The sequence below is a fragment of the Arachis ipaensis genome, chromosome B2 (assembly GCF_059453495.1).
Source record: "Arachis ipaensis isolate K30076 ecotype BB chromosome B2, ASM5945349v1, whole genome shotgun sequence".
Taxonomy (NCBI): Eukaryota; Viridiplantae; Streptophyta; class Magnoliopsida; order Fabales; family Fabaceae; genus Arachis; species Arachis ipaensis.
In genome coordinates, this window is record NC_142437.1 from 4,767,226 (window position 1) to 4,909,220 (window position 141,995).

A 141,995-nucleotide genomic window follows, 5' to 3' on the forward strand; every position below is an offset into this window, starting at 1 on the left:
ATGAAGAAATCATGTAGTTTTCACTCTCTTTCGGTAGTTCTGTCTACGTTCTCTTGTGGCAATTCTGTCTACATTTTCTCGTGGCAGTTTCATCTGTATTTTGCAATGTTCTGAAAACCAGACCGGACTGGCCGGTTCGACCAGGTTAACCGGAAACCGGTCATCTGGCCGATCCGGTTGAGCTACAAAACCACTTTGTAAAAAACCGGTGGTTAACCAGTGAACCAGATGAACTGGACCGATTTTTCAAAGGGCCGGTTCTCTCCTCCAGCACAAATGCGACGTCGTTTTGGTCCCTCTATATATAAGAGAGGAAAACGGTGAGACAGAGCTCCCCTTCCCTCTTCACACAAAATCCCTAATCCCTAGTAACCTAACCCTAGAGATTCAGAGGAGCACCCAGCCACTCCCCCACCATCAACCCCCGGCGTCAGCGCGGTTGTTGCCATCCTCGTTTTCTCCTCTCAAAGGTCTATTCTTCTCCTCGCATCGCCCTGTTCTCTTCGCCCTGTCTCTGTTGACAGCTCTGTCCTCCTCGCCGTCGCGAGCGTGTTTACTTGGCTGTCTTCTCTTCACAAGTCATCTCCGTTTCACTGCTCGGTCATCATCTCCGATAAGCACTCATCTACTCCTCCCTTGAGTTGCATTTTTTTGTTAATTTTTTAGATTGTTATTGTATATATTCTGATTTCTGATTTCTAAGTTAATTATATGGATTGAGTTAATTGTATGGATATTGGATTCTGAATTAATTTTATGGATATTGGAATTTAAGATTCTCTTCTAAGATCTTTGTCGTTTCAAGTTGGTTAATTAGATTTCTTAGCCCCTTTTGAGTTTTTAACCTCTTGACTACTTAGCAATTTAGCAATTTGGTCTTCAGTGATTTCTTGAAATTGCAAGATTGATTTTTTTTTTCTGAATTGTTGATTTTGGGTTATGGTGCAATGTTTCCATCATTGTTTATGCTGTTGTTATAGTTTTATTATTATTTTTATAAAATTGGAATAACTGTTGTGGTATTATATGGATTTTGATTTTTGTTAGTTATAAATGTTGATTTTTAAAATTATTTTTGAATTTTTAATGGATAATTTATTATATAAAATTATAAAATTTTGAATTTTATCTATTTAAAAAATATTAAATTTAAATATTTAAAAGTATATATTAAATTTTTAATAATTTTATTTTATATTTAGTTAAACCGGTTGAACCCTGGTTGAACCTCGGTTGAACCTCTAAACCATTGAACCAGTTATTCCACCGGTTCATTGACCGGTCCGGTTCTCGCAACCTTGGTATTTTGTATGTGTTTCCTTATGACAGTTTCGTCTGTGTTTCTTTATGGCAGTTCTGCACTTCCTTCAGATAGCGGCAGTTCCGTCTGCGCTTCCTTCATACAAGCGGTAGTTTCGTTTGCGCTTCCTTCATACAAGTGGCAAAAAAAATCAATATTATTTTTTTTGTACAGGGACTAATCAGTCCCAAAAAAAAATCTGGACTGGGTTGGGTGTTTTTTTTTAGAACTTTGTTGTCCTTTCGAAGTAATTGTCAGGAGTCGGATGAATATTCACTCTAAAATTTAAAATTTAAAAATTTAAAGCAGGTCATAATACATTAATATAAGGTGAAAACTCAGGCGTAGTTGACTTTACGTGAAGTTGATATCTGAGAGCTGTTAGATGAAAATTTAGTCAAATAAGTCAAATCATCTCACGACTCTCAGGTATCAACTTCACGTGAAGTCGACTGCAACTAAGTTTCCACCTTAATATAATATTGAATATATGCAATTTCAAAAAAATGTTTATTACCATCAAATACGTACCGTCGCATTTTTTTCAATAGTAACAGTTTGTTAGATTTGTCAACCTAATTATTATCATGGTCAATTCGACAGTAATTAGCGTCGATTAAAAAAATCTATTAGTAATTATTTTTTTATGAGAATTTTTCTTTTGGATTAAATATTTTAGATTGTAATAGTAAATCCGACAATAATGTCAACGATTTTGGACAAATTTTTGATAATGTTAAATACTTAGTGTATAGACTCTTACTCTTGTTATACATTTAATATCTTTTGAAACATCAAAATTTTATCTTTTCTATAAAAAATATTTCTAAATTGTTCTTAAGAAACTGGTTAAACGAAACTCATATAATATTATTAGAATATTAAATATTTTAAATCTTTTAATATGTAAGAACATAATTTTTCTTTTCACTTTTTATAAAGCTGTCCTTAAATTTAGCTGGGGAATAGTTTAGAATACCAAAATGGATTTTTTGGGTGAAATAACATCTGAACAGGATAAATTAAATCTTAATTGTTTATATTCATTAATTAAATCAACCCTACGAAATTCAAATAAACTCCACTAATTAAACAATAAAGTAATTTATTAATTTTGATATTTTCATTATCAAAATGGGTAGTTTCTAGTTTCGTCTTGAATTATCTAACTCCAAAGTCCAAAACTCTCTAGTTTGACAATTGACATTTCCCAAGGGGAGACTGCATTTATAAAACTGATATATAATCAAAGTATTATTTTCTCATGTTAAATGAAAATGTGATTTTTGGCGAAAAAATTGATCGTCCTTAACCACTCCCTATTTCCAATAAAAATTTAGAAAAACAATATTTTTACTTCCAAATTTAATATTATCACTTTGTATCTGTGATATTTTTAATAATTTAGTTATCATATATTCTAAGAATATATATTAAATTTATTACCACTAAAAATTTGTGAACTTTTTATTTTAATAAATACATTGAAAACTAAACTTTGCATCATTTTTTTAAAAACATTTTTTAATTGTTAATTTTGACGACTGTGCTCTTAGGTAAATATTAGCTAAATTCTACTTTTAAAGAGTAATGTTAGTGAGTCATTTTTTTTTTATCAATATCAGCTATTTTTTTAAAATTATTTTATAGGTTTAGCTAATATATATATATATATTCTAAAAGCATATAATAATATTACTATTAATGAAATTTATTAATTTTTTTAATAAATTCAAACAAATGTACTGAAAGTTTAAAGTTTTTATATTTTTAATAAAAAATTTTCTTAACTTTTAATCTCAATATTTGTACTTAAGACACAAAATAGCCAAACTATTCTTGTTTTATTTATTTTAAATTCTAGACTTTAAATTATAAATTTTTAATTTTAAATACTAAAATATAAATTCTAAATCCTTTAAAAAAATTTTTAAGAATTAAAAAAATTGACTAACATTAATTAACTAAAAGCTAGTTACTAAATTTCCTTTTTTTTTTTAAATTATTCCACATTTTTATTACTTATTTTTTATATTAGTAGAAATTTTGTTTATATACCATAAACTTAAAATAACATATATATAGTAATAAAAAATAGTAATAAAAAGGGATAATATCTGGTCTTAAATTTACACTAATTTTACATTTTTCAATTACTATCTATCTTCCTATTTTGAAGGAGTTCCTCAACGGTTCAGCAAGCCACTTTTCATTAATGCAAAATCTGAAATTCAAGCTTATATTACGAAATTCAGCCTCAAAGTTCCTAATTACGATGAAATTTAAGACCAATAATAAGGTTTTTTGACCCTATCTTTGTAATAAATGGTCCCCTCTTCTCCACCACTACATTCAGCAGCCAATAGATTCAAAAGTGAAACAATAAAATCCTAAAAAAATAATTTCGGAAAAAAAAAAAAGAGAAAATGCTAGATTATTCAAATGTTTTAATATTTTAGCCAAACTACACAATTGAAGACAGTTTTATTCAATTAAGGAAAAGTATATTTAGTATGAAAAAAAATATTCTGATACTTAGTAGAAGAAACATCTTAATGCCTAGTATAAATACTATTCACGTAGAGATTTTAGATTCATCCAGAGACATTTGGCTGGTTTTTGGTTGATACCCTTTTGGTTCCATAGCATTGTTGATTAAGGAAAAGTATATTTAGTATGAAAAAAAAATTCTGATACTTAGTAGAAAAAACATCCTAATGCCTAACATAAGCACCATCCACGTAGAGGTTTTGGATTCACCGAAAGACATTTGGCTAGTTTTTGGCTGATACCTTTTGGTTCCCTAGCATTGTTGATTAAGAAAAAGTATATTTAGTATGAAAAAAAAAATATTCTGATACTTAGTAGAAAAAACATCCTAATGCTTAACATAAGCATCATCCACGTAGAGGTTTTGGATTCACCGAAAGACATTTGGCTGGTTTTTGGCTGATACCTTTTGGTTCCCTAGCATTGTTGATTAAGGAAAAGTATATTTAGTATGAAAAAAAAAAACATTCTGATATTTAGTAGAAGAAACATCCTAATGCCTAGCATAAGCACCATCCACGTAGAGGTTTTGGATTCACCCAGAGACATTTGGCTGGTTTTTCGCTGATACCCTTTTGGTTCCCTAGCATTGTTGATTAAGGAAAAGTATATTTAGTATGAAAAAAAAAACATTCTGATACTTAGTAGAAGAAACATCCTAATGTCTAGCATAAGTACCATCCACGTAGAGGTTTTGGATTCACCCAAAGACATTTAGCTGGTTTTTGGCTGATACCCTTTTGGTTCTCTAGCATTGTTGAAACTATAAAAAAATTAAACAAACATTTACTCGTATATTATTATATTAGTAAAAATAACTCTTTTTATAATTTAAAAAAGATTAAACTACCAAAAACGTACTCAAATTATGTTGTCCCGGATAAAAATGCCTCAAATATTTGTTATTGATAAAATATCTTCAAATTATTTAAAAATATAATAAAAATACATATTTATGTACTAAAATGTTTTACGTTAATGAAAAAGAGCGATATGACAAACAGAAAATATTAGAGTCTCATCATTTATCACGTTGACGGTTATATTAGCCACGCGTCCACGCTATATTTAGCCAGGCGCTTAATAAAAAAGAGCATATGACAAATAAAAAATGTTAGAGTCTCATTATTTGCCAAGTTAACTGCTATATTTGTCACGCGTCCACGCTAGATTTAGCTACGCGCTCACGCCAGATTTAGCCACACACCCATGCCACGTCAGATTTAGCCACGTGCTCATGCCAGATTTAGCCACGCGCCCACGCCACGCCAGATTTAGCCACACGCTCACGCCAAATTTAGCCACGCGCCCACACCACATTTTTTCTATTAATGGAATAAGTCTTTAATCACAATTGAATGTTTTTTTTTATGTTTTAAGAATATTTAAAAATATTTTTATGGATAATAAAATTTAAAAATATTCTTGTCAATCTTAAGATAATTTAAATGTATTTTTTATTATTTATTTTTTAAAAATTATTTACATATATAAATATGATTAGATAACCGTATAAACTTTTTTTTGTAATGTTTAATAGTGTCAAAAATAAAAAATATATTATTTATATATTTAAAAAAAATACAAAAACATAGGACAAATTGATAATTAAGGAAAGTGGGTCTGGTGGGTCGGTGCAAAAGCGGTCGCGTGTTGAGCGAGGAGAAGCGTGGGTTTGACACGTGGAAGCGTCTGAGCCGTTGATCAAGGGTCCAATCTAACGGCGTGGAAATAATCTGGAAAGGAGAAGAAACTGATGACGATAGGGACTTCCGGTGGTGTGTGGAGGCGCGTGAGACGATTTTCGGCGACGAATTTGGTGGCGTTGGAAAGCTTGCAACGAGGAGAAGGCGAGGGTGGCGGCGATGACGAACCAAAGTGTCGAGAGAGATTCGAAAAGTGAGGACAAAGTACTGTCGGAGGAGACAAAATAAAAGAGCTAGAAACCAATTGTTTCTTGGAAAAAAAAAAACTAAGCTCTTGATACCATGTTAGAAACAAGAGAGAAATATGAGAAAAGTGTTTTGTGTATTATTCAGGTTAATCTAAAGTACAATGTACAAGGGGTATATATAGGTACCAGAATAATCAAAGTAATAAAAGTATAGAATCCTACAATTAATATACAGATATGCTATATAAATATAAACGATACTAACTGATATAAAATGATTCTCTAACATATATATATATATATATATATATATATATATATATATATATATATATATATATTCTTTTAAAAAAACCTCTTAAAACTATAAAAAAATTATACAAACATTTACTCGTATATTATTATATCAATAAAAATAGCTCTTTTGATAATTTAAAAAAGATTAAACTATCAAAAACGTATTTGAATTATGTTGTTTCTGACAAAAATGGCTCTAACATTTGTTATTAATAAAAATATCTTTAAATTATTTAAAAATATAATAAAAATATACATTTATGTACTAAAATGTTTTATGTTAATAGAAAAAAATGATGTGATAAATAGAAAATCTTAGAGTCTCATTTGCCATGTGTTGACTGTTCCGCTAACCACGTTACATTTTTTTTTGTCTCACTTGCCACGTGTTGACTGTTCCGCTAGTCACATTATATTTTTTTTTGTGATAAACAGAGAATGTTAAAATCTTACTTGACAAGTGTTGACTGTTTCGTTAGCCACGTTACATTTTTTTCTGTTAGCCACATTATATATATTTTTTTCGTTAGCCACATCATATTTTTTTTCATTCATGGAATAAGTCTTTAATTACAATTGAATATTTTTTTTGTATTTTTAAAAATATTTGAAAATATTTTTGTTGATAATAAAATTCAAAAATACTCTTGTCAAGTTTAAGATAATTTGAGAAAATGAATTTTTTCAATTTTTTAACAATTTAGGGAATAAAGTATGATCTCCCATTATTAATTTTATAAGTGGGATCAAGAATAAATATGAGAGAGAAAACAATAAAATATTAAAAATTATACTTTACACTCTTAATTTTTTTTAACAATTGAAAAGATCCATTCCCATAATTTGAATATATTTTTTACAATTTATTCTTTAAAAATTATTTAGATATATAAATCTGATTAGATAACCCTATAAATTTTTTTTGTAATGTTTAATAGTGTCAAAAATAAAAACTACATATTATTTATATATTTAAAAAAAAAAATACAAAAACATAGGACAAATTGATAATTAAGGAAAGTGTGTGTGTGTATGAGGTAGCAAGCTGCCATATATAAATGCCATATTATTATCATTTTTTCTGAGCATTGAATCTCAGCCCTTCCTTCCTTATCACACCATCCTCTATATTTGTGCTTCCTCTCTTCCATTTTGCTTCCCCTCTTATCATTTTTTCTCTCCTTCTATTCTATTCTATCTTTCTATCTTTCTATCCATTATTATTATCCACCTTCTCAGAAAACACAAAGTACTATATACTACTTCACTACTCTGAACTACCCTTCCCTTTTCTCTGCTCCAAAAACTCAACTTTCATTTTCAGTTTATACCCTTTTCATAGTTATTGTTATTGCCTACCAACTCAGCAAGCAATGCATTAAAGACTCTTACATATTCTGTCTTTGTCACTCTTCTTCAGAATTCTCATTACTATACAAAGCTCTTGCCTTCTTGGTGTTTTGGTAATTTTTCGCACTATTCTATTCAACTTAAACTTCTTCGTTCGTCTCGTGGGATAAGACTTTGTTGTTATTGCTGCTGTCGTCGTGGTGTTATTTCAATTACATATTTTTAGTTATATTCAAAATTTTTGTTTATTATTATTAGGCCATGAATAAGCCTTGGTTCATAGTTTTTTATAATCTCCCACTAATTTATAATATTTTCTTTGTATTTATATAAGAGTGCTGGGAATTAAAGCTACCAATTTGGTTTTATCAATCTGAGAATGGCACCAAGGAACAGAAGTGGAAAGACCAAGGGAGAGAAGAAGAAGAAGGAAGAGAAGGGTAATTTAATTAATTAACAAAATTTTTATCTAATTTATACAATTTTCTTAATTTCTTATTATACTTTAATAGTCTTAAACGAAGTTTATCTTAATTCTTTAAGCCAATTAATTTGAATGCGAAAAGAGACTCTGTAATGAGTTATGTCATTTAATTAGTTTTTTACTATTTTATCCCAAAAAATTTAGAATTTTCAATTTAACTATTTGATTAAAAATTTATGAAAAATGTTTTAATTATTATTTTGCAGTTCTTCCGGTTGTCATAGATATGACTGTGAACCTTGTTGATGAAACTCATGTTGTTCTCAAGGTATGCTCTTTTTTTTTTTCATTAATTTAAATTTTGACTTAATAAAATACTATATATGAAGCTTAAGTTGATAGGCTTTAATTTTTAATTTGTGCATTGACTATGGCTATTGCCATGATTCTCATTTGTTATCTTTTTTCTAGATTGTGCTTGTTCAGTGCTGAACTTTATGCTTAGTAGATTAATTAATATTATTAATTATCATTAGCGGATGGAAAAAGTGTTCAACCATTAAGTTGCTCACTTTATCACCAAAACGTTTGAAAAAAATTATTATTCCTAACGATATATTATGTCAACCAAGCATCACCAAAACGTTTTAACTAGTTTCTAAACCTATGCTTAATTTTAATTTTTTTTTTCATGTAAATATTTAATTATTAATTATATTTTATGAGTTATATAAATTTCTTGTAAATTTTTTTTTGGCTTTATTTCAATTACAAGTTGAGGCGTGTACAGTTGTATTGCATATATATATATTTGTGTGGTTGTGAAATATCATTTTGACAATGTAACATATAGACAAAAAAAATGTTTGAGAAACTAGTTTTTAATTAAACCAAATTCCAAAGCTTGAGGTCATTGTAATATTTTTCTTCTTCTTCTTTTCCAAGTTTTGTCACATAGCTTTCGCCATTTTATTTATTTATTTATTGTTACACTTAAATTGATGCGATATTATTAAAGTTTTTCCCTTTATTTTGAATTAGGGAATATCAACGGACAGAATAATAGATGTTAGACGTCTCTTATCGGTGAACACAGAGACATGTTACATCACAAATTTTTCTCTATCACATGAGGTAAATTAATTAATATATTTTATAATTTTATTAATTGTTTTAGTTTCCACCAATCATTATATTATTGCCGTATGGGACTAACTATATTGGGAAAGAAAAGAAAAATTATACTGTTTGAATTGGGACATTATGCAAGACATTCTGCGGTGTTAATTTCAATATGTTTGACTTCAGTTTGACTAATTTGAATATTGAGAACCAATAATATTCATGCACCGTCTGAGAAATATGAAATATTACCAAAAATAGATCTATATAGTTGGTATATTAGGCGAGGTCTTATTAAAATTTTAATTTTTAATTTGCGAAAAAGTTTTTAAATAATAAAAAAATATGGATGACCAACTTTCGTACGGAAGTTGTAATGTTGTATTTGGCGAATGTAAAGTCTGTATTTCGATGCAAATTATGCATAAAAAAGGTTGAATTTCAATATTGGACACAATTATGGTTGCATTATTAGTCATTAATAAAGCTACCTATTATAAACTAAACTCTATTCATAATAATAATAGAGAAATTCATAATAATTCATAATAATAGAACATTTTTTAAAGACTATTAATTTTTAATATTTTTTGTTATTATTTAATATAAATAATTATTAAATTATTTTTAATAAATAAATTTTATTAATTTATATATAAATTTTAAAAAATATAAATATAAATTATATATTTTGTGTATAAAATTTTTGTAAATATGTGAATAAATTATTATTGGTTAAAGATTGATAAAAAAGTATAATATTTATCGGTCCTGTAACATTACTCAATATATGAAAATTAATATTTTAATTTTCATATGATATTAAATTATTAATATTAATAAGATAATATTATCTTTGTTTTATTTTCTTTTTTTTTTTTAAAATTTAAAATCTACTTCTTTTTTTTCAGGTAAGGGGCCCTCGGTTGAAGGACACGGTGGACGTGTCCGCACTGAAACCTTGCATCCTCACTTTGGTTGAAGGTATAATTAAATTTAAATTACATGATTGAATTACCACACATTTTTAAAAATTAAAAATTAAATTATAAAAAAAAACAAATTATTGAAACGACGTCGTAGAAGTTATCTTGTTCCTTACCTTTCGCAGAGGACTATGACGAAGCTGGAGCGGAGGCACACGTCAGAAGACTCCTCGATATCGTTGCCTGCACCACCGCCTTCGGCCCCTCGTCTCCGACGTTGCCGGCGAAGAATCCGGCCGCCGCAACAACACCTAAATCCGGTAAGCCTCAAACGCCGTCTGAAAAGCAACCGCCGAAAGATGCGGCAGCCGCGGCGGCGGCAGCTTCTGACGGTGACGGCGAGATCAGCCACTCGTCCCCGAAGCTCGGAAGCTTCTACGAGTTCTTCTCTCTCTCACACCTCACTCCTCCCTTCCAATGTAATCTCTCTCTCTCTCTCTCTCTCTCTCTGCATTTTCTCTTTATTTTCACTTTCTGTTAGTTAGTTGTTAGGTTAGTTTCACCTTTTGGAGTTGGTTATTCTGCGTAACTAAGTAAGTAAGTAAATAACTAACTATTCCAGCTGAAACTAACCGAATAACTAACTCTAGTTTTGGCGCGAGCTTTGGTTGACAAATACCTGTATCCATATCGAACACATTTAATTCTTACTTGGAGAACATTCATAGCCACTAATTTGATATTTTGTATGATTTTTTAATTTTTGAAGTGAAAATGAGTGAGTATAGATGTTTTTGGAACTGTGTTGTCATACTGAAGTGAGTGAGTGAAACTGTGTGCAGATATTAAGAGGGCGGCGAGGCGGCGCATGGAGGAGATATTGGAGGAGGATTATCTCTTCTCTCTTGATGTAAAGCTCTCTGATCCTTGAATTTATTGTAGTTGCTATTTTGTTTGTTGTCTGAAAGTGAAATGAGATAATTGAAGTGCATTGGTTCTGTTTTTTTTATTTGTTATCAGGTGAAGCTGTGTAATGGGAAAGTGGTGCACGTTGAAGCTTGCAGGAAGGGTTTTTACAGTGTTGGGAAGCAGCGGATTCTGTGTCACAATCTCGTCGATTTGTTGAGACAGCTCAGCAGAGCTTTTGATAATGTTAGTGTTATACACTCTTTGTTTAAGATAGTCTCACTTGATTTTTTGTTCCGATTGAATTCACTGCAATTTTTGTGGATTATGCCTTGGTAGTTTGGTTTACTCTAATTATAACATTGTAAAGATTTATTTCTCAATTTCAGGCTTATGATGATCTCTTGAAGGCATTTTCAGAACGTAACAAGGTATTCGATGAACTTTTGGTTGTTTCATATTTTATTCATATTGTGCAATTTTCTTTGATTTGTGAGGTGAATCATAGATCATGTTAATGGCTTCTATCATTATTATTAACCTTCTTTATTTGTTATTTGTCTCCAGTTTGGCAATCTTCCCTATGGTTTCAGAGCAAACACATGGCTTGTTCCTCCTGTTTCAGCACAATCACCATCTATTTTCACTCCTCTTCCTGTGGAGGATGAAGCTTGGGGAGGAAATGGTGGTGGTCTAGGAAGGGATGGAAAGTTTGATTTGTTTCCGTGGTCCAATGAGTTTTCGTTTATTGCATCTATGCCTTGCAAGACCGCAGAAGAAAGGCAAGTTCGTGATAGAAAAGCATTCCTTCTGCACAGCTTATTTGTCGATGTTGCAATTTTCAGAGCAATAAAGGCCGTTAAAAATGTAATGGAAGATCCAAATTTTAGCGGCTCAGCTCGAGAAAACGATATTGTTTATTCCGAGAGAATAGGTGACTTGAGTATAAAAGTTGTGAAAGATGGTTCTTTTGCCAACTGTAAGATTGATACTAAAATCGATGGAGTAGATGCGACCGGAGTAAATGAAAAGGATTTAGTAGAGAGAAATCTACTGAAAGGAATCACTGCTGATGAGAACACTGCTGCGCATGTACGAAATTTTTAAACTACCTGTTTGCATTGTCTCTTTAGGTTGCTTCTTTAGTCCTTAAATATAACTGATCAATGTTCCACATTTTATTTGCAGGACATCATCACTTTAGGTGTTATCAATGTAAGATATAGTGGTTATGTTGTTGTTGTGAAAGTTGATGGTGGAGTTAATGAAAACGTGAACCATCAGTCTCAACAAAATATTGACTTCATTGATCAACCAGACGGCGGTGCCAATGCACTCAACATTAACAGGTTCTTGAACTATTCAATGTTTTACAGTTGCAATAATTTACATCTTCACATAATAGTATAATACTAATTGATTCGAATGCATTCCGATTTCATTCTTTTGTATATTACTAGCTGCAATTTCTTTTGTCTCTAAAGCTATACCGACATCAGGATTAAGGTCTCAGAAAGAGATCCATCAGCAGTTTTCATGTTTTTCCTAACTGTGGCATTGTAAAATATTTTTACCTACTTCTATGACTTTTATTTCTTATTTCTCTTCATAAATTCTGCACGAGTTTTTTGTTGTTTGTTTTTGTTCTTTATTATCTTTTTACCTAAAAAGACCATATATGAGGTGGTCAAAAGGAGATCTACCTGTCAACAGTCTCAATATAAACATGATACATGATAGGGCGCAATGGCATCATTTGATCCATATAGCCGACCCCACCTAGTGGGATAAGGCTTTGTTGTTGTTGTATTCTGTTGTAGTTTCCAACTTGCTCAGTTTTACATAAATACTTATTATTTTCCCCTCTCTTGATTGATCCCTCTCTCATTTATCAAGTCATGATAGCACCTTAATTATTCTGTTCTTTGCAGTTTGAGATTACTTCTCCATAATACAACACAATCAGAGAACAATAAACAAATGGCTCACGTGCAAACGCTTGAGCACGAAGAGGTTGGTGCTTCCCATGATTTTGTGGAGAAGCTGATAAAGGAAAGTCTTGCTAAGCTTGATAAAGAGGAAGTGAGTTTGGACAATTTTGTTAGATGGGAACTTGGAGCTTGCTGGATACAACATTTGCAGGACCAAAACAATGCAGAAAAAGATAAGAAACCTTCTTTAGAAAAGGCTAAACATGAGATGAAGGTTGAGGGTCTTGGAAAACCCCTTAAAGCCCTGAAGAACAACAAAAAGAAACCCGATTCAAACAATGCTAATTCAGCATCAGAGAATTCAAAACCCCTAGTTGAATGTGCTAATGGAGAGGTACAAGTTTCTCCATTTGTAGAATCTCAGCATGAAACTACAGCAGCTGAGAATGAGCGAGTGCTGAAGGAGATATTATCTGAAGCAGCCTTTATCCGATTAAAAGAATCAGGGACTGGACTGCACCGCAAGGTACGTCTTGTAACTGTAACAATGATCTCCTTGTTTTTTAAACTGAAATCGAATTATTTTATCCAGTTTCTTACTTTAACCATCTCATGTTTTTTACAGTCTATACAAGAGTTGATTGACTTATCAAAGAAATATTACACGGATGTTGCGCTTCCGAAACTGGTAATAATAGAATTCTGTTTGGTTGATTGTCTGAAGAGCTCTCTAGTCAAGAAGACTTGGAAGATTCATAGTTACTTTTATTAATTATGCAATACAGGTAGCAGATTTTGGCTCACTGGAACTCTCTCCAGTTGATGGTCGCACCCTAACTGATTTTATGCATACTAGGGGTCTTCGAATGCGTTCTCTTGGACAAGTTGTGAGTGCTCTGTACTTATTCCCCATTTTATTCATCAACTTAATTATAAGTCTAAGGGGTCCTTCTTTCTCCTTCCCCTTAGTCGTTATATTTGAGCTTCTAAAAAGTTCTATAGTTGTAATTTATAAATGGAAGTTTAAATATTATATTAACATGCCCACAATCCTATGACTTCAGATAAGTGTTATCTAGTTTATCCGCAATTATTCTCCTTCCCCTTTTTCGTTCTATTGCGTCATGCTTTGGTACTGTCTGCTGCATTTTTTCACAGAAGATTCAGTAATGGATTGTATCTTTGGTTTAGAATCACTTATGGTAGATTTTCCATGTTTTATGATCTTTGCTTATTGCTTGTCTTCTACAGGTAAAGCTTTCTGAGAAATTATCACATGTGCAATCACTTTGCCTTCATGAAATGATAGTTCGTGCTTTCAAGCACATCCTGCAGGCAGTGATTTCTGCTGTTGATGACAAGGGGAAAATAGCAACATCAGTAGCTTGTGCATTGAATTTGCTTCTTGGTGTTCCTGAGAATAGAGAATTAGTTAATTCATCTGAAGTTCATCCTTTAGTTTGGAGATGGCTTGAGGTGTTTTTGAAGAAAAGGTTTAATTGGGATCTTAGCAGCTCGAATTACAAGGATGTGAGGAAGTTTGCAATTTTACGAGGTTTATGTCACAAGGTACTGCTTAAAGATTCAGCTGTAATATATAGAAATTTTTGTTAACATTTAAGAATTAAGAATTAAGATATGCTTTATGTAGGCTTTTTGTTCAAGACTATCTTAAATGTGATTGTTAAACATATATTTTAAATATTTCTAACATATGTTCATATAGATATAGATACATGTAAATACTTAACCGTTTCTTATCTTTTATAGATTGTGGTTCTCCAATTGCTATAACATGACATTTATGTTTCATAGATTGTAGTTTTCCTATTGCTATGATATTGTGTAGATATCTAGAGGCTTGTTTCTCTTTTATTTCTAATAGTTACTGTCTTTGTTAGGTGGGGATTGAGCTTGTCCCAAAGGATTTTGATTTGGATTCTCCAACTCCCTTTCAGAAATCTGATATTGTCAGCTTGGTACCCGTTCATAAGGTAGAGTAAAAGAGAATATATATTTGGATAAAATAAGAATTTCATTAATATAAGGAAGAAGAATACAACTGGATGTGGATAAAAGTTTCCCATTAAGAAGCATGGCAGAAAATATTTATCTATAAAGGATAGCTTTCTGCTATATAATTATATGTTCTCTGACATAATTGTCAATGTTGATTTAATAGAACTGAACTTTGCACTCTATTATCTTTGCAGCAAGCCGCATGCTCATCTGCAGATGGAAGGCAGCTCCTAGAATCATCCAAAACAGCTTTAGACAAGGGAAAGCTTGAGGATGCAGTTACCTTCGGCACAAAGGTATATCTGTCTGTAGACCTTTTGTCCGGAAAACTTTCAGCTTCGGATAAGGTTCATATATACTATAGTTTCATTTTGGTTCTGTTGTGTGACATTTGCTACAATTTGTTGGTGACAGGCTCTTGCCAAGCTTGTAGCAGTTTGCGGTCCTTACCATCGGATGACAGCAGGAGCATACAGCCTTCTTGCTGTAGTTTTATATCATACTGGAGACTTCAATCAGGTCTAATGTCCAATGTTGAACATACTTTTCTTGTTTGAGTATCCAAGTTTACCTTAGTTTCTATAATACTTTTTTCTTTAATTGCAGGCTACAATTTATCAACAAAAAGCTTTGGATATTAATGAGAGAGAATTAGGCCTGGATCATCCAGATACTATGAAGAGTTATGGGGATCTTGCAGTTTTCTATTATAGACTTCAACACACAGAGTTGGCTCTGAAGTATGTTTTGTTGTTGTACAATGTAGTGAAGTGCCTTACAAAAATTATTTGACTTTTAATCTTATAATCGTTTTCTTTTCTGCACTTCTATCAGGTATGTAAAGCGCGCTTTATATCTTTTGCACCTAACTTGTGGCCCATCTCATCCAAACACTGCTGCAACTTACATCAATGTCGCTATGATGGAAGAAGGTCTAGGAAATGTACACATTGCTCTTAGATATCTTCACAAAGCTTTGAAGTGCAACCAAAGATTACTTGGTCCAGATCATATTCAGGTTTTAGTTTAGTCATGTTATTGAATGTACAATGTTTTTTCTTGAATTGTTAGCGCCAATAGTAACCTTTCCTCTTTTATTTGTTTATGTGATCAACCTTTTATTATACTTAACATCTCTATTGAATTTCATTCTCTGCAGACAGCTGCAAGTTATCATGCTATAGCAATAGCTCTCTCTTTAATGGAAGCATATCCATTGAGTGTGCAGCATGAGCAAACAACTTTGCAAATTTTGCGGGCAAAACTTGGCCCTGATGATTTGCGTACGCAGGTATGTTGTTACGCGTAATTTCTTCCTTGTTATGCAAACAGTAATTTGTTGAATCCAAGACTTGTTAAGTGTTAACTTGTATATTGAATTCTTAACAGTTGTCATAGATCATTGTTTGAAGAGAGTATGCCATCAGTTATAAGTAAAAATCATATAAAAATTATACCTGTTTATATTACAGTTCTGTGATAAAATGTGCAGGATGCTGCCGCTTGGCTTGAGTATTTTGAATCCAAGGCATTTGAGCAGCAAGAAGCTGCTCGAAATGGTACACGGAAGCCTGATGCATCAATAGCTAGTAAAGGGCATCTAAGGTATACCATCATTCAACTTTTTCTTATTAAATAATTTTATTAGAATTTGTAACTAATATGAGTAGGATGTGATAGAATCAATAAGGATACAGTTGTTAATAATCGTGAATATCTTGTATTGATATCCATGATAGTTGTATAATAACATCTGTAGATATTCTTTCTTATATTTCGTTGGATTTTTTCAGTGTGTCAGATCTACTTGACTACATTAATCCTAACCAAGATGCCAAAGGAAGAGATGTGGCAGCAAAGAGAAGAAGCCAGATACTAAAGGTACAAAATTCTTAACCTTTATATGGAATCAACTGCAATTTGTTTTCTGGAAACTAACTATAAACCCAAGTATGTGCTGGCTTTTTGCTGATTTGAAAAGGTGAATATAGCATAGTTGATGTATTACTAATGCCCCAAGCATTTTCTAATTTGTCAGGTGAGGGCCAAATCCTACCAGAGCACCGGATCTACGAGTTCTGATGAGTCTTCGAAGGAAACTCCAAAAGAGATTTCAGATGATGAGGTACATGAACCTGAACCTGAAGGTAGGGCAGATTCTGACCCGGGGAGCAACTCTGCATCTTATTCAGAACAGCCTATTTTAGAAAAGATCTCGGATGAAAAGCAGGATATTTCTGGTGAAGTTGTGTCTGAAGTGCATGGTGATGGGGAGGAAGGATGGCAACCAGTTCAAAGGCCAAGATCAGCTGGCTCATATGGTCGTCGTGTGAGGCAGAGACGTGCCACTCTTGGCAAAGTTTATAGTTATCAGAAGAAGAATGTGGAAGCTGGCACAGAATATCCTTTGGTAAGGAGTACTAATCAGAATAGCAGGTATTATTTCTTGAAGAAAAGAACAATTTCACATGGTGTTCATGCTGAAAATCATGCTGTGAATATCTCACAAGGCACTAAATTTGGAAGGAAAGTAGTCAAATCGGTTGCATACAGGGTTAAGTCTACGCCTGCGGCTTCCAAGACCTCCACAAATGTGACAGAAATTGTGGACAAGCCTTTGAGTTCTCATTCAGACTCTGGAACAAGTTCATCTGTGAATGATGCTAATCCGGGAAAGACTTCTCTAGTTAGCCTTGGAAAATCTCCTTCATACAAGGAAGTAGCCTTGGCTCCCCCGGGAACAATTTCCAAGTTCCAAGTCTATAATCCTCAAAGCGAGATTCCTGGTGGCGATGAACATGATCTCTGCAATGAACATGATCTTGGAAATCGTGATGCGGAGGACATTGAAGCCCATAGAAACACTGACTCAAACCTGGAAGAGGTGGATGATACACTTAAAGAGAAGCATGATGATTCACCAGCATATTGCGTAGATGGTTTACAAGATGATACTAAAGTTGCTGAGAAGAAAGAGGAAACCGAAATCATTGATTTTGTGCAAGATAATTGTGAGAATAATGAGGCTCTAGAATCTGGGGATGTAGAGGCTCAAGAAGCATCTGATAATAACATATTGGTTGGGGTAGTGGATGCTCCTGTAGACTCTCACAAACAAGAAACAGATGCAAGCAAATCATCAGGTGGTTTTGACTCGATCGATAATTCAACTCCTGTCTCCCAGGATAGTGAGAATATGAAGTTCAACACATCATCATCAAGTCCAACTCAGAGTCATGCTCAGGGCATTCCATATAAAAAATTATCTGCGTCTGCAGCTCCATTCAACCCATCACCTATCATGGCACGGGCTCCAACAATCGCAATGAATGCAACACTTCCTCCTAGTCCTGGTGCTGTTCCTACTATTGGCCCTTGGCCAGTGAACATGAATGTTCATCATGTTCCTCCAAGTCCTGCTACTGTGCTGCCTCCTCATCATGCATACCCTTCACCACCCCCAACACCAAACATGATGCAACCATTGCCATTTATGTATCCTCCGTATAGTCAACCTCAGTCAGTGCCAACCACCAACTTTCCAGTCACCACGGGTGCTTTTCATGCGAATCATTTTACTTGGCAGTGCAGTCTGAACCCTCCAAATGTATGTAAGTTTGGTCCTGGAGCCATTTGGCCTGTTTGTCAGCCTGTGGAATATCCTCTGCCAGCAGCTATCATTGAACCTCTCCAGGATCACATTTTGGAGCCACAGGTGCAGGGACATGTAACTGAAGTTTCAGGTGTAGTTCTGCCTGAGAGCATTGAAAACATTGGGGAATCCAATAAAGAAGTGAAAGGGTTGACTTCAGAGAGTAGTGAAAGTGAAGTGATTAGTGCTGTTTCGGAAGGTGTTAAAGAAAATGGTAATCCAAATTTTCCTCAAACTGAAAATGCTGGGAACAACCAAAGTCAAAGCATTGGAATAAATGATCATAGTAGCAGCAGTGAAATGAACATGGATGGTGAGAAGACATTCAGCATTTTACTTAGAGGACGAAGAAACCGGAAGCAGACTCTTAGAATGCCGATAAGTTTGCTTACTCGACCCCATGGCTCTCAGTCGTTCAAAGTTAATTATAACCGAATAGTTAGAGGAAGTGATGCTCCCAGGTCAATCAACATCTCTTCTAGTAAAGATTGTACAGCTACTGCTTAACTCGAAGTCCTGTTTGTTACTAATGAAAGGTAGCAGTTATGGTTGATAAATTGCAAAAAGTGATATTATATGGTTGGAGTTCAAGCATTTCCGGAATTCAATTACAAATTGCAGTGTATCAGCTTTATATCGACACTATGCTTTGGAAGTTTTTGGTATGTATTCTACATTCATTACTTTTCTGTTTGTTGATGTTACTATATTTGTTTGAGCTTTGAAGAAACTATGACATTTCCACGATTTAAATTCACGAAATTCATGCAGATGTCTCCTTTTTTAAGATGGAAGACTTGGAGGCTTTTCTTCAATTCAAAGGTATTGTCTCACCTACAAAATCTTTATGCTGATTCAAATTCATCAAATCTTGAACCAATTTTGTTCAAGTTGTTTGGGGAACAGCACTAATGCTGATAATCTTGCTTGGTCTGCAGCTTCATCATAATTGATTTTGGTCGTTTCAGAGATGCCTTCAAGATGAAGATTTTGGTTTAATGTAGTTTAGACAATTTTGATATATTAATTACAGGAACAATTAGACTGTTTCTAATTATTTTTTGGTTACATTATTATCAATGGCACTGGCTCTATTAGTTAATTTTGTTCAACTGTATATACTTTATTTTCTCTCTTTCTTTTTCTTTTTTCCTTCTTTTTTTTTCCTCCCTTTTTTGGTTGACTGGTTTTTGAGTTGTTATAACTGAAATAATGTGAACATATTAATAAAGATAATTATTTTTTAAATACAATAAGCAAAAGGCTGAAACTTATTATTGTATATAGTTTGTTTTCATTGTAAGCATATAGATATGTGCAGCAATGCAGGTAGGTATTTTCTTCACATCATATATCCACTTAATTATGATGCATAAGTTTATATTTGTTTTTAAACATTTAATCTTAGTGATTTCACTAAGCTTTGTACATGTTTATATTGAATTATTGATTTCAAAGTGCCTCAATTACAATGATTAGTACATTTTTTTAATGCAGAAAACTTTGTTTCTGCAAATTGTGAGACTACAACAAACAGTATTGTTGGAATGGCAATGTTTATGCACATGCTCTAAAAAATGAATTAAAATGAAAGTAAAATAAAACAGAAAATATGCTTTCACTAAAGATGAGTTGGAAATGTAGATTTTCCTCTAAAAGGGTCTATTTGGAAGTTTGGAGGCAAAGATTTCATCTCTTGTCTTCTCAAATATGCTAATACTTCAAGAACAATGGCTACAACAACTGTTATACCAAAAAGGAATCCATAGCCTATCTTCCATTCTTTTCCTGCCCCAGCAGCTTGTATTCCCAACACTATGTTCATGGTTGCAAATAACATTGCCAACCTTCCAAACCAATTGTGGTACAAATTCCAGATTCTTCGAATGTTTGAATCCTTGTTTGGTCTCAAAAATAATGCCAATATCTGAAAATTCAAATTGTACTTAGAGTGAGAGATGTAGAATACTTATAGTATTATCTAGGTTAAATTACTTTCAAGCTACTTATAGTTTCACTCAACTTTTTCAGTTAGGATTTTTATACTTTTAAGAGTTTGGAATCGAATTTCTATATTGTATAAAACTCTTTATCATGTCCCTATAATTTCAATGTTTTTAACCAAGTTCACATATTGTACAAAAGTTTTTCAGATAGGTCTCTCTGATTTTAAAAAAAAATTGTGATCAAGCCTTTTAATGGATAATATTGCAACATTTTAAAACTATTTGATTGAAAAAAACATTTATATACTAAAAAGACTTCAATAGAAATGTTTAAATTATAGAAACCTGAATGAAGACTTTTGCGCAATACAAGAACTTGATTATGAACTTCTAAACTACAACAAATTAATTGAAAGTTAAGCGAAATTACATAGATCTTCAGAATAATTAAACCTATTATATATTAAGAGTCGGTGACAAACCTGAAGAATGCTTAGTACAAAGACAAAAATGCCTATGCCTCTGTGAGCTGGTATATGAGCATTCATCTTGGTGTAGAGTTGCAATCCAAGAATGATTGTAACAAGACCAAATGTGAATCCAACAAATTGAATGGCTGCATGAAGATAGAACCACTGAGGATCTTTATGCCTGAAGTATCTAGCAATGATCACCCCCATAGGTAGGATTAGACCCCATCCTATTATACCTACAATTCCATGGTTCTTCCTCATCTGAATCAACTCATTGGATGATGGTAAAGGGCCCTTAGAATCTGATTGAAGTACAAAGTTGATCAACTATCATAAGAAGCTACAAATGTTTCACCAAGTCATATATGTAAAAGAGAAGTAACTAGTTCTTGGATTAATATGAATTTCTACTTTGGTTTGTACTTCTTAAAAGTGATAATTTGAGATTAAATTGGTGGTTAAATTTATTTAAATCTAGCGAACTCAAATTTTGTTTGTTAAGAGAAGGCGAAAAGAAAAAATTTTCAGTTAAATTACTTTAGAAAATCTTATTGTTTTATTCAATTTTCAATAATTTTTTATAGTATAAAAATTTGTAATGAAGCCTTTTTTTATTATATAAAAGTTTTAAATTAATTATATACGGTTTAAACCTTTTTTATTAAATGCCCATGTTGTTTTTCAACCAAGACCCTCTAATTTACAAATTTTGTGATCAAACCCCTATACTAGAATCATTGTTATTTCCTAAAAAATGCTGTAAAGTACACATAACTAATTGATAGTTAGAGTGAAACTATAAACATCTCCATAGTAATTAAATAAAAAATTTCTTTTGAAAGAAGAACTAGAAATTGAAAAAGCATCACATTGTGTAATAAAATAGAGAGTAATTATAAAAATAGTGCATCTGCTATGATGCTTTGATAAAAATCTTGGTTGAAAAACTGAAGAACTTAATTATAAATATTTAAAATATAAGAATTTAATTGAAAATTGCGTGAAACTGCATACACTTCAAGAATAACACTAATGTAGCAACAGTCTTATAGAGAAAAAGTTCAGTACCTGAAGTAAAATCAAATACAAAAGATGTTTTGTCATCATGCTTGGAAAGATGGTTATTGTTCTTGGGATATTTAACACTAAAAGCCAAAAGAACTTGTTGCCTCTCCAATGGAATTTCCATCTTCAACTGGAAAGCCAAATGAATTTCAGCTCCATTGGTTGCCACTGCTGCAGGCAAATTATTTAGTGGCAGTTCACCTTTGTCTTCTAAGACTTCTGACGGTTTCTTGGCGCGCAAGTAAAACTGCTTGATTTTCGAGTGGCCGTGTTTGTTAATCCATCCAACCATCACACTTGAACCAACCATCATGGCATCTTTTGAAAATCCAATTCCAACCCATCCTAGAGTGTAGGGAGCAGATAATATGATAGTTGTTGTTTGATCATTTTGAAGATACTGTAATAAAATCATCACAACACTAAACTAGTAACTAAAAGATTTTGCAAATTCAAAAGGGAGAACAATAATTTGTAGCTGGAATGTGTTTGTTTTAGCTTCCTAATAAGTTATTTTCCAATTAAAGTCTTTTTATAAAAGTTGTAAAAGTTGAAAAGTAAATTTTCTGATAAGCTGTTACTTTTAGCTTCTACAAAAAAAAGCTGAAAAATGAGTTGTTCTTAAAAAAAATCCTTATTGTTTTTTATCTTTAAAATTTATGCTAATATTTCCCTTTTCTTTTTTTTTTTTTTTGAAAATTTGAAGGTAAAACACTCTGAACTAGATCAAAGTGAAAAAAATGAAATAAAAAATAAATTTTGAAACTTACCCTCAATTCATATGTATGCCATACAGGTGTGCATATCATATTGGATATATTCTGGTATGGAGGAGGCAGAAAACTTTGATAATTTGTGTTCTTGCAAGTATTTACTGATGATGCAAAACCACTGCTTCCATGATCATCTTATATATTCATCAAACCTAACGTTGAGCATCATTTCTCTACTTTATAAATTTGTTTTTGATATTTCCATGACCATTGTTTTTTGTTTTTCAATTATAATGTGTATATAGATGTTCCATGTTTCGTCTTTTTTCAGTATAAAAAATTTTATAGGTTTGTTGGGCCACCATGAGAAGAAATTTTGAGAAAGAATTAAGTGAGAGAACACAAAATAAAAAAATACCACATCTAACTCAAAACATTAAAATGTTAAGTTAATGAATATTTCTTTTAATAAACTCCTCACTCTCTTTAGAACTAATTACATACCCTTCCCACACTTTTTTTTGAAACAACGAAAGCTCAACACATTATAGTAGAGCAGTAGATTACAAAAGTAAAAACGAAACACACAAAAGAACACAAAAGGGATCAAATTTGGTCAACTCCGGCAAAGCCATCAACAGCCAAAATGATTAGTACTAGACCACTCCTTGTAGCTCAAAAACGTCCTTCGTTGTACGTCCTCAGCACCTGCTTCCCTGTTGTTGAAGATTCTATCATTTCTCTCCATCCAGATGTTCCAAATCACTGTAAAAAATCCAATCAACAACATATGCCGCTCCTCCTTCCTGTTAAGCATGCCAATCCAACTCTCAAACAGTCCTTTCATGGTTCCTGGGACCGCCCACGGTCTATCAAAATGTCTTAGCCAAGCGCACCACACCTTCCACGTAAACTCACATACAAGAAACAAATGATGAACAGATTCCGTCTCCTTTTTACACAGGGCACACATATTATCATTTTGATGAATCACACCTAACCTGCTCATCCTTTCTTTAGTATTTACCCTATCAATCAGAACGAACCAGCCAAAAAGCTCAATTCTCGTAGATACAAGTCCTCCCCAAATTGATTTAGTGAAACTATAGCTCGTAATCTCTTCCGAAAGAGTCTCCGATTGCACCACCTGCACGAAAAAGTTAGTAGAAAAAATACCTTTATTATCAAACTTCCACACAATATTATCCTCTTTACCAGTTGATAGTTTTACTGGTTTTAACCTTTCATGAAGTTGATGAGCCAATTCCAACTCCCATTGGAATAGCTCCCTCCTCCACTGAAAATTCTAAATCCATTCTAGCCCATCTCAGAACCCACAGTCCCCTATCACATATCCTTGTTAGTTTGAAATAGAGAAGAGCCTTGGAAAACTTCCTTTCAGAGGACCACCTTGCACCCAATTATATTCCCAAAACCGAGTCCATCTTCCATCCCCTACTTCCATCGCCAGGCCACTAATAAGCTTCTCTTTCACCTGTTGTTCTGCTATATTCAACTGACAGATATCTTTCCATGGACCCCCTTAACTGGTAAAGTCTGACTAGATAGCATAGCATTAGGGTCAAGATTATTACACGAACAAACAACCTTCTTCCACAACGGGCATTCCTCCTTTGATAAACGCCACCACCATTTGAACAAAAGCGCTGTGTTCCTGATCACTGCATCTCCGACTCCCAAGCCTCCAGCCTTTTTTGGAGCCTGGACCACTTCCCACTTTACTAGCGGCATACCATAGTTACCATCCCCCTTACACACCACATAAAACTTCTCTGAAGTGCAATCAACTTGTTAGCGACCGCCTTCGGCATCTTGTATAGGCTAAGGTAATAAATCGGTAAGCTATTCAAAACCGATTTGATGAGAATTAGCTTACCTGCTTTGTTTAAGACCTTTGCTTTCCACAAGCTGAGCTTCGATTCCACCTTTTCTATGATAGGCTTTCAAGTCTTCACCAACCGAGGATTCGCACCTAAAGAGACACCGAGGTACCGAATAGGTAGCGCCGCTTGTTTACATCCCAGAAGGCCACACACATGCTCAACCCACTCCTGCTCACAATTCACTGGGATCAGATTCGACTTATCAAAATTGATACTCAGCCCAAACATCAACTCAAAACAACGCAGCAACCTCTTGTAATTCACAATTGTTTATGTCTCCGGGGCAAAACAAGATAGTATCATTTGCGAATTGGAGATGAGACAATTCAATATGATCTCTCCCAACCAGCAATGGAGCAATGCGCCCGTTCCTTACGGCTTCCCTGAACATTCTATGCAAAACATCAACCACGAGCACAAACAGAAGAGGCGAGAGGGTATCCCCTTGTCTTAAACCCATTTCCATTTTAAATGCCTTGGATGGCGAACCATTCACCAGGACCGACATAGAGGCCAAACTGACACACTCCTTCACCCAGTTCCTCCACCTTTGCCCGAACCCCATCTTCTGAAGTACAATATCCACAAAGCTCCATCTGACTCTGTCATATGCTTTCTGAAAGTCTAGCTTTATGATTGCTGCCTTCTTTCTCCGTGACTTGAGCCATTGTACCGTCTCACAAGCGATGGGGGCTCCGTCATGTATCTTCCTACCCTTGACAAAAGCACTATGTGTCTCGCCAACCAAATCCGGCATCACTGTTCTCATTCTCCGTACTAAGACCTTGGAGACCACCTTATACACACACCCCACCATACTAATTGGCCGAAAGTCCTTGATCTCCTTAGCCCCCACAAATTTCGGGGCTAGCGTCACCCATGTGACATTCGCATCGGCTGGTAACTTAGCACTTTGGAAGAAATCCATCACTGCTGCAGTGAACTCCTGGCCAATATCCTCCCAGCATCGTTTGATGAAGTTTAAATTGTACCCATCACTACCCGGGACTTTAGAAGATTCACAGTCCCAAACTGCCTCCCAAATTTCCTCCACCGACGGCATCAACTCCAAAGCCGCAGCCTCTGCTCCATCAATCTGTCTCACCAACCCATCCCAAAAGCCAATCCTCGGAACCAATTCTTACCGATACAGGTCCTTATAAAACCCTCTAATTGCAACATTTATTCTTGTTTGATTCCGCACTACCCGCCCATGAATCATCAGAGCATCAATCCTGTTATTCCGCCTTCTAGCCGAGGCTATGTTATGAAAAAATCTAGTATTTCTATCCATGTACTTAGCATGCTGTGACCGCGACATCTGCTTCTAGTGAAGCTCTTTCCTAACATACCACTTCTCGCAGAAACTCACCAATGCCTTTCTTCTAGCCTCCGTCGTACCATCATAGACACCATCACTAACCACATTATCTAGTTTCTTAATCTCCTCCTCAAGCGTCTGTAGTCTCTTATCCATGTCTCCAAAGTTGTTCTTGTGCCATAGTCGTAGAGGCCCCGCCAAAGCCTTCAACTTACTAGTAAACTGAACGTCTCCCAAATTTCTCCATTCATTTTTAACCATTCTCAGAAAACCCTCATGAGTAAACCAGGAATTCAGAGTTCTGAAAGGTTGTGGGCCACCCCCAATTCTTTTATCCTCCACAATCAACGGACAGTGGTTAGACAACCCTCGAGGCCCACCTTTTAGTCGAACATCAGGAAATTCCTCAACCCACTCTATATTAACTAGGACCCTATCAATCCGACTGCAAGAACGACCTCTGAACCACGTAAACTTCCTATCGTTCAGAGGCAAGTCCACTAACTGCATATCATGTACCCAATTCTTAAACTCCTCCGCTGACATCGGTAAACTACTCGTCCCTTTACGTTCTTCCATATGTAGAATCTCATTAAAATTCCCCAAAAAGCAGAAAGGCACCTGACACAAACCCGCGACATAACTCAATTCCTCCCATACAACCCACTTCTCCTCCCTCTCATGCGCCCCATACACCAGACAAAAAGCACAATTAAAATTATTTTTCATCATCACTCCTTCAACGCACAGCCATCTCTTCCCTTTATAACAGTTGTTGGCTTTGAACAAATCATCATCCCAAATTAACAGCAGACCCCAGAAGCCCCTGCCAACTCAAACTCCCAACCCGTACTACAACCTCAAATTCTTGCAACATCAAACTTAGTAAAATCCTTCCTCTTAGTTTCCACCTCCTAACATGTTTAGCTTATAAAAATTCTTCAACGATTTTATCATATTCAATTTTCCGTCCCCCCTCAACCCCAGTATATTCCAACAACTGAAAATCATTTAACAACATTTGTACTCACCTTATTGAGATTCTTTGGCCGACTTCTTCGTGCCTTTTCTTTTTGTTTTGCCATCTTTCTTTTCACCGCTAACTCTTCATTCTTCTCTTGCAAAATCGCTATAATATCCACTTCTAGAACAGCACCTAACTCCACTGCCAAAGCCCAAGTTTTCTCATTTTCTTTCATCTGACCTTGCATAGTAGTTCTGCCATCGACTGGCCCCTGCCGTCCCTCTGTCTTTGTCTCAGCCTCCGCGTTAGCCACCACACTTCCCTCTCCATTAGCCACATCTTCTCCCACCGTGCCTATCCATGCAGCTGGTCCCGAAACTCGCGGCCCCTCATCCACCTGCGCCGGGTTTCTCGATCGGTTTCCAGAAGAGAGATATGCATGTCCCTCTTCTTCCGGTTCCGGCGGCTCCCTTATCCTCTCCAACTGCCGCGTTCTCCCCTGCCCAACATCACCGGACTTAGCCCTCTGTTGGTCGTCGCGGCCCGCCCCAGCCATGGAGCTACGTGCCTCAACCGCCCTAAAGCCCTGACTGATCAACGCATCCCTTCTTGCACCTACAGCCTCCACCCCTCGTGCGTCTGGGTAGTCTCGCACTCCTTGCGTTCCCATTTCCTTTGGCTGCAGCGTGCTCTTCCCAGCAATCTGGTTGACCCGATATCCTCCATCCCTACCCGGTTCATCACCCGACCCAATTGCTCTCCACAACTGATCCTGACCAGCCTCATCCACATCAGCCCAATCCCTTTGTGTTTTCTCCCCAATCCGCAGCCCACCTTCCTTTCCTTTGACAATTGGGCCCTTTAACACCAAGCCCAGACCACCCTCATCTTCATAACCTTCCTTAGTTTGTTCAATATAAGAGAAGCCCAATCCATTCACACCCCTTATCCTTGTAGTCCCATTAAACACCTCACCTTCACAAACGGCAATTTCCTGCGTAACTGTTCTCTCTGAATCCCCCTCCTCATTCAATCCATAACCCCCAAAATCCTCCTGTCCATTACAGCCAGTGGAGCTATCCGAACCGTAACTCCTTTATCCAAATTAGGAAAATTAAAATTTAAATCATTCAAAATCACATCGTCATTGACCATTCTACCCTCCCCCCCATCGATCATCTTATTATTGAACATCATGAGGTCTGCCGCCGGATCCCCCGGCACCACCTCCTCCATCTGCCTACTCCCACCAGCAACAGAGTTCCTTATCACCGACCAACCACCTCGGTCTCGCACCGTGCTCTATGCACCACATGCCTCATAACCCACTTCTTTAATATAAACATCAAACCCACTACCACCCACTGAGATGTGAATCCAGCCTCGAATGGCGTCAAAATTGCTTGTGTCAACTTGAATGCGTCCAGCTCTAAAGGATGAACCTGCTCCTGTGCCGATATCACAGCTAATGACGTCACCTCATAAGCCACCCATGGTTTTAAACGTCTCTGATGACCAGACATGTAACGGCACCCCATAGTATTCTAACCAAACTCGTCTGGTCTCACACCGTGCCGATTCCTCCCATCTCCAAACTTTATTAAAAAATTGTAACAGTCTATCCAGCTTGAAGGTAAACATCTCCTCTGCATGCTTCACAGAATCAAAGGTGATTAAAACTTTACAAGCGCCGAGCTCGCTTACTTCCACAACATTAGGCACATTTTTGCAAATTGCCCTTCTTAGCGATTGGAGGTCTAACGGTTTCAAAGTGCTTCCCACTAAGCTCCGCACTAACCAATCCATATTCTCCACCGCCACCGTCACTTGAACCCTCTTCATCCGCCCATTCTCGTGATTGTCAGAGACCTGCATGTCATCCTTCTTCACCTCCGCAACTTGTGTCAAAGCCACCTCTTTTCCACTACTAAATTCCTTAAAGTCCCCCTCAAGTTGAACTCCCCGCTCCACAGGCACCCGTCGGTCCCTCTCCTTCGGCTGCCTGCTGAATTTGGCTTCACCTACAGATACGATCCTTCCTCGTAGGCTCATAGGGTTTATCTCCGTAATCGCCTTCGGTGCGCCCCCTTTCGTGGTATATCGTACGAAAGCAAAGAGATAAATTAGTCCCTTTTTCTATTTACGGGCAAGGTAGATATCGTTAATTCTTCCCGTCCAACAAAACAAATGATATAATTTCCTCTTTGAAATATCCTCTGATAAATTATCCACAAACACAAAAAAAAAATCATTTTTCAAACGATGATATTCTTCTCAATTCCAAACCCTAGAATCCTTTGTGCGTGATTAGAAAACCCTAAACCCACCCCTCCCAGTGTCCCCCCCTCCCCCTCTCCTCTCATTCTCTGGCCCTCTCATTTCGAACTGTATATCTTTAGTTTAGTTACTCATTTTCATTTTGAGCTGTATATCTTTAAGATCACGAAAAAAGAGAGAAATTCTCTTACTACTTGATCTATCTGAATTAATCCATATTATATTAATATGAATAGTTAAGACATTCCAATTACAATTATGAATGTAATGGAAGATATAAGGTTGGAAGATTATGAGTTTATGACATACTAACAGAATAAGATATATGCTTATCTACATCTATTGTGTTGCTGAGTAGTACAGTGAGTAGTACAGTGTAGCAACTAATTGAACTGGAAAAAGAAAAATTATTATTATTATTATTATTATTATTATTATTTAACTAACTATAAACTAAGACTAGATAAAAACAAATAATTGTGTATGTATGTGCTCTAATAGGACCAGATGTCACCACATATAGGGAATTTATAATATTGTATCATAATGTTAAATTTATAATATTTATCATTCTCTTCTAAGTAAAAATTTATCCTTGTTATTTAGATTATTTTTTTATTAATTTAATATTAATGATAATTAATTATAGTAAAAATACATAAAATTAATTACAATTTTTGTCAATTTGTAATTAATCTTATGTACTCCTTATGTATTCCTACTCTAATTAATTACTATTAACTTTAAACTAATAAAAAATAATCTAGTTAATTTTTGATAAATAATGCATGTTGTTTCATTTTTCAAATGCGATATATATATTAAATATTCTATAATTAATAATTTTGATAGCAAGTACAAATATTAAATCGAAGTATTCATTTTATTTTTAGTGGGTCTAGTATTTTTGCACTTGTAATGTTTTTTTTTTTAATGTTCAAAAGAATAAAACAAATTATGCTAAGACAATTTGTTATAGTATATTTTCATCATATTTTTAACTACACTTACACCAGCTGTATACTTTAATTTTATTACAATTCCATATTCCTTCCAAATTTAAGGTATTACAATTTTCAGCATATAATTCTTAATAGCTAACTTTTTAAAAGTTAATTACACCTTAAGAATCACTCTACTTATCAAAAGATCAGTATTTATTGTCTCACAGCTTCCAACTTTACTTTTTTTCGAATATTCTATAATGTTAAGTAGATACTTTCCCATGGCCACCGTCTGTCCATAATCCTAAACTATTTTTTATAATAAAATATTCTTTTCGTCTTCTGTCCATTATTTTACTTTCAGGTCCAATCATCGTGAAATTCGAATATGGAGCATACTGTATGATGTACATCCTTCTTTATCATCGTGTCATTTTGATTGTCAATAATATATGTTACAAATTTATAATATTGTATTATAATGCTAAATTTATAATATTTATTACTTTTTCTTAAGTAAAACAATTATTATTATTATCGAAATTATTTTTTATTAATTTAATATTAATGATAATTAATTATAATAAGAATATATAAAGAGTACATAAAATTAATTACATTTTTTTTCTATTTAATGCTAAATTTGTAATATTTATCACTTTCTCTTTAAGTAAAATATTTACTATTATTATCAAAATTATTTTTTATTAATTTAATATTAATAATAATTAATTATAATAAAAGTACATAAAGAGTACATAAAATTAATTATAATTTTTTTATTATTTTTTATTTTTATTTATTTTAAAAATTTTAAATGAATAAAAACAAAAATTAAAAAAAATTGTAATTAATCTTATGTATTCTATTATAATTAATTACTATCAACATTAAATTAATAAAAAAAATAATTTAAGTAGCTTTTTATTTGTCATTCATTATTTAGATATAATAATTTTATGAGATATCATTCTCTCTCTAAACATTATACAACTACTTTGTCCTTTCTTAACTAACTATGGATTCAGTTATCAAAATAAATAAATAATGCATGTTGCTTATTTTTTCAAATACGGTATATAAATTAAATATTCAATCTATCTATTTTTAATATATAAAAGTATATGAATAAATTTACTCATATTATTTTAAAGACATATTTTTTCTTCTACTAATACTATGTCAACAAAGTCGTCTATTTGACAAAATTTTAGAATCAGCCACTTAATTTTTGTCAAATCACCTATTATTTTCAAATCAACAAAAAAAATAAATAAAAAAAATAAAAAATACCAATAATTAGAAATTAACAAGGTCTATTGAAAAATGTGTCGCAACCATGACACCGCTGCTCTCACCGTCGCAACAGTTGTATCTGGGAAAACTACGACACTTGAATGGTGGTAACCAGTCGGGACCTGTCATCCTGGTTTATCACCGTCATTTGCGCCCAAGAGATGCTCTGGACGTCCGAACCCTCGCTGTCGAAATAAGAGTGAAAAAAAGAAGACATTTTTTGACCCGAAGAAGAGTGACCCTTATGGCCTATATGAGTCCAGCTTTCAAGGCCAGCTTTCAAATGCCTTTCACGATTGGGCCTTTGCACGATTTTTGTAATATTTAATACTTCTTTTTAAGTAAAACAATTATTATTATTATCGAAATTATTTTTTATTAATTTAATATTAATGATAATTAATTATAATAAAAGTATATAACGAATACATAAAATTAATTACATTTTTTTTCTATTTAATGCTAAATTTGTAATATTTATCACTTTCTCTTTAAGTAAAATATTTACTATTATTATCAAAATTATATTTTATTAATTTAATATTAATGATAATTAATTATAATAAGAGTACATAAAGAGTACATAAAATTAATTATAATTTTTTTATTATATTATATTTTTATTTATTTTAAAAAATTTAAATGAATAAAAACAAAAATAAAAAAAATTGTAATTATTCTTATATATTCTATTATAATTAATTACTATCAACATTAAATTAATAAAAAAATAATTTAAGTAGCTTTTAATTTGTCATTCATTATTTAGATATAATAATTTTATGAGATATCATCCTCTTTGAACATTATACAACTACTTTGTCCTTTCTTAACTAACTATGGATTTAGTTATCAAAATAAATAAATAATGCATGTTGCTTATTTTTTCAAATGCGGTATATAAATTAAATATTCTATCTATCTATTTTTAATATATAAAAGTATATGGATAAATTTACTCATATTACTTTAAAGACATATTTTTTTTTCTACTAATACTATGTCAACAAAGTCGTCTACTTGACAAAAATTTAGAATTAGCCACTTAATTTTTGCCAAATCACCTATTATTTTTAAATCAACAAAAAAAATAAACAAAAAAATAAAAAATACCGATAATTAGAAATTAACAAGGTCTGTTGAGGAATGTGTCGCAACTATGACACCGCTGCTCTCACGGTCGCAACAGTTGTATCTAGAAAAACTACGGCACTTAAATGATGGTAACCAGTCCCAGATCTGTCATCCTGGTTTATCACCGTCATTTGCACCCAAGGGATGCTCTAGACGTCCGAACCCTCGCTGTCGAAATAAGAGTGAGAAGAAAAAGACATTTTTTTGACCTGAAGAAGAGTGACCTTTATGGCCTATATGAGTCTAGCTTTCAAGGCCAGCTTTCAAATGCCTTTCACGATTGGGCCTTTGCACGATTTTTGTAATATTTATTACTTTTTCTTAAGTAAAACAATTATTATTATTATCGAAATTATTTTTTATTAATTTAATATTAATGATAATTAATTATAATAAAAATATATAAAGAGTATATAAAATTAATTACATTTTTTTTTCTATTTAATGCTAAATTTGTAATATTTATCACTTTCTCTTTAAGTAAAATATTTACTATTATTATCAAAATTATTTTTTATTAATTTAATATTAATGATAATTAATTATAATAAGAGTACATAAAGAGTACATAAAATTAATTATAATTTTTTTATTATTTTTTTTATTTATTTTAAAAATTTTAAATGAATAAAAACAAAAATTAAAAAAAATTATAATTAATCTTATGTATTCTATTATAATTAATTACTATCAACATTAAATTAATAAAAAAAATAATTTAAGTAACTTTTGATTTGTCATTCATTATAGATATAATAATTTTATGAGATATCATCCTCTCTCTGAACATTATACAACTACTTTGTCCTTTCTTAACTAACTATGGATTCAGTTATCAAAATAAATAAATAATGCATGTTGCTTATTTTTTTAAATGCGGTATATAAACTAAATATTCTATCTATCTATTTTTAATATATAAAAGTATATGGATAAATTTATTCATATTACTTTAAAGACATATTTTTTCTTCTACTAATACTACGTCAACAAAATCGTTTACTTGACAAAATTTTAGAATCAGCCACTTAATTTTTGCCAAATTACCTATTATGCTAGGACAATTTGTTATAGTACATTTTTGTTATTCTATATTTTTTTCGATATATATTAAACCTATTAGAAATGATTAAACCAAACCATGATTATTTGGGAGCGTATCTCGTATGACTAAATTATTCCATTTTTAATACTATATTGTATATAATTTTGAGGGAATAATACATCTCAAAATTATTCAGATTATCCAAAATCAAATTTTCTTCGTGAATATTCCAAGACTTATTTCTATATAAATCAAATTTATTAAATTCAATTTAGTGAAAATAGTACTAAATCGGATCAGATAGATTTAAAATGCATGTAACTTTAGAAAGACCATAAATCGAAACAATGAGTTTTGAAGTAGGAATGAACATAAATCGAAACCATTGAATTCGATTTATGAATACATGTAAATCGAACCAATTGAGTTCAATTTATAACATGTGAAGCAAGTCCATCGAAAATCGAAGCCAATGGTTTCGATTTAGTGGTTTTTGTAAATCGATATCCAAGATTTGATTTACAAGCATTTTGCATCCCAACTAGTTTGAATCCATTGGATTCGATTTATGCACATTCAGCCTATATAAGCAAATCAAATTTCATTCATTCGAACTACAACCAAAACGAACACCACACCCAATCCCACCACTCCGGAGGCGAGATTTACGGATAGCCGCCAAGAAAAGATTGAAGCTGGAGACATGGAAGACGACCCGAATCGTCTGTATCGACTAGATGGAGTCGCGTATATTGCTGGCGCCATCCACCTTGAGGTTGGTGAAAAAAGTTTCCTTTTTTAAGCAAACAATAGTTATTCTATAAATGTTAAAATATATGGTACGGTGGTTGATTAGAGTCTATAATTAGAGATTAGGAAAAAAAATATTTTTTAATTAAACTGCATGGTATAGACTAGTAAGTTAGTAAGCGGTTAGATAGTTATGAGGAAAGGTTAGATTTTGTTAATAGGTTTTTCAATAATTTTCTGTTATGGTAAACAAGTTTTCCAAGAAAGATCATGCCGTGTTTATCGTTTTCATGTTTTTCGTTTGTTGAAGATTGTATTGTGCATGTTGTGATAAGAAATTTTCTATCGTTGTGCAACCCCATTGCTGCATCAGTAACATGAGACGGCAACACGGTATACCGTTGGATGATAGGATAGTTCTGTACTTGCAGATGGCAGGATTATACTATCTTGCGAGACTGAACGAAACATGGTTTCGATTGGATGAGCCATTGGTCAGTGCATTCGTGGAGAGATGGCGGCCTGAGACGCACACTTTTTCACATGCCGTTCAGGGAGTGCACGATCACGCTCCAGGATGTAGCATACCAGTTAGGGCTCCGATTGACAGTCAGTATGTTAGTGGATGCCTTACGGATTTTGCGCGATATGTTGAGGGTGGCCGGCCAGCGTGGGTATGGTTTGAGGAGTTATTGGTGTTTTGCCTCCTGCGAACTGCATCGACAAGTTCACAGTGAAGTGTACATGGTTTCAGGAGACATTTAGTGAGTTGCCGCAGGGGGCAGACAATGAGACGGTAAGGAGGTATGCCCATACATACATCATGATGCTCCTGTCCACACAGTTGTTCGGGGATAAGTCGGGTACCCGCCTCCACATTCATTGGTTACCGTATGTTGCCCGACTAGAGGACATGGGTCAGTACAGCTGGGGGTCAGCTGCCCTGTCATGGCTATTCAGATGCATGTGCCGTATGACGAACAGAAATGTGGTCAAGTTGGCAGGTCCGCTGCAGCTCCTCCAGTCGTGGATTTTCTGGAGGTTTCCTGGTTTTCGGCCAGAGGGGTTTGATGTCTTCCATTGGCCGTTGGCGTCCAGGTAATCTGCCTTCAGCTACGCATTGTGTATGTAAGAATATGAGGATTTACTTTATTTTTAATTAAATATTGTGCATTTCAGTTGGTCAGGTTATCAGCCGACGTTGAGCGACAAGGGGCCTCGTGTGGCGCATTGGAGGCTTAGGATAGATTTACTCCAGCACAGGAGATGTGAGTATCTTTTGTTGTAACTCTGACGAGTGGTAAATTAGTATTTACATCTTTTACTATTTATGGTGACTAATGATAAATAATTATATTCACAGTTCTTGTGGATGTCATATAGCTTGCCGGAGGTTGTTCAGGTGGTGCATCCCGAGATATTGGAGCCACGACATATGTCGTTGTGGAGGGCAGCGACAGCTTTGATCTATTTCGCTGTCATTGAGTGGCATCCGGTGGATCGGGTTCTGCCCCAGTTTGGTGGGGTTCAGGGTAGACCTCGTGCTGCCGTGAACATAGATTTTCTGATGTCGAAGGACGGACGAGGCGAAGATCGGTGGTTTCCTCATACGCTACAGTTTTGGCACCTTCATTGGGCTGACAGGGCGCAACATGTGCTGCAATTTGACGTGGTTGCGGATCCAGGGCCTTCCCATGAGTATCTTGATTGGTGGTATCAATACGGCAGAAGGTTCTTGTCACCTGAGCATCTCCTATGAGACCCCAGGGCTGCTGCAATTCCAGGTTAGGCATTACAGAGAGGTCCTAGCCGAGTTCCTGACATAGGTCAAGTCCCAGATGTCCCTGACAACCATCGGGTTGCACGGAGGCAGCATGTTGGAACATGATCGAGTCAACGTGAGTGGGTCTGGTTGGAGGAGGCCATTGATGTGATGGAGGGGAGGGGTCATGGGCGGAGAGGTGGGAGGAGTCGTGGGATGCGAAGAGGGCCTGGTCGTGGTGGTTGGCGAGCAAGGCGCAGAGGTAGAGGCGGGCAGGATGACAGTAGTGGGCAAGACGACGATGGTAGTGACGACGGGGACGGAGGTGGCGACGATAGTCACGGAGGGGGCGGTGGGGGCGGAGGTGACGTTCTGTAAGTTGGTCTGAACCCAAAATGTGCCTCCGTGGCATTCTGAAGTACCTTGATCGATACGGCAGTATCAGCTCTAATCATGGACAGTATGAAGACCAATATAACATGATAATCAAGCTTCCTATGATCACTAGATATCGATGTGGCTAGACATTTGTGAGGACCATTATATCGTTTTACCTCCCAAATACCTCTGCACTGGCGGAGGCCATCCCGAATGAGCCATGCACACCCGCTTCCAAACTCCTTACACTTCCCATAGTACTTGCGATTATCGGACTCCAATACTTTGTACTCAAATCCACGACGAATGCTATATGTCTTCACGTTTAACACGACTTCTTCTTTATCCTGAAACTGCTGACCCACTTGAAATTCAGATACAACTCCTGTATTCTGTCTCTCCCTAGCACCGAACCCAACAAGTACTCCCGGATCTGCCTCAGGTGCCATGGCATCCAAGTTTAAAGTTGAGAAGTATGGGGGGTACTGATTGGTACCCGAACTAGATGCTCCCCCACCGACAGCTGGGGTCGGCCGTGCTGTGTCGTCATCACTATCATCTGCTATTGTGGCGGGCTCCACATCATCTTCATCATCATCATCAAGTAGTGCATCCTTGATATGTGAGCATCTTTCCTACCTTTTCCTAGTGAATTTGCATTTAATTTGTTGAGTTTAATCAAGAATTAATTATCTTTTAGCCACTATGGATGCTACTTTGAGTCGTGTGTAATTTTATTTATTTTAGGTAGCATTCGGATGGATTTGATGGAGTTTCCGCAGAAAAAGAGAAGAAGGCGAATGATGTTGTCAACCCTGACCTCTCTACACTCAAACCTGAATAACTCAAGCTACAGAGGTCCAATTGACGTGATTCTAGTGGCGTTGGAAAGCTAACTTCTAGAGCTTTCCAACGATATATAATAGTCCGTACTTCTTCTCCATCAATTCGTCCAAGGCTGCGCCTAACTTGAGATTTCTCAAGTTAGGCGTGGATTATTAAGGAATCAAGTGGTCCCCAACTCTCCAAGAAGCAAGCACGCAATCTCCTATTAATTCTGATTTAAACTTTATTTTATTAAAAATATGAAAAGATATTATTTAGTTTTAGAAAATATATTTACATTAATTAGGATTAGATATAAAAGGGAAAAGAATCTATTCTCTTCTCCCTACCTCATTCCGCAGTTTACAATTTACCGGAATCCTTATTTTCTCTCTGAACCATGAGCAACTAAACCTCCACTGTTAAGGTTAGGAGATCTGTCTATTGTATGGATTGATAATATTATTTTTCTATTTTAATTCATTTACTGATTTATGATTCAAGAATTGTTTTCGTTCTTTATCTTATGAATTTAGGTGGAACGGAAGTATGACCCCTTTTTCTAATTGAATTCTTGTATAAATTGGAAAAGATCTTTACTTGAACAACAGCTTGAAAATATATTCTCCTAAATTTCTAATTATCTGGACTTAACAAGATACGTGACATATAATCCTCTTATATTTGGGTAATTAGAATTTCTGTGGCATATAAACTAGAATTAAGTTTTACCCTCTAATTGGAATTAAGTGACCAAGGAATTGGTAATTGATGAATTTTAGAGGAGACTAAAAAGGTCTAAGGAATTAGGGTTTAGTCATATATAGTTTGCCATGAATTAAATCTTGCATGATTAAAATAGTTAGTAAGAAAAGTCAATTCGAAAAATAGATAACTCTAAAGCCTTAACTGTTTTCTCCATATATTATTCACAACTTGTTTACTGCTTGCTTTATTAATTTTCTAAATTTACTGTTTAATGCAATTGAGACCCAAACGCTCTTTTCTATTTGTCTAACTATGTAATTTAATCAACCATTATTGCTTAGTCCATCAATCCTCGTGGGATCGACCCTCATTCACTTGAGGTACTACTTGGTACGACTCGGTGCACTTGTCGGTTAGTTTGTGGGTCATAAATTCTGCACCAATCCTCAGCCCCATCGGGTACTCCAACCTCTCCAATGAGCGGGACCATTGCAGGAGGTCCGGGCGTCGCAAATGCTTCTTCCCCAACGGGCCAGTCTCACCAAATCCGGGGTCACCACGACGGTTGACATTGAATGCAAAGGAAGGAGAAGCAACTAAACCCGCCTCAGGTGCAATAACCGACGCAGCCGACGAGGCACGAACAAGCATGGAACTAGAGCAGGCTGGATGTCTTAGGGATTGAGGATTCCGATTCGAACCTCCAGAACTAGATACCACATCAACAAGCTTAGCCAACAGTTCTGGAGTCCTCACTTCGGGAAACTTACGGCGACAATGGTGCAGAACTTGCAAGTCTTCGTCACTGCTAATAACAAATGAATCATACTTTACATCATAGCGTAACACGGATATCGGGATGCTATAGAACAATTTCTCTACCCATTTGACGCCAAGCAAACCTAGTTTCTAGAGTATAGTATCCTTAAACTCAACAAAACTCGTAGAAGGTTTGAGAAAAACACTCAGCGAGTCCTTATCAGTGAACTTAATACCTGATCACGTTTTTTTCTTAATGGACCCTCTATAGTGCACAAGAGCTACAAAACTCTCATCACTAGTCATTGTGAATCTCACTATTCTAAAAATTTACGTTGAGCTCGCATATATAGAGATCAATTATGTATAAATCGAATTAATTGGATTCGATTTAATCATATATTGAAACAAACACTAAATCGAATCCACTTTATTCGAATTACCTTTTTGTTCTTGATTTCTTATAAATCGAACTCAATTGGTTCGATTTATATTCATTCATAAATCGAATTCAACTAGTTCGAAACTCATTGTTTCGATTTATGATCTTTCTAAAGTTGCATGCATTTCGAATCTATTTGATTCGATTTAATACTATTTTCACTAAATCGAATTTAATAAATTTGATTTATATAGAAACGTATCTTGGGACATTCACAAAAGAATTTTAATTTTGGAAGATTTGGATAATTTTGGAGTGCATTTAGTTTATTTAAGTAAATTACCCTAATTTTGGTACAATAGAATTGTCTGCTATCCCTATAAAATTTAGGTAATAACAATACCCTAATTTTATTTGCTATTAATAATTTATCATGTGTTTCACTAATTCAAAATACTAACTTACTGCTTTTGATTAGGCACGCCAATGCCTTTATACAAAGTTAACGAAGGAATATTCCTCTTGTACATGATATGACATGACTACACATCTACTGTGATAGTTGAGATAATATAAAATACTTTCTTTATACAGTGTATCAAAATTAATCTCTGGCTATGGCTACATACCACCGTCTTCTTCTTCTTGTTTTACACAAAAGAATAAGCAAAGATGAATAAAATGGATTCCTTTATTAACTAGACAATAAAAGAATGCTGAATACAAATGAATTACATCAGGTAAAAATAAATAACTAAACCAATGAGCCTGAAACCTCAATGGTTTATGTCAAAAACTATTCTACTCTCCTCTGAGTGTTTAAAGAATGATTATGCTCCCTCCCCTCGACATACACAAAAGAATCTAAAATCCGAATTCGGCTCAGTAGCATTGGTGCTTTCTACTTATCCCATGCAACAGCTTCAATTTCTGCTTGGGCATTTCTGTATAGCTCTAGCCTTCTTGCGAGCGAGGTTCTGCGCTGCATCACTGCCGGATCCTCATTCAGCAACGCAGATAGTTGTTTTCCCTGGCGAAAAAGACATAAAAGCATGCAAAATGTATGGTCATTGCCTCATTTTTCATCTGACTTGCTATACAAGGAAAAACAAAAAAAAAGAAAACTCACATCCTTCTTCCCCAACTCTGTGAAGAAATGATCGAGTAAGCTGCGTTTAGCCTCGCGTACTTGACAATAAACTACAGACTTGGGAATAGTATTCCTGAGGCTTGCACATACCATGTTCACGTAGGACAATACAGTGGTTGCTGTTGTATTCAAGGAAACTCAGTGAATGTAAAATGCAGGAAAACAATGCCTAGTGAAAATGTGTATATTTGGGTTATGATTGTACCTATGCAATATATGATGATATGAAACACTGCTAAAGGAGTTTTGTTTGAATTATTGAAAAGAAGAATTAGAAAACAAAAACAAATATCTTATAGTTTCTTACCAATTCGACGAAGATAAGCATCGCTGTATCTGTCGAAAAGCGAGTGAGTTGGATTTCCACCCTTCTCGGCATCTTGAGGAAGTTTGCGGAAAAAGTCGATAGTTAAATAAGCACATTCCATGTCTACCAATTGCAGAGTTGCTCTCTTACTTTCTTCTCTCATCCTCTCCAATGATTCATTGGCTGCAGCTCCAAGTTCTACTTTAAGGGTGGGATATTGCTTTAGTTCCTATAATTAAAAGAGATTGCAGCCAGTAAGACGCTGAACAAAAAAAGATATATCAACTTCGGTATATTGTTGAATTATTATAAAATCACTATAGTATATATAATTATATACAGACACAAAAGATAAAAATAAACAATGAATTACTTGCCAGGGTTTCACTCATAGATGTCTTGATCAGATCCTTCAAAATTCCATGAACCTGAAAATTATAGAAGTTTAATATCAATTGAGTAACTTGCACCGGTCACTACAACTAATATTGTGTTACATGAAAACATACCATATCAACAGCTGCTTCAGCAGGGCCCCTAATAGATACTACACAAGATTCAATAAGACGGCGGTATCCTTGCTCAGGAGCGATGAGGTGAGGTTGATATCCATCTGCTTCAGTTATTAGTTTTCGCACCGTGTCCATTGAAAGATGTTTGTCAAAGTGTAGCCTTTTAAGAGCTGCTGGAAACTGATTGTCAAATACTTGGTAAATTTTATCACCACCAGGGCGTCTGTAGAAATTTAAGCGTTCCCAAAATCAATTTTGATCTGGCTGAGATGAAAGCATTCCATGTTTTTCATTGTATAAACCAAACAATAGGGAAGGACGTACATTCCATCAAGATGATCTTTAAATATCTGATCAAAACTTCGACAGATTTCCATTACCGTGTACAACTTCCCCTGAAAATGATGAAAGACAATTACAAATTGAATTTTCTTTGTTACTTTGTCATTTGGTGTTGGGAGAGGGTTGGAGGATGTGGCTTACTCCAGTATCTGCAGCAATAGGTTTCCCAATGCGATTTAGTTCCATTTCCAAATCCATGATTGTCTTACTAATTAGTGACTGAAGGCCTGGGATCCGAGACTTTATGACAGTTTCCAAATGCTGATTTAACAAGCATTGAGAAACAAAAAGGACAATAATCAACAACACATTTTTTAAACAAATTATTTGGTAATCCAAAATCAGCACTTAATGCAATTTCAAGTACTACAGATGACATTATTAAGAGAATTACAGTTTAGGCATACCTTAGATAGCACCTTTCCTAGATGCACTGAGCCCATTCTGCTTGCGAGATGTCTATATTCTGGAGTAGTTTCAAAATACTCTTGCTCTCTACGTCGAGCAGCAATCATATCAACATTTTTGTTGATATCTGCTTGGGAGCGATTGACAACACCAATCCAAGGGAAATTTAGCTTATATGCTTTCCCTTCAAGGATCTAGAAAAGGGAAACAGGAAGAAGAACTAATAAGATGAAGTGACTTTAAGAACTATAACTACATATGGTTAATTCCATTTCTTGTGTTAAGACTTGCAAAGACAAATATAAGCCAAGATAATAAATTTTTCATCGTCCAATCCACTGAGTAGATATTCAACATAAGGAAAATGAGGCTTGTCGAACTGCAGATGATAATTACCAATGTGACATACTGGCATTTTTCTGACATATAGTTGTAATCCTACTTGTATATACTATGGCCATAGTTCATACTGTTTTCACTAATCACAAACTAACTCTTCCTATGTAGAAAACTTTAAAGACACCAGAGGGGAAGGATTTTGAAATGGCAAATTTTCCATATTGTGAGAGGGAAGAGAATACTTACATCCACGGCATCCGTACCCTTGTCCATAAGATCAATCTTTGTCAAAACTCCAAATGTCCTTTCCCCTAAAAGTTTTGATAAATGAGTTAAACCGAGAAGTGTTAAAACGATTTTCAGAAACAACTAAACTTCAGCCACATGGTAATCCTACCATCCAATCAATTGCTATTAAAATTATACTGTCTTTGTTATTATTGACAAATCATATAAAAATTCCTATGCTTAGTTAAGGAGCCGGCAATAAAAACTTGAAGAAACGAAGCTTATTGTTCTGTTCTTGATGTCATAAACCTTTCTTATTATTTACAATATCAACATCTTCTATAGTTTCAGTTTAGCTAATTTATGCAATTAATTAAATATAACAAATTTAAGTAACAAATTCCATCAATCCAAGTGCTTTATGTTCAGCACTTACCTTTAGGGTCTACTTCACGGGAAATCTTAATTGCATCTGAGGTAGCAAGATCTTGATTAGCCGGAGATATTGCCAAAATGATGCAATTTGGCTGCAATAAGTAAAATTTCATAACTACTTTAAAATCTCAATTACATGATTGTAAATTTAGCTTGCACCACATTTGCTCAACAATGCAAACCTTTCATACTGATATGTTATAAGCATATTTCTTTCCTCAATATACACACATGCATGTATTCACTGTTTAAGAACTATTACCTTTTCGATAAAAGCCCGAACCATATTTTCAATGTCTTGCACAATGCTATCTGGTTGACCATCTGTAATAACCCGACCAAAATTTAGCGATTACTATAAAGGTGTCTTTTTTCATAGTATAATGCAGCTAGAAATCTGGTCTTAATGTTTTATAGGAAAAATTCAAGTTTTGGAACTCACCAACGGCGACTTTTGTAAGTCCAGGAAGATCAACTAGTGTTAGATTAACAACTGCCAAAATCACCAAATTAAATGGATGAAACAAATCTTTCAAACTTGTAAATAATTGAAGGATGCATAATAACATTGCTGCTGAAAAGAAAATGATTGCTACTAAATATGTTATATAAATCTTGTCTCACCATGAGGGGAGTAGATACTAAGATGGATAGGAACAGAAGAAATGCCCTTGGTTCGACCAGTTTCTCTGTCAGTCTCATCAGAGATCTCTTGCCTAACGGCAGCTAAAGAAAAGGAAAATTAGTATCCACTAAAGAAACGGCAGCATACAGATTAATATCAAAGTAATTAAACTCGAGAGTTCAGCTAAACCAGCGAATCGCAGGTAAAACCGAACTTGCAAGAGTTTATTCTTGAATGAATTTGGGAAACTAAACTTCTAAACTTGTTAGACTGTACAGGTTAACAGGAGAGTTTGAGAATTCTTGGTTGTTATTATTATTAGAACTAGTTATCACTTAATTATTACAAAATAATCATAAGCAACATTTATCAGATACGTAAGTACAATACATACATGACAGGGGAAAAAAAAAAGGGGGGGGGGGGGGGAGATAGTGATTATTAAAAAGGGAAAAATAGATCATGTTGCACAATTACCAAAATCAGTAAACTTCTTCCTTGGAAGATGCATAAACTCTGCATACTCCCTCCCTTCATCAATCTTATGAAGTTGCAAAACAAGAGGACGCCGAGTTACGATACCTGCAATTATAAACAAAATAGTTCACTATTAACAAATTCATATCATGGAGACAGAGATTAACATCAACCAATCATAAGGCATACATAACTGTGTGCCTTGTAATTTATTAACTTGTTCATCAAAACACCTTATAATCTAAAGCTTACTAAGATAGCTTTCTTTTTCCATAATATTAAATCTAATTCAAGCATGCTCAGAAAATATGTCTGGATTAACTTACTTACGGTACATTCAATTCATATTTTATTTTTTTCAAATTTAATCAAATTCAATGTACACAACAGAATGAAGTTACCAGATCCACGAGGCAAAAAGTCCTTTCCGACAATACTCTCCAACACCGAAGATTTTCCAGAGCTCTGCAATATCATTAACTAAATTAAACAAAAATAATCCATCGCAAAAACCTAAGCTGCATTCATTCGGTGGAATCTCAGTACAAGAACGAAAGAAAACAAAGGAAACATGAGAAACCAAATGCGATCTATCAACATAAACCAAATAATAACAAAAATCATATTAATGAATCAAATTACAATTTCAATGGAGAAAATCAAATATTCCAAAAGATTTAAAACCGTAATGTATATCGCATCGGCATTGTAGCGGAAATTGTTGCAATTTAAAACCGAATGAAGAAATGAAGAGAGAAACCTGGCCGCCGACGACGGCGATAGAGGGAAGGGCGTCCCAGAGAGTGGGAACGGCACCTTCTTTGCCGTCCTCGCCGTGGTCGCCGAGGGCGGTGCATGCTCTCTGTATCTTGTTCACAAGCTGTATCAGATTCTCCATTTCTCAACTCAGCGAGTTGATTACCGAGTTGCCGGCTGAGTTAGTTAGTTAGTTAGTTAGCCGAGTCGACTCTGCGGTGACACGGAGGTGAAGAATGAAGAAGCAAGAGAGAGAGTGTAAGAGAGAAATGAAAGGAAGAAAGGAAAAAAAGGCGGTTTGAAATGTTCCAAAAGTTCGTTAGAAAACCCATTTTATAGTTTTAAAAGTGAATGTACAATATTGCCCCTCTTCTACCCGCCCTTTTTCTAACTAACCATTATCTAAGGCATATATCTTTCTTTTTTCTTTCTTTCTTTTATTAAGTTTAAGTTTAGGGTAAAGACAAAGTATGATTTTTGTTTTTAAAGGTTGTTAAAAATTTTAAAATATTTATAAATTTTATTTTATTTTAATTTTGTCTTATAAATTTTTTATTTATATTAAATATAATTTTGACAGTTAAATTTTAAAAAAATTTAGAATTAATTTATGTATGACAACTATTTTTAGTTTGTTTGTGTTGATTTGTTCTTGTAAAATTATTATTGAGTTAGTCTTAAGTTTTTTGAAAAATTAGTCGTCATGTATATATTTGATGTAGATTGAAAATTTTTTGGACAAAATTGAAATAAAATAAAATTTAAAAATATTTTTTAAATTTTTAACAAATTTTAAAGATAAAAAGATATTTTATCCTTAATTTTAACATGAATATATATATGATTGAGTAAATAAACATAATTCTAAAATATTGAAAATTGTATTAAAACTAAATTTTTATTTTATAAAAGTTATATTTTTTCTGTTACTTTGAGTTAATATTCGATACTCACAAGTTTATTAAGTTATTTTATTCATTTCATGAGCTTAAATTAATAATTTGAGTTATTTATTGAATAAGTTATACTTGAAAATTTTTTTTTTAACTTGAATAGCTAATAGTATAACTAATGAAGGTGATTATATTATTTAGAAGAGTTGATTAGTTAAATATTCATATTCTTTACCAACTTTACAACATAGCACCAAGCTTTGGTTTACTCTATTTAATTAGAGTTAGGAGTTTTGTAAAAAAATATTTCAATTCTTCCAAACAGCACCTATGAATAAAAATGTTTGGAGAAATGGAATCCAATTGTCTTTTTAATGCTTCCCATTTTAAATATTTTGATCTAAGGTGGCAGAACCATACAATAAAATTATTATTATTATTATTATTATTATTATTATTATTATTATTATTATTAAGGGACAGTACAAGTGTTCAAAACTTTACAAATTAGACAAATTCATTGTCACATGTCTAATGAGATAAGCATAAGCATGTTAATATTAAAATCAAACAATTATAATTATTATTATTATAATTACAAAAATTTCAAAATGCATCTAACGTAGGACACATGTACACGTATGCTCTATATTTTACTTAGCAGAAAATCCATCATTGATCTCCGAATGATCTTAGCCGTCCATTTTGTACCACTTGTTAATAACTTAATGAAGTCCACCTAGTACATTGAATCAAATTCAAGTTCCACAAGACTTGTGCAATAAAATAATTAACCATTTATTTTGTTAATTGTTTCCTTGTTTCTAAAGGGTTATTAATAAAAGATTTAATGAAAAATATTTGGGAGTCACAAAAAAAAAATGAAAAATATTTGGGGCATTATTTTTAGGGAATAAAAGATAAAAAGTTAACAATTTAATACATTTTCAGATTTAAAATAATTGTCATCGAGCCTTATCATATTTATACATATTGAGACTATTTGCAATATAAATATCTTTTTATCAATTATCACTTTATATATGGTTTTTTTTAGTCTTTTTCTTATTTTCTATCTTTTATTCCTATGGATCTTCTCTCAAATGTCTCAACTTTTCAAAAGCATTATTCTAATTTTTTTCTGATATATCTTCGTTTTTATATATATTAATTTTTTAATAGATTTAATTATTCTGTTGGTCTTTATAGTTTTATCAAATTTTCAATTAGGTTTGTATATTTTTTTTTCTTTTCAATTTAATCTCTACACTATTTTTAATTTTGTAATTAGATCTTTCTTACTATAAAAAATATTAGAGTTAACTAAATACTAATCTGCAAATTGAAGATATCTAACTATAATTAAGAATTTAATTAGATCTTTGATCACATATTTTTTTAAAAAATATTCTATTGATCTGAATATTTTTGACATAAAAATTACCTAATTATAAAATTAAAAATAGTGTAAAAACCTAATTGAAAAAAAAAATATAAAGACCTAATTAAAAATTTTATAAAACTATAGAGACTTAAACTTTTTTATATATCAAAAGTTAAAGCAGCAGTTATTTTGAAACCGCAGCAAATATATTTGAAGACAGATAAGCCTTAAACAATATCTGGTTGTGAAGTTGAAGACAAATTGAAATTTTTGTTCTGTTTAAGGATACAACTACTTTGTTCTATGCCTTTTCTCTTTCATTTAAGCATTAAGAACCTTATTTTCTCTTTTGGTCTTTTGCAACCAGTATCTAGTTCAAGAAACTGGTTGTAAATTGTAACAAGTAATAACCATTGTTGATTATATAGTGTGTCAATTGCGGCAGTTAGTTATTATTGCTGTGGTTGAAGAACTTCACAATAGGGTTATCTTGTGTGAGCAAATTTTTGAGCTGGAATAAGATTTTGGATACAATAATGGGATGCATACCCTCAAAGGTAGCAGAAAATAAGTCTCTGGATACACACACAGTGCAAAATATGACCAAACTACCCTCAAAAGGATCACAACATAGACCTCACCATGAAGATTTTTCTTTTCTTGCTTCTGAAACACCATGTGAGTAGATACATACATACATACATAGCTTCCTTTCATCATGAACAACATGATTATCTGGTCAAAATTTGATTTTTCAACTCATTTGTTATATGGGGCAGTTAGTGTAAGTGAGGTGGAATCATTGTATGAGTTGTTCAAGAAATTAAGTGCTTCAATTGTAAAAGATGGATTCATTTCAAAGGTATCTGGTTTCTAAGTCAAATATTTTTTTCAACTTCTTATGTTCATTTCTTGGTGTACTTAATAACACTAGATTTTTTTCTTTATTTTTCCAATACATGAATTTTTCAGGAGGAGCTTCACTTTGCTCTTTTTAGGAACAGTAATAAGAGAAATCTCTTTGTGGATAGGGTAAGTGAATTGAATGAATCATTTTCATTCAGAATGTTTAAAATTTACATAAGAAATCAAGAATAATGAGTAAACAGATTTCTGATAGTGTTATCTATAAATTGTATTGTAATGACCATATATGAACTTAAGAAAATTTGATTGATTCTGTTGCAGATATTTGATCTCTTCGATGTCAATCGCAACGAACACATTGATTTCGGAGAATTTATCCGATCCTTGAGTGTTTTTCACCCAAGAACTCCTGAAGCAATTAAAACAAGATGTAAGAACTAAGAAATTTGAGTTTAGCAGAACAATAGAATAATATCATTTGCATATTCATGCTTAGGACTTCGCTTATTTTCTTCTTTTTTTTGCAGATGCATTTAAACTCTATGATTTGCGCCACACCGGTTACATCGAGCGCGAAGAGGTAAATTAAATTAGTAATCACAAAAATGTTTGAACATAGTTTGGGAATCTGTATAATCAACATCAGAAAATATTGAACTTGGAACATAATAGTTGTGTATGATTATGAACTTGAAGTATTCTTAAAATGAAGTAGCTGCAATCATTTAACTTTGGAAAACTTGTGAAAATTTTCTAGTTGAAGGAAATGGTGTTGGCGATTTTGGTTGAATCTGATCTGACTCTCTCTGATGAAGTAGTCGAAACAATCGTCGACAAGGTTTGTTTTCTTGCGAGCGAAGTTATCAAACTCTCGAGTTAACTGGTAGGATCATAAGAGTTTACTAGTTTATTTCTGAGTTTAGTTTTATGATTTAAGTTTACCTGAACAATTCTTGAGTTTGATCACCTAAATCATATCTTAATTAATTTTCTATTATAAGGATTGATTTTTTGGGGGTGTTGACAGACATTTGTAGAAGCAGATTCAAAAGAGGATGGAAGAATTGATCTGGAAGAATGGAAGGAATATGTGGAAAAGAATCCATCATTACTCAAGAACATGACTCTACCTTATCTAATGTATGTTTCAAATACTATAACACAATAAAAATGCTATTTGTACAATAAAATCAACTACTAAAATTAGTCACCAATATATTTTTGTATATAAATACATGTGTAGTTTAATTTATTTTCAATATATATTTATATTCCAACATATATTTTATATTGGTGGCTGATTTTGGGAGTTGATTTTAGTGTACACATAATATAGTCGATAGTACAAACCATATTGTGTAAGGGGAAAGGAATTTAAAATTTAGGAAGAATCAAGAGGGAGAGATAATTCTTTGGAAAAATTGCAGAAAAAAAATATATCCATTACTAATTCAATTTCAATTTTTTGTTTCATTTGAGAAGGTAAAGTGTGATTTTTCACCATATATTTTGTAGGTGAGACAAAAAAAAATATAAAAAAAATATTAAAAGGTTAGAAATTACACTTTATTCTCTCAATTAAAAAAAAATTAAGAAAATCTATTTTCCAATCGCCTTTCATTATATTTTTACTCTATTTATTTATAGTAAATCAATTACTACTAAAACTATCCTAATTAAACCTTGGGCCTATTTTTACTTATTATATATATTGCCTCATGAAATTCTTCATTTTTTTTCTTCTTCTTTGAATTGTGCTCAATTAAGTGGTTTTAGAATTTGGTAATTTGTCGTATAGTTTAATTTTGATACATTTTCAATTTTTTAAAAAAAAATTATGTTGGACTTATGTAGTTATGTATAGAGATGACTCTTCAAATATTGATTTAAAAAAAAGCTATTTTTGCTAAGATAATATTAGATATTTTAATCATATTGCTTGTATACCAAAAATCACTTATTAATTAGTCACCAGATATAGAAATATGTATTTGACATCTCAATTTTTTTATTATACTATTGCAAATAAATTTGATTACTGATCTATTATAGATTTAATTATTTTACTGTAATAATTTGATTATTTTGATTATTAATTATTTAATTAAAAAATTTATGAATTAATATCTATAAATATAAACAAATATATAATGATTATTTTTAATATACATGAAAATTTTTTAAGATATATACATAATGTTTTTCTAAAGCACTATTTTTATGCCAATTTCAGGGATGTAACTCTAGCATTTCCCAGTTTCGTGCTGGATGCAGAAAAGGAAGAATCACACTAAAAGCTTCAGAATGCATAGTATTGAATGAAAAAAAATTTGTTATAAGGAAGATCATGCTAAATTGGATTCGGTCGTATCTAAGAAACAAGAAGAAAAATTTTCTCTCTCTCAACTTGAAAATTCATAATAAATTGCATTGACTTATCCAAAAAATTTTACTTTCTAGAGTTTGGCTATTCCGTTATTCGCCCTCTATTTTCGGCAGCATAAACTCGAAGGTGGTATGCACTCTACATGCATATGATAAAAACTATATAAATTGAAATTCTTAGAATAAAATTTGACAAAGTTAATAAGAAACAGTACGTGTAACGAAAGATTGATAAATAGAATACAAATAAATGAAACTGTAAAAATGCACAAACAAGACAAGGCAGGACAAAACAACAGAACAGTCCAAGGTATTTCAAAACTGTAAAAATGCACAGATTTGGCCTCCGAAAAGAACCAAAGAGAATCAAAAGCGTTTAAATCAGATTATGCAGAATAAGGGTGTGTGTGCCTGTGTGTTTTTCTATTTCATTCCTTCTTTTTTTTTTCCGATAGAAAACTTTGGACTATGCTAAGTGTAGAAGCCACAAAGAGCCACAAGAGTACACAACCAATATACATAAAGAAGGAAACCTACTTTTCGATCATTTGCTTGATCTGCATGTCCATCTTGAGAAAAGTAAGCCAGAATCAAATTTTCCAGGAATGCTCCAATATCAAAACCCATTGGTCCATAAAATGCAAATTCTGGATCAATAACTTGTGTTGATTCACGAGTAACCATAACAGAACCAGTGTGCAGATCTCCATGTATTAGAGCCTGGGCCCTCTCACAGAACCTACAAAAATGTACATTCTTATAAAGTATAAAAACCCTAACATCACAATTGCTACACATAATGCAGTAAAAGAAGTGTGCTGGTCATAATACTTGGATTTCAGCTCAGCAACTTCAAGCTTCAGCAGATTGTCTTCCCGAACAGCTTCAGCATCACGATCGAGATAAGGGGAAAACTTAAATAAAATAACCAGTTTCAGCTCAATCAATTTTGAAGCAGAGTAATAGATTGATAAAGGTGATACTATCAATCAGTGAAGATAAATAAACAATCTTCTTAGTTCTCCAATTAACAAATATATCGAATTGTCCAAAAAATGAGTTTGAGGAGTGTGAATCAATCAACAACAATTGCTAAAGAAAAGAGTAACAACGGGTAAGCTCACACATACCGTCCCTTTTGTGCTCGGAAGTTGTACGAAAAAGGAGGAAGTGAAAAAGAGTGTCTTGGCCATGAAATTAGCCATGTGCTCTGCAAGCAAAGGGTACTCAATTCTAGCTATCGACCATTTTCTTAATATTATATGTGGCGGTTCCAAGTAACGCATGCCGATCAATGACATTGTACGGTCAAAGTGGTAAACTTCAGGAACATGCTCAGGGCTCAAGCGACCCTCTTCTTTCAGCCCCAAGTATTCAAAATATGCTCTCTCCTTCGTCATCGGCCATGACTCCCCAATGCAGTGAATATAAGGCAAAGCCTTAAAATAAAAAAATCGAACTTTGAATCGAAAGCTACCAAATAAACTAAAGAGAAAGGGACAAATTAGTCCCTGAGCTTTTAAATCGTGGACAAATCCATCTCTTAAGATCTAAAAATACTAAAACGCCCCTTACTATTCAAAACGTGTGACAGATCGATCCTTCCGTGCAAAATGCTGTGCCAGACGTAACGGAGAGGGGTGATCTGTCGCTTATTTGGCGTGTGTTGGGCCTAGATGGCAAGACGGGACCGTTGAGGAAGCTTGGTGTGCCCGTTTGGAAAAAGTCTTTGACAAATAGGTCCTTATGATTGAAAATGGCAACGTTTTGAGAATGTTGGCTGTAGTCCTTGAGTTTCGTCACAATTCCAAAGAAGCCCATATCAATCACACACAATTCCAAAGAAGCCCTAGCACACATATGTATGATCTTTTTCCTCAAAAAAAAAAAAGATTGATCTTCTTCCCGTCGTCGTCTTCGTGTAATGTTGCGCTAGTGAAGCTTTGTTGGTGGAGTTGCGGGTGTCATCGGTAGTGGTAAGTACCCTTAATGAGAAAATGAATGTGACTGTTACTTTCGAACGTTATCTGCTGTGCATGTCGTGGGTTGGGGTTTAGGTGTAATGTAGTGTTGGGAGGGACATGGAAGATGAGTTGTGTGTGGTTTATGGCTTAGGTAGTTGTTTATTTGCTAATGCTTAGTGGTAATCGTTGAGTCAAACAATAATGCAGATGGTAGATATTTTCGTGATTCCTGCCACGGGGGCTACTTTCAACGGGCTCCGACTGGTGAGTTAGTTTATCTCGATGGTAAGGTTGAGAGGTTCCCCCCCCTATGGACCTGGATTTTGTAAATTTCGGTGATTTGATAACACTGTTCAAAGAATTGGGATATCAATCATACAAGGAGGCATACTGGTATGATCCAAAGAGCAAGGATATGGAGTCAGGGCTGCATGTTCTTAGGGGAGATGCAGACATCAACCAGATGCGGCAAGCAAAGATGACAAACAAAGATACTGATGAGTTCTATATATTTTTTGATCATCCTATTGATGACCCAGAGCCTGTAGATTGTGCTGGCAAGGAAAACCTTGAGGCAGAGGAAGATGATGTTGGTGTCGAGGTGGATGAATTGGGTGAGTCGTCGACGGAGCACGATAGTTACGAGAGCACAGAGGATGAGCCGTATGCACCTCCACCTCCCGGTGATGAAAGTAACAGTGATAGTGGGGAAGATGTTGTCAGTGGGTCTGTGTCTGGCAGAGGGAAGATGAAACAAGTGCCTCATTTCTCTAAGAGAACCCCTCAGCCAAGTAAGCAACCCAGGAAGCAAGCACGACGTGTGTCTCAAAGAACAAGGTCTGCTGTAAGAAAGAAAGGGCCTGCCCATGAGCCCGAGGCAGGTGGGCCTGGTGGACAGCCCAGTGGATGTAGGCCTGCAGGGGAGTCCAATATATCTAGGCCTGCAATGGAGCCCAATAGGGCCAGAGGACCAAGACCAGCACTAGTAGACTATGTGAGTGATGTAGACACGGATGGTGATGATATTGTATAGGAGTATGAATCTGAGGAGCTGCATACACCTGTCTCTTCTGATGATGAGGGAAACAAACATCATTGACCTGAGTTCAATGACCAATATAGTTTCGGAGAGGAAAGATTTGAGCTTGGAACAAGGTTTGCAACAATTGAGAGGTTCAAAGAGGTGGTAAATGACACCTTTATTGCTGAAGGCCGGGAGTTGGTGTGGATAAAGAATGATAGGGAAAGAGTTAGGGTTGGATGCAAGGACGAAGAGTGTGGTTGGATTGCCCACTTGTCTTATAATCGGCAACTACAATGCTTACAGGAGGATATTGGTGATGTAGGCAACCACGGTTGGAATTTTATGTCGGATCAACAGAAGGTTAGTTCCCTTTTTGTCATTTCGTGTTTGTTGTCTTAGTCATTTACTGGATTATATATTGTTGTAAACATGGCTTCATGCCTTCATTGTTGTTAGGGACTGCTACCTGCACTGAAAGAGGTAATGCCTGGTGCACATGTTAGAAACTGCGTCATGCATATGTGGAAGAATTTCATAAACCGATTCAAGGATCTGTATATAAGAGAAATTGTGTGGGACTGTGCTAGATGCACAACCATCTCAGAGTTCAAGACAACCATGGAAAGACTGAAAGTAGTGAACAAGGATGCTTGGGCCTATCTTATGAAATTTGAACCTGCTACCTGGGTTAGAGCATACTTTAGCCATGGTCCCAAGGTCGACAACCTAACAAACAACATGTACGAGTCGTTTAACGCAAAGGTGGTGAAGTACATAAGCAAGCCCATACTTACAATATGTGAGGAGTTACGGTGCTATGTGATGCGGCGAATGGTTCAACACAAGAAACTTCTGGGGACTCATGAGGGAAAACTGGCGCCAGTGTAAGAGAAAAGGCTACAGAGGCTTATCAAACTAAGCAACAAATGGACAGCAGAGTGGATTGGTGATAACGAGCGCAAACGATTGAAGTCACTCACAAGGGATCCAAAGTTGATGTGGATCTGATCAAACACAGCTGCTCGTGTAACAAATGGCAACTCACAGGTTAGTCAGGTTCCTGAATTTCAATATTACCATGCTGTGTATTTTTTAATTTAAGCCTGCTGTGAATTCATAGTTGATGTGAATTTCAATTTTACTCATAGATGATGTTAACCATGCTGTGAATTTGGACATGCTTGGTGTGAATCTAATTAACATGCTGTGAATGTGTTGATATTAACTATGCTGTGAGTTTGTATTAACATGCTATGAATATGTTGATATTAACTATGCTGTGAACATGTTAGCCATGCTGTAAATTTATATTAGTTCATTCAACTTTTAGTCATGTTTATGACATTCTGTTGTTGTGAAACTGCTATCCTGCTGTGAAGGGATGCCGTGCATTCATGCTATAGCAGCAATCAGAAAATGGCATGATAATCCCGATGATTATGTTCATCCATGGCTATGTATGGAATCCATTTGAAAGACATACGAGCACTTCATCCAGCCAGTAACGAGTGAGGAATACTGGACAAGATCTGAGTTTACTAAGCCTGCTCCACCTGTGTTAAAAAGGCCAATTGGATGTCCCAAGGTTCATAACAGACAGAAAGACCCAGCTGAGGCTGTTATTGATGGTGACAAATTGAAGAGGAGTTTCTACGTCACATGTAGCAAGTGTGGTGAGAGGGGACACAACTACAAGACGTGCAAAGGGGCCCCATCCAACCCAAACTGGAAGCCAAAGACGAAAAAACCAAGAACAAAGGCCAAGGACTCTTAATCACTTGTGGTTCTACCTTTGTCACAGTCAGCCCCCGAGGAAGAGGTAATCCTTACTTTTCCAAGGATGTAATTGTCCCTCCGATAATAAATTCAGGGATTTAAGTGTCTATTTTAATTTTAGTTAGGGTGCTATTTGTCTATATTTTCAGACTTCAAGGTTTTAAATGTCTTATGATATAATGTGCTTTACTGGGACTGTTTAAACTAATTGGATACATTTTACACAATGCCTCATCTCAGAGTGTGGAACAGAGTCCCCCTGCTGCTACGAACTCTCCTCATGTTGAACAAAATTCTGCTAATCAGTCAGTTGCTAATGAGGTAACAATTTTGGTGAGATTTCATTGTTGTTGCTTGCTGGTTTCATTGCATTTCACACTTGTTTCGACCTTCATGCAGGGTAATTCCAATGCAAACACTGCACCGATGAATGAGCAAGAATCTGGTCCCTCAGTAGCAACGGTTGAGACACAATCAATGCCTCCAAAAGCACCATTCAAGCCTCCAGCCCAGTCTACATCACGCCCGGCACGAGGGACATTTAGGCCTAAGCAACCAGTTAGGAGGAAGCCTGTGACAAATAAACCCTCGCAGCCTGTGCCACCTGCCCAGAGTGAGCAGCATCTCCCCTCTCCACAACAACCAACTGCATCAGGAGCATCTCCACAGACTTTGGCAGCAGCAGGCAAAGCAACTCAACGGCTATTTAAGTTCATCCCCATTCCAGGACTAAACAAGCCAAGTAGTTAATGCTACATGTTTAGACTTTAGTCATGACATCAACTCCTTTTTGAGAAACACTGTTATTTTACTAACCAACTCTTTTTGGAAACAATGTGATTATCTATAGCTGGCAGGCTTAAGTTATGCCTTACTTTGGCAGTAGACATGTAGTTGACTTCTTTTGTCAATATAAACAACTCTTTCATGAGATTAAATTATGCTTTACATATATAATGATATCTCTAAATAATTATGCCACTCACTTGCTTAGGGCAATCACTTTGCTGAATATATCATAATTTAGCTTACAACATTGTTTGTTCGAATAGCATACAACAAAATGAAAACTCATCCCATACTACATTACAAGATTTTTTTTACCTACTTTTCAGCCAAGATTGACAATGACAGAAGCAAAAATTACACAAACCACTGCTAGAATAACCAAATACAGATTAACATTCTTCTTCCTCTCTAGATACAACACCTTCTTCTCCAAATCAATCAGCTTCTGTTCCACTATCTTCTTCCCAAAATACACTTTCAGATCATCAACCTCGTTCTCTGTAGTAAACTTTTCAAGGACTCTTATTGTTGAAACATGGTCATCCAGCCATAAGAAGAACTTGCAGTGATTGGGATTTTTCAGCTGCATGTTCATCGTTCCAAAACAAACAGAACATAATCAACTCCCCTATAATCAAACTGACCAAATAAAAGCACCAACATACCTTAAAGAATGGACACCCAAAGAACAATCTATTGGGGTTCGTCGTCGTCCTTGATTTGTATAATATGGCGTACATACCGCATTTACACGTTGGAGTAATCTCGTCCTTCTCCTCTGAAGCTTCTACGCATTTCACGATTGGCGGCAGTCGAACTCGTCGTGAGCTGGAGGAGGCTCCGTCACTGGCCATTTAAGCTTGCACAATACCCCCACACTCAACCACTCACAGAAATGAACAACGGTAATGGCGAACGAGTTCCATTTGAACAAATAGGGCAAACAGAAAAGCGACGTCGTCTTTCCATCCAGGGACCAATTCGTCCCTAACCTCAATCTACCTTGCTTACATGTGCACCGTTACGGTAGTCTAGGCCCAACACACGCCAAATAAGCGATAGATCACCCCTCTCCGTTACGTCTGGCACAACATTTTGCACAGAAGGATCGATCCGTCACACGTTTTGAATAGTAAGGGGCGTTTTAGTATTTTTAGATCTTAAGGGATGGATTTGTCCACGATTTAAAAGCTCAAGGACTAATTTGTCCTTTTCCCTAAACTAAATTTGCGAGTTCCCACGATTTTTGAATCAGTGGGGAGAAGTTTTTTTCTCCATATATATATAAAACGTTACCTGCTTGATGACAAAAGAACCTATGGAATTGAGAACGATGAAGACGAAGTTAAGGTTGCCATCTCCAACTTCTTTGACGGACAAGGTGTCGAAGTCGTTGGCAGTATAATTGCAGAGTAACTAAATATGAAGTAACAGCGGTTGGAAACTGGAAGTTGAATGAGTAAAAAGATACTCACAGGAATAATAGAACGGAAGAGGTCGCAGCTACTGAGACTGAACAACAAGAAGGAAGAGGGAGGAAGGAGCGGGGAACGAAAAGTGAAAAGAGAAAAAAAATTTTCGGTGCCAAATCAATTTGGACTTCCAAATATTCAGGCCTTTATTGGGCCGGGTTGAGTTTGTTTTAAGGCCCGTTAAGCCATCACCAAACTGGACCATTAAGGGTTCTCCTTCTCCTCCTCGTTACTCTCTGCTACTGCTAGCTAGCTGCTGCCGCCACCATTCTACACACCAATGTTCTGAAAACCGGATCGGACCGGCCGGTCAGACCGATTTAACCGCGAACCGGCAGTATTAACGGTCCGATCAGACATATAAAACCGATAATTAAAAAACCGACTAAAAACCATTGAACCGGACGAGAACCGGCCGGTCAGACCGAACCGGAACCCGGCCGGTTTACACAAAAAGGGAAGCTCCTTCGTTTCTTTCTCCCGTTCTCCCTTTCTTTCTTTCAGTCAGAGAAATCACACAAACCCAACCACAAAACCCTAGCACTGTAAGCCTACACCACCACCACAAGGAGGGGCATACTGCTGCCGTCCGTCGCACTCAAAGTTCGCCATCCGTCATCTAGCTTCCCTCGTGCTCCAAGTCTTCAACCCCTGTTCGCTGTCACCGATCGCGGTTGCTTCCTCGAGCTCGGCGTCCGTCGTCTTTGTCTGCTCAGCCACGCTTCCGTCGCCGTTTGTTTGCCGTTCACGTTCGCGTCTTCGTTCGCGTTCGCTCGGCGTTCACCGTTCGCGTTCGTCTGGAAGCCACGTTGCTCTGCTTCAAACTCTGCGACCAACCCGCGTGCTCCACTCGTCGAACTGCTCTCTGTTGTCCCCGCCGTGAGTTCCCTAAACCAGCCACCAGACAATACACTCACACAACAGACAACACCAATACTCTTCTTCAAACTCTGCAACTTCTGATTTCTACTACAACAAGTAATTATTTGATTTGGTAGTGGTTTGGATTTTTTCATAGACTAAATTAAAGTTACAATAGTTTTGTTTTCTTCTCTATCACATTGAAATTAAGCTTTGGATTCTCTTATTTCGTTTTAATTTTACCGCACTCAACATGTTTGATGAAATGCTTTAACCATATTTCTGATTGGTTTTATAATTTCTAGCTTTTATAATTTCTCAGTCAAGGTTAGTGGTCTGAACTCTGAAATTTCAAATTACTCAAATATGCAATTTCTGAAATTAGGGATTTGTGAATCTGAACTCTGAAGTTAGTGATTGATTTCTGATATGTTACTGATTCTGTTCTAATATGTGCTTTTGTTACTGATTTGTTACTGATTCTGAAATTGAGTAATGGATTTGTTACTGATTCTGTTCTATGGTCTTATGGCTGATTATTGGATTTCTAGCCGTTCTGTTGCTGTTTTTAATTTGGATTATGATTTATTGAATTTAGTTATGGATGAAAGTATTAATCAAGAAGCAGTTGCTTATAATGCCTGTTTGAGTAATAATTCGTCTGCCAATCCTCCTAATTCAAATGATTCTGCTAATCCTAATCCACCTAGTTCGAATAATAGTCGGTCACAAGGTTCTAATTTATGGATTTTGATGATTGATAAATCTTCATGTTGGTTTTTAATATTTAGATATTTCTTTTTACTATTTAACTTTTGAGATTGTATTTTGATAAGATCATATGGATTTGATTAATGACACTTTGTTGTTGAATGCTAATTTTTGTTGTTGAATGCCCTGTTTGTTGCTGAATGCCCTGTTTGTTGCTGAATGCTGAATGCTGAATGCTGTTGGTAATGGTGTTTTTGCTGCTGAATGTCCTGCTGTTTTTATTTCTTTATTTGTTGCTGAATGTTGGTGGCAGAATTTAGATATGCTCATGTTGATAATTTTTTGATTTTTCAATGTGCTATGGCTAGTCTTTAATTTCGTATCTGGTTATGGATACTTCTTTGTTTTGTAGTTGCTGGTTTTGCTTTGATTTGTAGTTGGTTTTGCTTTGATTTGTAGTTGCTGGCTCCTAATTATTGCTGGTTTTGCTGTCTTTGTTTGTTGCTGAATGTTGGTGGCAGAATTTAGATATGGTCATGTTGATAGTTTTTTATTTTTCACTGTGCTGTGGTTGGTCTTTAATTTTGTTTTAATTAATAAAACTTTTATTAATTTCAGTTATGGATAATAGTATTAATCAAATAGAGATTAATAAAACTTTTATTAATTTCGAATGATGCTGCTAATCCTAATCCTAATCCACCGAAGCAAATTTGCAACAAGTTCTTGCGGATTTTGATGATTGATAAATCATGATGTTGGGATTTTAATATTTAGATATGTTTTTTTACTATTTAATTTTTGAGTTTGTATTTATATGGATTAGGTTGATGATATTTTATGTAGTGTTTTAAATTTTGAAGATATTTTAAGATTTATATTAGACTATAATTATATTTTAGGATGTTTATTTATAATTTATTTATTATTTTATTCTAAAACGGTTTTTTCGGTTGAACCACTGGTTGGACCGGTTGGACCAGTGAACCAGTGACTAGAACGGTTCGATGACCGGTCCGGTTCTCAAAACCTTGCTACACACACCACTTTCTTCTTTCGTTTGATTTCGAGTCAGAATCAAGGTTCTGAAAACCGGTTTGAACCGGCCAGTTGAACCGGTCGAACCGTGAACCGACAAGAAAAACGGTTCGGACACATAGTATAACCGCTCATTTCAAAAACCGAAATTGGATCGTCGGACTGACCGGGAACCGGTCGATCGGACCGAACCGGAACCCGACCGGTTTTCACATTTCAACTTACCGTTTTGAATTTTAAATTAAAAAAAAAAAAAAAGAAAATTGAAAAAAATAAAAAGAGCCTCACCAAGTCACCGTCTGTCTCCCACTCATCTAGTCATCTTCCCTCTGCATCCCTCTCTCAAGAAAAAACCCTTGCCTCCATCGCTACTCTCTTCTTCAAGCTATCACCGCCGCCGTCCTACCGCCGCCGTCGAATCTGGTCTAGCCGTCGCCCCACTGTGTTAGCGTCGTCTCCGCTCGTCTTAGCCGTCGCGTCGCATTGCATCGCATATGCTCGAAGCCGCCGTCCCACTGCAACTCGTCTTGTGTCGTTTCTCCGTGGAGCAGCTGCTGTTCCGCCGCGTCGGTTCTGGTCCACCGCGCTCCAGCCCTCCTCTGCTCCAGTTCTGCCGCGTTCCACCCTCCTCTGCTCCAGTTCTGCCGCACTCCACCCTCCTCTGTTCCAGTTCTGCCGCGCTCCACCCTCCTCTGTTCCAGTTCCCCCGCGTTCCACCCTCCACGGCTCCAGTTACGCGACGGTCCAGCCACCCCTTCTCCAGTTCCGCGACGGTCCAACCACTCCTTCTCCAGGAACCCTATGTCTATACCTTCATCATATAACTGTTTCAATTTAGAAGATTCATATGCTTCACCCTTTTACTTCTGTTATGTTGTTGCTCTGTTTACTTTAATATTTTTGGTTTTATTGTGATTTTTTGTTATTAAACTTGTTAAGTTGATGATTTGCTAAATTATTGGGCTGCTGTTGTCTTAATTTGCTAAATTGTTGTGTTGCTGTGATTGAATTTGTTGGATTTTTCTATTCAAGTTTTGTTGTTGTTTGTTTCATATACCTATTATTGTTCTTCAGATTATTGGGTTGCTGTGTTTTTTTTTTAAATTGTTAATTTGTTGATTTTTTAAATTGTTATTATGATTCTTGGATATAGATTGCTTTTGTTTTTTGTTATTTGGTTGTTGGTTTTTTTTATTCCAATCTTGCTCTTGTTAATTCATTAAATTATTGTTATTGTGATTCTTGCTGTTGAGATTGTTCTTGCTAGCGAGTATATTAATTTGGATTTGTTGAAATTTGTTAGACTATAACTATATTTGGTGTTTATAATAGAGGAATAGAGAAATGGGCAGCTAGCATTGTTTGATTTGTTTCATTGATTGTTGTTTCAATTCTCCCTCTTCTCTGCTGCAAGAAGCTCACCCTCTCACTAATTCAATCTTCCTTCTTAATGGTTGTGAATTTGCTTGTTTTATTGATGGTTGAATTATTCACACTATACCTTATACTTTCCCTAATTCAATATAATAGTTGAGTTTGCCTGCATGGTTATATGATATCAGTTTATTTATATTTATTATTTTATTATAAAATGGTTTTTTCGGATCAACCACGGTCGAACCGGTTGAACCTATAAACCAACGAACCAGTAACTAAAACGGTTCGATGGTCGGTTCGGTTTTCAGAACCTTGGTCAGAATGATTTCAGCTATTTCGTGGATACCGATTGGTGCTTCGAAGGCAGAACCCACCGTAGCTGAACCTCCTTCCAAGGAAGAAATTCAAGATATAATCACCACCGCCGCCGCCAGGTCTTTCTCTTCTTCTTCAAAACTCACTTAGCCAATTATAAAATTTTATCAAATACTTTACAATACATGTATGTTATGCAGTACAGCAGACAGTGAAAATGAGGAAGAAGCAGGGGATGAACGCATGGATGATGCCGGTGGCGCCGTCGATGAAGTTGCGCGAGCACTCAATGTTGCTGATGCTCTCGGGAAGGCTGATAAATTGGACGATATTGCCCTCGGTTTGAAGGAGCTTGACATGGAACATTACGATGATGAAGATGAAGGTATACAATAACATCTCAGGGAGTTATCTATCATAGTTAGTTAGTTAGTTAGTTAGCGGTTTTAATTAGAGTTAGCTATCGAATCACTTAGCATGATATCAGCCATGGCTATGGTTAGCTAGCTAGCTCTGTCTCCTTGTGTTGTCTGTGTTAATTTGCATCTTTTTATTGACCTTAGGAGTTGAGGTATTTAGTTCCGGGATTGGTGATCTTTATTATCCAAGTAACGACCTGGATCCTTATATCAAAGATAAGAACGTAAGTTCCAATACTTTGTCTGCATTCTGCTGTTGACCTTCATTTGTGACTCTACAACATCATATTGTTTTACATTGTTAAGGATGATGATGACTCTGAGGAACTCGAAGACATGATCATTAATCCAACTGATTCCGTCATTGTTTGTGCTCGTACTGAGGACGATCTCAGTCTTCTCGAGGTAAACAAATCCTCACTTATTGGCTGATGTATTTTTCTTTGATGTTTGTTATGTGATGCAATGGTAGACTTATATGAGTTGCGTCTTTTTCTACAAGGTTCATATACTTGAGGACGTCGGTACTAGTGAGATGAACATGTATGTCCATCATGATATCATAATTCCTGCATTTCCACTATCCACAGCTTGGCTTGACTGCCTTCAAGGAAGAGAGAAAGGTGGGGAATATTGCCTTTGTCAATGCATCTCGCATGTTTACTCCTTTTTTTTATTAAATATGTTGGTTTTTTGTGCTCTTGTCTGTTTTAGTAAATAAGTTCTAAATTCTAGCCTTCGTTTGCATGCTCAAAATTTGACTTGATCCCCTTATGCTTCCTCTACTTTCTATCGCATTATTATTTCATTATCATTGCAGGAAACTTCTTAGCTGTTGGTTCAATGGAACCGTCAATAGAAATTTGGGACCTTGATGTTGTAAGTGAATATGGTTAATAAATTTCACTGAAAAGTTGGAAACATCATTCAGAATATAAAGCCACTTTCATTGAATACCTTCTAAGCTTCCTTTGTTCCCAGATTGATGCAGTGCAGCCATGCATGGTTTTAGGTGGCATTTCAGAGAAAAAGAAGAAGGGGAAGAAGGTTTGTACATCTTTTTGTGTTGAAGTGCAATTCTGAGTATAGACCCAGTTACTGATTCTGTTAATTGGTTTTGTAGAAATCAATCAAATACAAAGATGACAGTCACACTGACTCTGTACTTGGTCTTGCCTGGAACAAAAAGTTCAGGTTTGTTAAATTTAAAACTGGATTTTGGTATTATTTCATCTGTTGGGCACCTTTTGGGACATAAAGGTTTCATTTATTACTTATTTTGAAACTCTATTCTTTTGCACCTCTGATGACAGTCATTCTTAAAACATTCAGGAATGTACTTGCTAGTGCCAGTGCTGACAAGCGAGTCAAGATTTGGGATGTGGCTACTGGGAAGTGTGAGAGTACAATGGAGCATCACTCAGACAAGGCAAGTAGTATGCTAAAGTGCAATCAATTATTACAAATATGAGCTTCTTTTATTGATAAAGAGGACTTTCCCTCTTCATGTCCATCATCTTTTCTTTTCTTTTTTCCCTTAGTTCTAAATAGTGTACAAGCTCAGAAATATTACTTATACGTTGGTAGGAAAGATTTTCACTTTTTTCCTTAATTAAGTCATTTAATATTGTATATTTTGTCTTACTAACATTAATTTAGGTTGCTTGAGTCAATATGTTGTCTGATGCCTTTGTTCATCTATCTTGACAGGTTCAAGCAGTTGCTTGGAATCATCATGAACCAAAATTTCTTCTTAGTGGTTCATTTGATCATACTGTGGTCCTGGTAGTGACAGAATGTTGCTTATATACTCTATATTTTTGCATTTCTTTTTTTTATACTGTGGTCCTGGAATGGATACTTATTACACTGTAGATTTTGGTTGTATAATATTCATGTGCCAAAACAGACTTTCTCTTTAAAAATGATCACATTGGAATTTCTGTCTGCCTTTTTTTCTTAGTTATCTAACATTCTAATGCTTTCAATGCTTTTACACTTTGCAGAGGGATGGAAGGACGCCATCCCATCCTGGTTATAAGTGGTCAGTCACAGCTGATGTCGAGAGCTTGGCCTGGGATCCACACACTAACCACGATTTTGTGGTGAGTTATGGTTAATTTTGATTTCTCGTTTCAGTGATTGAATTGGTAATTGTATTTTTATGGATGCATAGTTTTAGCTTCACTAATAATAATTAAATTGTGCTTCTAGGTGAGTCTCGAGGATGGTACTGTCAAGTGTTTTGATGTTCGGACCGCAACGTCTGAATCCACATCTGATCTAAGTTCTACATTTACTCTTCATGCACATGACAAAGCTGTTACCTCAGTATCCTATAATGTGTCAGCACCTAATGTATGTATTTTCAACGTTTTGATGAGAAATACCAAGTTATTATGTACTCAGTTTAACCATACCTTGTTGCCTTCTTGCAGCTACTTGCTACTGGATCGATGGACAAAACGGTAATTGTGAAGTCCGTTTGTTGTGTTCCTATTCCTTTATACTATATCTTGCAGAATTGGAAATCATCTCATTCGAGTACTATTATTTGTTGCAGGTAAAGCTTTGGGATTTATCGAACAACCAACCATCTGTTGTGGCATCTAAAAACTCCAATGCTGTAAGTTTGCTTCTTTTATTTGTTGAGATTTAACCGAAAGAAAAAAAGGTATTCTCTAGTCTGAATCATGATACAAGTAACAGTGATGATTTCTGTTTTTGGATGCGGCTTTTCAGGGAGCTGTATTTTCTATTTCGTTTTCAGAGGACAACCCCTTTGTGTTGGCTATAGGAGGCTCAGAGGGAAAATTGCAAGTGAGTGAAAAGTGCCACAGAAATTCAAATGTGTTCTTGATAGATTTTTCTGTGGAATTTACTGTTGTTACTCATACCTTGTAGGTTTGGGACACTTTATCTGAGTCTGCTGTCTCTCGGCGTTATGAAAATTACAAGAAGAATAGAACTCGGTCGTGATACCCTTCATGTTACTGGTAGGCTAGAAGTATTTATGTTAGATACAGTTGTTGAGAAACAGGTTGAAAGCAATATATTAAGGATGGTAGATATATAGAGTTTGATAGCATGTTCTCTCTCATAATTCATGTAACATCCTTATAAGTTTTGAATGAACATTTGTTCTACAGCTTGGATCATTGAGTGTTTCAATTTTTTGCCTTTGTAATATAATTGCGGTCATGCGCTTGTGAATAACGAGTTGCAGCGTCTTCTGTAATCGAACTTGTGTGCCAAACTGCCAACGTTGTTCTCAACTGTTTATTACAATGGTAAAGCAAACGAGTTGTTTGTTTTAATTTTCTTAAAATTGATTTTGAAATACTACGTGGGTGTTTGAATTATCGGTTGTTAAGTTAAAATTAATAAATTATATTATAAAAAAATAATAATAAATATAATACACAGTTTGAAACATCTCAAATTAATCAAGCACTATTGATCTTTGAACCAACTTGTACGAAGGAGCATGTACTGTAACTCATAAAGAGCACTACTACTCTCCTTAGGACGAGGACTTATGCACCTTCGTCACCTTCGTAACTCATAAAGAGAACTGAATATTGAACAAAAGAAGGCTAGCATTTCAATCTATCTGCAAAATATAAACTTTTCCCCTTTCAACATTCCTACATGGATTACCTTATGCAAAATTAATCAAGGATATGGGCCATGTAGCATATATCTTTAAGATTTCGATAAAACTTATTAGCAAAAGCTCAGGAGAAATCTATGAGCAAAGTTGGTAACAGTCCCAAAAATTTGCTATATGCAAAAAAGAGGTAATCAAAGCTGGTGTTTGATTTTGTAATTTAGTAGACAATCTCATATCTTCTGGAATTTAGTAGCAATCTCAGAGAGAAAGCTGGTAAACAGATACACTGCGTCCTGCAAGTGACCAGAGCGAACATCTTCTGGAACCGGTGCACTGAAAGCAGTGTCAAAGCAGCTAAACTGTTCATCTCGGCTAGCACCCTCGCCCACAGCAGATAGCAGCAAATCACATATCTCACCCCCCATTTTCGAATACACCAATCTGCAACAGAAAGTAGTAAGCATCGATACAACAATTGAACAAATGACCTTTCTCACAGCATAGCTCAAAACATGCATATACATGGCAAAAGATACCGGTCCTGAATTTACTGAACTAAAGTTGTGTGTATACGAAGATATTACAAAAACAAAAAGCCAAAATACCAATTATTAAATTAAAATGTAAATTATTTTATCAATTACTATATTCCCTTATTCTTTATCATGTTTTTCGGGTCCTCTTCACAAAAAGAGTGCATCTCCAAAGAGAAAAGGGCTCTATACATGTATTTTGACCAACCTACAAGATCAGCATTCGAGCTATAATGCAACCTTAAAATAGGTCAAAAAGCAGTTGGAGGGCAACGTATACCTTGCATCAACAGGTAATTTGCGGTCCCGAACAGCCAATGATGCATTAAGCTGACTGACAAATTCCTGACAGGCAGCATTTTTACTTTGAAGAGAATCCTGAAAAAGGAAAGTTTATGATTTTGAGAACATAAAAATAAAAGGAAATAGGAAGGCTCAAGCTAAGGACACACCTTTATTTTTATTTGACTGTAAACTTAACAACTCATACTTTCACAACTCCTAATTGTATGTACCCCAAATAGGCAAATACCATCCTATGGTGTGATAAATTTGCACTTTTAGAATAATCAATGTGTACATGAATGATAATTAAAAAAAGAGAAGGGGGGGGGGGGGACTCCTTTTATAAATTGGCATACCAATTGAGTCATCGCATTGGTGTCTCCCTGAAGTGAGTTTCTCATCAAATAATATGAAATATATATTCCACCTCCCAACTCCCAATTCTCAATTTCAGATTTATGGTCCTCCATGGATGTTGCAATCCTCCATATCTCTGAGTGTTTGGCTACACAAGATATTAAAGTAGTTACTTATGATGATGCACTTGCTTGGATTTAAGGAGAAAAATTCTCGCAATTTTCAGCTATGCAAAACAGTATAATGGGTCAAAACAATAGCACCCCAAAATTATAGGTGACAATGCACAGGTCTTTTATAAAAATTAATCAGTATTTTTTTCAAGTAACAGGCGTATACAAGAATTACCTTGCAAGAATAAACTATGAGCAACTGATGTTACGAAAATGGTATGAGCTTTCTGCCAATTTGCACACTGAAGAAAGTGCTCAAGAGCTTTTGGCAAATCACCATTATAATTATAGTAAATTGCCTGCATCACAACAAAGAGCTTGTATTACTAAAATATCATTCACCAGAGCTTTCAAAATTCTTCAAGCATTATTGAATTCAATGACCAGCCAGGAAGATCAAGAAAACAAATTAATGCAGTTTTACACAAAAAATGGCTATAATGAGCGCCTCTATGTATGTCTAAAGAGTGGGTGTGTTGTAAGTGCGCGTGGTTTTTCTGTCAATATCATTAATTTGAAACTCAACAAGTAAAAGCATCTGTACCAGAAGATGATTGTAAGAGAAAGATAGGGTTGAAAGGGTACTCTAAAACAAATTATGCACATTGTGGACACTCCTTCATAAATAAATAAAATAAGGAAGGATATATGATGCATACCAGAGCCTCATGAATCCATTCTGAAGAAATGCCTAAATCCTCAATGAACTGTTGCTGAGATTCATCTGAACTCCAAATTTCGCAGTACTGGAACAATATCTCCCGAATCAAATTCACATGAAGAAATTGACAGTCTTCTCGAAAGGGTAAATGAAGGACCACATATATGGCCCAATGGCATTTCCCTAGGCTCAAAAGCTGAGACACAAATCCCATGTCTAGAACATGAAGATCATTAGATTTGATAACACCCACTGCTTCCAAGACTGCTCGTTGATGCCATATCATGTGATAATCAAGTGGATCAGGGGTTGAAGAGAATGCACTAAACATAGCCTTCAAAAAGCTAAATTCTCTCTCTTCACTAGAATGAAGAAGCATAAGATAGAATGAAATGTCAAAGTGTTTATCTGCATTCCAGCTGATAGGAAACACTCTCTCGCAACCAATAACTGAACTCTGCCCTCCTCATAAGTGGGAGTGCTTCTTGGTTAACATCTTGATAAACTTCCTTCATATCCTGCATCATATCTTCCTCATTGTCAGCACCCAAAGATTCTACTTGACCTTTTTGTTTTCTATCGAAGAAAAGAACTCTAATTAATTCCCAGGTCATTACTTGATGTGTTAAACCCAAACGTGTAGTGGAAGACAACCCTGGTACAGTCAATTGCCTCTCAATAATATCACAGTAGCCATGTGAAATATCTGACAACATTGAACAATTCGCTTCAAGCTTTAGAGGTTTCAATTTGCAAGGACCAATTCTAACCTCTTCCTTCACATGGTTTATTTCTTTGTGAAAATTTAATGGAGACATCAAGGCAGATTCAACAAGTTCCTCACTCACTTTGTTATTTTCATCCCTAACAAAATTGTCAAAAGCAACTTTCTCCAAACTGACAACAGATGATAATACCTTGTACTCACTACCACTTCCTACAGGTGCACCAGAATGTACAAGAATGCCATTAGGTCCCCATCCAACTCGGAATGACTTCCCCATAAATAGACCTGCATCTACAATATTGCGAGCATAGTTTGTTGACACTGGAGTTTCATGCTTGAGGTCTAACTTAAAACCTTCCGCTTTTATTGTCTTCAGAGGCATTCCCTTATGTTGCTGAACCATCAAAATAGACCCAGGAGAATTTGCATCAAAACATCCATGTTTATATTCAAGTAAAGGAAATGGAGTTTTCCTTGCAATTGGTGGAGTGGATCTATGGAGCATTGCCTGAGCAGAATTTTGCAAAGGCCTTGCATATTCCTTACTGATGGATGCTTTATGACTCAATTCCTCAGGCTCTTCTTCATGTGGGGACATCAATAATCTCATTTCTCTCATTTTAACAGGGTCAAGCCTTAGATGAGCTGGAAGAGAGTGAGAAAGTTCAATCCCGTTCATGTTTGTGGAAGGTTCTTTATCATCATCATACATCTCACCATCAGCATCATCCATGACAATGTCTTCCTCGTCATCTTCGCCAAACCCAAATCTACTGAAGTGATCTACCAAGAATTTCCATTCACCAGTTGTTAGGTCGAACGAAATAAATTTTTCTCCTTGCCTCTCAGTACTTTGTTTTACTTTTTTCACAAGAAAATCATCTTTCCTGTCTTTAGACTTCAGTAGTTCAGTATCTAGAACTAAAACTACTTCAGCTGCCTTGTTAAGGCCTTGACCAACTGCAGGTTTATCATTTTCGTCGCTGTATACAACTATCTCATGTTTATAAAACTTCACAATTTGATCTAGATCCAACCCCCTGACATCTGTTTTCTCAAGAAACCTGACAGATCCATAACCAAGCCTCCCAACAGTGAAATTAGGAACTCGGGTACAATAACCGGGGTCAAGGAGTTCCTGGGCCACTAACTCCTCCAGAGATGGTTTGGTATAGTATCCAGGGGAGTGCAAGATTGGCAAGGAAGCTTCCGTTTCTCTCATGCTCTCATTCAGTGGAGTAATTAAGCCTTTTAAAGCCCTTCTTTTTTTGCAGTTATGCACAGTGCACACATCAAAGAAGCTTCCTGCATCAAATTCCATCACACGGCCTGTTCAAAGTGACATGTTGCTCTTCAAAAATTACAAATCCAACACAATTCCCTGATATACAAAAAGCATATCAGATTGGAATTGCAAAAGAAAGCACCTGCACAACAATCTCTAGGACAGAAAAGTAAAAGTAAAAGAAAAAAAAAAGGACATCCCTACAATACATATAGAGTATGGTGCATATCAAACTAATAATACTAACAAAACAGGGACTATATAAGGTTTATACTATAAAAATTAAATTTGTAAAACAACTACACAAAAAAGCACCTGATCTTTATCAAACGAATCCCATGAATAAATAATTCTTACACAATTATATATTAACAGTGGTAGAAATAGAAGGAAATAAAAATAAAGAAAGAAACGAACAATAAAACCAGATTTACAAAGACATTGAGCTGAATCGCAGCACAGTGAAGTAACGCAACATCAATTTAAGAGGGCAAAAAGAAAATAGTTGGCAGTAAAATTGCAGAGTAACTAAATATGAAGTAACAGCGGTTGGAAACTGGAAGCTGAATGAGTAAAAAGATACTCACATGAATAATCAAGGTTGCGAGAACCGGACCGGTCAATGAACCGGTCAAGTAACTGGTTTAATGATTCAACGGTTCAACGAGGTCAAACCGTGGTTGAACCGATTTAATTAAATATAACCTAAAATTATTAAAAATTCAATGTGACATATATTGTGAGATAAGGTGCAGAATAATTAAAGCATTGTATGAATTAAACAATATCAGTTTCTTAATCTTCATGTATATATAACACATTAGCAATAGGACTTCTAAACTTGGTCAAACAATATCATTTTCAGATATAACAACAGAAGATAGGCAAGCAAAATTTGAGGCCACAAATTTTAGTATGGTGCAAGGTGGAAAAGAAATCAGTATAGTCTACAATTTGAGCTGGAAGAAGCAATTCCACAGTACAGTAAGAAGCCCAGAGCACAAAAAAACTAAACAATTAAATTAACTAAACAAGACAAAAACACAATAAAGAAGCATAAATAACCTTTATAAATTAGGTTTCCATTCCTGAATTTTCCATTTTCATAAATTAGGTAATCTTTTTGTTCTTTGCTTCTTAACTTCATTCTCTTTTCCTATGAGTAAACCATCTCCTTGTCTGAACTTCACCCAACCCTTATTTTGAAGGCATATAGTAAATCCAATGCAGAATTGTAGCCATGTTTCTCTTTTGAATCAATGACAGCAAAATAACAAGTAAAACAGATTGGATTTATAACTCAATCTCAGCAGAATTAATTCATATCAATCTCAGCAAAAATCATTCTCAGCATAATTAATAAATTAAACTTAAAACAAATTTAATATATAACTCCATCTCAGCAGAATTAATTCAACATCAACTGACTGAATTCAAATAAAACTTAAGAAAATTAATATCTCAAAACTCAGCAGAAACATCAATAATACATCATATGTATATTCAGAACAAAACGAGAGTAAGAGTATTTATATTTGCGGAATAGTGAACGAGTGTACGAGTGTAGAGCAGAACATCGGAAGCAGAACCACATTGAGCAATGCAGTGAGTGTGAAGGCTATTATATTATCTCTTTGATTTCTTGGGATCTTGCTTCTTGTTGCTTATCGGGTTAGAGTCGGTGGGAGAGGAAGAGGGAGTAGGGCCACGGCCGAAGGCAACCTCGTCCATGCTTTGTCCGTATCGGCGATAGCGACCACCGGAGGCCACGAAACCCGGGCATGGTCTATAAGCTTTAATGGGCCACCAACCAAATCCAGGAACCGTGGCAATCCCACCCTGCATCCTTCCTTCACCGTTGCACCCTTTCTCTATCTCTTCTCTTCCACATGCCTTACAACCCCCGCTCTGTGTGATGCCGTATCCAGATTCATCAGGAACCCCAACCACTGAAGAAGAAGAAGAAGAACTCGGTGAAGGAGAGCACAGAGCAACAAATGACTTAGAAGAAAGATGGTAAGAGATTGTTTGACATGAGGTATTATGCTTGTTCAATCGGGCATGAGGCTGAATAGGAAGAGGGAGAGAAGATGGAACCGAGAAAATAGCTATATCCATTCTCTTTCTCTCACTCTCTGGCTGGATAACGCGCACCACTCTTTTATTTTCAACATTCTCAAGTCTCAAAAAGAAAGAAAAAAAAATTATACGGCTATCTCTTCATATTCTATTATACAGATATGATCAACTAATGTCACACAATACTAATAAAAAAAGAGTACTAAAAAATACTAGTAATATTCATACATTAATACCGATTACATCGAGCATAAAGAGGTAAATTAAATTAGTAATCACAAAAATGTTTGAACATAGTTTGGGAATCTGTCAGAAAATATTGAACTTGGAACATAATAGTTGTGTGTGATTACGAACTTGAAGTGTTCTTAAAATGAAGTAGCTGCAATCATTTAACTTTGGAAAACTTGTGAAAATTTTCTAGTTGAAGGAAATGGTGTTGGCGATTTTAGTTGAATCTGATCTGACTCTCTCTAGTCGAAACAATCGTCGACAAAATTTGTTTTTTTGTCAGCGAAATTATCAAACTCTCAAATTAACTCGTAGGATCATAAGAGTTTAGAAGTTTATTTTTAAGTTTAGTTTTATGATTTAAGTTTATGTGAACAATTCTTGAGTTTGATCACCTAAATCATATTTTAATTATTTTTCTATTATAAAGATTGATTTTTTGGGGGTGTTGACAGACATTTGTAGAAGCAGATTCAAAAGAGGATGGAAGAATTAATATGGAAGAATGGAAGGAATATGTGGAAAAGAATCCATCATTACTCAAGAACATGACTCTACCTTATCTAATGTATGTTTCAAATACTATAATACAACAAAAATGTTATTTGTATAATAAAATTAACTACTAAAATTAGTCACTAATGTATTTTTGTATATAAATATATGTGTAGTTTAATTTATTTTCAATGTATATTTATATTCCAACATATATTTTATATTGATGACTGATTTTGGAAGTTGATTTTAGTGTACACATAATATAGTCGATAGTACAAATCATATTGTGTAAGGGGAAAGGAATTTAAAATTTAGGAAGAATCAAGAGGGAGAGATAATTCTTTGGAAAAATTGCAGAAAAAAATATATCCATTACTAATTCAATCTTAATTTTTTATTTCATTTGAAAAGATAAAGTGTGATTTTTACCATATATTTTGTAGGTGAGATAAAAGAATATAAAAAAATATTAAAAAAATTAAAAATTACACTTTATTCTTTCAATTAAAAAAAAATAAAAAAATCTATTTCTCAATCGCCTTTCATTATATTTTTACTCTATTTATTTATAGTAAATCAATTACTACTAAAACTATCATAATTAAACCTTGGACCTATTTTTACTTATTATATATATTGCCTCATGAAAATTTTCATTTTTTTTCTTTTTCTTTGAATTGTGTTCAATTAAGTGGTTTTAGAATTTGGTAATTTTTTTGTATAGTTTAATTTTGATAATTTTCAATTTAAAAAAAAAATATGTTGGACTTATATAGTTATGTATAGAGATGACTCTTCAAATATTGATTAAAAAAAAAAAGCTATTTTTGCTAAGATAATATTAGATATTTTAATTATATTGCTTGTATACCAAAAATCACTTATTAATTAGTCACCATATATAGAAATATGTATTTGACATCTCAATTTTTTTATTATACTATTGCAAATAAATTTGATTACTGATCTATTATAGATTTAATTATTTTACTATAATAATTTGATTATTTTGATTATTAATTATTTAATTAAAAAATTTATGAATTAATATCTAAAGCACTATTTTTATGCCAATTTCAGGATGTAACTCTAGCATTTTCCGGTTTCGTGCTGGATGCAGAAAAGGAAGAATCACACTAAAAGCTTCAGAATGCATAGTATTGAATGAAAAAAAATTGTTATAAGGAAGATCATGCTAAATTGGATTCGGTCGTATCTAAGAAATAAGAAGAAAAATTTTCTCTCTCTCAACTTGAAAATTCATAATAAATTGCATTGACTTATCCAAAAAATTTTACTTTCTAGAGTTTGGCTATTCTGTTATTCGCTCTCTATTTTCGGCAGCATAAACTCGAAGGTAGTATGCACTCTACATGCATATGATAAAAACTATATAAATTAAAATTTTTAGAATAAAATTTGACAAAGTTAATAAGAAACAGTACGTGTAACGACAGATGGATAAATAGAATACAAATAAATGAAACTGAATTAAGTTGGAATTGATTCATTTCAAGTCAAAATTGAATAGTCAATAGATTTAGTTTATTTTAGATTAGATTAGATTAAAATAATCCTCATCTATAATAGACGTGATTATGTGAATCATGTAAATTCATCGTACACATTTGGTGTTTATTATCAAATTAAAACAACTTGGTTTTACAAGGATGCCAACATATTACTTATTCAAATAGTACACTAGCACACTAGAAGACCTAATTTTGCTAGAAAAAAAAAACCAATAAAAAGTTTATATATCTAAAATTTAAAATGTATTTTCACTTTCAGGTTATGAAATTTTATTTTTCCACAACCCTTAATAGCCGAATTATAATTAATTTTATGTTTTTGAATTATAAAATATATATAAAGTAACAGATAATACTTATTAAATAAATGAGACAGCCAATTGTTCAACTGGTTCACTTGTTAAAACCTTAAAAAAAAAAAAAAGAAAAACAGTATCTTTACAGGTGCAAAACCCTTTTTTTTGTTATGGGCTATAAGCCCAAAATAGTGTGGAAAAATGGTTTTTGGGCCTAAAGCAGAAGAAAAAGCCCATGATATCCCTAAACCCTAAAGAGTTTCCTGAAGCAGTATCTTCCACCCTACAAAAACCTCCATTTCCATCACCAAAACCCTACACCTCCTTCCTCCACTTCATTCACCTCACTCTGCCTACACTCTACAAAACCCTAATCCCCAACAACCATGACGGAGCTCGACCATTCTCTCTCCGAGAAGAAAAAGAAGAAGAACAAGAAGCACACCGATGACGACACCACAACCACCACCACCACAGACACCACCGTCGCCACCGCCGCTGACTTCATGATCAAGCCGCAGAGTTTCACCCCAACCCTCGACACATCACAATGGCCAATCCTCCTCAAGAACTACGACCGCCTCAACGTCCGTACAGGTCACTACACTCCGATCCCATCCGGTTACTCTCCGTTGAAGCGCCCCCTCCCCGATTACCTCAAATACGGCGTTCTCAACCTCGATAAGCCCGCCAACCCTTCCTCCCACGAGGTCGTCGCCTGGATCAAGCGCATTCTTCGTGTCGAAAAAACCGGCCACAGCGGAACCCTAGACCCTAAGGTCACCGGAAATTTGATCGTCTGCATCGACCGCGCAACGCGATTGGTGAAATCGCAGCAGGGCGCAGGTAAGGAGTATGTGTGCGTCGCCCGGCTCCACTCCGCCGTCCCTGGTGACTCGACTCGAGTTGCCAGGGCTCTGGAGACTCTGACGGGCGCTGTGTTCCAGCGCCCGCCGCTTATCTCCGCCGTTAAGAGGCAGCTTAGGATTAGAACTATTTATGAGAGTAAGTTGCTTGAGTATGATCCAGATAGGCATTTGGTTGTGTTTTGGATTTCTTGTGAGGCTGGGACTTATGTTAGGACAATGTGTGTTCATTTGGGTTTGATTCTTGGTGTTGGTGGCCATATGCAAGAGCTTAGGAGGGTTAGGTCTGGGATCATGGGGGAGAAGGATAACATGGTTACTATGCATGATGTCATGGATGCTCAGTGGGTTTATGATAATTATAGAGATGAGAGTTATTTGAGGAGGGTTGTTATGCCGCTCGAGGTGCTACTGACTAGTTATAAGAGGCTTGTTGTTAAGGATTCAGCTGTTAATGCGATTTGTTATGGTGCCAAGCTGATGATTCCTGGTTTGTTGAGGTTTGAGAATGATATTGAGGTTGGGGAGGAGGTTGTGTTGATGACAACGAAGGGAGAGGCTATTGCGTTGGGGATTGCGGAGATGACAACTGCGGTGATGGCAACTTGTGATCATGGTGTGGTTGCGAAGATTAAGAGGGTGGTTATGGATCGGGATACCTACCCGAGGAAATGGGGGTTGGGCCCGAGGGCTTCGATGAAGAAGAAGTTGATTGCAGAGGGGAAGCTTGATAAGCATGGGAAGCCGAATGAGAAGACACCGCAAGAGTGGATGAGGAATCTGGTTTTGCCAACAGGTGGGGACAGCATAATTGCCGGAATGGCTGCTTCGGTTGAGGCAGATGGAGAGGGGAAAAAGAGGAAAGCTGCGGAGGCCGATGGTAGCCCTGCGGCTGTTACTGCTAAGAAGGCTAAAGTTGAGGAAGTTGAGAAGGTTGAAGTGGAAGAGAAGGTGAAGGTTAAGAAGGTGAAGGAGGATGTTGTGGATATTGAGGTCGAGAAGAAGGAGAAGAAGAAAAAGAAGAAGAAGGATAAGGAGAATGAAGTGGCATCTTCAGATGAGGAGAAAACTGACAAAGAGAAGAAAAAGAAACACAAAGAAAAGGAAGAAGCTACTTCACCGGAGAAAGATAAATCTGAGAAGAAGAAAAAGAAGAAGGACAAGCATGCTGAGGAAAATGGAAAGGATGGTAGTGATGCTGACAGAAGCGAGAAGAAGAAGCATAAAAAGAAGAAAAATAAAGATGCAGATGAAGAATAGGCAGCAGATATGTACTTAGGAAGTTTGGTTGGTTAATCACTTCTCTCTGTTGTCCATCTTCCAAAAAATTTTCCCAGTTTGCATTTAGGATATGCACTTTATCTTTAATACCTTGATGTTATTGGTAGTCTTTTTAGCCTTTCGTCAATAGTTATGTTTCAGAAAATTTGTGGTATGCTTATATGTACTCTGGTTAACTCTGTATTGTGTTTTTGAATGAGCATCCACTAATGGTTATATTGGCTGGCGAATATCTGTAGGAACTTCAAATTTAAATTGTTTTGATTTATCATGATTCATGATTGACCTATTTCAGGGCCCGAATTTTCCTGCACTGTTTTATTGATTGACATGAGATGTTCCTGTTTGATGTTCACTTCATTATTGTGGCTCACATGTTGTTTTGTGAACATGGTTGTAAATCCTTTTTCTTCCAAGAACTACTTTTCTCCAAGAATTAATTGTGTTCCTTTTGTTCCCGTTTCGATATAATATACTTCTTCACATTGACAATAATCAGTAGCAGTGTGTTACATTGAATATGATGCTTCAGGAATTTGTTTCCACTGCCATAAGTAATTCTCTATTATGTGGCCTCAAATTACCTGATGGAAATCTGGAAATCTGTAATTCTCTATTATGTGTGCTGCAATTATTTACGTTGTTTTGATGGAAATCTGTAAGTATTTGCAAACACCTTATGAAAATCTTAAAAAATATTCTTTTGGCCATCGTAGTACTATTATAGTATTATCTCTTCCATTTGCTGACATGAGATCTTCCAGGTGTGTGTGTTCATTCCAAATGTGTCTGTCATACCCATTTTTGGATTGACGCACTTGCATTTCTCCTTTTTGGTTCAAGGTTTTGGATGAAGTCATTACCCATTGTAGAAAAAGAGTAAAAAGTATAAACAGCTATGGTCTATGGGGTCTATGGGTTACTCAGAGATTTTAGATTTTCATTGGTTTTATTCTCAATGTGTATTTTATATTTTAATATGTATTTTATATGAGTAATTAATTTGGTAACTATTTTTTGTATACACATAATATAATTAATAAAAAATATGTGTTTTTATTATAGAATGAAATGTAAAATTTTATAAAAGTTAATAACCAAAATAGTCTCAAAAATTAAGGTGCATTAAGTTAGATCTCAGAAAAATTACATTGGTCTTTAAAAAATACAACTATCAATAAGATTGATTTGTTTGATTTTTATTAAAAAAATTAAAAAGTATGTATCAAAGCTAATATATAATTATAGTGAGAGTGACTACAAAAAGGCATCTCTTATCATATTCTAATTCAAAATGTAACTTTCAAAGCTGTGTTATCCCTGTCCAAAAAAGAAATAGATGTGTACTGTGTTATCCTTTCTAGAAATGGTACCCTATTAACTTTTTGTAATAAACTAATTTAGCTATTTTCTTACCAAAAAAATCTTGGACTTCTTGGTGCAAATAAAATTAAATGCTAATCTTGGTGTTCTTGGGTTGCAAATTGCAATGACAACTAGGATAGTATCAAACACATTTTCTTTGTCACTTACACTTTCAAATCCATGGAAACTAAGGGTACTTCTCAGTGGTTCTTCTATTTTCTTCCTTTGGCATTTTCCAAATTATATCATGCATTTAACATTAGTGATCTTTCAAAGTTGCACACTACTCAATATGGGTACAAAGAAAAAATATAAGAATAATATAAATTATGAGTTTCATTTTATTGATTCATGTTTTTCTTTTTGTGTGAAAAAAAAGGTACAATAGCATAGACACAAAGTATATGGTGAAGTAGTTTATATATTCAAATAACATTAACAGGAAAAAGTATTTATAAAATATGTTTTTCTTTTTAATGCATTTCTTCTTGCCGTGGAATTGTTTTTGTGTATTCTGCAATATCTATCTTATCCTCCAACTTTCTTTTATTAATATTAAAAAATATTGTGCACACTACAAATCTACTGAATTAACTACAGGTTATTTGGGAATCAGTCATCTGATCGTTTCAGTTGACATTGAGAATCACCTGGCAAAAAACTGGTCTAAAAATTGGTGGAACTGACAATTAACTAATATACTGTTAAAAGTTAAAACTGGTCGAGTTTCTTGAGAGTTATCAGCTCGGTGGTATACTTTTAAAATGGTGTTGTTTTCATTTTTTAAAAAGAATAAAATAATAAATAAACCCTTAAAGATTTATATTTTGTACAAATTAGTTATTAAAAATATATTAATAAAGTTCTCCAAAATAATAAACGTAAATAGTTTAAATTAAGATTTTTTTGAAGATTTTATTAATAATTTTTTTAGAGTATATATTCAAATAGGTTCTTAAAAAATTTTGAATCAGATGTTTCTGTCTCTAAATTAGGAATGGATCCTCTCAATTTTTTTAACAATTGAGAGAGTAAACTGTGATATCTCACCAATAATTTTATAAATGGGATAAAAAAAAAACGAGAGAGAGAGAGCAATGAGAAATTAGAAATTACATTTTACTCTCTCAATTTTTTTTAACAATTGAGAGGATCCATTCCCATTTTATTATGTTAAGATTCCTAAACTTTATAAAAACAAGACATATAGATCTTTCTATCATATTTTCTAGAACCTATTTATTCAAGTGAAAACCATGGAATTGATTAAAATACAGATTTATGTATCTTATTTTTCTAAAGTTCAGGACCTCAATGAAGGACGAAAATGTCTAATGCAAAATTTTCTAAAGACCTATTTAACTATATATTTTTTTATTTATAGCATAGTTATCAAATTCGGACTAGACTGGCCGGTTCGACAAAAAAATCAAACCTTAAACAAGTCTGAGTTAACATTCTAATCAGACAAACAAACAAACTGATCAAACTCAAAAAATCCAATCAAATTCGGTCTAAACCAAAGACTGAATCGGACCGATTGATCCGTTGACGTCAGCACGCGCATCGCTCAAATTTCAAAAAATTAGAGGATATGCTGCTAGGCTGGGTTCAAACCTGAGACATGTAAAATAACCACTAGACCAAGTTTACTCTTTATAATATATGGTATCTTTTTATAAATATATTACGAACTATTAAACATATCATAATTAATAACTTGATGTATTAATTTTTAGTTATGCAAAATTTAAGAATTTTTTTTATTTTTTTATTCTAATGAATAGTGTTTATATTAATTTAATTTATTTTTATATTTTATATTTACTCTTTTTTAAATTAATTAATTATTTTTTAATTATATATAATTATTAAAATAAATATTAAACTTTGTTAAATATCTATAAATATTAAAAAAAGATAAACAAAAATTTTTTATTAATCATAACATATTTTTGATAATTATATAACATTTATTAATATTAATATTTTTTAACATATATTTAAATAATATAATAAATATTAATTAATTAATAAATTAAAAAATAAGTCAATTTAATATAAAAAATTAAATTTTATATAATTATTTAATTATAATAAAATTAATCGATTTAATCAGTAATTTATTAGTTAAACTAGTGATCCAATAATCCAACCGAATCAATTGCAGATTCAATTCTAAATTTCCAATAACTATAATTTATAGACTAATTTATTCAAAATATAAATTTTTAGAACCCAACCCTCTCTCTCTCAAGAAGAACCCAACCCTAAACCTTCTTCGAACGTTGCCAGCAGCTCCCATCCCTCTTCAAAGTCGTCGTCGAACTCTTCTCCTCCGGTAGAGGGTACTGTCGCCGACGGCGGGACACACCGTGGGTGCCGTCGTCATCCGGGGAAGCTCTATTCGGCCCTCCTTGCATCGTTCCTCCTCTCCTCGCCGTCGCACGAAGTTATGAGCTGAGCTCGTGGCGTCGCCGTCGCGAAGGGTTCCTCCGCTCCTCGCGTGGGTCGTCGCTGCTTCTCCCCTCCTCGCCATTTTTGGCTGTTGCCTCTTCTCTTCTCCTCTGATTTTAGGTAACTCTGTCTCACACTCTCATCGCGAGCTCACTCTGTCTCGCACTCTCCGAGCTCACTTTGTCATCGCCGTTCTTCTCTCGCCATCCCTCCGGTAAGCCAATGCTTCTTCAGTTTCATCTTTTTTCCAATTAATTTTTAAGATTCTGAGCTGAGTTTGTGCTCAGAGTTTGGAATTGGATTATTTATTTAATTTGTTGGATGCTGATGTGATTCTGAATTCAATTTAATTTGGATTCTGAGCTTGGAATTGGATTCAATTTGATTTAAATTTTAATGGTTTGTCTATATATATATGATCTATGAAAGAATGCAGAGGCATTATTTATCATTTAATTTATATGATTGATTTATTTTCTGGGAAAAATTAATTTTTTATGTAGTTAGTAGCTTATAATACAAATTGGTTTGGTCTTAAGAATTGCGCATGTCCTTTTCCAACTTGGGAGATTGGCTATGGCCTTTCCCAGAATTTTGAGTACTGAAATAAGTATTGGAAACAAGAAGTTTTGGTGTTAATGATTATGTTGTGACTTTGTTTATACCTTTTTGAAATTGAACCTGCTATTTTATTAATTATGTGTTGGTATTTGGTATTTTATTGCATATGTAAATAGTTTAGGACAGATTTTTAGTACACTAGATATAATTAGAATATGTTATTCTTTTGAATTAGTATAAAAAAACCCAAAAACCGAACCAAGCCAATCCAATTTTAATTGATTTGGTTGGTTTTTTAAAAAAAAACCAAACCAAACCAAACTAAATATTTTATATATAATTAATTCGGATGAATTTTTTTAAAAACGAACCAAACCAAACCGAAAACTGAACACTCCTGCTAGTTAGTCTTCTCTACACTTTTTTTTTTTTCAATAATTTTCTTCTGGTCCCTTTTTCAACTTTAGGGTCTTTTGAGATGTGACCGCTAAAAGAGGAAAATTAAATTCACTCTTCTCCAAACACTCCCATCATTTTATAGGGTTTTTTGTTACTAGCCCCCAAATATTGGTGCTTTGTCTTTTTCACTTTTAATTTTCCCCCTTTTCGGTAAATTGAAAAAACAAACGAAAATTGAATATTGTTTTCACTTTTCAATTTAGGGTATTTTGTTTTTCTTGGGGGGTTTTTCTCAATTTCAGAATTTTACATGCCAAATTTTCACTAGGGTTTTTTCTTTTTTTTTCACAGTGGGGGGTTTTGTGGAGGGTAAAGGGGGTGTTTCAGAACCATCAATTTTCTCTTTGGATTCTCTTAGGTTTTGAACGGAGTGAGTGAAGTTCTCAGCTCCCTCCACTCCCCCGTTGGGAGAAAAAAAGGAGAGAGATTGAATTTGCATCGAACAGTGAAAAAGAAGCTGTTTTTGGTGCAAAAGAAGATATTTTTGGAAGATGAAAGCTGAGAAACCAATCTGGGTTAGGCATGAGGGTATGCAAATTTTCTCCATTGATGTTCAACCAGGTGGCCTACGCTTCGCTACTGGCGGTGGTGACCACAAGGTATGTACTTTTCTTCTTCTCTAAGTCTTAATTGCTTTCTTTTTTTCCTTTTTTTTTTTGAATTTTTCCAAGGGTCTCAATTTACTGATATCAGTTTGAATTTTGGATTATGGAATTGCTTGGTGTCTATGGATATGGCTTATCGTTTGTTTATATGGATAAGTCGAATATTTTTGTTCCATTTTGTTTGATATTTTTGCTGAACTCATTGGGAAAAAGAGAGTCTGTTTAGATAGTTGGCGCATGATTACTTGTTAGTCAGCTACTCTGAGGCACGATTGATTTCTTTTTTGTTTGAATCGTGTAGGTTCGCATATGGAATATGAAGTCTGTTTCTCTAGACTTGGCAAATGATGACTTCACTCAGAGGCTTCTTGCAACCCTGCGGGATCATTTTGGGTCTGTTAACTGTGTTAGGTGGGCTAGGCATGGGAGGTATGTTGCATCGGGGTCTGATGACCAGGTGATATTGATTCATGAGAGAAAACCTGGTTCAGGAACCACTGAATTCGGCAGCGGAGAGCCACCAGATATTGAAAACTGGAAAGTTGCGATGACTTTGAGAGGGCACACCGCAGATGTGGTAATGCAATCGCTTTTACTATTTCAACCTCTTTTGATTTACTAGAGAAGTATTCTATGTTTCAGAGAAATTAACTCATCATTATTTCATTACCTTGCTCCTCCAATGTCTTTACATTTTCAACGAGCATCTTTAACTTGGGATCTATTTATCCATGCTTAAAGTAGGTGGATCTCAATTGGTCACCTGATGACTCCACATTGGCTAGTGCGAGTTTGGACAATACTATCCATATATGGAATATGAGCAATGGCATTTGCACTGCTGTTCTAAGGGGCCACTCTAGCCTTGTTAAGGGGGTTGCTTGGGATCCTATTGGATCTTTTATAGCGAGTCAATCTGATGATAAGACTGTCATTATTTGGCGAACTAGTGATTGGAGTCTTGCTCACAGGACAGATGGTCACTGGGCAAAATCAGTATGTATCTTTGTTCTGAAATCTCTTATAGCCCGATAATACTTTCTGTTTTCTAATTGAATTGCCTACTTTTCAGCTTGGATCAACCTTTTTTAGACGGCTTGGATGGTCTCCCTGTGGTCATTTTATCACTACTACTCATGGCTTCCAGAAGCCGAGGCATTCAGCGCCTGTCCTAGAGAGAGGGGAATGGTCTGCAACATTTGACTTCTTAGGACACAATGCCCCAGTTATTGTGGTGAAATTTAACCATTCAATGTTCAGAAGAAATTTTTCCGATGCTCTAGAAGGGAAGGCTGTACCTGTTGGGTGGGCCAATGGTGCTTCCAAGATAGGAAGCAAAGAGGCACAACCATATAATGTTATTGCCATTGGAAGTCAAGATCGAACTATAACAGTGTGGACGACTGCAAGTCCTCGTCCTCTTTTTGTGGCTAAGCATTTCTTCACACAAAGTGTTGTGGATTTATCTTGGTATGCTTGTTATCTATGGCTTCATTGTGTATTTATGTGTGTGCATGGACTAGTTTAGTTCTTCCATCTTGCTAAGTGATACCTATTATTAATTGTTTCCCATTTTAAACAGGAGCCCTGATGGATATTCACTTTTTGCGTGTTCCTTGGATGGAACTGTGGCCAAGTATAATTTCGAGGTGAATGAACTTGGTCAGAGACTAAATGATGCTGAATTAGATGAGTTGAAGAAGAATCGCTATGGTGATGTGAGAGGGCGTCAAGGAAACTTAGCGGAAAGTCCAGCACAATTATTGCTAGAAGCAGCTTCTGCCAAGCAAACACCTAGCAAAAAAGTGGTTTCTGATATCCAACCAAACGAAATAATCGCAAAACCTCATGTCAATGTCACCATTGCTACAAAGACAGTTGAGCCGCAAGTTGGTGATAGTAAGAAGAATGGAGGTCCTGTTGGTGATGGGTCAACCAAAGTTATGAACTCTGTCCGGATTTCTAGCCCAGTTAAACAAAGAGAATATCGAAGACCTGATGGTCGAAAAAGAATTATTCCAGAAGCAGTTGGAATCCCTGCTCAGCAGGAAATCATGTCTTCTGCAGTTCAGTCCCAGGCGCTTGATTTTCCCGTCCTGGTTTCTGATAACAGAAAGGGTACTAATGGGGTTTTACCCAATGATGACGGCATAAGAGGTAGTACCTTCAGTGGAGCACTTGGCCGAAATTCAGATTTGAAAGAACGTTCTGGGGTTACTGCTAGGGCTACAATATCTGAGAGCCTGGTGATTGAGAAGGTCCCAGCTACTACTGGAAGGGAAGGAATCATCAATGTTGAGCAGTTGGGAAATTCGGCAACTTCTAGTTCCTCGACTGCTTCTGGTGCAAGTCTTTCCATCAGGGTATTCGATAAGAAAGGTGGAGACGATACTTCACCTATTTGTTTGGAAGCACACCCAAGAGAACATGCCGTGAATGACATTGTAGGGGTGGGAAGTACGTCCACAATGAGAGAAACAGAAATCTCTTGCACAAAGGGGACTCAAGTACTGTGGTCTGATAGGATATCCGGAAAAGTCACTGTCCTAGCTGGAAATGCAAATTTTTGGGCAGTTGGGTGTGAAGATGGATGCCTGCAGGTAAACATGATTTTATTTGTATATTATGGTTTGCTTTTCACTCTGGCTTGTTAAACCCAGTGTCCTTTATACTTTTTCACCCCTTCTATCTTAACCTTTCAAAATGTCATCATAGTATATTTTGATGGTATTTGGAAATATCTGTTGTGTTAAATTGCACATGTTTTATGCTAAATAAATATCCCTATAGCTTCTTCAGAGCTAGTAAGCCATTACAACCTACCTAAGCAAAGTTTTATTCTTTACACTGTGCTTGTCTTTTTGTTGTCAAATTAAGACTCATCCTGAAAGGTTCCTTTGCACCTATCATCACATATGACATACCTTGATGTTTTCAAGACCTATGCTAATTCTTAAATGATCGTTTCTGTTTTAATATTTATGCTTATATAATAATTTTTCAATACAAATTTTTGTAACTGGCCATGGTGTGTCCTATGTTGTTTAGAATTTTCCTTACCCATAGATGTGTTCAGCTGTATTGTGTATCGTGTTGTATCCATCTTCTTTAGAATGTCACACTGACTATTCTATATTAATTGATGCCTATGTTACCAAAAAAAAAGATATACACAAAGTGTGGGAGACGAGCAATACCTGCGATGATGATGGGATCTGCAGCAACATTCATAGATTGTGATGAGTGCTGGAAATTGTTGCTGGTGACAAGGAAAGGGTCCCTTTACTTATGGGATTTATTTAACCGAACCTGTCTTCTTAATGACTCGCTGGCATCTCTTGTTGCTTTGGGACCTAGTTCATCTGCCAAAGATGCAGGTACTATAACTTGCCTGCATATGTTTAATATATGAGATGCTTGGTTTCTTACTATTATATTAGTGCTAATTGTAATCCTTATGTAAAGACAAGTATAAGTTTCCGACAATTTTTTCATATTCTTCTGCTATAATTTTTTCTTTTCCAGGAACAATCAAAGTTATATCTGCAAAACTATCGAAATCCGGTTCTCCTCTCATTGTTTTGGCCACTCGCCATGCTTTTCTATTTGACATGAGTCTCAAGTGTTGGTTAAGGGTTGCAGATGACTGCTTCCCTGCATCAAATTTCGCCAGCTCTTGGAGTTTAGGTTCAATTCATAGTGGTGAGCTGGCATCCTTGCAGGTTGATGTTAGAAAATATTTGGCCCGGAAACCAGGATGGACTAGGTATGTATTTATTTATTTCTGTATTTGGTACTGCGTCCTCCCCTCCCCCAGGCACCGAAAAAAAAATTGATGTTATTGAGTACTTTTACGACATTGATTTATCGTACTTTAGGACATGTAAAAAGCATTAACCGAGTAATGAAAACAAAGCAGACTTCTTCTCTAGGGTGTTTGATTCATGCTTGTAAATTACTTTTCCACGTGTACGATAGTATCGAGTTTTAGTGAAACACTTTCTAAACATGAACATTTTTCATGCAGATTGACAGATGACGGAGTGCAGACACGTGCTCATTTGGAAGCTCAACTGGCTTCTTCTTTGGCTTTGGGATCTCCCAATGAATATCGCCAGTGTTTATTATCCTATGTTCGCTTTCTTGCAAGGTATTCTTATACACTCCATTTACTTGATGTAAATCAAATGTGATTTGGAACATTCTCATTCTTGCATATATGGACCATGAGGCGCTCTATGCAATTATACTACCTGAAGACTAAACCAAGATTATAAAATGATTTCAGAGAAGCAGATGAATCTCGATTACGAGAAGTCTGCGAGAGTTTCCTTGGACCTCCAACAGGGATGGCTGAAGAAGCATTATCAGATTCAAAAAGCTTAGCATGGGATCCTCTTGTACTTGTAAGTCTAATCTATTTATATACTTTTTCAGGCAGGGGGAAAAATAGTTGAGAGATAGAATTGTGAATGCTTGCTAAGATTACTATTTTATTTTGTTCTGCCTGTTTGTTTTTGCTCTCATAAAATGAAGCTATATAGTGAATGAATCAGCTTAAGTGAGTTCGATTGTTAATGAATTTTGTTCCTCATCATCTTGAAATTTTCGATTTGGATATTTGCAGGGACTGAAGAAACACAAACTTCTTAAGGAGGATATCCTTCCATCAATGGCTTCAAACAGGAAAGTCCAGAGACTGCTTAATGAATTTATGGACCTCTTATCGGAATACGAGATTGCCGACACCAATCAAGACCAAAGAAACCCCGCGGTACTCAAGACAGCATTGCCAAAAGCCGATCAAATTGAGAATTGTTCATTAACAACAGATAAAGTCAATAATGCTCTGCAAAAATCAGATACGAACCCTCGTGAATGTGCAGCCATAGATTGCAACAAGGACAGTCCCCAGGTAGCAAAAGATCCAAAGGATTCCACTCCTTCCCTTGGAAATGAAGAAAATCCAGATGCATGCGGAGTTGATGAAGTTGTCCCAGATTCACAGCCGATGGAAGACGGTTCTTGACTTGGACATAGATAGTGCATGCAATTGGAGGAAGCCTTTCACCATGTAGTGTATCAACTACTTGGTATGTTTTCTAACATGGCCTGAATGAATGAATGTTGAATCCACACCCTTCTGCATTTTCCAAGCAAATCTATTACATTACACCTTTTTCCATTTTGGCCAATAGGAATCAATTTCTATTGATGCTCAAATTATGTCTAATTTGTACACTATAAGAGCTTTCATCTAAAGCTAGCTGATCCATCTTCACTAACTGGAGTACAACAGTTCTTCTAAAGATAGCAAAGATATATTTAGTTTCTATTTTGCTTTATACAATTTCAAGTGCTGGCAAAATTAGAGCTGGTCAATGTTGTAAATCTGAACCATGGTGTTAGTTTTGTCTAACAACTATGGTAAACTCCATCTCTGTATAATATGTGACCGCTGATGGTGTTTTTTATTTATTTATTAATTTTTTTATGGAAGCAATTATTATATACTTTTAATAAACGGTGCTCACTATTATTTGTGTTATTTTTTTTTTCAGAGGAATGTATGAGTACAAGTTTAACACTTCACATTTTGAAATCCTCAATAAAAAAGGTACAATAGCATAGACATACAAAGTATACGGAGAAGTAGTTTATATATTCAAATAACATTAACAGGAAAAAGTATTTATAAAATATGAGCAACTTTATAAATAAATTTGAATTCTTAAGAGCCTCTTTTTATGCATTTCTTGTTGCCGTGGAATTGTTTTTGTGTATTCTGCAATATCTATCTTATCCATCAGCTTTCTTTTATTAATATTATTAAAAATTAATTATTGAATCAGTTATAATATACTTGTATATAAATATATGTTTACTGTAAATATGATACATAATAGAGCATAATGAAGTTTGATTTATATAGGTAATCTTATTTAGTGGGATAAAGTTTTTTGTTGTTTTATTGTTATTTAATTTATTTTTAATATATATTTTGTATTTTAATTTTTATATTAATGACTGATTTGATAATTAAATTTTAGTGTAGTTGATTAATATTTTGTAAAAATGAGTTGTTCGTGGTGGAATTCTAATCATAAGATGCAAAGCAGCAATTTTGGTGTCCAATTAGGTTAATGTCAAATAAAATCTGAATAAATTTCACAAAATTGATTATGCTATTCTATCACTATCACGAATTTGACCGTGGGAAAAGCACAAGGGAGGAAGAGATGAGACATGAGATGAGAAGAGTATCACTATAATTTAATGTTTGTTCAGATTTCAGAAGGTGATTCTTTAATTTCCCTGCTTCAATTAGCTTCTAAAATTGAGATTATTCAAATGAAGTATTGAGAGAGGAAATGAATTTAAATTATCTAACTCTAAAATAGGAGAATTTTAATCTAGTAAAATTCTTTATAAAATGCATTAGATTAGATATTCCATTATTCCTTCAAGAATATGAAATTTCTCACCAACACAAGTGATTCAGTGTCACTTGTTAATCACTGTTTCAAATTTCAATTGTAACGTTAGAAAACCATTACAATGTCCTTTTCTAGTTTTCTTTATTGCTCTGAAAAGGAGGAGCGCACACGGTTTTGCATAACGGTATCTCCGAACATAATAACGAAGAATATTGCTCTTTTCTATGCAAAAGAAAAGGCCAAAAAGAAATAAAATAATGTAACCCTTCAATCAAACCCTTTTACACGTGTATACACCTAGGTGTGTATGTGTATGTGTACGGTAACCAGGGTTAACACTTATCTCTTTCTTTCGTCAAAACAGTATATTATACGGAGTATGAAGTAGAATGCTACGTATACTATACTAGGCGGCTACACGCGTTTGTCTTGTTCCACACACAAACCATTTTTCTCTCTCTTTCTTCCTCTCCTTGTGTTTTTTCATATTTTTCCGAGTCAATGTTAAGAACCCTTTACCTGTTCTTTGTTTTCTCTGCAATCTTGAATTGAAAACTCTTCATTTGGCTCAATTAACAGAACCCCATTACGCCATTTCTTCTTCCTGGTGCTAAAGCTAGGAACTTTCTTCTGCTTCTGCTTCTGGGGGTGGTAAGAAAGATATTACTTTTCTGTTCTTTCTGCCCTTTCTTTCCTCTGTTGAGTTATGCCGTTGATTATTCTGATCTATTTGTGATTTGATCCGAATAAGAAGTTTCTTAGAGATTGAATTTGATTGATCTTTGGCTTTCAAGGGAGGGAAAGATGTGGAATTAGGGGAATTAGGGTTTCATTTCCCCCTTTTTCGTATGCTGTTTTCCAATCAAAAGATTCTATCTTTCTGTGCATATTTTGGTTCAATTTGAGCTTGTTTGGTCATTTGTCTCTGGTGTGTGTCATCATCACACCTTGGGTAGCTCCAATTGCACAGAAGTTATGGCTGACTTGTGAAAATTGTTAGGAAGTTAGGGTTTCAGGCTTTCTAGGTCAGAGACTCTGTCAACCTTAATTGGTTTTCAAATTTTCCGTTTGATAATCCTTTGAAACTGAAAATGTCATCTTCCGGTGTTACCATTCTTAGTCCTGTGCCAAGGGAGTCACTGTTTACTCCAAATGGGTTCACTCCACTGCACTTGTCTATGGACCAAGAGTCCATATTCATATACCTTTCCTTCTCGGGGTCTGTGACCCCGATGCGCGTGCTTCCCTGCGATACCATCGAGTCGGTAAAACTCAAAATCCAAAGGAATGAAGGTCTTCCTTCATTGAAAAACAAGCAGAGATTAGTTTGCGGCGGTCGAGAGCTTGCGCGGAGCAATTCGCTCCTCAAGGACTATGGGATTACAGAAGGGAATGTCTTGCATTTGGTGATCCGGCTCTCGGATTTGCAGACCATCAATGTGAAAACTTCTTGTGGCAAGGAGTTCACTTTTCAGGTGGAAAGATGCAGGGATGTTGGGTATGTCAAGCAAGAGATTGCGAAGAGGGAGAAACAGCTCGCTGATCCTGAACAGCAAGAAGTAGTGTGTAATGGGGAGCCACTCCAGGATGAGAAGATTATAGATGAGATATGCAGCAAACATAATGATGCGGTGATACATCTATTTGTTAGGTTGAAGTATGCAGAAGTTAGTACAGGACTCGACGAGTTGTCTGTTGTTGCGACGGAGTTGAATGATGCAAAACATTTCGACGCCGATGAGGATGGTTATAGGAGGAAATATGATGCTGGTAAAGAAGATGCAGGGAAGGAGCATGAACCAAATGAGAAAACTGTGCCAAGGACTCTTGGTACAAATGATCTTTTGGAGCCGATCATTGTTAACCCTAAAGTTGAGCTGGATTCTGAGGTTTGGAATATGATAAACGCTACATATGATGGATTAGATCATGGAAATAGTCCAATTAGATCTGCAGAGGGCACAGGAGGAGCTTATTTCATGCTTGATTCGACAGGGCACAAGTATGTATCTGTTTTTAAGCCTATTGATGAAGAGCCAATGGCTGAGAATAACCCTAGAGGTTTACCTTTGTCATTAGATGGTGAAGGCTTAAAGAAGGGTACTAGAGTCGGCCAAGGAGCATTCAGGGAGGTTGCAGCTTACATTTTGGACCATCCGATAACAGGGCACAGGTCGTTATTTGGCGATGCAAAGGGCTTTGCTGGGGTTCCACCTACTGCTTTGGTTAAGTGCTTGCATGAAGGATTTAACCATCCGGGTGACGTGACTACTAAGATCGGCTCCTTGCAAATGTTCATCGAGAATAATGGAAGCTGTGAGGATATGGGCCCCGGTGCTTTCCCCGTGAAGGAAGTGCATAAGATTTCCGTGTTGGACATGAGGCTGGCTAATGTAGATAGGCATGCCGGGAATATTTTGATCGGCAAGGATGCTGAAAATGGCCAAGCTGTTCTCATTCCAATTGATCATGGATACTGCTTGCCCACAAGTGTAAGCACCATTCCAATTGTTGTTGATTTATTCATATTTGATTAAAGCTATGCACTTGATGATATAGGGTAAGATAATGTTTTATTCTTATTCATAACCAATAATAACTTGAGTCTTCTTTTCCTTGTTCCAACAGTTTGAGGATTGCACCTTTGAATGGTTGTATTGGCCGCAAGCTCGCCAGCCATACTCGCCGGAGGTTATTGACTATATAAACTCACTGGATGCTGAACAGGACATTGCCCTTTTGAAGTTCCATGGATGGGATCTTCCAGTTGAATGCGCCCGTGTTCTTCGGATCTCAACCATGCTTCTGAAGAAAGGAGTTGAGAGAGGAATGACCCCATTTGCCATTGGAAACTTGATGTGTAGAGAATCCTTGAACAAGGAATCAGTGATTGAAGGGATTGTGCAAGAAGCACTGGATTCTGTTCTTCCTGGCACAAGTGAAGCCACATATCTTGAAGCTGTTGCATCCATCATGGACAAGCACCTTGATGAGATATGCACTTCAATTTCTTAACTAAAGTAGAAATTTGGTATATTAATTTCTATGTACATGTATTCTCTAGTACATACATAACTAATAGCTCCAATGATTGTTGTTTTCTATCATAGTAGTTTCCAATATTTCACAAATTTCTTTCAAGTTGTTCATTTGTTCATTTCTTTAACTTTTGAGTTCCTTTGAAGGAATATTTTTACCTTTTTATGACTAGAGACGGTCTTGGTTTCAAAGTTCTTGGGTTTTTTTAGTGGCATGCTTGTGGTTCTTGCAAATTTAGGGTTTTATTTAAGTGCAGACTCTAAAAAGAGTTCTAATTTGTGATGGATTAGACTTTGATTTGTCAGTTGCCAGTTTGCAATAGGGTATTGCATTAAAAAAAATGAATTTCCATGAGGGTGGGGGAAAATGTGTTAATTTGTTTGAGCTAAAATCTTATGGAGGACATATCCAATTTTGTGTGAGACAAATCCCATGGGGAATAATATAGGATATAAGTATATATAGGATAATAAGTTTTTTTTTTTTTTTTCATTTGTTCCACTCATTTCAGGCTCTAAGATTTTAGTATGGATAATAATCTCTGCCACCCAAGAAGAATATGATTAAATGATAAAAACAATAGCTAATTTAATATGCAGAATTTCTCCTCTTGAGATATTAATTAACCTTTACTATTACATCAATAGTATATAATTATATATTAGTGCTGCTTGAATAAAATATATAGTTGGTGTTTTATAAGGTCAAGAGAGTCTGTATAATCTCTATTAAAATACAGCTGTCAGTTAGGTAGAGTGGTTGACACTTGACAATGCAACTCAAGATATGTGGGAGAGATTGCTTGAACCTATGCAATTTTGTCTAGAATTATGACTTTGAAGCAATGAATTGTTCAACTCAATTCATAAAAACAATAGCAATTTGCAAAGCATGCTTCAATTCAAAGGTCAAAGATATATTGTTGATAAAACAAAATAAGAAGAGTAAGTCTTCTTGCACAGTAAAGTTGTCATTCTTTTTATTGTTCTTTGTTCATTTCATGTTAAGAAAGTTGTTGCTATTTATAAATATCAAGGGAATAAAAAAAATACAGAATTGAATCAAAATTTAGCTATAATTTATTATGATAAATAGTTACATAATCTATTGTCTATCTATTATCTACTATATATATATATATAAAAGACTTAAATAGTATTAAACAAGTTAATAACACCTACATTTTTAAATTTTCTATGAATTTATCATAGTCAACACTAAATTTAATTTGTAAGAATATATCTATATAACTACATTTATAATATCATAGTAAATGGTATCTATAGAACCAACCTATCATCAATTTTATAATTTCTCACATTAAATTTTTCAATTATATAAAAGAAATTATATTATATGAAATGTTAATTCATATAAAGAATCTAAATCATCTAATGTTGCATATTTTATTTGTTAAATAAAATTTATTTTATAAAATAAAAGATAAAAAATATATTAAAGTAAATTAATGACACCTAAGTTTTTAAAGTTCTATATAAAATTTTCATGTTAACGCTAAAGTTAATTTTTAACAACAGAGAAAAAAAAACATGTTCATTAAAATTCTTTACTAATAATAATAATAAAATTTGAAAACTTAATTTATGAATGTTACAACTGAAAATTGTGTGAATATTCATAAATGACTAGAAGTTAAAAAAAATATATTTTCTTTTATTTATCATTATTTGAGTGTTAGTTATATATAGTTTCTCTTGGGTTAAAAAAATCAAAATGCAAAAATAAATCCATATAATTGTGAATTTTTTAAGTCATTAAGAAAATAAATTTATACAAAATATATATATGATAAATTATTTATTATATATTTTAAAATTGGTCTAAATAATTCTATCAAAAAATATTTTATTAAACAATTTTAAATTACTTTATTTTTTTAACACAAATATTGTTATTATATTCTTGTATTTCTCCTAGAAATCTATTTACAAAGCAAGTCTGATTTGAGAAGGGGAAAGAAGTACAAAACTACTATACCACCATGAAAGTTGAGCATGGATGGAATCATTTTACACTCTCTCTTGGCAAGAACAGGAAAAACCAAGCCAAGGCCAAAGCCACCATTACCTTTTATAAATTATATTTTGAAGTTGGAGGTGATGGTGAACATATGCATATCATAATCCTAAATCCTAAACTCTAAACTCTTCACCCGTTTCTGGGTTTCTTCAACCGCCGCTTTAACCTTCAGTCAGTAAGAATGAAATTAATAAATCTATGCTTTAATTTAATGATTATAAATCATAATTATACCAGTTGATTACCTCTTGGTGGTACTGTCACCGAAACCAAACACACCCTTCATTATTGAGTTTATATCCACAGACCTCTCCTTCATCATCATATCATGATACATTTTGCTGCCAATCTCAGTGATTTGTTCCTCCACTTCTTCTAGTGGCTGGTCTATGTTGAGTTGAAGCTCGCCTTTCCTGATGACCGTGACACCAAATCCATTCGCTTTAGCTTCTCGGAAAGCATCCTATCGCACCGGATAAAAGTTAGAAGTGTTTGCAGTTGGGTTTGGATCGGTTCAAAACAAATTAACAAAAGCAAAAATAGAACTAAATGAGCATTGACACTGGCGAGAACATTTGATTCGTTACCTTTGGAGGCCGAGCAACGACGAATGCATTGCCTTTCCCAAGCATTTCCAGATGAGCCTGAATTATGTAACAAAAGTTTTTGCAGTCACTTGCATTTTGGAAGGCGATCACATGGTTCGGCTTAGGTTCCAATTCAAGATCAGAAGCCATCTCCAATGCATAAAATCCCACTCTCTCTTCTCCATCATCAATTGTGTACATCTCAATGCACTGACAGAAAACAAACAACTCAATTCACCATCAATGAATAATAGAGTGGAAAATCTCCAATAATTTTGATCCATCAAAAACTGTAACTCAAGTACATAACATTCATATTTCATCCTTATTTTCAGGATTTGTAAAAGTATTGGAACTAAGAATAAAAGAGATATACATATCTTACCAGCACATGTGGAAGATCTAACCACCACAAGTAATCTTCTTCTTTATCATCTGCATATTCGCGATATTTACTGACTACGGCTTGTGGTCCGAACAATTCCATCTCCCTTTTAAGTTTGTTGAGTTTCTTTTCCATGAAACTCTTGTTCCTCTCAGGTAACCTGTTCATCAGATCAGCTGCTTCCTCGATTTCTTTCTCGGTGATCCAACGATCCAAATCCTTCCCAATATCCTTCATTGTGGCCTTAACTTCTGGGTCTGTTTCGGCATTGTAAGAATCCAGGAAACCTTGGGACCATTTCTTTGTGTGCTGCCAATATTCCTTCCCTGACTTTTTGCCAACTTTCACAGATCCATCACTTCCTTCAATAATAGTCCTCGGTTTCTTCAACTTCTTACTTGGTGCTTTAGAACCATCAACCTTTTCTTTGGAAGATGAATGTGCTGATACTTTTGTAGAGCAATTTTCATCCTTCTTCACAGGGTTCAAATTTTGGGTGGAATTTGTCTTTCTTTGTTCTAGGAATTGATTTAGAAACTCCGGAACTTTCTCCACAGGGGGTCCTTTCCAACGGGGAATTATTTTCTCCGGTGGATCATATATACTAATGCCATCTACAAGAATAAAAACCAAGAATTAGCATTAACCTCAAATCTTTTAAAACAAGATAGCTAATATATCTCAAGAATTTAATCCTACAGAATATGCTTATAAGAAACTCAAGAATATGTTAATATATCATGTCCATGACAAAAGCAACTAAACAATGTTGCCAAAATCATTTCAAGAAATTAAGTTCTCTATATCACATAATTTTGAGAAAATGCAACTACCTGCTCCATAATCAAGATTCTCAATATTTGCATGGAGCCATTCATGGATGTGAGAGAGTTTTTTATTTTCTATTTCCACTTTCTTCTCAAGACCTCTGAAGAAGGCTTCTTTATCTTCAGCATTCATCGAATAAAATGGATCTCGTCCAGATAGTTCATTATCTCGGACTCGAAAAACAATGTCCCTAAGATGATCATCTTGCATCCAATCAAGTTCTCCACCATTTTCAAATCCGAGTGATTCCATCTCAGTGGGAATACCTAGAGGTTGATCAACTCTCTCTCTTGCAACCATGTAATTATCTCTAAATCCTTCTCCAATTTGCTTAAGTATGGGCTCAACTTCATGGAAGTTTTTCTCCAGCCAATTTTCTGTCTTTGCAGATGCCCTTTTCTCTGTGCTACCACCATTAACTTCATGATCTAAAGTGATCTCAGACTTTCGAAGTTCTTCTGCTTCAAGTTCAAAACCAAAGTCTTTGTAGACATCCTTTGCCAGGTTGAATTCCTTATTGTTCTGATCAGAATCTTCACTGGCATTTATGGCAGGTTTAGATTCTGATATTTCATTCAAAGAATCACTTATAGTTTGATTGCTCATGAGCTCATCTTCATTTAAGTTTTCCTCTAGCTGATTTTCTGCCTTTATAGATAGCGTTATATCTGCACTAGTGCCATTAACTTCACTTTCTAAGGTAGTCTCAGAATTTTGAAGGTCTCCTCCGGATTCAATACCGGTGTCGGGGTTTTCTTTCATTGTTGGACCAAATTCTTTATCCGCATGATCAGAATCTTCAGCAGAATTTGTTAAAGACTTAGAATCTGATATTTCACTTAAATCATCAGTTCTGGACACAATTCCATTCATCTCCGATGTTTGGCCATTAAAGTCAATATTACTCGACGGCATAGAATCGTAATCCTCTTTCACATGTTCAAAATTTGTTGATACAGTATCAGGATCTTGTTTGTCATGTTTCTTTGAAAGATACTCCCTAGCTTCCTTTACAGACCGTATGATCCTTGGTTTCATTTCCACAAAGCTTTCATTTGTCACAGATGAGCCATTAATAGGCATAGCCAAGGGTTGGTGGTTGCCTTCTCCATCCTTTGCTCTTACACTATTATTGGTAAACTCTAGTTCCTGTTTATTGGTCTCTGTATCACCTTGAACTAGGATATCTGAAGCATGCGCATTGCATTCATCCTGAATTACCCCATGCGATACTGAACTATCAATAATTCCTGTGTCCTCAACAGATGCTGATTCCAAAATTGCATTACTATCTGTTGTTTTTCTTTCAACTTCATCTTGATCTTTCTCATCATTCTTTTGTACAACTTCCATCTCATTGGATGACTCCTCAATCACAGGACCGTTCCTATCAGTATCTTTACTAACTTGAGACTTTTCTCTAGCCTCAATTCTCCGTGCCTGCCTAGCCATTTCTTGAATTTCTTGAACTTTATAGTCGAAATGCGTAGTTTTACTTGTCACTTTAGCAGACGAACCTTGTACCGCAAGTTTATCAGCAGTAGCCTTAGCCTTAAGAATATTGTTCTTAAGTTGATCCTTATCTAGCTTGGGCTTCTTAATGTCCATTGTCAGTGACTCCGACTGCTCGGGAATAACCTCAATGGCACCCTTCACCAAAACCTCTTTCTCCTTCCTCGCCTTGATCTTCCTCCTCATCATTTCCTTCTCCATCCCCGTGTACTCGACCTCCTCACCTCCAATAGTAAACAACTTCTTCACTGCCCACATCACAAGCATGACACACAATACTCGGCCGCCAACCCGCGAAATCTTTGGAAGCAATCCTGGTTGAGCAATAAAGCCACCAACACCACTAAAAAAACCACTCTCTGCCACCTCCTCCCCTTGAACAACAAACTTAGCCACAGAACTATTCCTTGAAATTACATTATTGCCTTTCTCCATTTCCCTAGCCATGTTCTTAGCATTCGAAATCTTATAAATCACTTCAGGGAATTCCTCAATCACTTCCCTATCAACCTTGTTCCTTCTCAATATCTCATCTTCATCAACAATTACCCTTTTGACACCACCATTGGAATCCTCATAAACAGTGAATATAGAGCCAGAACCTATACCCCAATACTCAAAATCCTTCTTATACTGTTCAACCCAATTCTCTAACTTATTCAACATAACAGACTCACCCAAAGAAAACTTAGACTTTTGTTGTTTTTCCACTTCAAAGTTTTCAACTTTAGTGCCCTCAGAAACACTATCTTCGACCCCATTATTGAAACTAGAAGATTTTTCGTGGAATTCAGAGGGTGGTGGATCAGTGATAGGCTTATTGGGACTTACCCGGTGGTGGTTATCATGGAGGAGCTTCTTCCTGAGATAGTTGCGGCGGTTGGTGGGTCGTCCAAATTGGGCAAAAGTTTGAAACTTTGTAGTCTTTGAGCTGAAAAAATGGGGAGAGAATAATGGGGTTCTGTGAAATCTGGGTTTGTTGCTGTATTTTGATGGGAATTTTGTGTCGCTGAGAGTTTTGGGGTTGCAGAAGATTGAAAATGTTGAAACATTGAGAACGGCCATGGATGAAAGAAGAGAAGCAGCAGCAGCAGCTGCTACACAGAAAGAATCGATGAAATCATAGTTGGATTTGGATGAAGCTTGTTTGAAAGATCCAAGGTTTTTTTGCTTTGGGGGGTTTTAGCTTTCTGCTAATGTTTTCTAATGGTGCTGATGCTAAAATCTTCTACACATGAAGAACTGATGTGGAGTGCTTGTTTGAGTGACACGTGTCCAAAAAAAGTTTAGTTCATATTCTCTCAAATTTTTTTAAAACTTAATTTTATACATGCATAAAACTTTATTTTACATTTTCTTTTAAAAACTATTATATATATTCTAAAAATTAATCAATAAATTAAATAATGTGTATTTATTTATATTTATAGAATAATCAAATTTATCGATTATCACAATAAAATAATTAAATATACAATATTTTTTCTCAATTTGACTAGCAAAAATTAATTTTTTGTGGATCTAAGTTCTATTTAAAAATGTGTCGCATTTTAATGGATTGTTACATATACAATACAAAATTTGGATCTCAATACTTACTTAAGCGAGCAGAACACTCAATCAATCCAAATTAATTTCAATAATTAAATTTATTTAAAATAATATAATAAAAAAATTTAGAAGATAACAAATACATATCTCCATTAATCATGACCATGGCATCATTACTCTTATTATTTGTTGTATTGTCTGATTTAGAGTTGGCTCACATAAGTGCTACAATTGATGGCGCCGGCCTAAAAAGTTGACAAAAATAAATCATTTATGATTTTTGTTGGCGGTGATATGAGTTTTCCATGTTACTATTGTTATATTGTATGTCATTTTCACTCCTAAGGGAGTAATATTTTGTGAAACATTAATGTGAAAAATTGGTACCAATTCCTGGAAACAACTCTTTAAAACTAGATGCAACTCCCTTTTCCTTACAATAATGACTTCCATCATCAAAATAAATAAAATAAAGACCTTCCCATAACATGACACCCTGTGTTTTTTTTTTTTTTTTTTTGTATAGCACTCCTACCTTAGAATATGATTCCCAAAATAATGTACAAGCAACCAACAAAGTGTGTGAAGTGTGAACTATAACATTGATGTTCAAGCAGCAAACCTCATGTTATTTGAGAAATTTAAACACTATTTTTGAGAACATCTTAATAATTGCATCATCTCCATGAATTAAAATGTGACAAAATTTTAAGTTAACTATGGCAGGCTGAATAAAATTCTACTGGATTCAAAGACATCATTGCTTTGTGACCATGTATTTAGATCCAACGTAGTTTTATATTGGTTGTCATAAACCTAACAACCGTCGTCGTTTTTTCCGAATTTGGGACCAGCTATGTACACATAGGCAGAATTTTTTTGAGAATATATGCTTTAAGGAATTTAGCATATCATACACCTAGGACCAAAGATTTGATAAGAATCATGGTTAGAACTTTGGGGAAGAAAAGAGAGAGAGAGGGGAACAAAATCTTATTTTGTAAGTTGAAACTTTCAATCACCATTCATCATTCTTGAATTTCTTTTTTCCAAAATTATCAACACTTAGCAAGAACACTACACCCTCTATTTTTAACTCAATATTGAAGAGAAAGATGCTTTTGTTTATGCTCAATATCAATATCTAGCTGCACAGATTTGGTATGCACACACCACTTTCCGGGTTTTGCTGTTCTTTCCATATCCTTCCAGTTACTCTCAGCTTCAGCTCTTTCCGGTCCCCACCGGAGAAGAAAAGCGCCATGTTTCGGTATACAATGAGGCCGTCATGGCTATCTCTAACCTTCTTGTGGCTATCTCTTATGCTTCTAGGACTGCCCTCGAAGGTTAGTTTCCGGCCGTTTCCTCCTACCTCCAAGCTGTAGCTATAGCTCCGTGCATCTCTTTCGTCGCCCATGAAACGCAGGAATGCCATGTAAACAGGAGCTGTACCGAGCTGGAAGGCTTCGAAATGGAGACAGAAGTACTGACCAAAACAGTGGAAGACCTAACAGAATCAACAAAACAATTACCATATCAATTTTCCAGAGAAATAACAAGTAATTCTAAGCTCATAATTTCAAAACCAACAAAACAGCTTATAAGCATAAGTAACATTTTAGAATTGTGATGTTTTTACCAAACTTAGAACTCCATACTAAACTTTATATGCTTACAGTCAGCATCCACGTGGCGTTTTCGACTTCCATCGGATTAGACTTGACATAACGATGGTTAAAAGTGCATCCAGAATGCATATCAACCCTATGATCATCCCTTAAATGAGCAACAAGGTACGGAATATCCCCGACAATAGAGCAATCCGATCCGGCGTAGGGGCAGTTGTAAGGTCTGAAGTTACAAAGAGACTCATGTTTGAGTTTGCTGTAATATGGAAATATCTCTGGACAGCCAAGAGAGCTATATCTGCAAGGCAATTCTAGTGATTCCGCAATCTTCTCCAACGCCAAACACCTTATGTCACCGAGTTCTTGTCTACAAGTAGGACACCGGTTATGTACCCTTGTCTTACAAGTTGAACAAAGGGTATGTCCATTGTGGCACTGCATGACAGAACAAAACAAAATAGTTGGTTTAAGAATAATCAATAGGCATCATGAATCCAAAGCTAGGTAGTCTAAAACATTCTTCACAATAGAAAATACCAAATTTGACTCTATGTATATCAATAAACAAAAGTACAAGGCAAAACATGGAATTAAGAAATCACCAGACTTGACTACACTCAAGATATATGCACAAATAAGTGAATGGACTTCATGCACTAGATTCTCGCTTAGTTTGGTAAAGTTTTTACTTTTTGAAAGTAGCTGTCTTTTAAAAGACAGCTTTTTAAAAGCTGCAGCACTTTGTGTTTGGTAAAATCAAATTAAAAATGACTTTTAATAAGTACAAGCACCACAATTGTGTTTGGTAAAATAACTTTTAAAACTTAAAAAAATTTATAATAAACATGTTTATAACGAAGAATAATTTCTTTTTTCAAATTCTTTAAAATTTTATATAATATTTTAAAATAAAAAATTATTTTATATATTGGCTCACCTTTATAGATCACAAAATAGGACACGTATCTCAAATAAATTACTCTTATGATTATATATCTATATTTACATATGTATATACATGTTGTTATTATAATTTTGACTAATGTTCATGCAAGGAAAATTTTATGATTGGTTTTCATAAACCAAGTCAACCTCTCCACGTTTCAAAGAACAGATAAAAAACAAACAAACATCATAGATCTACTGAAAAAATATAAAAACAATGCACAAAAAAATAATATAGATAGATAGAAGTTCATACCTAATATGTGATAGAGATGTATTTGTGTTGAAATTTGTGAAGATTAGGTTGAAAAATAAAAAATATATGAAGATTTGTGAAGGTAAAGATGAGAAGTTAGAAATATAAAGATTTCAATGGCAATATAATAGCGGGAAATATGTGCCGAAAAATAAATAAAATTTGATAAGCACAAGCCAGCTTTAAAAAGCTTCCACTTAGGTGCTTTTAAAAGCACAAGCACCTCTTGAAAAAGCTTTACCAAACCAAGCCTTTGAACCTTGGTAACTACTAATGATCCTTTTATTAATCTTCTAGTTAATTTCCACCGCCAATTACTAAGATTTGATCATGTTCTTATCCTATGGTAAACTCTCTTAAAGAGTACGTTTGGTTTTTGGTGTTGGGGGGATGGGGTGGAAGTTTTCGTGGATGAGTGTAAATTACATATCAAACTCATCCACAAAAATTTTCGCTCCATTTTAACCTCTCAACCAAACACACCCGAAGGTCGTAACCCGTAACCAATAGTAAAAGGACGATTTAGTATCTTCTCGTACCTGTTTGAAAGAGATGGATGTACCTAATTCTCCCATAGGCTATACCACCCCAAATGAAAAGCTCAATCAGAAACTACACATCTCCAGATATCTCATCTACTTACACAAACTCTTATAATTGCTGTGTAGAAATTTGTGTTAGATCTTGTAGCCTATCTAGCAGCATCAATGAATTTATTCATAGCATAATTCAGAAACCTTCCCTGCAAAGTGACTTGCATAATATCCATCCTATTCTACTTAGATTACTACTTTATAGGTTCCTCTCTTTACCAAGATAAAGTTATTTAACAAAGTTCTTGATTGATTAAGATGCATTGATTAAAGACAACAATCCTCATAGGAATAATCATAAGCTGTATATTAGCCTTATAGTTAATGTGCCCAATTCTTTATTCCCTTAAAGTGCAGTCTATAAAGGTATCCATTATTGTAATTTTCACCCTAACTTTTACAAGCCCTTTATGTAGAGATAAGTGTGTGCAATCACACCAAACCTTACCCTATCATTATGCTTTCTAGCAATTAAAGCCACTTAATTTGTGTCATCCAACAGAACAGTGTTAACCAAATAGCACTACACCCTAAGGCCGCGTTCGACGACTGTTCCAATACATCAAATACAAGAGATACCGAGACAGTAGAAACCGAAAAATTTGCTCCCATTGTACTCATATCACTTATTTTCTTCTTCAAACAACTTAGTTTCTCCGAATGTGTCTGAATTCCTATCCCGGGACAGTCCCCAAATGCGGCCTAAGAGGGCAAAAGCTAAACCATGAATCCATGATGCATATTGCTTTCCACCAAATGAGGCATAAATCTCAGTTGTTAGAACTTGGAAGCACTAGTGTTGATTCAAGGAAATAACAAACCTAACTTTGAATCAAGCTCATCAGTTGAACCATTAATAATTTAATATGCAATGCCAACATTTGAATTCAGCAACTTTCTTTAGCGTTGATATTTTGAACTCATCACCCTAAACCTAACCCCAGAAAAAGTCAAAAACTTTTTGAGCCACCAAGCTTTGAGTCAATGAATCAACAACCCTTGTCTCTTAGTCCTGTTTTCAACAACCCCCCATATGATTCAACATCACCCAAATCATTCAAAGCTGAAATCTTTTTCCTTTGGAAACATGAGATCCATGAAACAAAATCCAACCCATAATTCCTAAAATCAAATTCAACACTTCTAATGCAACCCTATACCTTAACAACCACAAAAGAACAAAGGCTACCTAAGTCAGCATAAACACATAACAAAATTGAAGCTACCAAACCAAAATGGATTGATGGAAAAAACAACAAACCTGATGGATTGGAGGGTACATTGAATTTGTGCAAACAGGACACTCAAGAAGCTCATGAACACTTGTAGCTGTGGAACCACCACCACTGCTATGATGAACCTTGTTGATTGAAGAAGAATACTGATGATGATGATGATTGTGATGTGGATGATGCACATCTTCATCATCCATCATGATCAATGATGATACAGTACTATTACTATCACCAGATTCCATTCCTCTCCCAAAGCTAACACACTAGTAAGCTCAATTTCCTCAAATCTATGTATTCTTCAACGATGTGTGTCTTTCTTTTCAATCATATATGCATCAGAAAAAACAAAACACAACAACTAAAAATTGAAGCTTTTTTGTGTGTGGGATAAAATGTAAGCTCAGTTTTCAATTGGGTGTGAGAATTTGAAGATAGAAAACAAAAAGGAAGAATTTTTTTATTTGTGTTGATCACAGATAAACAAGACCAAATACGACGTTTGTTTTCCCTCTTTCCTATGTTGTTCTTCTTCTCAGAAACCCTTTGATCAGAATCAAACAGTTCTCAGCATTTCATAGAGTAAGAGGAGGAGGAAGAAGATTAGAAGAAGATTAGAAGAAGAGAAGTAAGTGCAAGGAAAGAGTCAGAGAGAGAATAGAATGCAACACACAATGTAAGAAGAAGAAAAAAAATATGTGGAAAGTGTATTGAGTTTTTTTGGGTTTGTGTAAGAAAAGCTGAGATTTTTCTATCACAAAAAAGAAAGGAAAAAAAAAAGTGAAAGTAATTTTTATTTTTATACATCATTGGAAGCTTGAAAAAGCATAAGTAATTGATGTATAAATATTAAATAACTAGATTTATTGGTTTTGTATTGGATATTATTATTATTATTATTTTCAAAATTAATGATGAGACTCGAATCCAAAACTTTGAAGTGAGGAATGAGAGACTATGTTATTTGAATTACAGTTCGTTGATTATATTATTATTATTATTATTATTATTATTATTATTATTATTATGGATGTAACATTTTTAAACTAGATTTATCCACAAAGAAAATAAAATTCAAATTCTTAATTATTAAGAAAAGAGATTTATATATATCATTAATTCGTTTTACTTTTTTATTATTTCAGATACGGTTTAATAGTCTAATATACTATGGACATTTTTAAATGAAAGCATGTTTTATAATGAGGAATGCTAGAGGCCAGCAACTTTTGTGATTTGTAGCCATTAAATAGTCATCAATGATGGTTTTAATGGTGTGAGATTGGTGTAAACTTTCATCCAATTGTTCACTTTTCTTTGTGGTTACATGCTGACCAGAATTTAACAAAGTTGCTAGCTCCTAGACTTTTTCTTTTATAATTTAAATCTTAAATTTTATTATTTCAAACATACATGACCGAAGTGTGTAATTAATATTTACTAAACTAATGTAAAAAACAGAACAATTTTTAATTGAAATTTATAATGACTATTGATTTAGAATAAGATAATTTGTAAATAATTCCAGATTAATTAAGCCTCTATCTTTGATAATTTATTATTCTTACCATCCTCATTATTGGTCAAGGCTATGATGCAATACAAAATAGATGTATTCAATGGAAGAATAATAAAATTTGAAGGTGAATCTAAATGAATTAATTAATTACCTAACCAAAATCTAAACCAAACTAACTTATCACAATAAGCCAAAATATATATATATACTAATCTTCAAAAGTATTTACTACACATAATATCTTTTTAGTACAACTTTTATTATTATTTAATTAATTATTATAACTCATTAGATTTCTTTCTATTTGTTACATTGATCACTTCATACAATAATAAACATTAGGTGAACATTATTACACTTATGAAACCCAGTTGGTTCTTTAATTTAGGTACTTTATTTATAACTCTCTAAACCATGTGAAGGTAGAGAGAGATGTTGTGGTCTCAAAGTCTCAACCATTAAAGGATGCACGATATGTTTCATTTGATTGATGATGGACCTATAATGCCACTATCTCATCATCATTATTGGAATAAATAAATAAATAATATTTTCATTTTTCTTTGAGCTGTATAAGGGTCCTCTATGTAAAACTTTTTCCATGCATGCGGGGTGTTAGGTTTAACAAAAGTTTTTATTTTTTATTTTTTCTATTTTTTAAAGTGTGTTTTTTAAGTGAGATAATACTTAATTTAGTTTTTGAAATTCTCGTCACTCATTAAAATAATCCTAATAAACTCTTAAAAATGATCAAGTTGTTTTTTAAATTTACAAATTGTGAATCTCCATTCGTTATTAATTTAACTGTCGTTACTCGTTAAAACAGTGTTAATATGAATCGCTATAATAACAAAGTGAGATCTCCAATAATAAAATAATGTGGTTAAAATTTTAATATAATCAGAGAAGTGTACTAAATTGGTTAATCAAATTTATTTTAACTCATGATTATATATTGATATAGACATAAAAATAAAGGTGGAAACTCAGGTGCAGTCGACTTAACGTGAAGTTGATACTTGAGAGCCGTTAGATGATTTGACTAAGTTGACTAAATTTTCATCTAACGTCTCTCGGGTATCAACTTCACGTAAAGTCGATTGCACCTGAGTTTTTACCAAAAATAAAACATAAAAGATAAAAACTTTTGTTAATAATAGTGTGGCAAAAATTTTAAATAACTAATAGATATACATTTCTTATATTAACAAATTATTTTCCATTTTCAAAATTTGAGATACTTTTTCGTAATAGTAAAAGAGAAACGCATACTTTTAGCAAACTTATATAAATTGTATATGGGAATTTTTACTTCCAATTTTAAAGTGGTTCTTGCAACTTTGACGAATATTAGAGTTGTTTCGTGGCCAATTTTTTTTAATCATATTTGGATTGTTATCACTAATTTTCATTAATATTATGATGTTTTGGTATAATATATTAACACGAGAATATTTAAGATAAAAAGAAATTGTAACTTATGATTTTAAACAGAACAAATACTAAAAAAAATTACTAAAAATTGTGGGTCACGATTTCAACAATTTAAAATATTTATATTTAAATGTTATTAACGATTTTAAATTAATCTAATATCCAACTCAAATTGTGAGTGACAATTTATGTAAATTTATGTATAATTATCGTATCTACGAATTACACTTTTTATCCTTAAAATTCAGTATTAAACCCATTTTATCATCATATTAAAAATAATTTTTTTTTGTAGCCGATAAAATAGTAATTGAAATAGGATAAGATATATCTTGAAAATAAATGTCATATAAATTTTTTTAGTGTGATAATAATTATGATGGTCTTGACTTATTCAAAACAGATTGTCTTCTGGTTATATTATTTAGTGTATAGTCATAAAAATTATTAAATGATTAAAGTAGTTGATGAAAATTAATCATATACCTAATATAAGTTATATTGGTTTGTATGGTAGAATAGAAAATATAGCGATTAATTTAGCTATCGAATTTTAAATAAAATTACGAAAATGTTTGATAACCAAAGAAAATTAGCCAAAAATAGCCATAACTTGCTTTATTTAGCGTTCATTAATTGTTGCGACAATTAATAAATGCTAAATAAGGCAAGTTCTGGTTGTTTTTTTGTCTCCCTAATATTACCGGTAAAATTAATTGTCAAATCCTTAGCAATCGATTTGATAGGTCGCAAAATTTTAGTTACTAATTCGCAAAAGTTTATATTAGCGACCAATTTTTAGTTAAGAGTGACCAAAACAATGACAAATTAAATCTGTCGTTAAAAATCGATTACTATCTTAAAAATTTCTTGTAATAAATTACTAAATTTCCTCATTTGGATTGGCTACCTTATGATTTTTTACTAAGAAAAGAAAAAAAAAAACTCCAAATAATGAAAGCTACGTTTCCTAATAATAATTTATATAGTTTTGGAGTTATTCATCTTTGTCATATTAAGTATTATTGTTGCTTAATTAGAGGGCACATCTTGAAAACGTTTGAGGAACGGATAATCTGAAAATTATTTAAGGTATAGCTTTCGGGTCACTTATTGCTACAAATTTTAATGTTAACTTCCCCTTCAAGGCTTAATTTTTAATAACATTATAAATAATTTTAATCATTTATCTCCGGCCTTATGATTATGACAATTCTTTTCTTCTCTTTCTTTTATTTTTATTTTTTTTTTAAATTTGCTAGACATCTTCATTACTTAATTTATTTGCCTTTTTCTTTGGATTTTGTTATGTACTATATTTTGTTGTCTACTTATAGAAATAACAGATTAAACGGATTAATATTTATAGATTTCATATTTTACTAGATTATTATTAATCTTTATGGAATTTATTGCCATGCTTACACTAGATAAGGTGGGAATAAATGAGAACAAAAAAAAAAAAAAAAACAATATCCCTAATCTCTATCATAAAATAAAATAAAAATTACATTACTAAAAATAACAACTTTCTATAAAAGATTAGAGAAATTAAATAATCAACTAATCCACTAGGTCTATATACTCTACATATAAGGAAAAATTTCAAGTGTACCGGAAACACCGGTTTTTCAATTGTTTTAACCGTTGATTTCAATTAATATATATTATATATATTTTTTATAATTTAAATCAACGATTAAAACAACTGAAAGACCGATATTTTCGATACACTTAAAATTCTTCCCAACATATATACATATGCTTTATTATACATAGATCTACTTCAAGTATTAAACTTTTTTCCTCAAAGAGTTACATGCCATTACATTCCTTGAAAAGAGTTACACGTCATTTTCAAGTGTTTAAATGACATGTTAGAATTGAAAACAAGTAACAAGGACTAATAATTAATAGAAAACAAGAAATTGTGTTAAATAATTTGGCCAACTATTAATAATACTCCTTCCTTGTTAAATAAATATTTTTATTTTTTAGATTATTATTAAAAATTTAATATATTTACATAATTTTTTATTATTAGATACATTAATTTTCTGAAAATATTAAAAATAAAAGACACACTTATGTAAAAAAAATGAATAATTAATAATAACCAATAATAATATAACGTGGAATTCAGGACAAGATTGTGATATATATATATATATATAAGGATCATATTAAGGCATGGATTAAGTGTTTCTCAAACATTGCAAGAGATATGTTTGTTTTGTGCTACATGGGAAGCGTTAAAACAAAATTATTGGCATCAGATATGACTTGGAATCAACGTTACTTCAAGGCAAAATCACCATGCTGAAAGATTCCACAGTATATAAAAAATAATTATTTAAATTAGTTTCTAAATATTTTAAAAACGGATATTTTAATTTTTTTAAAAAAATTAATACGTAAATTAATTTTTAATGTTTTCTTCCATTAAATATAACAATTTTCAGATTATTTTTTAACATAACTCACTAATAAAAAATATTAAATTAATACGTAAATTTATACACATAATAATTAAATATTTACCTGTACAAAAAGGATAAAATAGTCCATAATCTTAACTATAATAATAAAAAAAAACTTATATTAGAAGGTAATGTACTATGTACTGTCAAAAAAAAAAAACTATTTTGTAGGTCACAAACAAAAATAGTGATGTAAGATGCTTCATTATTTTTATTTTTATTTGTAGGAGTATATTCTCACAAAATTCACCCTCTCATGATTATAAAATAGAGTAACATGTACTTAATTGTGGGTCCATATTTTAATTTATTCTATACTAACAAACTGAGTATATATATATATATATATATATGGAAAAGTATAGAGTACCAACATATTATCTGTCAATTTATTGTCAATAATAATTAATTATTATATTTTAAATACATATATAAAGAGACACATCCAGAAAATATATTTATAAAGACACTTCTATTAAACACAATCATAAAAAAGATATTTTTATTAGACATATTTACAAAGACACTTCTATTAAACACAGTTATAAATAAGAGTTGGCAAAAATTGACAAAAATACTGTTGGTAATATAACGGGATTATATATATATATATATATATATAATAAATGAATACACAAAAAAAAAGGTATATAAATTTTTGTCTATCCATGTTACACAACTCACAAGTGATTTAACCACACAAAATTAAAGATAGATATTATTAGGGCCAGAAACTCTCAGGTTGGTTCCTAAAGAATGGGGCAAAGGGAATATTTCATGAACATTGATCCACCTCTACCCCTCCTCTACCTTTTTAATTTTGTGGAATGATTATGAGTGTTTCTTTTTTCTCTTAAAAAAAAATCTGTTTACATATGATGTCACCCATTATTGGTGATGAGTAATAAGCTCAGTTCCAAAATTTCAATTTTAGGGATATTATCTTCTTGTAATTAATAATTTTTATTTTTTTATTTTTTTTTAAATTAAAACCCAACAATTTGCTCTCAATTCATGAAGGTCCACCATCACCAGACATGAAGGTAAGGTGCTTATTATCATTAATAGTAATGGAAGCCATTTATGATATATAAGACTTTTTGACGCTGCTGATTATTCTTAAATATAGTTTGATAGAATATTTATAAGGTAACGTTTATTTTTAGAAATTAAAATTGAGATTGTGAAATTGAAATTTAGTATTGTGTTTGATGGTTAGAAATTGAAACTAAAATTTTGTATGATCTACAAAATTTTAGTCCCTTTAGTAAAAGTATAATAATTCCATACATTTTTTACATTTTTATTTAAATTCAATTTAATAACTTGATGTGTTAACTATTTGTTACTTTTATGGTCTCTCTTACCTAGAATCATTTGCAAACCCTCTTCATATCACCAAATGGGAAAGAATGAGTTGACTGCTGACACTTATTTAAACAAACGAATTCTAGTACATGCAGCAGGCGGGATTCGAATTCTCGACACTTATTTAAACAAACGAATAAGTTGACCACTCAATCAATCCAAATTGGTTAAACCTCCGTCATATTTGTGGTAGAGTATGAGATGGGAAAGATTGTATGGATGGAAGAGTTGGGCCGGGCCTCAGTTGTGGGCCTATAGCTATTGGACCTTTGTACATGAGATGCTTGGGCCAATTCCTAATAGTTATATATAGTAGTATATGATTGAAAAATTGTTGTCACCTATAAAAAGATATGGTTGATTTTTTTCTTTACAATTAGTTAAATCTTTTTAATATTTGAAATGCTAAAACAACTGCTGAAGCCCGCCAAAGAAGGAACAATTGAAATATACAAAAAGAAAAGAAACTAATAGCATTAGAATGGTCCTCTCCATTTTTGTCAGAAAAAAAAATTGGTGTTAATCCAAGACCTTTTTATTTTTAATATTAGAGTGATAATAGTATTTTTTAAAATGTAAATTATTGGAGTGTTATTCTCAAATGTGAAACCATTTAATTAAAGAAGTAAAAATCAGACCGTCTGATTTATTAGAGGTACAGAAATCAGACCATCTGATTTGTAGAGGTACACAAATCGAACCGTGCGATTTGTGTTAAAAAAAAATTTAAAAATTTGAGGTACAGAAATCGGACCCTCCGATTTGTGTACTATCCACGATTTTAAAAAACACAAAAAATTACAATATTAAAGTATATCACTACTTTTATTCCATAACAAAAAAAAAATAGCCTTAATACAAGCATATTTGTATATTTATGTCAATATATAGCCTAAGTTGTTTTCATCTTTCACCTACCATATACTAAACAAAAAATGTTAAATCATGTCAAAGAAACTATGTATGAATTCGTGAATTTTGTTTTAATTTGTTAAATTTAAGTTTTAAAAATCTTACTTTGTGTTAGATTTAAGTTTTAAATGTGGGATTCACTTAATTTTATTCTAAAATAATTTACTAAAGTAATGGTATCTTAATATTAAATCCAAAATTTTAGATTAAAGTATCTTACTTCATAAAATATTAAAATCAATCTTTTAACAGCTTAGAGTCCAACACCATGGGAAAGAGACAAAATTGATCAATTATTCTCTTTTTCTCTAATTCCAAAAAGGGTAGTTTTACATTCCTTCTCCTACTAACCATTTTGACAATTTTCTCCATTTGTCTCCTTTGTGCTCACACATTTTGACTTATTTTTACATGCATGTGCTACATGGGCATTTTCGGAATTATGTGAGATATTCCAACAAAGCATGTGCCCTTGTCTGTCCATGCTTATGAATTATATGTGTAGGAAAAAATAAATAATATACACCAATAAAGTATTATTATCACTATGCAATAATGCATTAACCAACTTTGTTGATAATTGAAAATATTGTATCTTTTTTTGGTGTCTGAAAATATATTGTATCTAAATTGTTGAAGTTTTGCTATGTAAAGAGTTCATGTGTTTCTATACATTATTGCAGATGGAGTCAGAAAGAAAGAGACAATTGGATAATTTTTTAAAAGATAAAGTATTATTTGTTTATAATATTTTGTTAAAAATCAAAATTACTTTTAACATTTTTTACTTTTAAAAATGTCTCTTTATAATAAATTTTTAAAATAATAGCCTGTCAAAATATAATTTTTAAACAAATTTTTATTTTAAATTCATTGTCACCTATCTAAATTTTTAATTTTTAATTCTATTTTGTTCTGCTTAAATTCGTTTATTGTCACTTCCGAATTCTTTTATTCTACCACTCACAAAAATTACCAACAACAATTATTCAACAAATAATAGAGCCAGTATGTATAAATTAGAATGAAAAAGACAGAAGTAATGATAGTAACGATAATAAAATGAGTGTGGAAGAGACTATATTTTTATTGATTAGTTTGGATTTAGAATGAGAATAAAGAGAGGGTAAAAAAAGGATTTTGTTTCCTAACTAATTGGCATAAAAAAATAAATTTGTTCAAAATTTAACATTTTTTTAACAACATAACTATTTTAAAAATTAACATTTTTTTTCATTTTTAAGATCAGAATAATATTTTATCCGACCATCAATTTTAACAAGAGATATTCCTTTATCTTTGTTTTAGATCCTTAAATTAATATACTTTAAGAAATAGATATATGGAATTATGAATGGTGAAAAAAGAAAATAACAAAAAAAATATAGAGGTCATGAAGTGACATTGTCATTAATAAAGCTGTGAAAGAATAAGAAAAAAAAGATGAAAAATGTTGTACTTTGTATTTCTTGATTATTATTGATTGATTGATTGTATTGTGAATTATGAAGGTAAAATTAAATATACATAGAGCATTAACCTATGAAAGATAAAAGCAAATAAAGATAAGATAAAAACAAATAAAGAAAAGATAAAGATAAGATAAGATAAAATAATAAAGACTAAAATTGTAACTAAATTTATCTATTTTGTTAGGCTGAATTTGTGGGTCGCGAGACTTCTTTATTGTTGTCATGAGCTAAGGTGGAAGAGTGGTTAAATATGGCCCCGTAAGCTAGTGGAAGAAAGATGTCAATAATCCACGACTTGGGTAAGTTCTGGTGAAATGGTTGAGGAAGACGCGTGTGACGTGGTGACGCAGAGGGAGATGTGAGCGGCGAAGCTAGAGCTGCTGACATAAAAAAGAAAAACATAGAAGGAGATGCTGTGCTTGAGGGAGAGAGAACAAGCAGCGATCTTCTGAAGGCGCGTAGAGCGCGATAAGAGAGAGGGCGTGTAGAGCGCGATGATAGAGGGAGTGTAGAGCGCGATAATTTTAGGTCCATTGGACTCTGAAGGATAAGAAAAGAAAAGATTAAGGTGATGCAGAAACATAGAAGGAGATGCCGTCTGCACTCCATTTCAGATATTAAACATAAATGTGGCAATCTCCAGAAAGTTGAGGTCAAAATTAGGGTTTCTGCCTTAAAGAAAGAACAATAATGTGAATGTTATTGATATTGACATTGATGAAAACCAAGTTAACGACGAAGAAGAGATACAGCCACCGCCACCAACATGTGGTATATGCACCATCCCTATGTCCGCCGACAACGTCTTCAACAACAACAATCGTTGCATGCACCCTCCTTATTACTGCCATAACTGCATCCGCTTCCACCTCATCCATCGCATCCGATTCGTCACCGCACAGAACATCCCTTGCTCTGACTTGAACTGCACCATAAAGTTAGATCTAATGGCATTCAAGACTCTCATCTCCAAAGAAATGTTCAATAAATAGTTCGATACTACGGTTAAATCTGCACTCTCTTAGATGAAGTACCAGTGTTTCTGCCATTTATGCTCCGAATTAGTCATCAATGAGTGTAAAGATAAGTCTGTGAGGAAAGTGGAGTGCCCTAATTGTAAGAAGAAGTTTTGCTTCAAGTGTCAGGTTCCTTGGCATCATGATAAAAGTTGTTATGATCATGGTGTGCACGGTAACGATGTGAAGTTAGCGAAGCTTGTTCGCAAGAAACAATGACAAAATGTCCTCATTGTTCTTGCTGAGTTGAGCGAGTTGATAGATGTAATTTCATTTATTGCAAGTGTGGGTTTTACTTCTGCTACATATGTGAAAAAGATCATGGCCTTGATACCATAATAAAACTATGAAAGAACAAGAGAAAAGATAAAAAAAAATTATTGTTTGTTGTTGTTTCTTGTTAGAATAGGAGTAACTAAGACTGATGTAGATTTTCACTTGGATGGATGTAATAGAGATTGGTCAAATTCTGAGCTAAATTGGAAGATTGAATATTCATTGTGGGAGAAGGTTGAAAAAAAAAAGCATGGTGATTTCTCACCGGAAAGATGATAGCTTATGTATTCTCCTCAAGGAGGATGATAGCTTATGTATCCTCCTCAAGGAGGATGATACCATAGCTCTGATACCATAATAAAACTGTGAAAGAATAAGAAAAGAAAATATGAAAAATGTTGTACTTTGTATTTCTTGATTGATTATTGATTGATTGATTGAATTGTGAATTATGAAGGTAAAACTAAATATATAGAGAGCATTAGTCTATGAAAGCTAAAAGCAAATAAAGATAAGATAAGAACAAATAAAGATAAGATAAGATAAAATAATAAAGGCTTAAATTGTAACTGAATTTATGTATTTTGTTGGGCAGAATTTTTGGGTCGCGATACTTCTTTATTGTTGTCATGGGTTAAGTGGAAGAGTGTTTTTATAGCCATCAAATGGCAAATATGAACATATATTTTTTTAGATATTGACCAAATTTTGGGAGATGTATTGTCTTGCTCTCATATCCAATGTCCAGAAAATCGGTTTAGACCATCCGGTCGAACCGGTTGAACCGTGAGCCGTTGCTAAAAAGAATCGGTCAAATTCTAGAACGGCCAATTTTAAAAACTGCTATTAAACCGTCAAACCGACCGAAAAATAGTCAGTCGAATCGAACCGTGATCCGGCCGGTTTTCTGAATTGGAAGCAAACGCCGTCATTTAGTGTGTTGAACTCTAACTCCACTACTCTAGTCCAACCCTAACTAAACTCCAGCCTCCAAAACGCCCTCTTTGCCTCTCTCATCCTCAGTCCCGAGCTCCTCTCATCGAGCTCCAGGTCCTCCCTCACTTCTGTCCAGCCACCACTTGCTCCCTGCAGCCTTCCTTCCCCTCCATCGCGCAGCCACCGTGCGAACATGGAAGCCTCCGTCGCGCAGCCACGGTCTCGTTGGTTCTGTTCCACCGAAGCCACTGTCTCGTTCGAAGTCCGTTTGAAGGTGCTCCTTGTCTCAGTGTCTCTCTCTTGCATGCTCTGTTCAAGGAATTTAGCTTCTAAGTACTTTTTTAACTGTAATTGAATAATTTTTCGTTACTATAAAGTTCTGTGAACTGTGAACTGTGATTTTTTATTTTTCTGTGAACTGTGAACTGAACTCTGATCTAGTTTTGCCGCGTCCACCTCTCCCCACCGCGTTGTTCTGTTGTGTTTATTATTTTTTACTATGATTTTTTTCTTGATCTTGTTAAGTTGCTATTTTGCTAAATTGTTGGTTTTGCTGGATTCAGATTGGGATTGCTCTTGTTTTTTTATTAGGTTATTGAATTTTTTATTTTGGTCTTGTTCTTGCTTATTTGCTAAATTCAATAAATTCTTTTTGTTGTGTACCTATTGTTGTTCTTGAGATTATTGAGTTGTTGTGTTCTTGCTAAATTGTTAATTTGCTAATTTTCTAAATTGTTGTAGTTGTGATTTTTGAGATTGAGATTATTCTTATTTCTTGTTATTAGGTTGCTGGATTTGCTATTTGCTTGATTTGCTATTATTTGTGACTTTTAAGATTGAGATTGTTAGCTGGATTTGCTATTGTTGTGTACCTATTATTTTTCTTTGAGATTATTGAGTTGTGTTTTTGCTAATTTGTAAAATTATTGTTGTGATCTTTGAAATTGTTGGGTGGTTGTTGTCTTTTTGCTATTGTGTTGTATTTTTTTGTGCTTTGCTGCTCATTGTTATACTTTTCTGTGTTCAATTAAGTCAATTAAAACTATGCTTTGGACTTAATTGTGGTTAGATTGTTAAGTTAGCTATTTCAGCATATGAATTTTGTCAATTATGCATTTCTTAATTTCTAGATTAAGACTTGCACTAGTTTCTTTCCTAGTAACAACCTATGTGACTAATTTTGCACTATTATAAACTTATCCATTCACCTTGTAGACATGCACTTGGTGGCTTTGATGGAAGCATAATGGTGTCAACCGTTGAAGTGTTTGATCCTCGACATGAAGCATGGATAACCAAGGAACAAATGAATCATCCTAGTCTCGAAGCACAATTGTGTCTACTAACATTAGTTTTAATTGTAATTCAGTGGTACCTGTTCTATGTTGTGCTAATTGAATGTGTCTATATATAATAATCGGTAGGTGGAGATTGGAGAATTATAAAGAAGTAACTTTCTAATGATGTCATATAGAAATTCTTCATAGTATTTTTATCTAATCTTGAATGAATGTTTTTTTATCCTTGACTCTAGATTGTCAACTGTAAAAAAATATATCAGCATTTATTTATTGTTTTTTTATTATAATACATAAAATATTCTTGATTTTGTTATTATTATTTGACTTTTAAATTTGTGTTTGAATGAAATTATAATATTGTGGTTGATGTAGTATATTTAATTTGATGATATTTTAAAGTTTATATTAAATTATAATTATATTTTAATATATTTATTTATATTTTATTTATTATTCTATTATAAAATAATTATTTCGGTTAGATTACGATTAAATTGGTTAAACAAATAAACCAATAAACTAATAGTTAGAACAGTTCGATAACCGATTCGATTTTCAGATCCTTGCTCGTATCATAAAATTCAATAACGGGAGTGTCGTATCAAAGTTGGGTCAATATTTAAAAAAAATTAATCCAAATATGATTAGAAAAAGGGATAATAATGTAACCCAAAAAAAAAAGTTGTTGGCCATATGCCAAGCGTGATTGGTGATCCAACATGAAAGTTTGACATGCTTATTTCATTTGTTTCTAAGATTCACTCAATCATTTCCGACACTCTTCACCACTAAAATTATTGACATGTCTAATTGTTTTTTCCCTTAGGATGATAATTGAATGGAGGGAAAAATAATTGAGCATGCATTATTGTTGTACCGTATTTACCTGAGTTATTATTGCACACACGATTTCAGTCATATTCATCTAAGGTATGATCATGACAATTCACTCTTCTCAAATCTTAATGTTACTCTATTGTATACAACATAAGTGAACATAAGCATTTCGATGATGCTACAATTACTAATTAAGATACCAAACTAAATTACCATTGTTAAATCGCCAAATTACCATTTCATTAAGTTAACCAACACAAAACATAAATATCTATTCTTATATTTAGTTTGACCTAAACCAAAAATAGAAGCCAACTATTACAAAATTAACTTTCACCACTACAACTCACATTGATTCATTTTATGCGCACCCTCTTGGTGCAAACCCGATCCGAGAACCCGCCAAATCAAACACGACCCGAAACCCTTGTTGCTGGATATTCCCAATTATGGATAACCCGCTCATCGTCCCAGCGAACGCGAAACAGTAAGTTCCCTTATCATCCACCGGAATTAGGTAATTCCCGGCTGGAAGTGACACATCGGCACCTCGAAAATGTAGCACTACGGTCGGAACTTTCACTTGCGTCATCCCCGAAAGATCAAAGCAAGTATCAAATAACGAGTATTCGGGTGCCCGTTTCAATCGGGCTGCCCCAACCCGAAAAGCGTCTCTCAAAGCCTCATAAGCGGGTCGGGTCAATCGAGTCACTGAGGTGCCCGAGTCAATAATTACCCCACCATTTCCGGTCCGGTCAAGCCGAAACAAAGAAGCCGAAATTCCACGAACCAGCACCCCGCCAACACTAATTCCCAACAGTTCGACATAGTAAAATGTGTCGAGCTTTGGGTTCTTTAACAACGGAGTGAACCGTGCCGCTCTCGAAACTGCCAAATCACCAAAAACCATTGAAGACGGTTTTGATGAAGCAGCTCGGTCCACTAAACAATAACTGAATTTGTTATTGAACCGGGCACCGGCTTGGGTCGGAAAGGAAAGCATGCCCCGGCCCAGGCCCAAAAGGCCCGCAGCCCCAACAAAGAGCCCCTCGTTGTCATGTCCACAGCCTAAGGCCACGCGCGGGACGCTGGCGCGTCGCCGGAAAGTCAATGTCTCAGTGGCAAAATCGCCGACGGTGAAGGACCCGTCTCCATATGAGACCTGATACTCGCACACCTTTTTCCGGGCGTCGCATCCCGGCGAGTCCAGCTGCCGGCAGAGCGGAGAACCGCAGGGTACTGGGGCAAAGGTCCGGGACCCTTTCGGGTCGAAAACTGGGTCGGACTCTGAGTAGCACTTCTTGCACGGCGCACATTGGAGCCAAACGACGTCGCTTCCGGTGTCGAGCACCATGTAGAGGTAGCGTGGCGGCGTTCCGACGCCGAGGCGCGTGAAGTACTCGCCGCTGCCCTGAGCCAAACCCGAAATGACTGAGCTGCTGAAGCTGAAACCGGGTTGTGATCCGAACCCGGTTTGGTTCTTGGGTGAAGAAGAAAATGGAGCTTTGGAGACGAAGGAAGTTACGATTTTGACCCTAGCAGCGTCCCTTTGGAGCCTTTGGGTAAACAATTCGTGCGGTGTTTTGTTGGAAGAGAGTGCATCGATGTGGTGAAGAGAGACAGAGAGCGAAGCTGATTCGGGTTCCGGGTCGGGTTGCTCGGTTTCGAGTTCGGGCCAATAGAGGGTGGGTTGAGATGGGAGTGGGTGGAGGATAAGGGTTTGGGTTTCTTTGGTGGCGGTGGAGAGTGTGATGAACACTGAGAAGAAGAAGAAGAAGAGAAGAAAAGCTTTGGCCTTTGCTTTCTTCTCTTCCATTTTTGTTTTGGAGAGAGAGAGTGTGTGCAGTGAAGAGAGGGAAAAAAAAGTGTTTGAGAGTTGAGTGGTTGATGAAAGGGGGTGGCAGAGAATAAATAATGCTTAGTGATAGTGTGTGAGGAATGCACTTTCACTCAAGTATCAAGTGTGTTCCCATTTGGTGATTATTTTCTTCTTTTTACTTAATTAATTATTCAAAGTTGCTGTTAGATTTGATGCTATGGGTATGGGAATATATCTCAAAATTTTGCATTTTTGGCTGGGTGATATGTCTTTTTTTTGGGATAAAAATATACTTTTTTTAAAAAGAAAAAAACTTTATCATCATAAATAATTTTAGACAATTATTAGAGTAGTCAAAATAGTATTTCATTTAAGTTTAGTGACATCTAGATTAAGATTGTGTTATGGTAATTAGTAAATTGGAGTGTGAGATTACTAGCTTGTCCATAATAGAAAGATTAGTAGAAAAGTGGTATATGCAAAAGGAAATTATCCTTATATGGTGATTTGGAAAAGTTAATACACATGAAAGAATATAGTAATTCTTGCCTAGGTATAAGCATGTGATGAGATACAAAAATGTACTAGTATTTTTTGATACATTTGTTCGTAGAAGTTGTTGATCTGAATAGCAGGACTAATAAATGATTTAACAGACATTAGATGGCTACAATTCTACAAACTTCTCTTTTAATGAATTGGAAATAATATTGCTAGTAGATTTACAATTGCTATATTTGGTTAATTTAAATAAATTTTTTTTATTAAAAATAGAGAGACTCGAATTTATAACTTTTTAGTTAATGTTCATAAAAAAGTTATGTCATTTAAAAAAATTTACAATATTATAAATATATTAATTAAAAAAAAGTATATTATACATAATAACAAAAAAGAAAAATATACAAGAATCACCAATATTATAAATTACACATAATAATTTTCATTATATAAAAAATACATAGTACAACATACTCAACTTCTACCAAAGTTTTATATTCTATCTAATGACAAAGTGTAACATCATTGGTGAAAAATTTATGTTTGATTACTCTGTTAGTTTTTATAGTTTTACAAAATTTTTAATTAGGTCCTTATACTTTTTTTTTTCTTTCAATTGAGTCCTTGTATCAAAATTTTTTTTTAATTTAGTCTCTATACTTTTTTTTATTTGAATTTTTGCACCAATTTTTTTTAGTTAGGTCCCTATAAAATTAAATCAATTATTGTCAAAAGAGACTTAATTGAGAAAAAAAATTAGTACAGAGATCCAATTAAAGAAAAAAAGTATAAGGACCTAATTAAAAATTTTACAAAACTATAAGGACCAATACAATAATTAAACAAAAAATTTATTTCTTTTCATAATTTAGTATTTAAGAAAAGTGACATATATTCATGAGAATTTAACAATTTCAAAATTTATAGACACAAATATCCAATATATCCAAGTGATCACAAACCTTATGTCATATATTTTCTTTGTTCATTTTATTTGTTGCTAGCTATCTCTTTTTTTAACATATATTTGAATCAATATAATTAAAGAGAACCAAGAGACAGATAGAATATAATATATGTTTAACAAGATATGTAACTTTTCATCAAAGATTAAGATCATGCACTTAAAAGGGTCAAATATAATAAACAAATAAATATTATTTATTCATTATTATTTTTAAGTACATGTCACTTTCTTGATTTATGAATATTTTAACATAAATAAGCAAGACTCCATATACATCAAATAATTGTCAGCACCTCAATATACATGGTGCCACATTATTTGTTTTTTTCCTTAAAACCAAACGAGAAATTTAGGCTTGATTAGAGGACTTATTTGAACAACCACATGCATGGAGAGGGAAATTTGAGATCAAAACCTCACGAATCTATTTCTTTTTAAGAGTGAAAGTGAATGTATTATATTTTGTATTTAGTAAAAGGACAAAATATAGAAAAATGTGTTATTGCCTTTTTTTTTTTTTGTCTTTTTTTCTCTTTATATTTATATTTTTGTCGTGTTATATTTGAACTACTAAATATTTTTAGAAGGATTTCCGAATATAACTATAAATTAATTTATATTAAAGTGTTATTAATAAATTTGACATCAATCATTTTATCAGAAATAGAACATATACAGATCATCACTTATAAAAATAACATTAATTAATAATAATGTGTATTAAAAAAATGTAATAAGTTGAATTCATATATAAAGCTATCTGTGTTCATTAGTTCACCAACCAAATAGTTTAAGAATTGTGATTTTCAGCCTTGAGATCATTATTTCTCGTGATAATTATATTATTGTTTACCCTTATCCATGATCTTGAGTACTTGGACTTCGATTCTTGTTTCTTTTTCAATAGCTTTATTGTTAATTAAATTGAGTAGATAATGTTGGAATGAAAATAAAACTATTAAATTATTTTTCTTTTATTTGCTTTATACTATTTTTTTTTATTTCTAAGGTTTACTAAGGATAGAATTTTTGACCTTTCGAACATAGAATTTTGATACTATATTATGAAATCAATTATTCCAAAAGCTTAAGCTGATGAGAGAAGACAACATTAATGGTTATATCTCTAATATTTTGATTATTTAGTTTATACAAAGAAAAAAGTTAAACTGCCATACAATTGCAATCGGTCACTCTGATCTTATTATTATAGAAGAAGAATTTAACTTAAAAATAAGATCAACCTATATGTCAAGTATATAAAGTCATCAATAAAATAAGATAATTATATAATTCAAGTATTTATTATCTCTACCATTATTGTCTCAATTTTTTTCTTAATTATTTGATAAAATATAATTTTTTATTTTATATTTTTAAGTGAAATAAAAAAACATAAAAAAATATTGAACGATAAAAATCACGCTTTTACCAAATAATTAAAGAAAAATTTTGAGAGAATCCACTCTCTTATTTATGAGTAGTATCAATAATCTTTACAAAAAATTACAACTAACTCTTATATATATATATATAGGTGGCTTTTTAAGTTCGCCGTCAAATCCCAGGGCTCAACCCTGGACAGGCGGTGGAAACTATCAAGCTGGAGTACGGTAGGGGCAGAGGGAATTTCCGGTGGAGCTCCGCACTTGGCTACCCAGCGTTTACCGTGGGCACGATAACTGGCACACCAGAGGTGCGTCCTTCCCGGTCCTCTCGTACTAGGGAAAGGTCCTCTCAATGCTCAGCTATATTCGAGTAATTATGTTGGAATTGAGTCGTATAGCTTCTCACCTATTATGGCTGGGACCTTTTATGGCGGATATTGGTGCACAAACCCCAGGTGGCGAAGAGCCGACATCGAGGTGCCAAACCTTCCCGTCGATGTGAGCTCTTGGGGAAGATCAGCCTATATATATATATATATATATATACTATAACATAAAAGTTTTTTTTAGTATTTTTATTTTTACTATTAAAAATTTGTTAAATACATAAAAAAATAAAAAAAAATTATTAAATTTTTTTTATCGATTTAATGACACATAAACAAACACTAAATTTCATTATATTTATTTGTTATATATCTTGCTCTCATTTTTTTCCTTTTGGCAGAAAAATATTTTATTCATGAAAAAGTCATTCAACACTTATATATAATAAAAAAAATATTAAATCTAACTCTAAAAAAGCATATTAGCTAGATTCGTTCTATGTTAAACTAAAACACCAGAGAAATTCAAAATTGGATTAAAAAAAATCTTAACTTAAAGAAATAAATGGACAAATATAAATCTCTTTTATTTTTAGATCTACATATAAAAAAATGCAACATGATAAGATATATTTTCTTTAAATTTGAATAAATTTAAACTATTTCTTCATTTGAATATATTTTCACGAACAAAACACTTTCTCCAAAGTACTTTTTTTTCCCAAATCCAAAAAATTTGAACCTAAACCAACAAACCAAGACTACCCATAACAGGAGAAAAATAAAGATACCATAAAAGGAAAAATATTAGGATCAATTTTTTCTATATTATAAACGCATGTGTGATATTTAATGATATTTTAGTAGTATTGTATTTTACTCTGTTATAAAACGTCATCAACATTTTGTGGGTGGGTGAGCTTTTTTTTAATAAAAAAAAAAAGCAAAATGGCGTCCACAGATTGCATAATTTTTTTTTTAAATTTAGCATGGACAAAATATCAGTATTATATAAAAAATATTTTTTTAATTTTATTATGGATAAAACGTCGGCGATGTATTGTATATTTATTTTTTTTAATTGACAAAAAAAAATATCAGTGACATTTTGATTGAAGACATATTTTTAAATTATTTTTCGGTCAAAACGTCATTGACGTATTGCAAAAAAAATAAAAAACGTGGATGACGTTTTGTGAAAACGTTAGGGATGTTTTGTACTAGAAGGAATAAAAAAATATAAAATTAACTATAAAAGAAGTTTTAGATTGTGCTAAAACGCAAAAATAGAGTATGAGAATAAAGTTCTAAATAGAAATGGAGTGACGAGAGCTTTATTCTACAAAATATTCTCAATTTGAGAGAGTGAAAAAAGTTCGTGAATGAGTGTGATAAGTATATAAAATAGAGGGTTATATTAATTTTAAAATATACTACAATGGTCAGATTTTATCTCATACACATGAAGGCGTGAGTTTTTCATGTGAAAATCCATGTGTTATTGTTGTTCTTCTTTCAATAACATATAAAGGACTTAAGAGTATACTTTTTCAAAGTGTAGATCATCAAGTGCAAAAAAAAGTTATAAATATTCTGTACAGATAGCCTGTGTTAGTATTTGGTGGTTTCGACCAATTTCAAATAATGCATGTGACTGATGAGTCTTGTATGCAAAGAATATTTTTTATCTATCATCAAACTAGAGTATGGGCCTCACTTATCGAGTTGTATGTTGAGTTCGAATAAATCAATGATATTGATTTTCCAGAACTCAACATAGACTGGGTGGGTTATAATACTAGGTGGGTTAACATTAACACTGAGTCACTAACAATAATTAATTTACTGAAACTAACCCTAACACTAACTAATACCTATACTAACACCGGTACTATTACTAACAATTAATTAACTTACTATTAACTAATAACAAAATAACCTAAAAAATTACAAAATCTTATCCAATTTTTTAAAAATTTTTGTTCACGCTTTCAGTTCAAAAAACAAAAAAAAAAAGAGCAATAACTAAGACATACAAATATTTACTTGAATGACTTTGGTTTAGTTGTGGTGACTGATAAATATGGATGCTGTCGTTTTACTTGTTTTTGGTGGATTTGCTTATTTTTGGTGGAGTAAGAATGACAATGATAAAAGAGAACCGTTTTGTGGAACTAGAAAGAGAAAAAGAAGAAATGAAAAAAATGATTACTAAGGTGAAAAAGTTTTATGCTGAAAAGAGAGAGCCCGTCAGCCACATGTTAACTATGCATAGAAAACGTCATTGACGTTTTGTGCAAAACGTCGCCGACGTTTTGTTAAAGAAGATAGTGATGTGGATAGAAAAATGGCGGTAACATTTTCCTGTAGCCATCAGAAATCCCTACAACGGCGTCAAACACTGTTTTTTGGGTATTTTGGAGGATTACACCAATTTGAGCCCAATATTAGAAATAAAAAAGCTCTAAAAATCACATCACAAAAGGATTATTAAAAATAAAAAAAAAACTAAAAAATAAATCAATCTCAAATAGAAAGTAAGACAAAGGAAAGAGAAGTAGTGGAGAGAAAATGAAGAAAAAAAAAATTCAGAAGAAAAAAGAGTGTAGTAAAAAAATTAAGAATGAGGATGAAAAAAATAAAAAAAAAGACACACAGAAACACAAAAAACAATACGAAAATAGAATTAATAGAAAAGAGGATTTTTTATTAGACCTGTAAAAAATTTGTTTTTAGCAACTTAGACCACTTGAATAGAATTTTTTACTAAATATTTAAAGAACTTGTCTTTGACAATCTAGATTAAAAGGTTGAAAATTTGAAAAAACTAACACTAAGAATTACTTTAAGCAAGATCTTTCAAATTTTTTCATATAATAAGCAAAATAAATTATTCACCTCATTTGATCACACAAAAAAAACGTGCACAGTATAAAGCAATTCAAAAATTTTTATTTGTCAAAAGTTGTTAAATTATCTCACAAAAAATGTTTAAATAGACTCATATCAGATTAGTCTAAAAGTAGGCCAAAAAGTCTTTTCATAAACCAAGTCCAACCAAATTAAATTACAAGGCTTAGAATAATACTAGTCATAACTAATTTTTGTTATGTTAAATCAACTTGATTGAATTTGATTAGCAAAAAAAATTAAATATATAGAATATCTAAATTGTCTTTCCAAACAAGTATCAGGAAGTGAGGAGAAAAATGGAGGGTAACTCTCTTGCAAAATTGAGGTAGAGATAGTTAGGGGTGGTAATGGATAGGGTAAAATAGAGTTTGGAACTAACTCTAACCCTACTTGCAGGTTGAGATTTTTATATAAACTCAACTCTACTCTATTTGCGGGTTGAGAATATCCCAACCCTAACCCTATCTGTTCTTAATCTATGGGTACCCGATTTTACTCGCGAGTTACAAAAAAGATGCAACATTATTATATAACTTGATGATAATTTAAAATAGAACTGACTTTTATGTAAAAGAAAAAAGTATTAAATTATCAATTAAAAATCTTTTATATTTAGTGAAAAATTTTTGATTCAACATCACTTAAAACATATTTTTGCATAAGTATATAATATATACGTATATAAAGTGTGAGTTGATTGAATAGAGTTGATGTTTAACCTGCACCTTATCCAACTTACACAAAAATTCTACCCGCATCTTATCCTATCCATTATGAATTAAATTGACAATCCTACTAGATGGAATGAGGTCAAATTGAGTACCACAAATAAAATGCATATTGTCACCCCCTAGTGACAGCCCTCCCATCAAGACAATCTCGTTGAGAATAAGAGAGAAATAAAAGAGCATCTGTTTATTTCGCTCATATTCTCATTTTGTACAAGTATACAACTAACAAGTTGGTTTTTCATTTAGCTAGCTATTAAAAATAAATAAATAAATATATTAAACTCATATTAATAAATTATGTATAAAGTTATAGATATCCGATCCTGGTGATAGTGATTGATCATGGCATATATATTTACGAAAAGAGTAACATAAACTATAGAAAGCAGGCTTCAATTAATTTCTTCCGCCCAAATCGCTAAGTAATGTAATTGAGTAATTCAATGTGAAAGAGATCTTCATAGTCATAATATAATACTAGTAATTCTTTTGCCTTGGAAAATATGTAGTCCTCATCACCAAAAAAGACTCGGATACATTTAAATAAAGGGAGAAAAGTTATTGTAAAATCACACACGGGACCTTCTAACTATCCGTTTGTTTAAAAAGGATTTATCAATCTAAAAATTTTAAACAAGTTTTTTTTTTTATATTTATTTAAGGGCAGAAATTGACCTTGCTACTGGTCTTAGGTTGTGACCAATATATAATATTAGGGCAGATAAGATATTTCGGAAAATGCAAAAAAAATCAGCAATTAAAATGCATAGTATAACACCTTCAATCACGTGAGTCAATTTCCGAATGAAGCTGAACTATGCATGTAGATCTATTGGTCTATGTTCAAGTACCTGCTCCCCACATTATTACAGTATATTTAGTGGGTAAATATCAATAAATTATTGTCATGAAATCAATTATCAACCTCTAAATTATGTATAGGTTTATTTCTTTGTATTAAGTTCTTTTGGCATAACAAAGTTAAAATTTAGATATTTTAATTATATAAATTCTAATATTATATTTTAAATATTCTTAAATTTTGTCTTTTGTAATTTATTAGCCATCAATAAACCTTTAAATGGAACTTAAATCTGTGACGGATTAGTCATTAACTTATCAGATTAAAAAATACCATGGACATAAAAAAAAAGAGAGAGTTAAATTTTCATTATCTGCAAATAGTCTTTCACTTCAGATAAATTTTAGGGTAAAACACATGCATAAACTAAATACATAACAATATTTCAAAGCATAAAAACGTAAATCAAAACTACCTGATTCGATTTATATACATGGAAGAAATGTTTTCAACTACTTGTTTTAAATTATTTTAGCACCATGTAATTCGAATCATATTAATTTGATTTAATACTATAATAGCTAATTTGAATTCAATGAATTCGATTTTATAGAATTATGAACGAAAACATACATATAACATTATTTAGTTTGAAACTTTCATATAATATTATTATGTGTTTGGTTCAGGGGCAGTGCTAGGTACAAGAAAAGGGGGACAATGACCTCTCTAATTTTAATTTTTTACATGTAAATTATATGTAAATTTTAGTTTAGTCCCCCTTTAAAATTTTATTTTAGTCTTATTTTATTGTGTAAATATTTTTTACTCCCTTTAATATTTCTTCTAGTTCCGCCCTGGTTTGGTTTATGCATGTGCAGGTTTTACCCTAAATTTTATTCAGTTTTTATATACACATCCTCTTAAAATACCTGTTGACTTTAATATCAAAATTCTTTGCATATATTTCTTAACCGTCGCCCTAAAAAAAAACAGCAGTTCGAGGTGTTTTAACACCTCATTTTCAAGCGTCACAATTCACTTTCAAGTACATTTTGGTATACATATATATATGTTTTTTCTTACCAACTTATAATTTTAAAACAGATGATTTCATAGCAAATTAGTGTAGGAGAATATATTAACAAATCAAATAGTGGCATCCAAATTAAAGAGGCAAGTAAGCAACGAATCCGGTAATTTTTTAAAAAATGACAATTTAATAATAAATTTTGAAAATACATTAAGTGTTAACAATTTTAGCCAAACTCTTATGTATATACTCTATTTGTTTTAAAATAAGGTTAACTATGATTTTGAGTCATATAGGCCAAAAAAATTTTTTTGTACCTAACTTTTTTTTGCATACAAAATCGCCCTAAAGTTTAACTTGGTTTTAAAATTGTCCTTACCTTAAGGATCAAAGTCGTACGAAGATGGCGGTGGAGTGGAGGCAGATGTGGATCGTGGACAGCTTTTTTTTCTTCTTCTTCCCCTTTCGTAGGAGAAAAAACACTCTCTTTCTTTTATTTATCTTTTTTTATTTATTTAATATTTTTTTGTTACGAATAATTTGGTCCAAAATTTTAATATTTAACTAAAAATAATGATTTTAAAACTTAGTTCTAAATTTTAAAGACGGTTTTGTATGCAAAAAAAAGTTAGAGACGAAAAAAATTTTCAACATATACCTTAGGGACCAAAATCTTACTTAACCCTTTAAAATAAGTGTCATTTTTATTTTTTGGGTTCATTGAAAAATTAATTTTTTTAATGAAACAAAAAATAAAATAAAAGCAATACTTATTTTAAAATTGAGGGAGTATATAATTGCTACTAAAAAACTAATTAACAATGGGAGAACAAATAATACTCTTATTAAGTAGTTGAACGACCCAGGAGTATAATTAATTCTACATTTTTTACATAACCGGATAAAAAAAAAAGGACAATAATTCATAACATCCATAATTGCTTACTGTTGTTGTTTTTTTTTTTTTTTTAATTTAGGGTTGGATGGATTAGACAACCCAATTCAAGGTATTACTTACTCATCCACACTATATTCACATACACAATATTAAAAATTTTATTTACTATTTGACATCAATAAATTTCGCATCTAAATGCATTCATTATAGGTCATAGAAGATGACCACTACACTAAAATCTTACATAAAAAGAACAAAAGTTACTTAGATGGCTTACCCAGGCCAAGATCAAAACTGGCCCCATTATAATAACTCTTTAATTCTAGCATCAATAGTTGAAGTTAAAGTCACCATATCAATTCTCAACTATACACTTTAAAACATGTACCTTAACACTTTAATAATATTCAGTGAAAAGTTATTGGCAGTACCCAAATTTAAAATGATAATAGTTTTTTTGAAAAAAAAAAAATCAGAAACAATAAAATATGGTAGGTTGTATAAAAGGGTCCGGTAGCGTTTGGTGGAGAGACAGAGACGGAAAGACTGAGACTGAAAGACAGAGACTAAGAAACAGAGATTAAAACAAATTTCAGTATTCTGTTTGGTGCAAAGTGGGAGACAAAAATTAAAACAAGAATAAAATTCTAATTTAATTTGTACAAAGGGTAAAATTGGAATTAATTAATTGAAATGAAAGTATAAAAATTTTAGTCCCCTGTGTCCCTACTTTTTGGAGGTACTGAAATACTGAAATTTTGAGAACAGAAACAAAAATTTTAATACGAATCTCTAAATCAACAAACATGATACTGAGTGTCAGTCTCTCAATCTCTTTCTCAGTAACTTCAAAACAAACGTTAGGTTAGTGGCAATTTAAATTTGTTCTTTTGATTAATAATAATATATTATTATTATGACTATTTTTTGGCATAAAAGCATGTACTATTGAAGGGCACATTTCCAGATTGTGGGGCAATAAGAAGCATTAAATTAAAACATAAAAAGGGAAAAAAGAAAGAAAGGTAGGAGGAATCAAATGAAAAGAAAGAATATATAAAGTGGTGTAGACATTATGCATTTATACTCTCAACAACACATGCAGATAAAAATAAATAAATAAATAAATAAATAAATAATAAAAACGAATGAAAAAAAGCACAAAAGATATTCCCAACTCAATCATGTGTAACCAAAACTTATTGTTTGAACTTTTTGGGTGGACATATGGATAAGGTAAAACTTTTTTCTTTTCCTTTACAAATAATGGTGCTTTATTATTATTGAGCTCTAAGCTAGCAAAAATAAAAATCTACACAAATTAAAATAAATTAAATACATATATAACGTATTAAATCATAACACAATTATTTGAGTTGTCAAAATAGTAATAAGATGAAAAATTATTTTTATATATAAATACTTTTTTAATTCGTTGTTTGCACTTCTAAAAATAATAATGGAGGTTAAAAAAAAGGATTTTTTTTTTCATTATTACAAATAGAAATGATGTACCATATATATCAATTATTAGATTTTATGAACAATCTTGTATTTTGATTAGAAGTTCCACATTGAAGAACTTAGGGTTATATATAGGATCCTGGTTGTAATATTTAAAATAAAATTTCTGAATATCAAAATTATCTCTTACATTTTGAAATTAAGTCTTTTATTGAATTTTAAGGGTTCATAAAATATTGAGTGTTTAGACACAAGATATTAAAGTATACTAATTATTTATTCGTGATTGTCCTTAGTGATTGGTTCTATGTCAAAATAACCTACTTTTGAATAAAAGTAAAAAAAAATTGTAAATATTTATCTTCATTATTGTTTGCAATTAATTTTTTTCAAATTTATTCTTACAATTTGCTAAACAAAAATTATCACTATTGATTAAATAAATTAAATTAGCATATACATATTACATAACTAACTAACCAATTATATATATATATACTTTATATTTTTCTTTTCATGAATTCTTTCTATTTCAATCCATACACTTTATATTTTTGGTCAAGGACCTGGACTAATAAAAGCCCAAAGCCCAAAGTCCAAATCAGAACCCGCACAACTTTTTTTTAGTCATAGCAGCAGCTACAATTCCTCAATATGGTGGCGCAGCGGTGATGACATCAATAAACCCTCCCACAACTTTTTTTTGGTATTGTCCTTTGTTTTTTGGTCAACGGTATTATACAAATATTTGTTGTTTAGTAATGGACCTCTAAAAAGTCATAAGGCCCTATATCATTAGCAATTCTAAATTATTTGCATGATTTGGATCTATGCCCATTAACAAAATTGGACTCATCAGCTTTTGACCCATTAAGACCTTACAATACCACCTTTCAATACCATTAAAAAATGTACACAAGTCCTGACCAAAAATCAAAAGTACACAAGTTGACAAAAACATATCATAATACTTTGGGCCTTTGGGGTACATTATTTCCAAGTTAATAAAAGTTGTTCCCATATAATTAAGCGGTGGATTCTATGACATTTTTTATTGTGGTGCCTAAATTACCTAACTTGTTTTTATAAGTAAAAAATAAAATGTATAAAATAAAAGTAAAATATTTAAAGTTTATTAAATATTATTTCTTTATCTTTTTTAGTAAGTTAGGTACTATGTCTTAGGTACCATAGCATTTACCTAACTAAATTAGGTTGGTCAAATAGTTAGCAACGAATCAGTCATTAGCCTGTGAAATTAAAAGATATTATAAAAAACCAAAAACAAAAAAAAAATTTCGATTTAGGGATGTCCTATGGTCTCTTGACCTAGTTAGTTTTGAATTTCTTGATGGCTATGTCAAACAGATCCTAGGCGAGGATGAGTTGTTATTTTGTAGGAAGAAATTAAAAAACCTTTTATGAAAAATTGTTGTTTGTAAAATATATAAATAAAATTATATATTTTTTAAATATTAAAAAAGGTTAAATATATAGTAGTGATATTTCTATTTTCCGTCTTTATCTTTATTTATTTGCAAAATCGTAGAAATTTCGTAAAACTCCATTTACTCTTGCATGGATAATTCTTAGATATATATTTTTTTGAGTAAAGTATCGTTTTTGTCCTCAATGTTTGGGGTAAGTTATATTTATGTCCCTAACGTTTAAATTGTCCTATTTGTATCATTAAAATTTATAAAAGTGATTCAATGTTATCCTACTATCAATTATACTAACAAATCAGATTATATTTTTCAATTATTCTTACTTGGATGTATTCATTCTCAATTAGGTCTCACTTGGATGTGATCGATTTTAATATTATACCCACTATTTGTGTTTAGATTCAATTATGTCCTTAGAAAAGTGAATTATGTGAATGTTGTAGGAATTAGTTTTAACATTGATAAGCTATTTTTCGGAGTAGATCATCGATTCTATCCCAAACATTTATATTCTAACTTTAAGAAGAGATTTTTAAAACTCAAACTAGAGCGTTCATGATGTGTAATTGACGGCAGGATAACATTGAATCACTTTTACAAACGTTAGGGATACAAATAGGACGATTTAAACGTTAGAGACACAAATAGAATTTACCCAAAACATTGGGGACAAAAACGATACTTTACTCTATATTTTTTTACCATCCCAATCCTTTGCTCAACTTGATTAACAGTTTCTTGAAATTTATTGAATCCTTTATAGTTTTTCTTAGGCATAATATTTTATATGTAATACCCTAATATTTAAATTCTTATACTCGAGTCATAAGTCAATGATAGTAAGGTGGTACGACTCACAAGGTGGATTAAAATACACATATATCTATATAATTGAAAGGAGTTATTTAACGAGAAGTCTGAAAAGGAGCAAAATAAAATCGCAATCGAAAACACTCTCGTATCGAAGAAAAGAAGATAAAACGTATTTGGATAGCGAATAAAAATAAGGTATAACAATAAGGAAGAATAGAATAAAGACAAGGTACATATATGTATATAGACATGAATATAATAGCCACTAGTCACAATCTGAGAAGTTTAGGCCGACTAAGGTACAGTAATAAAATCAGTTGACAACAGTAATTTTTCTATCTCTCCCAAAATATACATCAAAGTCTCTATAGACACGTTTTCAAAAGGAAATAAATACATAATAAAAGATTTTCAAAATAAGTTCAGAGAGATTCTAAACAAAAGTAAAACAGAGTCCAACGATCTTCGCCATCTTTCAGATAAACCACAACTCACTGCTGAGCACCTAGACCTGCATATAAAAAATAGAGAATATGTAGGGAATGAGAACCCCCGATCCATGGATTTCCAGTATGGTAAAAGTACCAAATAAATATAATGCACTATAATAAGAACTCACTAAGCATCCTAATCTCCCTTTCATCAATTATTCACCCTAGGTTCTCACTAATCCATAACTTAGGCAATTGTCCTAGGGGATACTAAATCTAATTCAATCTCTCATCTTTCCCGACCTTCCAAAGTTTTCAACTTCCAATTCATTGCAGAACCATGACCAGAACCAACACCAGCTAATTTGACTTAGTAATTATATATCAATACTTCACATTTTCACCTGAAGCAAGTGAAATCACTTCACTGCGTCTATCCAGGAAACTCAAATAATCTCTTTCAGTATTCATCATTATTAATCAGTTATCTCTTCATTTCATTTCAACAAAGACAGTCCTCAGCGTCAACCAACACCAACATGAGGGACCTCTCAGTTGTACAAACACAAACAATGCAAACAAGTAATACACAAGTAAGGCAATTAATGCAAGTAAGCAAGTAGCAGTTAAGCATGTAACATATTCAATTTGGCAAACTCATAATTAAGCAAACCCAAACAAATCAAACATATGCGAATGATGTATGCTTGCCCTATGGCCAATGAGCTCATCTGTCAGTTATACAGCCAACTCGACACACCCGGTAGCTAACTCGGATATCGTCTCTCAACACGAAGGGAATCCTCAACCTTCAAGGAGGGAATCCTCAACCTCCCATTTTAGAGAGAGACTGTTATGTAATGATAGGGAATCCTGAACCTAACTCATTCACACCACAGTCATCAGGAATCGAATCGAAGGGAATTCTCAACCTTCTCCATTCAATTCCCCGATGTAGCAAGAGAGGAAATCCTCAACCCCGCTTTTCCACCGTAACAAGAGTGGGAATCTTCAACCTCGTCTTGTTCATCATAGCAAGAGAGAGAATCATCTATCTCAACTTGCCCTTTCCGACATTCAAATTAATAATCACAGAGTTAAATCGAAGGGAATCTTCGACCTTCAATCCAATCCTCTGGTGTGACAAGTGAGGGAATCCTCAACCTCAAACTCGCCCACCCCTACAAGAGAGGGAATTCTCGACCTCAACTTGTTTATCACAGCAAGTGAGAGAATCCTCAATCTCAACTTGCCTTTACATGAGCTGGATAATACTACCGTCCCCACAACGCAAATCTTATTGCCTCTTTAATTATAATCACAACACGAGAGAGAGAATCCTCTACCTCAACTCGCCTATTCATTCCGAGATATAGTACTCGTCACACTTCACCATCATCCTCATTATCAATCTTGTGATCATCATTATTCTCGTTATTCATCTCATCTCAATTCATATTCAATCTTAATTAAGTTCAGTCATCATTATCCATTCACTCTCATCATCAATTATCTCATTCATAATCATTATATATCACTTAACATCTTATTCATTTCTCTTAATTTTACTAACTCAATTCATTTGGCTTTATCCCTAATTTGTCCATCCTCAATTCCACCAGCTTTAGACTCATATCGAAGTTTATAAAGGTTTAGAAGGCCAAAAGAATGGTTAAAAGCCATAAAAACACATTTTTTGCATATTCTGAGAGGTGTGCGTACGCACAGGCTGAAAACTTGGGATCCGCATATGCATGCAAAGGTCCGCGTACGCATGAGGTGAAAATTTAGTAAGTTGTGTACGCATGATCCCAATTTTGGACCATGACACGTACGCATGCGATATCCACGTATGCAGACGCACTTGGCAGAGGCCAATGCCCGTGTACGCATGTCAAAGGCCGCGTACGCATCCATATCAGAAAACAGAAAATCTGATATGTTGCAGAAATCAGTTTTTCAGTCCAATTTTCAAAACCTCATAACTTTTTCCACAAAATTTCTTTTTCAACCATTCTTAAACTGTTGTAAAGATCGATAAATGAATTTTCATAAAAATCTAACTTTAAAAGTTTTCCAACTCCGAGGATCGAGTTACGACCCGCCGAAGTTGGCAAAAAATCTATTTTTACCAAAAACTCACATTTACCAGTCCTTCCAATTGTTCACCAGCCAAATTTATTTTTTCTCAACAATTTTTACCACAAGTTGATCTGATGAGTTTATTTTTTCTCAACAATTCTGCCGAAGTTGATTTGATGAGTTGTGATGTTGAACTTTAATGTTGTTATTCATTATCAAAATGAGATTTGAAAATGATGATTGGAGTATTAATAGTGAATTATGAGCTTATTGATATTGATAAATGTTGGAAATGGAGAAATGATGCTTAGAGTGTAAACATTGATAATTTGAGGAAGGTAAGAGAGAATTTTGGATGAAATTAGTGAAATTACATGATGGTAGGATGAGGAATGAATTGGAAGGTGTATGAACATCATTTAGGTTTATTGGAACTATTTTGGTTGTAGGATATTTGATTTTGATTGTGAATTTTAGAAGTTTGAGAACCTAGTTAATTTTTGGTAAAAACTAGTTTTTGATGAATTTTGACGGATTTTAATTTGAGTCTCAGTTTTTTAAATTAGTTGAAATTTATCTTAAATAAAAGTTTATTAAAAAAGATCTTTAAATTGATATAAATTTTGATGAAAATAGATTTTTGTAGAGGAAGTTATGAAGGTTTAAAGTTTGGTATTAAAAGTTGATTTCTGCAACTTTACAAAATTTTGCAATTTTTGAGGGGTATGCATATGCGAACCACCCATACGCGAGCGTGCCATTCTGTCTAGCACCTATGTATATGTGAACTCTTGTATGCGTACGCGAAATGGGCAAAATTTTATGTATGCGTACGCATACAATGGGATTGCGTACGCATAGACCCTGTTTTTCTGAAAAATAAATTTTTTTTTCATTTTCAAGGATTTTCTAACTTTCTAAACTTCTTTCAAATGCTGTTTAAGAGTACTATCGAGGAATTATATTCTAATATTACTAAAGATGAGTTACTGATTTATTTTAGTGAATTTTTATATGAATTTAGAAGATGGAGACTTAGGTTTCTGGAGTATTGAGGATGGATTAGTTGAGTAAGATGGCGGAGTTTTATAGTGACGATTGAAATGATGAATTGTGAATTTTGGGTTGATATGTTGAGACGAGTCAAGGGCTCGGAGTAGATTGAATACTGAAAATGATTTCTGAAAACCATTGGTACACTGTTTTATGCTGATAATGTTGAGACGCTATGCTCCTGACGAGGACGGTTGGTTAATCCCGCTTGTTGAGGTCGCGGCGGTGACATAAGAACGGTTGATTTATCCCTTACTTACGTTCAGATGTGAGGTCTGTGGCAGAGTATCCTGCTCGCATCCTTTCGGATCACAGGAGTGTGCCCGATACTATAGCCGTGGGGGGTCCCATATCTATATTCGTGATCGAAAGGTGACATCTCTATGGAGATGTGTCAGGTTGGCAGTTGAACCGATAATGTGATATCACAACTAAATAGGACAGACATTCATCATGTGCATCTTCTATCTGTTTGCCTGCTTTGCCGACTTGAATTGCTTGCCTAATTGTATAACATGATTATTTGCTTCTTGATATATATGTTATACTTGTGTTTGCTATTACTTGTGTTTTCTACTGGGATTGAGGGGGTTCGGAAGGTGGTAACGATAGGATCGCATGGCGGTTAGGCTAGCGAAGGTTGTGGGACATCGGTGTATCTGTTAGTTTAGAAATTCCTTTAAGATAGAATACCCCGTTTCATTATGGTTTTAAGTAATGGTTATAAATTTAATTATGTTTTAAGCTTGAATTTCATGATGGATATGAAGTTCTAGGATTGCCTCTGGCATCCCGGAGTCTTATATTTTATATTACTGGGCACTGTTACCATACTGAGAACCTCCGGTTCTCATTCCATACTTTGTTGTTGTTTTTCAGATGCAGGTCGCAACTCACCTCGGTGAGTTACTTGATGGTGACAAAACGAAGGACCTTTATCATGTTTTTGAGCCTTTTGGTTATTTTGATTTAGTTCTCTCACTTTTGTATTTATATTGCCTTAGAGGCTTACTTTGAGAGAGATATTTGGTATAAACTATTTTACTTCAAAACTTTGTATGTCTGTATATACTAGTCGGCTTAAATTTCGCGGGCTGCGACTAGTTCCTTATGACTATTATACTCTCTTATATACTTATATCTTGTTATCTTGTATCTTTATCTTGTACCTTAAGTTTGTAGCTTCGTATGAATGTTTTGTGCTTTTGTAACTCTGTTTTTGAGCTTGTTTCTTCATCGGACTTCTAGAATTATTATCTCTTTCTATACGTATTATGTATAAGCCTTAGATTTGTCGTAACCTCTGATTAAACTTTGCTTTACAGCATGAGGTAAGGCTTAGGGTAATTAGGGTGTTACACCGTACCTCTTGTAGTCACAGTAATTTGGCCCTTCCTTGCAAATTTTCTACCAAGCACTAGCTCCAAGCTTCACCAAGAATTTCACAACCCAATTCAAGTTCTCAAAGTGTGCCAAATTCGCCCCAACAACACTAACATAGCTAATTTTACATATACATTACTCTAGGATTTACAAAATCTCATAAATCACAAGGATTGGAGGATTCTTACCTTAACCCATAAAAATAGTTGATGAAACTCATCAATAGCTCATACTAGAGCACTCCTAAACAATCAAAATCACAATATTTCTCCAAACCCAAAGCCAAAACACATTTTCATAGAAAAAAAAATTAAAACTGGGCAAAGGAAAGAGAAATACTCACCACAATACCTAGATAGAATCAAAGAGGGCGAGGAGAGCGATGTGTGGCCGCAAACGGCTCGTCAATCGGAGCTCTGGAGAAAAAGTTGTGGTAATTTGAAGTTTGGGAAGCTAAGTTTTCTTTCTCTCTTCTCTCTATCCGCCTCTCCCTCTCATTTTTAGAGTTAAATGAGCTTCAATACTCATAAATTATGTTTATATACCTTGGACTTGGGTCCACTTGGACCCAGTTCATATATACGACTCCTTGGCTCAATTTTAGGCCAAAACATTTAAGATTAACGTTTTAAACTGTGTTTTAGATATTTTTGTTTTCTAAATCATAAATTCTAACTTTTTAATCTTTCTCACTTATAAATTATTTTCTCAACTGCAATATCAGACGAGACAGATCTCAGTCGGTACTACCGATTAAATTTCTAGTGTGTATTTTCACGCAAAAAATTATGTTTTCCGACTCGAAAAATTCACTAAATTCAAATATCATAGTTAAATTGTCAAATTCTAATTGCTAATTTTTCTAACTATTTTTACCTATTTTCAATTAATTACGATTTAATCAGATTTTACATTATATATTGTCCACCAAATTATTCTTCTTTCTTTTTTTTTTCAATATAAATATATCATTATTAACTAGAATATATAAGGGAAATGAATATAGACCATGGGCTGCTACTAAACCAATCCACATGTTATTGTCCTAACATTATTTTTTGAAAAGAAATGAGAAACACATGTGGTTTTTTATTTCTCATTTGCTTGATTGTATCTTACTAGTCAAATTGATAGACAATCATTCATCTTTATCATTTCAATTCTGCTAAGTAACCAATAAGATACTAATTAACAATAAGTTAACAAGTATTTTTATTTTAAACTGTATTTTATAATAATTAATTATCATTAATTAATAATTATTTAAATTTTATTTTTAAAACATACAAAACTCATAATGAATTATAATTATTTAAAATTAACTGGTTAAAAATTGTTTACTTATATTTTTTTTATTCTAAATATAATGATAAAAGCTCCATCATCCAAGTAATAAGAGATTGATTTTAATTCAATAAAAGGTATAAAATATTTTTGCAATATTATTATGTCATCTATATTCAAAAACTCACTTTAGACTATTTTTAAAGTAAGAAGTAATAATTCAAACTCACTTTTTCTAATGTGACACTAATAATATACTGTTAAAAATTTAAATTTATTAATTAAATCATATGTCGTTTATATTATTCCTTCATCTATCATACTCAAGTTGGAAAATTCTTGCTTGATAAATTAAAATCCTTCATGGATCCCACTATGATAAATAAGAAAAGACATGTCAATAGGTTTTCACATATTGACCCTTGTGTTCTATAAAATTACACATAGCCTCACTAGAATGCATGGTCATGGATCCTTACTCTTTCACTTCCAACAAAGGGCAAGGATGCTCAATCAAAAAATGTTATTTATTTCTACTTATTATTTTAATTTAATTTCTTTTATATTGATTGAATTAATATATTTGTACTTATTTTTACTAATTTAAAATAGTTTCAGTCTTTTGCTAAGGTTTTGCATTTTCATTCCAAATTGAAATTGATTATATTTCAACTCTTTCTTGAAGAAGATGATAAAAATTCCGATTAAAACCCTTATAAAATCGAGTGAATTCCAAATATTGAATTTTTTTCTTTTTTTGAAAACGAGATCTCAAATCTCAATTCCAATTATTATAGTTTCATCATCATACATATCCCTTCAGATCTAGTTCTTCCATCACCGGGAATTCTAACAATACTTAGATTTAAATATGATCACTTTTTAGTTATTTTGCGAACCCTAATGTTCTAATTTGAATTTAAGATAAGGCTTTTAGATTTATTTTGGGTGTACTTACATATAAGGTAATAATTTAGTCAAACATGTTAAATTATTTAACAATTTTTATTTATTACCTTTACATAAAAATATCTTTACGTGAGTATCTAATCACCTTTTTGTTATTCTTCTGATAAACAAAAAAAAAATTATTGATAAAATATTTTAAGTAGGTGTGTAATCATGTTGGGTTGAATTGGATTTGACGAATTTGAGAACTGAATCGATAAAATTTGATTGGTTCGGATTGGGGTTGAATTAGTGTATTTTTTTTATTTGATCCAAATCGATTAAATTCGGGTTGAATCGGTTCGAATAATCAAATACCCTATTAATATTAAATTTATAAAAAAAATTTAAAAAATAGAAAAAATTATATATCATTGAAAAAAATTATATTAATGAAAAAAAATGTGACTTAGGTAAGAGTCCAATGACGAAGCTTAGTTGAGACAAGGGGGGCATGGCCCCTCCAAACTTTTGTTAAAAAAATTAGTAGTACTTTTTTAAAAAATAAAAAATAGTTCAGTTGGCTCAAATACTTTATTATTACTTAAAATACCAAAGTTCAATTTTCATCTCTATTCAATAAGTAATACTCCCTCTACCTTTGAGTTCAAATATAAAAAATTAGGTATTTTTTATTTATGTAATTTGATATTATTTTATATTTTACTGTTTATTTAATTTAATTTTTTATATGATAAAAAATATTAGAATAGAACATATAAGTAGGTTAATATTCAAGAAGGAGAACATATAACTTTTATAATATCAACATTTGTAGATAGTTATTCTACTTTAATAAATCATGAAAGTGAGATACAACCTTCAAAAGTTTAAAGAGTTGCATCTGATGAGTTTGACCTTAATTCTTTGGAACGAGACCTTGAAAAACGGTTTTAAATTTGGCAATATCACCCAAATCAGAGAAATGAGGTTAGACAAATTTATCTTTAATGGAGTTTATATCAAAAATATCTTGACAATTATCTTCTATCTGGCTCCCCAAAATTTTGTTTCAAGATCCGTCACTGGATAAGACTAAGATTAATAAAAAATTATAAATATTATATTTTTAATATAATATATTAGATAATCAGATATTCGGGTCTGATATAATCGTATAACTACTGGTAAGAGAAGCGTGGGCATGCATTGATAATAATTAATCTAAAGCTTATTAAACAAGCATGCATGCATAGATGCATGTATGTTCTCTATATATCTTTATGCTTTTGGGCACATAAATTTCTTTTCAATAATATACAGCGTGTCAATGATAGCACGATATGCACGTTTCAGTGCATCTATAGTTCTTGTTATGGGACCATTTTAATTATTCAATATAGTTCCTTTTTTATATGAGAAACATTTGAATTGAGAGATTAAAAATCATATGGAACTTATTTTATTCACGAGGAAAAAATGACAATCAGCAGCACTATCAGTACAACAAGTAAAAGAAACAACTCATTCATTGAAGGATGTTCCGATGGAAAATAATAATAATAATAATTTAGTGACGGTAAAAAAATTTATATCATGGTCCAATGAAATAATCCAGTATTTTGAATAATTACTTTGATGTTGTATTTTTGTATATATAAAATACGTATTAATAATTGATACGATAAATCACTAGAAATAATAAAGATAAAAAAATAGTTGATAAGAAAAGTATAGAAAGATAATGTAAATATTAAACAACGTAAATAACGGTTTAAAAAAAAGAAAATTAAATTAATTATTAAAATCGGATTTTTAATTTACTAAAAAAATTAATTTTTGAATTTAAATTTTTAAGATACAGTTAGACAACGTCTGTCACACCACCTTTTTATTCCATCTCAACTCTCTCCTTTTTTAACTCACGTTTTCTCCTTTCACTACGCCGCCGCGACGAAAATATCGTCGTAGTTTCAACCACCGCAAGGCACCAAATGCCGTCTATTTTTTACTTTATTTATTTGATGAGCAACATTTCTTAATTGCATTAGTAATATAACACCCTCAAAATAGTTTACTTATTTTTTATATTAGTAACATTATTTATTTGAACATTTATTATTTGTTGTTACTTGCGATTGCGATTATTAAATATCGTTTCTAGCTTACTCCATTCGTTTTAAAATAACTATCTTTTTTTATTTTTCATTAAAAAAATTAATCTATCTAGCTAGACAAATCCTTTATCCATATACATTAATGTTTTAATGAACCAAAAAAGTAAAAACGACACTTATTTTAAGTCAAATTTAGTTAATCATACATAAGCTTTAATTTTGTGTATTCAACTTCAATATATCATAGCATGGATGAGTAAAGAACTTAGGATTATATATATAGAATTAAGCGAACTCTTAACTTTACCATAATTATTATCTTACAATTTCAGAAGTCAAACACACCTTGGGTCTAGTATTTTCCATGTTCAATTAATTAATTCCACCAACTAATAGATAGTCAATGATAAAAAATAATAAGATAAAATTGAGAAAGATTACAAAACATTAGTGGACAATAACATGATTCAACTAAAGTGCTAGGAATCTAAACACAAAATAAGTCCACGCAATTTTGACACTACATTGTTGGATTTACCCAAGAATCAATTCATGACATTCCATGCTATATAGATTAGGTGGTTTGGTCACAAGCACTTTTCTTCCCTTATATAATAATATTTTCATTCACTTTTATAAGCAAACACATGCACCACATGATTCTTTGTCATCACAAAACTCGTTGGGTGAAAATAACTCAGCACGTGAACCTTTTTAATTGTTCAATTCAAATAATAAAATAATTTGGTAAACCACTCATCACACAAACCACACAATGCTTATAAATTGCACAAGCAATGAAAGCAATATTGTTTATCTTATTTTCTGTTATACTATAAAAGGTATTTTATTATGATATATATATATAATAATAATAATAATTACACTATCATACGTAGTAGTAGTAGTAATAATAATAATAATAATAATAATAATAATAATAATAATAATAATAATAATAATAATAGCCTACCTTTTCAGTTTTTAATTTTTATTCTACAAGAGTTACAGATAACTCAATCTCAAAACCATTATAGAAAGAAGAAGAAAATAACAAAAGAGTGATCTACAATAATATAAGGACATCAAACTTCATGTGCTTTTGCTCCTTTTCATGTGCGTCAAATTTGGCTTAATAATAATAATAATAATAATAATAATAATAATAATAATAATAATAATAATAATAATAATAATAATAATAATACGCCGAGTATCTTGAGTACAACATTTTGGCCCTTCATTTTAATAATGCTTGCCATTTTCCAGAGGAGAAAACGACACTAATTTCTTCTCTAATTAGGCATATTATACATGGTATTTTCTTTTATACGT

The 141,995-nt window shown here is 33.4% G+C and overlaps 14 protein-coding genes and 1 pseudogene across 22 annotated transcripts; 7 read left to right on the forward strand and 8 right to left on the reverse strand.

The window, feature by feature from the left end:
• Positions 1-7,128: 7,128 nt before the first annotated feature.
• LOC107626665 (Tetratricopeptide repeat (TPR)-like superfamily protein) lies at positions 7,129-19,653 on the forward strand. Its single transcript, XM_088504645.1, has 26 exons — positions 7,129-7,504; positions 7,726-7,831; positions 8,082-8,143; positions 8,857-8,949; positions 9,849-9,921; positions 10,049-10,342; positions 10,706-10,773; positions 10,884-11,015; positions 11,159-11,200; positions 11,337-11,861; positions 11,958-12,118; positions 12,701-13,226; positions 13,326-13,388; positions 13,486-13,587; positions 13,952-14,269; positions 14,602-14,694; positions 14,914-15,015; positions 15,134-15,238; positions 15,326-15,459; positions 15,554-15,737; positions 15,879-16,010; positions 16,212-16,324; positions 16,513-16,600; positions 16,758-19,033; positions 19,143-19,193; positions 19,310-19,653. The coding sequence occupies exons 2-24, from the start codon at positions 7,771-7,773 to the stop codon at positions 18,876-18,878; spliced, it is 5,592 nt and encodes a 1,863-aa protein (XP_088360771.1). The 5' UTR covers positions 7,129-7,504; positions 7,726-7,770; the 3' UTR covers positions 18,879-19,033; positions 19,143-19,193; positions 19,310-19,653.
• A 129-nt stretch (positions 19,654-19,782) lies between these two features.
• On the reverse strand, positions 19,783-22,780 carry LOC107626666 (Cytochrome b561/ferric reductase transmembrane with DOMON related domain-containing protein). The gene is made up of 4 exons (XM_021115225.2): positions 22,626-22,780; positions 21,859-22,255; positions 20,800-21,092; positions 19,783-20,298 (listed from the first exon to the last, which is right to left on the reverse strand). The coding sequence occupies exons 1-4, from the start codon at positions 22,662-22,664 to the stop codon at positions 19,993-19,995; spliced, it is 1,035 nt and encodes a 344-aa protein (XP_020970884.1). The 5' UTR covers positions 22,665-22,780; the 3' UTR covers positions 19,783-19,992.
• An 11,800-nt stretch (positions 22,781-34,580) lies between these two features.
• Positions 34,581-35,962, forward strand: LOC148572883 (serine/threonine-protein phosphatase 7 long form homolog). Its single transcript, XM_088505564.1, has 4 exons — positions 34,581-34,877; positions 34,958-35,301; positions 35,383-35,487; positions 35,587-35,962. The coding sequence occupies exons 1-4, from the start codon at positions 34,581-34,583 to the stop codon at positions 35,960-35,962; spliced, it is 1,122 nt and encodes a 373-aa protein (XP_088361690.1).
• Positions 35,963-39,585: 3,623 nt separating this feature from the next.
• On the reverse strand, positions 39,586-44,901 carry LOC107628129 (dynamin-related protein 5A). The gene is made up of 16 exons (XM_016330934.3): positions 44,601-44,901; positions 44,242-44,305; positions 43,841-43,945; positions 43,363-43,464; positions 43,181-43,231; positions 43,001-43,062; positions 42,740-42,830; positions 42,322-42,386; positions 41,736-41,930; positions 41,470-41,589; positions 41,311-41,381; positions 40,984-41,209; positions 40,852-40,902; positions 40,475-40,703; positions 40,147-40,286; positions 39,586-40,047 (listed from the first exon to the last, which is right to left on the reverse strand). Exons 1-16 carry the CDS (start codon positions 44,736-44,738, stop codon positions 39,919-39,921), a joined length of 1,839 nt encoding a protein of 612 aa, XP_016186420.1. The 5' UTR covers positions 44,739-44,901; the 3' UTR covers positions 39,586-39,918.
• Positions 44,902-47,064: 2,163 nt separating this feature from the next.
• LOC107628130 (calcineurin B-like protein 7) lies at positions 47,065-50,146 on the forward strand. Its single transcript, XM_016330935.3, has 8 exons — positions 47,065-47,551; positions 47,653-47,735; positions 47,846-47,905; positions 48,062-48,170; positions 48,268-48,320; positions 48,498-48,578; positions 48,768-48,880; positions 49,974-50,146. The coding sequence occupies exons 1-8, from the start codon at positions 47,410-47,412 to the stop codon at positions 50,032-50,034; spliced, it is 702 nt and encodes a 233-aa protein (XP_016186421.1). The 5' UTR covers positions 47,065-47,409; the 3' UTR covers positions 50,035-50,146.
• On the reverse strand, positions 50,107-51,553 carry LOC107623636 (methylthioribose kinase-like). The gene is made up of 3 exons (XM_016325978.3): positions 51,256-51,553; positions 50,957-51,039; positions 50,107-50,864 (listed from the first exon to the last, which is right to left on the reverse strand). The coding sequence occupies exons 1-3, from the start codon at positions 51,523-51,525 to the stop codon at positions 50,597-50,599; spliced, it is 621 nt and encodes a 206-aa protein (XP_016181464.1). The 5' UTR covers positions 51,526-51,553; the 3' UTR covers positions 50,107-50,596.
• Positions 51,554-57,628: 6,075 nt separating this feature from the next.
• LOC107623598 (uncharacterized) lies at positions 57,629-65,109 on the forward strand. Of its 6 annotated transcripts, none has more exons than XM_088504647.1 (17): positions 57,629-58,144; positions 61,446-61,571; positions 61,653-61,837; positions 62,016-62,095; positions 62,178-62,276; positions 62,374-62,494; positions 62,692-62,750; positions 62,853-62,918; positions 62,995-63,065; positions 63,204-63,300; positions 63,582-63,656; positions 63,878-63,976; positions 64,086-64,229; positions 64,310-64,339; positions 64,435-64,497; positions 64,614-64,691; positions 64,776-65,109. In XM_088504647.1, exons 2-17 carry the CDS (start codon positions 61,459-61,461, stop codon positions 64,848-64,850), a joined length of 1,455 nt encoding a protein of 484 aa, XP_088360773.1. In that variant the 5' UTR covers positions 57,629-58,144; positions 61,446-61,458; the 3' UTR covers positions 64,851-65,109. The 6 variants fall into 6 exon arrangements, 5 of the variants coding, with proteins under 5 accessions (XP_088360773.1, XP_016181422.1, XP_088360774.1 ...); XM_016325936.3 differs by having other exon boundaries at positions 57,630-58,128; XM_088504648.1 differs by having other exon boundaries at positions 57,630-58,029.
• A 462-nt stretch (positions 65,110-65,571) lies between these two features.
• Positions 65,572-69,541, reverse strand: LOC107623645 (nuclear pore complex protein NUP96-like; annotated as a pseudogene). Its single transcript, XR_015905105.1, has 5 exons — positions 67,492-69,541; positions 67,008-67,131; positions 66,659-66,807; positions 66,298-66,395; positions 65,572-65,925 (listed from the first exon to the last, which is right to left on the reverse strand). The product of XR_015905105.1 is annotated as a nuclear pore complex protein NUP96-like (transcript).
• A 1,295-nt stretch (positions 69,542-70,836) lies between these two features.
• Positions 70,837-71,690, reverse strand: LOC107623625 (uncharacterized). The gene has a single exon (XM_016325967.3). It carries the CDS (start codon positions 71,621-71,623, stop codon positions 71,132-71,134), a length of 492 nt encoding a protein of 163 aa, XP_016181453.1. The 5' UTR covers positions 71,624-71,690; the 3' UTR covers positions 70,837-71,131.
• Positions 71,691-74,412: 2,722 nt separating this feature from the next.
• NAP57 (NAP57 homolog) lies at positions 74,413-76,518 on the forward strand. Its single transcript, XM_016326002.3, has one exon. The coding sequence runs from the start codon at positions 74,528-74,530 to the stop codon at positions 76,265-76,267; it is 1,740 nt and encodes a 579-aa protein (XP_016181488.1). The 5' UTR covers positions 74,413-74,527; the 3' UTR covers positions 76,268-76,518.
• Positions 76,519-79,862: 3,344 nt separating this feature from the next.
• HIRA (histone chaperone HIRA-like protein) lies at positions 79,863-87,259 on the forward strand. 3 transcript variants are annotated; one of them, XM_088504649.1, is made up of 11 exons: positions 79,863-80,324; positions 81,489-81,729; positions 82,037-82,312; positions 82,480-82,731; positions 82,808-83,205; positions 83,318-84,335; positions 84,902-85,112; positions 85,261-85,501; positions 85,763-85,885; positions 86,024-86,141; positions 86,363-87,259. In XM_088504649.1, exons 2-11 carry the CDS (start codon positions 81,622-81,624, stop codon positions 86,762-86,764), a joined length of 3,147 nt encoding a protein of 1,048 aa, XP_088360775.1. In that variant the 5' UTR covers positions 79,863-80,324; positions 81,489-81,621; the 3' UTR covers positions 86,765-87,259. The 3 variants fall into 3 exon arrangements, with proteins under 3 accessions (XP_088360775.1, XP_016181497.1, XP_088360776.1); XM_016326011.3 differs by having other exon boundaries at positions 79,909-80,324; positions 81,422-81,729; XM_088504650.1 differs by lacking the exons at positions 79,863-80,324; positions 81,489-81,729 and having other exon boundaries at positions 82,172-82,312; positions 82,477-82,731.
• A 1,196-nt stretch (positions 87,260-88,455) lies between these two features.
• On the forward strand, positions 88,456-91,313 carry LOC107623670 (phosphatidylinositol 4-kinase gamma 4). Its single transcript, XM_016326019.3, has 2 exons — positions 88,456-90,664; positions 90,801-91,313. Exons 1-2 carry the CDS (start codon positions 89,264-89,266, stop codon positions 91,185-91,187), a joined length of 1,788 nt encoding a protein of 595 aa, XP_016181505.1. The 5' UTR covers positions 88,456-89,263; the 3' UTR covers positions 91,188-91,313.
• Positions 91,314-93,060: 1,747 nt separating this feature from the next.
• On the reverse strand, positions 93,061-97,756 carry LOC107623680 (uncharacterized). Its single transcript, XM_016326030.3, has 5 exons — positions 95,057-97,756; positions 94,224-94,837; positions 93,839-94,048; positions 93,497-93,714; positions 93,061-93,417 (listed from the first exon to the last, which is right to left on the reverse strand). Exons 1-5 carry the CDS (start codon positions 97,626-97,628, stop codon positions 93,381-93,383), a joined length of 3,651 nt encoding a protein of 1,216 aa, XP_016181516.1. The 5' UTR covers positions 97,629-97,756; the 3' UTR covers positions 93,061-93,380.
• Positions 97,757-99,110: 1,354 nt separating this feature from the next.
• LOC107623691 (E3 ubiquitin-protein ligase SINAT5) lies at positions 99,111-103,587 on the reverse strand. Its single transcript, XM_016326041.3, has 3 exons — positions 102,798-103,587; positions 99,791-100,177; positions 99,111-99,621 (listed from the first exon to the last, which is right to left on the reverse strand). Exons 1-3 carry the CDS (start codon positions 103,011-103,013, stop codon positions 99,259-99,261), a joined length of 966 nt encoding a protein of 321 aa, XP_016181527.3. The 5' UTR covers positions 103,014-103,587; the 3' UTR covers positions 99,111-99,258.
• Positions 103,588-116,534: 12,947 nt separating this feature from the next.
• LOC107623706 (aspartyl protease family protein 2) lies at positions 116,535-118,292 on the reverse strand. Its single transcript, XM_016326058.3, has one exon. It carries the CDS (start codon positions 118,133-118,135, stop codon positions 116,681-116,683), a length of 1,455 nt encoding a protein of 484 aa, XP_016181544.2. The 5' UTR covers positions 118,136-118,292; the 3' UTR covers positions 116,535-116,680.
• Between the last annotated feature and the right edge of the window lie 23,703 nt (positions 118,293-141,995).

What these genes read in the sequence shown, in the direction of transcription:
- LOC107626665 (XM_088504645.1), top strand. Translation starts at nt 7,771, where the DNA reads ATGGCACCAAGGAACAGAAGTGGAAAGACCAAGGGAGAGAAGAAGAAG. An exon ending in CATTTTCAGAACGTAACAAG is followed by an intron (nt 11,201 to 11,336) that starts GTATTCGATGAA and finishes ATTTGTCTCCAG; the next exon opens with TTTGGCAATCTTCCCTATGG. An exon ending in GCTTGGTACCCGTTCATAAG is followed by an intron (nt 14,695 to 14,913) that starts GTAGAGTAAAAG and finishes TTATCTTTGCAG; the next exon opens with CAAGCCGCATGCTCATCTGC.
- LOC107626666 (XM_021115225.2), bottom strand. Translation starts at nt 22,664, where the DNA reads ATGATATGCACACCTGTATGGCATACATATGAATTGAGG. An exon ending in GGCATACATATGAATTGAGG is followed by an intron (nt 22,256 to 22,625) that starts GTAAGTTTCAAA and finishes ATTTTATTACAG; the next exon opens with TATCTTCAAAATGATCAAAC. An exon ending in TTGTACTAAGCATTCTTCAG is followed by an intron (nt 20,299 to 20,799) that starts GTTTGTCACCGA and finishes TTGAATTTTCAG; the next exon opens with ATATTGGCATTATTTTTGAG.
- LOC148572883 (XM_088505564.1), top strand. Translation starts at nt 34,581, where the DNA reads ATGAGACGGCAACACGGTATACCGTTGGATGATAGGATAGTTCTGTAC. An exon ending in AGGGTGGCCGGCCAGCGTGG is followed by an intron (nt 34,878 to 34,957) that starts GTATGGTTTGAG and finishes ACATGGTTTCAG; the next exon opens with GAGACATTTAGTGAGTTGCC. An exon ending in AGATGTGAGTATCTTTTGTT is followed by an intron (nt 35,488 to 35,586) that starts GTAACTCTGACG and finishes GATGTCATATAG; the next exon opens with CTTGCCGGAGGTTGTTCAGG.
- LOC107628129 (XM_016330934.3), bottom strand. Translation starts at nt 44,738, where the DNA reads ATGGAGAATCTGATACAGCTTGTGAACAAGATACAGAGAGCATGCACC. An exon ending in AGGGTACGGATGCCGTGGAT is followed by an intron (nt 41,931 to 42,321) that starts GTAAGTATTCTC and finishes TCCCTTTTCTAG; the next exon opens with ATCCTTGAAGGGAAAGCATA. An exon ending in AAAGATCATCTTGATGGAAT is followed by an intron (nt 41,210 to 41,310) that starts GTACGTCCTTCC and finishes AAATTTCTACAG; the next exon opens with ACGCCCTGGTGGTGATAAAA.
- LOC107628130 (XM_016330935.3), top strand. Translation starts at nt 47,410, where the DNA reads ATGGGATGCATACCCTCAAAGGTAGCAGAAAATAAGTCTCTGGATACA. An exon ending in GTTACATCGAGCGCGAAGAG is followed by an intron (nt 48,321 to 48,497) that starts GTAAATTAAATT and finishes AAAATTTTCTAG; the next exon opens with TTGAAGGAAATGGTGTTGGC. An exon ending in ATGACTCTACCTTATCTAAT is followed by an intron (nt 48,881 to 49,973) that starts GTATGTTTCAAA and finishes TGCCAATTTCAG; the next exon opens with GGATGTAACTCTAGCATTTC.
- LOC107623636 (XM_016325978.3), bottom strand. Translation starts at nt 51,525, where the DNA reads ATGACGAAGGAGAGAGCATATTTTGAATACTTGGGGCTGAAAGAAGAG. An exon ending in TTCCGAGCACAAAAGGGACG is followed by an intron (nt 51,040 to 51,255) that starts GTATGTGTGAGC and finishes ATTTTATTTAAG; the next exon opens with TTTTCCCCTTATCTCGATCG. An exon ending in GTTGCTGAGCTGAAATCCAA is followed by an intron (nt 50,865 to 50,956) that starts GTATTATGACCA and finishes ACATTTTTGTAG; the next exon opens with GTTCTGTGAGAGGGCCCAGG.
- LOC107623598 (XM_016325930.3), top strand. Translation starts at nt 61,426, where the DNA reads ATGGTCGGTTCGGTTTTCAGAACCTTGGTCAGAATGATTTCAGCTATT. An exon ending in CTTATATCAAAGATAAGAAC is followed by an intron (nt 62,096 to 62,177) that starts GTAAGTTCCAAT and finishes TACATTGTTAAG; the next exon opens with GATGATGATGACTCTGAGGA. An exon ending in CATCTAAAAACTCCAATGCT is followed by an intron (nt 64,498 to 64,613) that starts GTAAGTTTGCTT and finishes GCGGCTTTTCAG; the next exon opens with GGAGCTGTATTTTCTATTTC.
- LOC107623625 (XM_016325967.3), bottom strand. Translation starts at nt 71,623, where the DNA reads ATGGATATAGCTATTTTCTCGGTTCCATCTTCTCTCCCTCTTCCTATT.
- NAP57 (XM_016326002.3), top strand. Translation starts at nt 74,528, where the DNA reads ATGACGGAGCTCGACCATTCTCTCTCCGAGAAGAAAAAGAAGAAGAAC.
- HIRA (XM_088504649.1), top strand. Translation starts at nt 81,622, where the DNA reads ATGAAAGCTGAGAAACCAATCTGGGTTAGGCATGAGGGTATGCAAATT. An exon ending in CTGGCGGTGGTGACCACAAG is followed by an intron (nt 81,730 to 82,036) that starts GTATGTACTTTT and finishes TGAATCGTGTAG; the next exon opens with GTTCGCATATGGAATATGAA. An exon ending in TTCATCTGCCAAAGATGCAG is followed by an intron (nt 85,113 to 85,260) that starts GTACTATAACTT and finishes TTTCTTTTCCAG; the next exon opens with GAACAATCAAAGTTATATCT.
- LOC107623670 (XM_016326019.3), top strand. Translation starts at nt 89,264, where the DNA reads ATGTCATCTTCCGGTGTTACCATTCTTAGTCCTGTGCCAAGGGAGTCA. An exon ending in GATACTGCTTGCCCACAAGT is followed by an intron (nt 90,665 to 90,800) that starts GTAAGCACCATT and finishes TTGTTCCAACAG; the next exon opens with TTTGAGGATTGCACCTTTGA.
- LOC107623680 (XM_016326030.3), bottom strand. Translation starts at nt 97,628, where the DNA reads ATGGCCGTTCTCAATGTTTCAACATTTTCAATCTTCTGCAACCCCAAA. An exon ending in TAGATCTTCCACATGTGCTG is followed by an intron (nt 94,049 to 94,223) that starts GTAAGATATGTA and finishes GTTTTCTGTCAG; the next exon opens with TGCATTGAGATGTACACAAT. An exon ending in TCGTTGCTCGGCCTCCAAAG is followed by an intron (nt 93,715 to 93,838) that starts GTAACGAATCAA and finishes CCGGTGCGATAG; the next exon opens with GATGCTTTCCGAGAAGCTAA.
- LOC107623691 (XM_016326041.3), bottom strand. Translation starts at nt 103,013, where the DNA reads ATGGAATCTGGTGATAGTAATAGTACTGTATCATCATTGATCATGATG. An exon ending in TGTACCCTCCAATCCATCAG is followed by an intron (nt 100,178 to 102,797) that starts GTTTGTTGTTTT and finishes TCTGTCATGCAG; the next exon opens with TGCCACAATGGACATACCCT. An exon ending in ACGCCACGTGGATGCTGACT is followed by an intron (nt 99,622 to 99,790) that starts GTAAGCATATAA and finishes TGATTCTGTTAG; the next exon opens with GTCTTCCACTGTTTTGGTCA.
- LOC107623706 (XM_016326058.3), bottom strand. Translation starts at nt 118,135, where the DNA reads ATGGAAGAGAAGAAAGCAAAGGCCAAAGCTTTTCTTCTCTTCTTCTTC.